This window comes from Coregonus lavaretus (genome assembly GCF_964263955.1).
Source record: "Coregonus lavaretus genome assembly, contig: SUPER_35_unloc_1, whole genome shotgun sequence".
Lineage (NCBI taxonomy): Eukaryota > Metazoa > Chordata > Actinopteri > Salmoniformes > Salmonidae > Coregonus > Coregonus lavaretus.
In genome coordinates, this window is record NW_028167181.1 from 3,348,170 (window position 1) to 3,454,077 (window position 105,908).

At 44.8% G+C, this 105,908-nt stretch overlaps 4 protein-coding genes across 6 annotated transcripts; 3 read left to right on the top strand and 1 right to left on the bottom strand.

Annotated features, from left to right (window-relative positions):
- The first annotated feature begins 9,587 nt into the window (after nucleotides 1-9,587).
- LOC311110100 (ATP-binding cassette sub-family E member 1) lies at nucleotides 9,588-23,744 on the top strand. Its single transcript, XM_084188667.1, has 19 exons — nucleotides 9,588-9,740; nucleotides 10,614-10,767; nucleotides 10,988-11,073; nucleotides 11,198-11,295; nucleotides 11,412-11,529; nucleotides 13,382-13,519; nucleotides 13,651-13,720; nucleotides 13,904-14,000; nucleotides 14,108-14,197; nucleotides 14,502-14,623; nucleotides 16,205-16,278; nucleotides 17,243-17,390; nucleotides 17,486-17,545; nucleotides 17,955-18,013; nucleotides 21,415-21,525; nucleotides 21,813-21,955; nucleotides 22,207-22,329; nucleotides 22,688-22,799; nucleotides 23,047-23,744. Exons 2-19 carry the CDS (start codon nucleotides 10,665-10,667, stop codon nucleotides 23,092-23,094), a joined length of 1,800 nt encoding a protein of 599 aa, XP_084044793.1. The 5' UTR covers nucleotides 9,588-9,740; nucleotides 10,614-10,664; the 3' UTR covers nucleotides 23,095-23,744.
- Nucleotides 23,745-36,530: 12,786 nt separating this feature from the next.
- Nucleotides 36,531-56,406, top strand: LOC311110101 (mothers against decapentaplegic homolog 1). 2 transcript variants are annotated; one of them, XM_084188668.1, is made up of 7 exons: nucleotides 36,531-36,602; nucleotides 48,008-48,636; nucleotides 51,382-51,687; nucleotides 52,791-52,907; nucleotides 54,974-55,195; nucleotides 55,755-56,011; nucleotides 56,216-56,406. In XM_084188668.1, exons 2-7 carry the CDS (start codon nucleotides 48,237-48,239, stop codon nucleotides 56,357-56,359), a joined length of 1,446 nt encoding a protein of 481 aa, XP_084044794.1. In that variant the 5' UTR covers nucleotides 36,531-36,602; nucleotides 48,008-48,236; the 3' UTR covers nucleotides 56,360-56,406. The 2 variants fall into 2 exon arrangements, with proteins under 2 accessions (XP_084044794.1, XP_084044795.1); XM_084188669.1 differs by having other exon boundaries at nucleotides 51,382-51,663.
- Nucleotides 56,407-61,879: 5,473 nt separating this feature from the next.
- Nucleotides 61,880-69,935, top strand: LOC311110103 (methylmalonic aciduria type A protein, mitochondrial-like). Of its 2 annotated transcripts, none has more exons than XM_084188672.1 (7): nucleotides 61,880-62,321; nucleotides 62,626-63,058; nucleotides 63,347-63,469; nucleotides 64,192-64,362; nucleotides 64,630-64,715; nucleotides 65,798-65,947; nucleotides 69,269-69,935. In XM_084188672.1, the coding sequence occupies exons 2-7, from the start codon at nucleotides 62,650-62,652 to the stop codon at nucleotides 69,569-69,571; spliced, it is 1,242 nt and encodes a 413-aa protein (XP_084044798.1). In that variant the 5' UTR covers nucleotides 61,880-62,321; nucleotides 62,626-62,649; the 3' UTR covers nucleotides 69,572-69,935. The 2 variants fall into 2 exon arrangements, with proteins under 2 accessions (XP_084044798.1, XP_084044799.1); XM_084188673.1 differs by having other exon boundaries at nucleotides 62,126-62,321; nucleotides 62,612-63,058.
- Nucleotides 69,936-86,788: 16,853 nt separating this feature from the next.
- LOC311109961 (uncharacterized protein) lies at nucleotides 86,789-105,250 on the bottom strand (the record flags this gene model as incomplete). The annotated part of the gene is made up of 7 exons (XM_084188476.1): nucleotides 86,789-91,361; nucleotides 93,944-94,121; nucleotides 95,203-95,412; nucleotides 100,839-101,005; nucleotides 101,189-101,363; nucleotides 104,720-104,863; nucleotides 105,244-105,250. 7 exons carry the CDS (start codon nucleotides 105,248-105,250, stop codon nucleotides 90,392-90,394), a joined length of 1,851 nt encoding a protein of 616 aa, XP_084044602.1. The 3' UTR covers nucleotides 86,789-90,391.
- Nucleotides 105,251-105,908: the final 658 nt, after the last annotated feature.

Genomic DNA, 105,908 nt, shown 5'->3' on the forward strand with positions numbered 1-105,908 from the left:
ACCCTCACAAACTTTTACAGATGCACCATTGAAAGCATCCTGTCGGGCTGTATCACCGCCTGGTACGGCAACTGCACCGTCCGCAACCGCAGGGCTCGGCAGAGGGTATTTGGTATTTTATTAGGATCCCCATTAGCTGTTGCAAAAGCAGCAGCTACTCTTCCTGGGGTCCACACAAAACATGAAACATGACATAATACAGAACATTAATAGACAAGAACAGCTCAAGGACAAAACTACATACTTTTTCTTTTTTAAAGGCACACGTAGCCTACATATCAATACATACCCACAAACTATCAAGGTCAAATAGGGGAGAGGTGTTGTGCCGTGAGGTGTTGCTTTATCTGTTTTTTTAAACCAGGTTTGCTGTTTATTTGAGCAATATGAGATGCAATAATGGCTCTATATAATACTGTACACTTTCTTGAATTTGTTCTGGATTTGGGGACTGTGAAAAGACCTCTGGTGGCATGTCTGGTGGGGGTAAGTATGTGTGTCAGAGCTGTGTGTAAGTTGACTATGCAAACAATTTGGGATTTTCAACACATGAATGTTTCTTATAAAAAGAAGAAGTGATGCAGTCAGTCTCTCCTCAATTCATAGCCAAGAGAGACTGGCATGCATAGTATTTATATCACCCCTCTTATTACAATGAAGAGCAAGAAATGCCGCTCTGTTCTGGGCCAGCTACAGCTTAACTAGGTATTTCCTTGCAGCCCTCGACCACACGACTGGACAATAATCAACATAAGACAAAACTAGAGCCTGCAGAACTTGCTTTTTGGAGTGTGGTGTCAAAAAATCAGAGCATCTCTTTATGATGGACAGACCTCTCCCCATCTTTACAACCATTGAACCTATATGTTTTGACCATGACAGTTTACAATCTAAGGTAACGCCAAGTAATTTAGTCTCCTCAACTTGTTCAACAGCCACACCATTCATTACCAGATTCAGCTGAGATCTAGAACTTGTACCAAATACAGTGGCTTGCGAAAGTATTCACCCCCCTTGGCATTTTTCCTATTTTGTTGCCTTACAACCTGGAATTAAAATTGATTTTGGGGTGTTTTGTATTATTTGATTTACACAACATGCCTACCGCTTTGAAGATGCAAAATATTTTTGTGTGTGAAACAAACAAGAAATAAGACAAGAAAACTGAGAACTTCAGCGTGCATAACTATTCACCCCCCCAAAGTCAATACTTTGTAGAGCCACCTTTTGCAGCAATTACAGCTGCAAGTCTCTTGGGGTATGTCTCTATAAGCTTGGCACATCTAGCCACTGGGATTTTGCTCATTCTTCAAGGCAAAACTGCTCCAGCTCCTTCAAGTTGAATGGGTTCCACTGGTGTACAGCAATCTTTAAGTCATACCACAGATTCTCAATTGGATTGAGGTCTGAGCTTTGACTAGGCCATTCCAAGACATTTAAATGTTTCCCATTAAACCACTCAAGTGTTGCTTTAGCAGTTTGCTTAGGGTCATTGTCCTGCTGGAAGGTGAACCTCCGTACCAGTTTCAGTCCTCTGTAGCTCAGCTGGTAGAGCACGGCGCTTGTAACGCCAAGGTAGTGGGTTCGATCCCCGGGACCACCCATACACAAAAATGTATGCACGCATGACTGTAAGTCGCTTTGGATAAAAGCGTCTGCTAAATGGCATATTATTATTATTATTATTAAATCTCTGGAAGACTGAAACAGGTTTCCCTCAAGAATTTCCCTGTATTTAGCGCCATCCATCATTCCTTCAATTCTGACCAGTTTCCCAGTCTCTGCCAATGAAAAACATCCCCACAGCATGATGCTGCCACCACCATGCTTCAATGTGGGGATGGTGTTCTCGGGGTGATGAGAGGTGTTAGGTTTGCGCCAGACATAGCGTTTTCCTTGATGGCCAAAAAGCTCAATTTTTGTCTCATCTGACCAGAGTACCTTCTTTCATATGTTTGGGGAGTCTCCCACATGGCTTTTGGCAAACACCAAACATGTTTGCTTATTCTTTCTTTAAGTGATGGCTTTTTTTCTGCCCACTCTTCCGTAAAGCCCAGCTCTGTGGAGTGTACGGCTTAAAGTGGTCCTATGGACAGATACTCCAATCTCCGCTGTGGAGCTCTGCAGCTCCTTCAGGGTTATCTTTGGTGTCTTTGTTGCCTTTCTGATTAATGCCCTCCTTGCCTGGTCTGTGAGTTTTGGTGGGCGGCCCTCTCTTGGCAGGTTTGTTGTGGTGCCACATTCTTTCCATTTTTTAATAATGATTTTAATGGTGCTCTGTGGGATGTTCAAAGTTTCTGATATTATTTTATAACCCAACCCTGATCTGTACTTCTCCACAACTTTGTCCCTGACCTGTTTGGAGAGCTCCTTGGTCTTCATGGTGCCGCTTGCTTGGTGGTGCCCCTTGCTTAGTGGTGTTGCAGACTCTGGGGCCTTTCAGAACAGGTGTATATATACTGAGATCATGTGACAGATCATGTGACACTTAGATTGCACACAGGTGGACTTTATTTAACTAATGATGTGACTTCTGAAGGTAATTGGTTGCACCAGATCTTATTTAGGGGCTTCATAGCAAGGGGGGTGAATACATATCCACGCACCACTTTTCCGTCATTAATTTTTTAGAATTTTTTGAAATAAGTTATTTTTTTCATTTCACTTCACCAATTAGGACTATTTTGTGTATGTCTATTACATGAAATCCAAATAAAAATCCATTTAAATTACAGGTTGTAATGCAACAAAATAGGAAAAACGCCAAGGGAGATGAATACTTTTGCAAGGCACTGTACAATGCTCTTAGTTTTAGAGATGTTCAGGACCAGTTTATTACTGGCCACCCATTCCAAAACAGACTGCAACTCTTTATTAAGGGTTTCAGTGACTTCATTAGCTGTGGTTACTGATGCGTATATGGTTGAATCATCAGCATACATGGACACACATGCTTTGTTCAATGCCAGTGGCAGGTCATTGGTAAAAATAGAAAAGAGTAGAGGGCCTAGAGAGCTGCCCTGTGGTACACCACACTTTACATAAATAAATAAATAATATGCCATTTAGCAGACGCTTTTATCCAAAGCGACTTACAGTCATGCGTGCATACATTTTTTGTGTATGGGTGGTCCCGGGGATCGAACCCACTACCTTGGCGTTACAAGCGCCGTGCTCTACAAGCTGAGCTACAGAGGACATGTTTGACATTAGAGAAGATTCCATTAAAGAAAACCCTTTGAGTTCTATTGGATAGATAGCTCTGAAGCCACGATATGGCAGAAGTTGAAAAGCCATAACACGAGTTTTTTCAACAACAGGTTATGGTCAATAATATCAAAGGCTGCACTGAAATCTAACAGTACAGCTCCCACAATCTTCTTATTATCAATTCCTTTCAACCGATCATCAATAATTTCAATCAATCAATCAATTTTATTTTATATAGCCCTTCTTACATCAGCTAATATCTCGAAGTGCTGTACAGAAACCCAGCCTAAAACCCCAAACAGCTAGTAATGCAGGTGTAGAAGCACGGTGGCTAGGAAAAACTCCCTAGAAAGGCGAAAACCTAGGAAGAAACCTAGAGAGGAACCAGGCTATGAGGGGTGGCCAGTCCTCTTCTGGCTGTGCCGGGTGAAGATTATAACAGAACCATGCCAAGATGTTCAAAAATGTTCATAAGTGACAAGCATGGTCAAATAATAATCAGGAATAAATCTCAGTTGGCTTTTCATAGCCGATCATTAAGAGTTGAAAACAGCAGGTCTGGGACAGGTAGGGGTTCCATAACCGCAGGCAGAACAGTTGAAACTGGAATAGCAGCAAGGCCAGGCGGACTGGGGACAGCAAGGAGTCACCACGGCCGGTAGTCCCGACGTATGGTCCTAGGGCTCAGGTCTCTCAGTTGGCTTTTCATAGCCGATCATTAAGAGTTGAAAACAGCAGGTCTGGGACAGGTAGGGGTTTCGTAACCGCAGGCAGAACAGTTGAAACTGGAATAGCAGCAAGGCCAGGCGGACTGGGGACAGCAAGGTGTCATCATGCCCGGTAGTCCTGACGTATGGTCCTAGGGCTCAGGTTCTCAGAGAGAAAGAGAGAACGAGAGAATTAGAGAGAGCATACTTAAATTCACACAGGACACTGGATAAGACAGGAGAAGTACTCCAGGTATAACCAACTAACCCCAGCCCCCCGACACATAAACTACTGCAGCATAAATACTGGAGGCTGAGACAGGAGCGGTCCGGAGACACTGTGGCCCCATCCGAAGAAACCCCCGGACAGGGCCAAACAGGAAGGATATAACCCCACCCACTCTGCCAAAGCACAGCCCCCGCACCACTAGAGGGATATCCTCAACCACCAACTTACAATCCTGAGACAAGGCCGAGTATAGCCCACAGAGGTCTCCACCACAGCACAAACCAAGGGGGGGCGCCAACCCAGACAGGAAGATCACGTCAGTAACTCAACCCACTCAAGTGACGCACCCCTCCCAGGGACGGCATGAAAGAGCACCAGCAAGCCAGTGACTCAGCCCCTGCAACAGGGTTAGAGGCAGAGAACCCCAGTGGAGAGGGGAACCGGCCCGGCAGAGACAGCAAGGGCTGTTCGTTGCTCCAGAGCCTTTCCGTTCACCTTCACACTCCTGGGCCAGACTACACTCAATCATATGACCTACTGAAGAGATAAGTCTTCAGTAAAGACTTAAAGGTTGAGACCGAGTCTGCGTCTCTCACATGGGTAGGCAGACTGTTCCATAAAAATGGAGATCTATAGGAGAAAGCCCTGCCTCCCGCTGTTTGCTTAGAAATTCTAGGGACAATTAGGAGGCCTGCGTCTTGTGACCGTAGCGTACGTATTGGTATGTACGGCAGGACCAACTCGGAAAGATAGGTAGGAGCAAGCCCATGTAACGCTTTATAGGTTAACAGTAAAACCTTGAAATCAGCCCTTGCCTTAACAGGAAGCCAGTGTAGGGAAGCTAGCACTGGAGTAATATGATCAAATTTCTTGGTTCTAGTCAGGATTCTAGCAGCCGTATTTAGCACTAACTGAAGTTTATTTAGTGCTTTATCCGGGTAGCCGGAAAATAGAGCATTGCAGTAGTCTAACCTAGAAGTAACAAATGCATGGATTAATTTTTCTGCATCATTTTTGGACAGAAAATTTCTGATTTTTGCAATGTTACGTAGATGGAAAAAAGCTGTCCTTGAAACAGTCTTGATATGTTCGTCAAAAGAGAGATCAGGGTCAAGAGTAACGCCGAGGTCCTTCACAGTTTTATTTGAGACGACTTTACAACCATCAAGATGAATTGTCAGATTTAACAGAAGATCTCTTTGTTTCTTGGGACCTAGAACAAGCATCTCTGTTTTGTCCGAGTTTAAAAGTAAAAAGTTTTCAGCCATCCACTTCCTTATGTCTGAAACACAGGCTTCTAGCGAGGGCAATTTTGGGGCTTCACCATGTTTCATTGAAATGTACAGCTGTGTGTCATCCGCATAGCAGTGAAAGTTAACATTATGTTTTCGAATAACATCCCCAAGAGGTAAAATATATAGTGAAAACAATAGTGGTCCTAAAACGGAACCTTGAGGAACACCGAAATGTACAGTTGATTTGTCGGAGGACAGACCATTCACAGAGACAAACTGATATCTTTCCGACAGGTAAGATCTAAACCAGGCCAGAACTTGTCCGTGTAGACCAATTTGGGTTTCCAGTCTCTCCAAAAGAATGTGGTGATCGATGGTGTCAAAGGCAGCACTAAGGTCTAGTAGCACGAGGAATTTGTGTCAGTGCAGTACATGTTGAGTGCCCTTCTCTATAAGCAGGCTGAAAGTCTGTTGTTAATTTGTTTACAGAGAAATAGCATTGTATTTGGTCAAACACCATTTTTTCCAACAGTTTGCTAAGAGCTGGCAGCAAGCTTATAGGTCTGCTGTTAGAACCAGTAAAGGCTGGTTTACCACTCTTGGGTAGCGGAATTACTTTGCCTTCCTTCCAGGCCTGATGACAAAGACTTTCCTCTAGGCTCAGATTAAAGATATTACAGATAGACGTGGCTATAGTCAGCTACCATCCTCAGTAGCTTTCCATCTAAGTTGTCAATGCCAGGAGGTTTGTCATTATTGATCGATAACAATCATTTTTCCACCTCTCCCACACTAACTTTACAAAATTCAAACTTGCAATGCTTTTCTTTCATTATTTGTTTTTTTTTATGCATGAATACGATGGCTCACAATCCATGGAGCCTTAACAGTTCTAACAGTCAGTTTCTTAACAGGTGCATGTTTATCAATAATTGGAAGAAGCAATTTCATAAATTCATCAAGTGCAGCGTCTGGATGCTCCTTATTAATCACATCAGACCAACACATATTTTTACCATCATCCACATAAGAGTCACAGCAAAATATTTTGTATGATCTCTTATACACTATTTTAGGCCCAGGTTTCGGGAATTTTGGCTTTCCTGGATATAATAATCATAATATGCCATTTAGCAGACGCTTTTATCCAAAGCAACTTACAGTCATGCGTGCATACATTTTTATGTATTGGTGGTCCCGGGGATCGAACCCACTACCTTGGCGTTACAAGCGCCGTGCTCTACCAGCTGAGCTACAGAGGACCACCTATATTGTGATCACTGCATCCAATGGGTACGGATACAGCTTTAGAACAAAGTTCTACAGTATTAGTAAAAATGTGATCGATACATGTGGATGATCTTGTTCCTGTAGTGTTTGTAAACACCCTGGAAGGTTGATTAATAACCTGAACCAGATTACAGGCACTGGTTACAGTGAGAAGCTTCCTCTTGAGCGGACAGCTTGATGAAAACCAGTCAATATTCAGGTCCCCAAGAAAGTAGACCTCTGTTTACATCACATACACTATCAAGCATTTCACACATATTATTTAGATACTGACTGTTAGCACTTGGTGGCCTATAGCAACACTCCAAAAGAAAAGGCTTTAGATGTGCCAAGTGAACCTGCAACCACAACACTTCAATAACACTTGACATAAGATCTTCTCTAAGCATTACAGGGATATGGCTCTGAATATATACAGCAACACCTCCCCCATAAGCATTTTTGTGTCTTCTATAGATGTTATATCCTTGTAATGCTACTGCTGTATCATCAAATTAATTATCTAAGTGAGTCTCAAAAATGGCTAATATATTAATGTTATCTGATGTTAGCAAGTTATTGATTTCATGAACCTTATTTCTAAGGCTACAAATATTAATATGGGCTATTTTCAGCCCTTTCCTGGGTAGCTTATTAGAGATCGACATAATATGGAAAAGAGCAAACAAAGCAAGATAAAATAAATATACATTCAACAGTCCATTAATCAATTGGTGTGTGTGTGTGTGCTGCAGGGTTGAAGCTACGAACCCATAGGCTTGGCTCTCTCATCCCATCCAGGCTTCTGGGAGGGAGGGTGGACAATGAGCCTGTCATAGCGGATGTAAGCAATGTCCGAACACGCTCTGGCAGCTTTCATGGATGGGAAAAGTTATTTCCTCTTCCGGCGCACAGCTTCAGGATAGTCGTCGTTGAGGAAGATATACGTTCCTCTCATGTTCTTGGCTCTTTCCAGAACAGCTACCTTGTCCTTGAACCTCAGGAACTTGACCACTATCGGCCTGGGCCTGTCACCTGGGCCGGTGGTGGGTTTTCCTGTCCTGTGGGCGTTCTCCACCTCAATCTTCCTGTGGTCCATCTTACATTTCTCAGAGATAATTTCCCTCACTTTGTCCTCCGTCCAGGTCTCATATGGAGATTCTGCAATTCCGTCCACAACCATGTTATTCCACCTTGATTGTCCCTCGAGATAGTCTGATTTATCCGTCATTGTTATCATGGATTCACACACAGAACTGATGTCCTCTCTCAATGACTTACAGATTGCTGTCATCTTGCCGTTCTCCTGTTTCAACTCATCGAGCTGACCCTGGGAGAACTGCAAGCTGTTCTTCAGGTTCTGGACCTCTCTGGTCAGGTCGTCCATTATTTTATTAGTTGAATATGGGTGGTGCGGTCTTCCCAATGCATCATCGGAGGCACACTGCCTACCACCTTTCCAACAAGTCAGTTCGTCAAATTTCTGCCCTGCTAGAGCTGCCCCGGTCAACTGTAAGTGCTGTTATTGTGAAGTGGAAATGTCTAGGAGCAACAACGGCTCAGCCGCGAAGTGGTAGGCCACACAAGCTCACAGAACGGGACCACCGAGTGCTGAGGTGCGTAGCGCGTAAAAATTGTCTATCCTCAGTTGCAACACTCACTACCGAGTTCCAAACTGCCTCTGGAAGCAACGTCAGCACAATAACTGTTCGTCTGGAGTTTCATGAAATGGGTTTCCATGGCTGAGCAGCCACACACAAGCCTAAGATCACCATGCGCAATGCCAAGCATCAGCTGGAGTAGTGTAAAGCTCGCTGCCATTGGACTCTGGAGCAGTGGAAACGCGTTCTCTAGAGTGATGAATCACGCTTCACCATCTGGCAGTCCGACGGACGAATCTGGGTTTGGCAGATGCCAGGAGAACACTATCTGCCCCAATGCATAGTGCCAACTGTAAAGTTTGGTGGAGGAGGAATAATGGTCTGGGGCTGTTTTTTATGGTTTGGGCTAGGCCCCTTAGATCCAGTGAAGGGAAATCTTAACGCTACAGCATACAATGATACAGATCCTGTTGTGCCTGTTTTCCTTGCCTCACGCTGTTTTCCTCTCCGCTACAGTTCTGCCTGCTCTGACTCTGGTCCCTGTCTCCAGTCCCACGTCTCGTCATCCTGCTACTCTGTCCTGGATTCCCCACTCTACTACTCCCTTGGATTCCCCTCCGGACCTGCTCACCCTGTCTCAACCCCCCTCGCTCCAGCCGCAGCCTCTGCACCTAGTTTCCAGCAGTTTCCCCTGACCTGCACTCCATCTTCCAACTGTGTCTCAATAAATACCTTGGTTACTTCATCCCAGTCTCCTTGTCTGAGTCTGCTCTTGGGTTCCCCCGTTCCACTCCGCGTAACAGTACGATTTGGCCCAATACAATTTGATTTGATCTGATTTGAGTAGGCCTATGGTGGTTTAAGAATAGACACTTTGTCTCATTCTGCATTTTGATATAGTATGTGACACAACATTGAAGACACCAGTTGCACTGCAGCCAGAGATGCCTTCAAAAGCAATTTTCCTATATGATAAATACAGTATGATTCATGTTTCTAAACATCTTAGCATCAATGGGCCTATGTAGTTAAAATAACTTGTTTTAGATAAGTAACATATTTCCCCTTTATTAATTTGATGGCTTGGTGAAACCATTGACAGACTTTTCATTAAGGCCAAGTTGAAAATGAAGCCATTGTATCTTACAGAAGTAAAATGACACATGAGCTTGAGTTTACATTGAAGGCCTCTCAAATTCAATTAAACATTTCTGATCATACCCTTCAATTTCTTTCTAGGAATTTCTAACAGATGTTCTGCTTTGCCATCACCTCAAATAACCTACTCCCACTTTTTATTCTAGTAGGATACCTACGTCACAGCGACGCATAGCTGGACGTCGCCAAACTTTACGCATGGGAGCGCCATTTTTCTCCCGGCGTTCGCTCCCCGTTGAGAACACGTTGTTTGAAACACCGTAGTAAAACGACACTTTAAAACCTAAAGTATCATTCCTGGAGGACAGAATCACCCGAAGAGTGTTTCTGGGTGAGTTGGATTAAAATGTAAATGATAGTAGTTACAAACTTGTCAAATAAATAATGTTTTAATGGGCTGCTTGTCCAGCTGGCTAGCTAGCTAACAGAGTTAGCACAAACGTCAGCACTGTTCGTTAGCCAACTAGCTAGCTAACGTTAGCTTACTAGCTAGTGTATCACAGCCACCTCTGTTAATTTCACATGACAGCTGATCGTTTATTTGATAGTTTATAACTGCCAATTAAGTTACCCGGTGTTTAATTATAGCTCACTGACACTAGTAAGCTGGCTAACTAGTTTTTATAGCTAACAATGTGAGCCAACGCAAATATTTCCAGCTGATTTGGATTAAGTGACCCTAGCTAACGGTAATGTAACTAGCTAAGGTAAACTAAATGCTAGTTGGCTGATTTGCTAATCTAGCTAGCTGAGCAGTGTTGATGCCACTTTGACAGTCTCCGTCTCTTTGTTGATGGCTATCCTTGTTTCATATTTACCAGTGTTAATAGTTATCTAACGTTAGTTGTAACTAACGTTATCCATCTCGCTTTCTTGTCTCGAAGTGGGAGATGGATACGAGATAGATATAACTAGATACGTTCTTCTTTCTTGCCTCCCCCAGATTTGGAGCACACACTTAATGTGTTGTGAATGTAGTGTAATGTTTTTTAAATTGTATAACTGCCTTAATTTTGCTGGACCCTAGGAAGAATAGCTACTGCCTTGGTAGCAGCTAATGGGGATCCATAGTAAATACTAATTTACAGGCCATTTCTGTGTTCATTCATCCAAACTGTTATCAATCTGACTCACTGTCTCTGCAGACACTACAGGCCTAACCCTTGTCTTGTCTGATCAAAACTGTCATATCTCTGTATTGCAGTACTCTGGGGAGGGATTCTGCTCCGCCAAGAGTTGACAAGAGGCAGGCAGAATGTCGGAGAAAAACACCAGAATCGCCATTGTGAACCATGACAAATGCAAGCCAAAGAAATGCCGGCAGGAGTGCAAGAAGAGTTGCCCTGTGGTTCGGATGGGTAAGACTTGTGTTGCATCCTTTCCTACTGTACTGAACCTAGTACTTGAGAATCTTGGCCTATTATAATATCACTGACACATACACTATAACTAATTCCTCCAAGTCTTGAGGCAGTAGCCTAAAAGATAATGCCTCAAGTTATGTACAGTTGAAATGGTCCATGTTTACTTTTTCAAGCCTCAACTGTCATTCATCTTTGTAATCTTTTTGTCTTGCAGGCAAACTGTGCATAGAAGTCACAGCTCAGAGCAAAATTGTGTGGATTTCTGAATCACTCTGTATCGGATGTGGCATCTGTATCAAGGTAAAATTGTAACAAAATGACTGACCCTCTGTTGATACAAATGTGGACGAGTAGTGTTTTCTTTATGTATTTACCTTCAGTCCTGATTACATGGCACTTAGCACTGACTTATTTTTTCTTCCAGAAATGTCCATTTGGGGCCTTGTCTATTGTCAACTTGCCAAGCAACCTCGAGAAAGAGACAACTCACAGATACTGTGCCAACTCCTTCAAGTTGCATAGGTGGGTTAATTTTCAAGGTAAAGAGGGCTGTGTTTGTCTCAAATAGGCCTAATCTCAATAAACGTTTGTTTCTGTCTTGAATCCATGGACTGTACTTTTGCAATATTCCATTCCAGATTACCCATTCCCAGACCTGGAGAGGTTTTGGGACTTGTGGGCACCAATGGAATCGGGAAATCCACGGCGCTGAAAATTCTGGCTGGAAAACAGAAGCCTAACTTGGGAAAGTATGATGTAAGTGTGTAACTATTAGTTTTATGACACAGCCTTGTAGAGAATGTAGCTAAATGTCTAATACATTATATGGCTTTAAAATGTTTAAAGGATCACACAGTCACTTATTGGAAGTCCCTCTGGATAATTACAGTGGGGAGAACAAGTATTTGATACACTGCTGATTTAGCAGGTTTTCCTACTTACAAAGCATGTAGAGGTCTGTAATGTTTATCATAGGTACACTTCAACTGTGAGAGACGGAATCTAAAACAAAAATCCAGAAAATCACATTGTATGATTTTTAAGTAATTAATTTGCATTTTATTGCATGACATAAGTATTTGATACATCAGAAAAGCAGAACTTAATATTTGGTACAGAAACCTTTGTTTGCAATTACAGAGATCATACGTTTCCTGTAGGTCTTGACCAGGTTTGCACACACTGCAGCAGGGATTTTGGCCCACTCCTCCATACAGACCTTCTCCAGATCCTTCAGGTTTCGGGGCTGTCGCTGGGCAATACGGACTTTCAGCTCCCTCCAAAGATGTTCTATTGGGTTCAGGTCTGGAGACTGGCTAGGCCACTCCAGGACCTTGAGATGCTTCTTACGGAGCCACTCCTTAGTTGCCCTGGCTGTGTGTTTCGGGTCGTTGTCATGCTGGAAGACCCAGCCACGACCCATCTTCAATGCTCTTACTGAGGGAAGGAGGTTGTTGGCCAAGATCTCGCGATACATGGCCCCATCCATCCTCCCCTCAATACGGTGCAGTCGTCCTGTCCCCTTTGCAGAAAAGTATCCCCAAAGAATGATGTTTTCACCTCCATGCTTCACGGTTGGGATGGTGTTCTTGGGGTTGTAATCATCCTTCTTCCTCCAAACACGGCGAGTGGAGTTTAGACCAAAAAGCTCAATTTTTTGTGTCATCAGACCACATGACATTCTCCCATTCCTCCTCTGAATCATCCAGATGGTCATTGGCAAACTTCAGACGGGCCTGGACATGCGCTGGCTTGAGCAGGGGGACCTTGCGTGCGCTGCAGGATTTTAATCCATGACGGCGTAGTGTGTTACTAATGGTTTTCTTTGAGACTGTGGTCCCAGCTCTCTTCAGGTCATTGACCAGGTCCTGCCATGTAGTTCTGGGCTGATCCTTCACCTTCCTCATGATCATTGATGCCCCACGAGGTGAGATCTTGCATGGAGCCCCAGACCGAGGGTGATTGACCGTCATCTTGAACTTCTTCCATTTTCTAATAATTGCGCCAACAGTTGTTGCCTTCTCACCAAGCTGCTTGCCTATTGTCCTGTAGCCCATCCCAGCCTTGTGCAGGTGTACAATTTTATCCCTAATGTCCTTACACAGCTCTCTGGTCTTGGCCATTGTGGAGAGATTGGAGTCTGTTTGATTGAGTGTGTGGACAGGTGTCTTTTATACAGGTAACGAGTTCAAACAGGTGCAGTTAATACAGGTAATGAGTGGAGAACAGGAGGGCTTCTTAAAGAAAAACTAACAGGACTGTGAGAGCCGGAATTCTTACTGGTTGATAGGTGATCAAATACTTATAACAAATTAATTACTTAAAAATCACACATTGTGATTTTCTGGATTTTTGTTTTAGATTCCATTTCTCACAGTTGAAGTGTACCTATGATAAAAATTACAGACCTCTACATGCTTTGTAAGTAGGAAAACCTGCAAAATCAGCAGTGTATCAAATACTTGTTATCCCCACTGTATGTCAGCTGAATGACTTTACAGTGTCAGCTTAATGACTGAAATGCAACTAGTTACTATAACACCTTGCTGTGTTACATCACACTTATCCCTAGTTTCAAAAGCTCCATTCTCTCCCGGTCCTCCACCAGGCTCCACCAGACTGGCAGGAGATCCTGACCTACTTCCGTGGCTCTGAGCTCCAGAACTACTTTACCAAGATCCTGGAGGATGACCTGAAGGCCATCGTCAAGCCCCAGTACGTCGACCAGATCCCCAAGACTGTCAAGGTCAGTCAAGCCCGTGGGTGTGGGTTCAGACCTGTAGAAATGAGGGGATATAATGGGTGCGTTCCAGATACACAGATCTGTACTGAATTGTTGTCTGACGGGCTAACAGTAGTGCTTTGTTCCGCCACCAGGGGACTGTGGGCTCCATTCTGAGCAGGAAAGACGACTCCAAGACGGAGACCATCGTCTGTGAGCAGCTTGGTACGTTTGGATTGGGTTCTCCCCTTGTCTTCTTCTCTTCGAGTCTATAATCTAATGTTTGTCTATATGTAATCCTAATTTTCCATTTATGTTAAACGTTCCTTTTGACCCACTTCTACAGTGAAGTTGTCAGTAAAATATACCATTTGGCCAGCAGATTATTTCATCTCTTTCCTCTCTCAGATCTGACTCATCTCAGGGAGAGGAATGTGGAGGACCTATCAGGAGGAGAGCTGCAGCGCTTTGCCATCGCTGTGGTCTGCATCCAGAGAGCAGACATGTAAGTCAACAGCTTCAGTCAGTCTTTGGCCCCATCAGCAGAGGCCATCTTTGACTGAGTATGTTATGTGGTTTTTAACGCGGCTCTCTTTATGTGGTTCATTCCAGCTTCATGTTTGACGAGCCGTCCAGTTACCTGGATGTGAAGCAGCGTTTAAGAGCTGCCGTCACCATCCGCTCCCTCATCTCCCCAGACAGGTCCGTTACATTACATGATGCTCTCACTAGAGGACTGGGCCGTGTTCATAAGGGCATACTGTAGCAAAGTGTTTTGCAACAGAAAAAGAAAAACAAGAGTTTCTCATTGGACAAATTCAGGTAGTAACGTCCCGTTTCAGTTTTCTTCCGTTTTTCTTCCTATTAAACACAACCCTGGTAGTTCCTCCCTATTTTACTCGGTTTGCTTTGGTTTTATGCCTACTTCAACATTATCCACTATTCTTCCATCAGCTTTGTCTTGTCTTATAGACTCTTGACTTGTATTTTGCCCTCTCTCTCCCAGATATATCATAGTGGTGGAACACGACCTGAGTGTGCTGGACTACCTGTCTGACTTCATCTGCTGTCTGTATGGAGTGCCCAGTGCCTATGGAGTGGTCACTATGCCCTTTGGAGTCAGGGAAGGTAGGACCCTAAACACTACATACTACACCATAAACACTACACTGTCTGTACGGAGTGTCCAGCGCCAACGGAATGGTCACTATGCCCTTTGGAGTCAGGGAAGGTGACTACCTCTTCCAGGGTATAAAATTAACTTTTTGGTCCACCAGCCATTGTGACTGGTAGATTTAAAAATCTACCAGCCACTCAGATTGTTTACCAGCCAAAATAGTTTTGGGTCGATACAATTACACCAACAAAACACAGAAAAACAGATTAGCATGCATTGTAATGTTTCTAAAACAATAAATAATAATAATATGCCATTTAGCAGACGCTTTTATCCAAAGCGACTTACAGTCATGCTTGCATAATTTTTTTTGTGTATGGGTGGTCCCGGGGATCGAACCCACTACCTTGGCGTTACAAGCGCCGTGCTCTACCAGCTGAGCTACAGAGGACCATAAAGGTATTACTAGTAAGAAGTAACTTGTGGTATATTGAATAATTACTTTTTGTGACATGAGTCTTTTCACCTGCCCCTTTAAGGGCGTGAGGTTACCGTGGTAATGTGACTCCAGTCATGTTTGTGCCTGTGAGATTGAGTCTGACTAGTACAAGCCTTGTCTTCTCTTCCCTAGCAGTTGAAATGCAAACATAGAAAAACAACCTAGCTTGTGAACAAAACAATGTAAATAGCCAAGAAACACAAGGATAAAGTCTCACGTCAGTAGACTTTCGTTTTTCTGTAAATTAGACCAATGTTTATGCCTGTGCACAGCGCTTCTAAAAATGAATCTTTCACTCTTTACGTGCGCACAGCACGCAGCCAGGCAGTGTTGCAATGCAAGGTGAGATAGGCTATATAGGATTTGTAGTTCTTTGACTTTGTGCGATTAAATTACCATCTATGAAACAAAACTGCAGAAATACTTTGAAAACAGCTACTGCAGCATTTATTTTACTATAAATGTGAGCATACTTGAATATTTGTATTCACAAATGTGAGTGAAATGCTCGCCCTATGGAACCCTGACCACCCGCAAACGTGGCTGGTGAAATGGACAACTTATCCGCCAATGCCAATATCTACCCGCATTTGTCAGGTGGCGGGTGTTAATTTTAGGCCCTGACCTCTTCACCCTCTTACTTACCTATTTTATTTATTTAACCTTTTATTTAACCAGGTGAGTCAGTTAATTAAGAACACGTTCTAATTCACAATGATGCCCTGGCTATTGATATGTTTAGTTGTTTTGTTCTTTTTTTCTTTAGCATTGATACTGAATAGGTTTTCTATGGATAAAGCATATCCTCAGTGCATGGCAGGCTACACTCTGTCTCATGGGTCTGCTGCAGAGCCAACTGGTACAGACATTTCAAGAAAGTCTTAAGCCCCTAGCCTAGCGCAACACCCTATAGACCACCCCCCTCTCACTTACCCTCAAAATGGTACCACAGCTTTTCCAAATCTAAGTCAGGGGAACATTTCACCACAACCAAATGATCCCACAACCAATGGATATTTTCCCAATGCACAACTGTCCTGTTCATTTGGCAGCTTCACCTCTAACCCCAGTCCTCCTCCGCTCCCTTCTCCAGGCATCAACATCTTCCTGGATGGCTATGTTCCCACGGAGAATCTGCGCTTCAGGGAGATATCGCTGGTGTTCAAGGTAATGTCATAAAAATAAGCAATATATCACGGCTAAGGGTTGTTCTTATGCATGACGCAACGCAGAGTGCCACAAACCCCAGAGGTGCCTTATTGCTGTTATAAACTGGTTACCAACCTAATTAGAATAGTAAAAAGTAGTTTTTTTGTCTTACCCATGGTATACGGTCTGATATACCATGGCTTTCAGACAATCAGCATTTAGGGCTCGAACCATCCAGTTCATAATAATCGATAAAAACTACAATAATGTGATAATACTGTGTAATATAACGCTAGGTGGCAGAGATAATGTGATAATACTGTGTAATATAACGCTAGGTGCCAGAGATAATGTGATAATACTGTTTAATATAACTCTAGGTGGCAGAGATAATGTGATAATACTGTGTAATATAACACTAGGTGGCAGAGATAATAATGTGATAATACAGTGTAATATAACATTAGGTGGCAGAGATAATGTGATAATACTGTGTAATATAACACTAGGATGGCAGAGATAATAATGTGATAATACTGTGTAATATAACACTAGGTGGCAGAGATAATGTGATAATACTGTGTAATATAACACTAGGATGGCAGAGATAATAATGTGATAATAATGTGTAATATAACACTAGGATGGCAGAGATGATAATGTGATAATACTGTGTAATATAACAGTAGGTGGCAGAGAATGTGATAATACTGTGTAATGTAACAGTAGGTGGCGGAGATAATGTAATCATACTGTGTAATATAACACTAGGTGGCGGATATAATGTGATAATACAGTGTAATATAACACTAGGTGGCAGAGATAATAATGTGATAATACTGTGTAATATAACACTAGGTGGCAGAGATAATACTGTGTAATATAACACTAGGTGGCAGATATAATAATGTGATAATACTGTGTAATATAACACTAGGTGGCAGAGATAATAATGTGATAATACTGTGTAATATAACACTAGGTGGCAGAGACGGCCAACGAGGAAGAGATCAAGAGGATGTGCCACTACCAGTACCCCCACATGAAGAAGAACATGGGAGACTTTGCCCTGGAGATCCTGGAGGGAGAGTTCACCGACTCTGAGATCATGGTCATGCTGGGAGAGAATGGTGAGGAGAGGGGGAAGGGAATGGTGGAGGAGTGTGTGAGGAGAGGGGGTGTGTGTTCCATATAATGAGTCTTATTTCTAAATCCTCTCTTTCAGGGACGGGCAAAACCACGTTCATCAGAATGCTGGCTGGTCGTCTGAAACCAGATGAAGGGGGTAAATAACATTTGACAATTTATTTCCTCTTCACATTGTCTAATTGCTGGAACCATGTACTCCACTATACACTGAGTGAACAAAACATTAGGAACACCTGCTCTTTCCATGACAGACTGGCCAGGTAAATTCAGGTGAAAGCGATGATCCCTTATTGATGTCACTTGTTAAATCCACTTCAAATCAGTGTAGATGAAGGGGAGGAGACGAGTTAAAGAAGGATTTTTAAGCCTTGAGACAATTAAGACATGGATTGTGTATGTGTGTCATTCAGAGGGTGAATGGACAAGACAAAAAATGTAAGTGAGGCTGTTCTGAGGGCAAAAGGGGGTGGTGCAACTCAATATTAGGAAGGTGTTCTTAATGTTTTGTGTAAGTTTTTCCTAAACATTTTCTATTACTTCCAAAGGGGAAGTGCCTATCCTGAACGTCAGCTACAAACCCCAAAAGATCAGCCCCAAATTCAAAGTAGGTACCAACCAGTCACTGCCTTGACAACTAAACACCTCTAACACAGACACCTGCCCATCTCATCTCCTGACTAACTAACTCCCTCTGTCTCTGTAGGGTAGTGTGCCCCTCTCAGACCCTGACTAACTAACTCCCTCTTTCTCTGTAGGGTAGTGTGCCCCTCTCATCTCCTGACTAACTAACTCCCTCTGTCTCTGTAGGGTAGTGTGCCCCTCTCAGACCCTGACTAACTAACTCCCTCTTTCTCTGTAGGGTAGTGTGCCCCTCTCATCTCCTGACTAACTAACTCCCTCTGTCTCTGTAGGGTAGTGTGCCCCTCTCATCTCCTGACTAACTAACTCCCTCTGTCTCTGTAGGGTAGTGTGCCCCTCTCATCTCCTGACTAACTAACTCCCTCTGTCTCTGTAGGGTAGTGTGCCCCTCTCAGACCCTGACTAACTAACTCCCTCTGTCTCTGTAGGGTAGTGTGCCCCTCTCAGACCCTGACTAACTAACTCCCTCTGTCTCTGTAGGGTAGTGTGCCCCTCTCAGACCCTGACTAACTAACTCCCTCTGTCTCTGTAGGGTAGTGTGCCCCTCTCAGACCATGACTAACTAACTCCCTCTGTCTCTGTAGGGTAGTGTGCCCCTCTCAGACCCTGACTAACTAACTCCCTCTGTCTCTGTAGGGTAGTGTGCCCCTCTCAGACCCTGACTAACTAACTCCCTCTGTCTCTGTAGGGTAGTGTGCCTCTCTCAGACCCTGACTAACTAACTCCCTCTTTCTCTGTAGGGTAGTGTGCCCCTCTCAGACCATGACTAACTAACTCCCTCTGTCTCTGTAGGGTAGTGTGCCCCTCTCATCTCCTGACTAACTAACTCCCTCTGTCTCTGTAGGGTAGTGTGCCCCTCTCATCTCCTGACTAACTAACTCCCTCTGTCTCTGTAGGGTAGTGTGCCCCTCTCATCTCCTGACTAACTAACTCCCTCTGTCTCTGTAGGGTAGTGTGCCCCTCTCAGACCCTGACTAACTAACTCCCTCTTTCTCTGTAGGGTAGTGTGCCCCTCTCAGACCCTGACTAACTAACTCCCTCTGTCTCTGTAGGGTAGTGTGCCCCTCTCATCTCCTGACTAAATCCCTCTGTCTCTGTAGGGTAGTGTGCCCCTCTAAAACCCTGACTAACTAAATCCCTCTGTCTCTGTAGGGTAGTGTGCCCCTCTCATCTCCTGACTAACTAACTCCCTCTGTCTCTGTAGGGTAGTGTGCCCCTCTCAGACCCTGACTAACTAACTCCCTCTGTCTCTGTAGGGTAGTGTGCCCCTCTAAAACCCTGACTAACTAACTCCCTCTGTCTCTGTAGGGTAGTGTGCCCCTCTCAGACCCTGACTAACTAACTCCCTCTGTCTCTGTAGGGTAGTGTGCCCCTCATCTCCTGACTAACTAACTCCCTCTGTCTCTGTAGGGTAGTGTGCCCCTCTCAGACCCTGACTAACTAACTCCCTCTGTCTCTGTAGGGTAGTGTGCCCCTCTCATCTCCTGACTAAATCCCTCTGTCTCTGTAGGGTAGTGTGCCCCTCTAAAACCCTGACTAACTAAATCCCTCTGTCTCTGTAGGGTAGTGTGCCTCTCTCAGACCCTGACTAACTAACTCCCTCTGTCTCTGTAGGGTAGTGTGCCCCTCTCATCTCCTGACTAAATCCCTCTGTCTCTGTAGGGTAGTGTGCCCCTCTAAAACCCTGACTAACTAACTCCCTCTGTCTCTGTAGGGTAGTGTGCCCCTCTCAGACCCTGACTAACTAACTCCCTCTGTCTCTGTAGGGTAGTGTGCCCCTCATCTCCTGACTAACTAACTCCCTCTGTCTCTGTAGGGTAGTGTGCCCCTCTCAGACCCTGACTAACTAACTCCCTCTGTCTCTGTAGGGTAGTGTGCCCCTCTAAAACCCTGACTAACTAACTCCCTCTGTCTCTGTAGGGTAGTGTGCCCCTCTCAGACCCTGACTAACTAACTCCCTCTGTCTCTGTAGGGTAGTGTGCCCCTCTAAAACCCTGACTAACTAACTCCCTCTGTCTCTGTAGGGTAGTGTGCCCCTCTCAGACCCTGACTAACTAACTCCCTCTGTCTCTGTAGGGTAGTGTGCCCCTCTCAGACCCTGACTAACTAACTCCCTCTGTCTCTGTAGGGTAGTGTGCCCCTCTCAGACCCTGACTAACTAACTCCCTCTGTCTCTGTAGGGTAGTGTGCCCCTCTCAGACCCTGACTAACTAACTCCCTCTGTCTCTGTAGGGTAGTGTGCCCCTCTCAGACCCTGACTAACTAACTCCCTCTGTCTCTGTAGGGTAGTGTGCCCCTCTCAGACCCTGACTAACTAACTCCCTCTGTCTCTGTAGGGTAGTGTGCCCCTCTCAGACCTGGACTAACTAACTCCCTCTGTCTCTGTAGGGTAGTGTGCCCCTCTCATCTCCTGACTAAATCCCTCTGTCTCTGTAGGGTAGTGTGCCCCTCTAAAACCCTGACTAACTAAATCCCTCTGTCTCTGTAGGGTAGTGTGCCCCTCTCAGACCCTGACTAACTAACTCCCTCTGTCTCTGTAGGGTAGTGTGCCCCTCTCATCTCCTGACTAAATCCCTCTGTCTCTGTAGGGTAGTGTGCCCCTCTAAAACCCTGACTAACTAACTCCCTCTGTCTCTGTAGGGTAGTGTGCCCCTCTCAGACCCTGACTAACTAACTCCCTCTGTCTCTGTAGGGTAGTGTGCCCCTCATCTCCTGACTAACTAACTCCCTCTGTCTCTGTAGGGTAGTGTGCCCCTCTCAGACCCTGACTAACTAACTCCCTCTGTCTCTGTAGGGTAGTGTGCCCCTCTAAAACCCTGACTAACTAACTCCCTCTGTCTCTGTAGGGTAGTGTGCCCCTCTCAGACCCTGACTAACTAACTCCCTCTGTCTCTGTAGGGTAGTGTGCCCCTCTAAAACCCTGACTAACTAACTCCCTCTGTCTCTGTAGGGTAGTGTGCCCCTCTCAGACCCTGACTAACTAACTCCCTCTGTCTCTGTAGGGTAGTGTGCCCCTCTCAGACCCTGACTAACTAACTCCCTCTGTCTCTGTAGGGTAGTGTGCCCCTCTCAGACCCTGACTAACTAACTCCCTCTGTCTCTGTAGGGTAGTGTGCCCCTCTCAGACCCTGACTAACTAACTCCCTCTGTCTCTGTAGGGTAGTGTGCCCCTCTCAGACCCTGACTAACTAACTCCCTCTGTCTCTGTAGGGTAGTGTGCCCCTCTCAGACCCTGACTAACTAACTCCCTCTGTCTCTGTAGGGTAGTGTGCCCCTCTCAGACCTGGACTAACTAACTCCCTCTGTCTCTGTAGGGTAGTGTGCCCCTCTCAGACCCTGACTAACTAACTCCCTCTTTCTCTGTAGGGTAGTGTGCGGGCCCTGCTCCATGAGAAGATCCGAGACGCCTATACTCACCCTCAGTTTGTGACTGACGTCATGAAGCCTATGCAGATTGAGAGCATCATCGACCAGGACGTAAGTTGTGCATTCTGGGTTGTGTTCAGTTGGCATAGAATGTTTTGCAACGGTGCGAAACGGGGAGGTACTACTATTCGAACTTGTCCAGTAAAAAACAGAATAAAAACAATTCTGATGCAAAACACTTTTCTACGCGGTGCCCCAATGGACCATACACACCAGATCAGAAAATGAAAACAAGCATTTCTTATTGGACAAGTCCAGTTCAGGTAGTCCCTCCCTGTTTCAATCCGTTTTCTTCTGTTTGGTGTCTAATGAACACCCCCCTGCTTGTGTCTCTGTAGGTCCAGAACCTGTCTGGAGGAGAGTTGCAGAGGGTGGCCATGGCTCTGTGTCTGGGGAAACCAGCTGATGTCTACCTGATAGACGAGCCCTCCGCCTACCTGGACTCTGAGCAGCGTCTCGTGTGCGCCAAGGTCATCAAAAGGTAACCACACACACCTGTACACATACACACACTCTGATCCTAGATCTTTGTTTAAGGTGAACGTCTACCTCCAGCTAAGAGATCCATCTAGTGCTTTGCATTGCTCACGGCAGTACCATTCACACACCTTTGTCTTTTTAATCATCTGTGTTTTGATTAGTTTGACAGGAAATACAGAAACTCTATAACCTCACAAACCTTAATGGACTTAAATGGATGCCATTGATTTTGATACATTCATTTGTTTCTAGATTCATCCTCCATGCCAAGAAGACAGCGTTCGTGGTGGAGCATGACTTCATCATGGCCACCTACCTGGCTGACCGCGTCATCGTGTTCGACGGTATTCCCTCACGAAGCACCGCTGCCAACACGTACGTCAACCCTTCCCATCATTTGGTTTGATAGTCTCATCCACTGATTTACCCAACATGTCTGGTATTCCTTAATGTCTGCTGTTCTTCAAGATATTGTTCTCTTCCCTTAACTTGATGGAACTCTTACCTCCTTCAAACTGATTATTGGGTGATTTGTAAGCAAACTGTCAAACTCCCCACTTCAAAATATAGGCAAATCTTGACTGTGAAATTCATGTTCCAGTCTGACAGGAAAGTGGTATTTTCATGACAAGACACACTGAAAGCATGCTAAGATATGGGTTGTTGTTAGGAACCCATGTTTAGCTCTTAAGGATGCGTGTAACACAAGCCCTGTCAACGTTTGACCTCTCAGGCCACAGACCTTACTCGCAGGGATGAACAAGTTCCTATCACAACTGGAGATCACGTTCAGGAGAGACCCCAACAACTTCCGACCAAGGATCAACAAGATGAATTCCATAAAGGTACAGGGGAAAACCTACGTTTATTTACATCCATTTTGTGCTTTTAGTAACGTATTGACTATTATTGCCTTTCATTCAGTTAATTCATTCAGCACGACTCCATTTTCTGTCCTTTGCTCTCCTCTAACCCAATCTATACAATCTCTATGTTGAATATCTAGTATTGTGGCTTCTCTGTAACCCAATCTCTGTTGTATATCTAGGATTGTGGCTCCTCTGTAACCCAATCTCTATGTTGTATATCTAGGATTGTGAACAGAAGAAGAGTGGGAACTACTTCTTCCTGGACGACTAAAGGACCAATCCCTCCCTCCCTCCATCAGAGAGACCTCCATATCCATCCTCCTCAAGCCCTGACACCTGTATGGCTGTTCTAATACCCACACTAGCATTCCATGCTACATTGCTCCGTTCTAAGTGGTATGTTAGTGTGGATATTTGGAATGTAGCCCTACCCTACTGGCCCCCCTTGGGCCGATGGCTTAGAGAGCCCCAACCTGGGTGGACCACCAGAGTCATGCGCACACACACAAGGCGAGTTAGTTTTGCATTGCCTGGTGCCCTGGGTGGGCGGGGTTTACATATTAGACCATTGGTCCTAAAGTGAAATCTTCATCCACCCGTGAGCAGCGGGCTATGCAAAACGAACTCGCCCACACACACCTACCTTTGGGAGCCAAAGGAGTGTTTTATCAAAGTCATTCAATTCATGTGATTTTTTAAAGAATATCTTATGAATAAACAAACCCCATTTCCTGAGCATGGTGGTGGTTTTTGAATGAAGTGAAATTGTGGATTTTGTCCACAAGAGGGTGGCAGACTACTGTGGTTCGTTGGTTCTCCATCAGAAAATTGACATCTGAAGTAATACATTATCTATTTACTGCAATTAAAGTCAATGTACCTTCATATTCTGCGTTCAACAATTAAAAGTGTCTCTATCCAGTTCTTGTCAATGTGTTATAGTTAATGACAATTGTGTTATTCCATAATTAAATTTGTCCTTCAGACCAAGATTCAAGCTTATAGCATTTATCAAAGCAATTCTTACTTTGCCATACAGCTTTAAAGGGAAAATCCACCCAAAACCACAATTGCTTTAATTTACTGTGTTAAATAACACTGTGAATATTTTTTTGTGAACAAATGTTTATTTTGTCATTATAATAAGGTTGGTAGCAACGTGGAAATCTGTTGCAGCTCAAGTCGACTACAAAACATGCAATGCTCTATGGGCTGGCTGCGAGCTAGTAAATGTAGCTACATACAGTGAGGGGAAAAAAGTATTTGATCCCCTGCTGATTTTGTACGTTTGCCCACTGACAAAGAAATGATCAGTCTATAATTTTAATGGTAGGTTTATTTGAACAGTGAGAGACAGAATAACAACAAACAAATCCAGAAAAACGCATGTCAAAGATGTTATAAATTGATTTGCATTTTAATGAGGGAAATAAGTATTTGACCCCCTCTCAATCAGAAAGATTTCTGGCTCCCAGGTGTCTTTTATACAGGTAACGAGCTGAGATTAGGAGCACACTCTTAAAGGGAGTGCTCCTAATCTCAGTTTGTTACCTGTATAAAAGACACCTGTCCACAGAAGCAATCAATCAATCAGATTCCAAACTCTCCACCATGGCCGAGACCAAAGAGCTCTCCAAGGATGTCAGGGACAAGATTGTAGACCTACACAAGGCTGGAATGGGCTACAAGACCATCGCCAAGCAGCTTGGTGAGAAGGTGACAACAGTTGGTGCGATTATTCGCAAAAGGAAGAAACCCAAACAAACGGTCAATCTCCCTCGGCCTATAGGACTCCATGCAAGATCTCACCTCGTGGAGTTGCAATGATCATGAGAACGGTGAGGAATCAGCCCAGAACTACACAGGAGGATCTTGTCAATGATCTCAAGGCAGCTGGGACCGTAGTCACCAAGAAAACAATTGGTAACGCACTACGCTGTGAAGGACTGAAATCCTGCAGCGCCCGCAAGGTCCCCCTGCTCAAGAAAGCACATATAGATGCCCGTCTGAAGTTTGCCAATGAACATCTGAATGATTCAGAGGAGAACTGGGTGAAAGTGTTGTGGTTAGATGAGACCATAATGGAGCTCTTTGACATCGCCTCAAGTCGCCGTGTTTGGAGGAGGAGGAATGCTGCCTATGACCCCAAGAACCCCATCCCCACCGTCAAACATGGAGGTGGAAACATTATGCTTTGGGGGTGTTTTTCTGCTAAGGGGACAGGACAACTTCACCGCATCAAAGGGACGATGGACGGGACCGTCAAATCTTGGGTGAGAACCTCCTTCCCTCAGCCAGGGCATTGGACATGGGTTGTGAATGGGTATTCCAGCATGACAATGACCCAAAACAAATGGCCATGGCAACAAAGGAGTGGCTCAAGAAGAAGCACATTAAGGTCCTGGAGTGGCCTAGCCAGTCTCCAGACCTTAATCCCATAGAAAATCTGTGGAGGGAGCTGAAGTTTCGAGTTGCCAAACGTCAGCTTCGAAACCTTAATGACTTGGAGAAGATCTGCAAAGAGGCGTGGGACAAAATCCCTCCTGAGATGTGTGCAAACCTGGTGGCCAACTACAAGAAACGTCTGACCTCTGATTGCCAACAAGGGTTTTGCCACCAAGTACTAAGTCATGTTTTGCAGAGGGGTCAGATATTTATTTCCCTCATTAAAATGCAAATCAATTTATAACATTTGACATGCGTTTTTCTTGATTGTTTTGTTGTTATTCTGTCTCTCACTGTTAAAATAAACCTACCATTAAAATTATAGACTGATCATTTCTTTGTCAGTGGGCAAACGTACAAAATCAGCAGGGGATCAAATACTTTTTTCCCTCACTGTACAATAATACCAAAGTTAATATCAGCATGTGAAGTAGCTAGTTAGCTGTACAATCGCCTAAACAAACTACTATCAATTTAGGAGTGTAAAATCTCACCATGTGCCCAGCAGTGGCTCGCAGGATGCAGTCTGACATTAGCAACGGCACCCTGGATTTAAGAGGCAGATATATAGGAGAAATGTAGTGGACCCTCTATTAAATTACATATTTCTCGATGTAGGAATATCGTAAAAATATAAATGGGTCATTTGAGAGAAGACAACCTCCCGCGTGAATGATACGTTTTCGTGATCTAAAAGTTGTATTCCTATTAATTTCCAGCGTAGATAAAACATCACTCAGAGATGCACAAAAACAATATAACATTCAAAATGGGTGAATCTAGCCTTTTTAAAGGTGCAAATGACAGAATATCCGAACTAGTATTCTATATTGTAGTTTATTAAAAGTCAACCATTAGATGGGGCTAAATATCCACTATAACACTAAGAAATAGTTTTACGTTGATGTTCATTATGTTCAACGTTAATGAAGATGACTGTCACAGCAGACTGAGGGCTAGGGATTCCTCCCTTTGAATAGGAGGGGAAACGTTTGGAAACTCTGAGCTTGGTACACAACAAGGTGACACTGGCTGCTTCTGAACATGTTTTGATTTTATTCTCTCCAGTTATTTCTATTTATTTTCTCTCAGCATTGTTGGGAAGGGCCCGTAAGTAAGCATTTCACTGTTAGTCTACACCTGTTGTTTACAAAGCATGTGACATAACATTTGATTTGATTTGAAATGGAGTCTGGGTGACATGGTGGAGAGATCGGTTGGTTGACCCTCTGGTATAAAGTAGTACACTATACAGGAAATAGGGTGTGATTTCAGATGCAGCCACTGTCATTTTCCAGAAGGTGACCCCCTCCATATCACTGTCCTATGGGGACCAACCAACCGCTTTCTCAGCTATCCTCTCCAGCCTATTCAGAGGACTCATAAAGTGTAGTATATAGTAGAGGAGAGGTTATTGGAGATCTGTGGACAGCATACCTGGGTTCAAATACTATGTGAAATCTTTCAAATACTTTAAACTGTTGATTTGGCCTGCCTGTGGTTCTAGATGGACTGGGTTTACAGGTGTGCGACTATTCTACTGGTTCCATGGCGCCAGGCAAGCTCAATACCGGCCAAATAAAGAATTTGAAGTGATTTCAAATAGTATTTGAACCCAGGTCTGACTGTCACTGCTGTCCTGAGAGGGTTGCTGTGGTAATTGGCCATGATCGATGGGACTGGTCTCCCCCCTAGGCCTGAGCTGCACACTGAAGGAGGTGGGAGAGAGGAGTGGATGCTTGGAGGGGGGGGAGATATATGAGGGGGGAGATACTAGAGGAGAGAGATGGGGATAAGATATATGGGGGGGAGATACTAGAGTAGAGAGATGGAGAAGATATATGAGGGGGGAAATACTAGAGGAGAGAGAGAGGGGGGAAGATACTGGAGGAGAGAGCGAGGGGGAAGATAGAGAGGGGGTAGATAGAGAGGGGGGAGATAAAGGAGGGAGGGGGGGGAGATATTAGATGGAGAGAGAGGGGGGAAGATAGAGAAAGAGCGAGAGAGGGGAAGATATTAGAGAGAGAATGGGGGAAGATACTAGAGGAGAGAGAGAGAGGGAGATACTACAGGAGGGGGTGAATAACTAGACTATTGGAGGGGGTAGCGAGGGAGGAAAGAGTGGTGGTCTGTCTGCCCTGGTGGGAGTAAAATGATGCAACAACCCCTAATCAAGAACGAAGGGGGGGGGGCAATCCAATTGGATTGGAGCAGTTAACTGGGCTTGTAACCACATTTCCCCTGACCCTAACCCCACTACCTCCTCCCTCCTAAAGTCCCTCCACCTGCCTCTCTCGGGTGCAGGGTAGTGAGGACACAGCTGCATGCAGCCCAGGGGGGCTGTGGTGTGGTGCTACAGCGATGAATCCACCACTGGTCTGGAGGGGGGTGGCACGACATCATCATTCAGTCTGGGTAGGTGGGTGCAGCTCGCCTCTCTCTCTCTCTCTCTCTCTCTCTCTCTCTCTCTCTCTCTCTCTCTCTCTCCTAAAGGTCAATAAAGCAAGGGAGGGATGTCCCCAAGCTTCTGCCTCTTTAACAAGTGTTCAATTCAACAGCCCTGCTACACCCACACGTACAGATATTTTAACAGGCATTTCATGGTGGATGAAATGTTCTAATAATGTTCATTGAACTATTCGGTTTTATGCCGCTTATAATTGCGTGCTGCATCTCAAAATTCTGGAAATCAGTGGCCCTTTTATTTGTTTGTCATACCACACCTCCTTTGAGATCGTGCAGTTATAACCTGATATTATTTTCGACTGGACAGGGTGTCCTTACTCCATGACCGTCATTGTGTTGTAACAATAATACAGTTTTCCTTTATTGTGCTAAATCTGTATCACGATCCATTTGAATGAGTCTTCCTTATATCTAATGACTACCACAGCTGCCCCTCTCCTTGTGTTACTCTGTACTCGTTGACGGTCGACCCCAAACATACCCTAATGATCTAATTCCAATCGCGGCCTGAGTGATTGGTTTTAATTTTCCAACCAAACAAAATCTGTCATCACTGCTTTGTTTGGGAACTGGGATCTATTTTTGCCCGCTGTTACAGTATGTTCTGGTGTTTGGAGGCCAATCCAGGAAGAGGTGACGTAATGATGCTATCGCTTACAATGCTCTCTCCCAACTCCCAGATGTACACACGTGTGTGTGTGTGTCTCGTGAGAGATGACCTCATCACTGCACTCCATTAAAACAACATCTATGTAATCTAGCAGATTTAGCTAGAATTTTGCCCCATTGTGACCCCTACTACAACAGCAGATCCATATTTAGTATGATATACAGTACTGTAGTATATCAGTGTTCTTAGATCCCTCATAGTTGGGTTCTGTGTTTATATCAGAGATAGAATAGACCTGGATGTACAGTATGAGATGATTTCCTTTAAGGTGTTCTGTCATCACAAGGCTATAGTTACATCATCCATTTTCTCAACTTCCTCTCTCTATTAAAGATCGTTTAACTGGTTGAGGAGATGTCCTCGCACACTACTTCTTGTCACCCCTGACATCACTTCACACGGATATTGTGTATGAACGCTATGACGAATTGTTAACCCACCGTAAATGAAATCCATTACCCCATTCCCTTAATGGAGCTTCTGAATGAGCGTTGTGTGCTACTGCATTGTGTCCTTTTCAAAGGCCTTGAAGAATGTTCTATGATCTTCTAATCACATCCATAACAACAAACGTGGATGTGTCATGAGATGTATGCCTGAAAGTGAAGGTCTATCTGAGAATTCACCAGCATGTGTCTAATAAAATACAACAACCTCTCACAGTTAGGAGAGGCACGTTGTGTCACCAACCCTTTTCTGTTGTAGCCTACAAACCCATAGCCTATAAACCCATGGCATCATGGTGGATCCTTGACTGACAGCCGTGCGCTGCTGTCTGACGCTGACTATTCCATTCATCCACCAAGTGACCGTGGCAGCTGACGCTATCCCCCCCCCCCCCAACCCGCCAAACCCTGGGGACAGGGGCAGCCCTGACCACCCTCCATGATGCCCTGCCTTGGGGACCTCTTCTGGGGGGTGGTTGGGTGGGGGTGGGGGGCAGGCGACCAGCCCCAACTGTGATTTTTAGACACAGCCGACGGTCTGCCATCTCAGTTTACATACGGCGGGTTCACAAATAGCACATTGTCCTCCGAGACAAACGGCAATCACCAGCGGACCTGTGATCCAATCAGATCAGGCCTGTGCTGTGTGTGTGTGTGTGTGTGTGTGTGTGTGTGTGTCCTTACAGGCTGGGGTTGAGTCATACTTAGAGAAGTGACAAGTAGGGTACTACTGATGCATTCTTGTTGTTGCATACCATGTGTGTGAGTGTGTGTGCACGTGTTGCTGTATGGGTGTGTGTCTGCATTGTTCTTTTGCAATTTAAAGAGTCATGATGACACACAGCAATATGCTTGTTGTGGTCACTGACATGAGTGAGTGACACCTGAATGTTTCAGTATGCTACTGAGGAAGGCTTAGGGCATTGTGCTGTGCAGTGACTGGATGGAGATAGTGAGCCGACAGCCCTTGGAGACAGAATTTTAATATTACCACTCACAACATTATTTCTAGAAGGACTTGTGGAAAGCCGCGTCAAGAGAGGCGCCCGTTTGAAATGCGAGCTGGCTGATACACTGCCTGCCACGATGCCTGTCATTACTGAAAACCCTACCAGGCCTGCCAAAGTCCTCCGGTGGGGGGGAGAGAGAGCAACGTCCCCACTCGCACCGCCCGCCCGGTCTCTCTCACTCTCATCTAAACACATGTGTGTCTGTCATCGTTCGTTGTAGAGCATTCCGATGCCCGTGCCAATTCATGGATGTCTATGGAACGCTGTGCTGCAATCCAACCTTCCAGCTATGCTCTTCCTCATGCCGTCTAGCCTAGAGACAGGCTGGGTTCCAATGCTTTTAAATGGGCCAATGGCACGCTGTCCTCATGACCTCTGATCTCAAACAACTAGGTGAAATCAAAGGGGCTGGCCATGCGCCCACAACATTAAGTATATGATATTAAAGGCCCACAGTCACTAACCATTGGTTCCACCTCTTATTGGTTCCCACCTATCGCGTCTAATTTTAGTCATTTTATATCAGTGGTCACTAAGGAGTGGACAGACAGGTTTAAGATGAAGACAGGTGTACCAGGATCATAGGTCTCACTACACCAGTGATGTCAATGACTCACACTACTAACCATTGGTTCCCACCTAAGGTTACCCACCTATCGGCTTATTTTAGATCAATGGTCACTAGTCACTAAGGAGTGGACAGACAGGTTTAAGATTGAGTCGGGTGTAGTTATCTTAGGTAATCTTAGGTCTGGGTCAGTTATGCATTGAACCCTTTATTTTTGGTTAGGGTTGGTCTCGGAAGAGCTGATCCTAGATCTGTGCTTAGAAAGCAACGTCTTCCATTATTTAGTACACAGGCAGTGTGTGTGTGTGTGTGTGTGTGTGTGTGTGTGTGTGTGTGTGTGTGTGTGTGTGTGTGCATGCATGCCTGTGTTTGTGTGGTTAAGAGAGTTGGGAAGGTGACGACCTCTCCAATAGATCTTTTCTCTTCTCCGTCACTCTGAGGTATCCAGCTGTGTGATGACCTAACAATAGGACCTGTCATAGAACATCTCAGGAAAGAAAAAGACACACACACACACACACACATCACTAGAAAGAATGGTAGGGAAACAGCGTATGGAAGATAAGGGTATTGACTCTATTTCCCAGTTCTTCCCAAAGTCCTGGTTTCATTAAATGTCTATTGACTTTTACTATGATTTACAGTTGAGATGCATTTTCCTTTTCTTGTGTTAACAGCTATCTGAAGTAAAATATGATAAGGTATCCATTGATTATATGAGTAGACAAATTAGTTGAATCAAAATTAGGATCAGTCAAACATTCCATGAAAGGCCAGTGTCATACCGACCGCCATCCACCATAATTTAGGAGTCTGTCATTCTATTTTTAATTCAGATACTCTGCATGTGACAATATTTCCTGCCCTGTACTTTGTAGATACACAACATGACCAAAAGTATGTGGACACCTGCTCATCGAACATCTCATTCCAAACTCATGGGCATTTTATGGAGTTGGTCCTCCCTTTCCAAATAATCCCAAAGGTGTTAGATGGGGTTGAGGCCAGGGCTCTGTGCAGGCCAGTCAAGTTCTTCCACACCGATCTCGACAAACCATTTCTGCTTTGTGCACGGGGGCATTGTCATGCTGAAACAGGAAATGGCCTTCCCCAAACTGTTGCCACAAAGTTGGAAGCACAGAACGGTCTAGAATGTCATAGTATGCTGTAGCGTTAAAATGTCCCTTCACTGGAACTAAGGGGCCCAGCCCAAACCATGAAAAACAGCCCCAGACCATTATTCCTCCTCCACCAAACTTTACAGTTGGGACTATGCATTGGGGCAGGTAGCATTCTCCTGGCATCCGCCAAACCCATATTCGTCCGTCAGACTGCCAGATGGTGAAGCTTGATTCATCACTACATAGAACGCATTTCCACTGCTCCAGTCCAATGGCGGCGAGCTTTACACCACTCCAGCCGACACTTTGCATTGCGTGTGGTGATCTTAGGCTTCTGTGTGGCTGCTCGGCCATGGAAACCCATTTCATGAAGCTCCCAATGAAAAGTTATTGTGCTGAAGTTGCTTCCAGATGCAGTTTGGAACTCGGTAATGAGTGTTGCAACCGAGGACAGACGATTTTTACGCGCTACGCGCTTCAGCACTCAGTGGTCCTGTTCTGTGAGCTTGTGTGGCCTACCACTTCGCGCTAAGCCTTTGTTGCTCCTAGACGTTTCCACTTCACAATAACACTTATAGTTGACCTGGGCAGCTCTAGCAGGGCAGAAATTTGATGAACTGACTTGTTGGAAAGGTGGCATCCTATGATGTTGCCACGTTGAACGTCCCTCAGCTCTTCAGCAAGGCCATTCTACTGTGAATGTTTGTCTATGGAGATTGCATGGCTGTGTGCTCGATTTTATACACCTGTCAGCAACGGTTGTGGCTGAAATAGCCGAATCCACTAATTTGAAGGGGTGTTCACATACTTTTGTATATATAGTGTATATCAGCAAATGCATATTTTTTTTTGCAATCAAGTCATCAAAATACCTTTTACAAGGTTCTGATTCAAATAGGTTTGATAAATGGATTACCATTATGCTGTGCTCACACTGATAGTCTGTCTGGCACAGAATGTGTGCATTGTGTTTATCAGATATGATGGTGCCATAATGCAAATAGGGTGGCTGCCAGCTTTGCAAACAAATTAATTTACAGTATTTGGACAGTGAGTTGCAGTCTGTAAAAGTACAGCCAGAACAAGAGAGAGCAAACAGACACTGTTGCTGCTCTAAAACAGCAAAGTAATCAAATTTGCTGACAATTTTATTATAATTCAGGGCTCCTCCGAGAGTCCTCGTCTTTCCTCCTCAACTGCTCTAATCACACTCGCACATCGCACTGTTTTCCCAGATTTCACTTCACATTCACGTGCAGCTTGCTCTCGCCTCACTCAGACATTCTGTCGCCAGCCCCGTGACGTAACCTGCGCTAGTAACTTCCACTTTCAGCGGTTTTCCTCCGCCGCTAGTAGTCCTGAGGAGAATCTAGTTCCACCGGCTTCTCTCTGTTTGCTGCCGATGGCTATTCCCTCCAACTTGGCAAATAGTAATGTCAAAGTTGACCGTTGAACTCAAACAAAATTCTACGAAAATGAACATCACCATGTTTAGGTTATTTAGCCTATGTCTCATCTTGGCATGGGCCAATTCTATTCTATTCTGTTCTATTCCATTATTTTATATTCTGTTTCATTCTATCATGTCATATTCTATTGTATTATATTCTTCTTTGCCTCCTTTTCTTACAGGCTTCCAGATGTAGGCTAGGCTATGGTGCACTATACCACAATTGTAAACTATCAGTAATTATTATTAGCCTATGCATGGAGCCTATTTATCAATTCAGTCAATACATATAACATGGGTTTATGTCTGCAGTCTAGTATCATCTCTCTCACACACAAATCTGAGAGAGGAAAATACACTTAATGTTCCTGTCCTCCACCCTGTGCAGTCTGCCTGCCTGCTGCCTGCCTGCTACCCTATAGTCTATTTTCATGCATTAGCATGCAGTATTAATGAGATGGTTTGATGAATTGTTGAAGCTTCGTTCTCTCTGACAGTGCAACTATCAAAATGAGGGTTGATACAAACTAAGCCATCTTTCTCCACATAAAACACAGGCCCATTGTTGTTAGGTTGTAACAAAGCTGTCTTTCTCCACATAAAACACAGGCCCATTGTTGTTAGGTTATAACAAAGCTGTCTTTCTCCACATAAAACACAGGCCCATTGTTGTTAGGTTGTAACAAAGCTGTCTTTCTCCACATAAACACAGGCCCATTGTGGTTAGGTTGTAACAAAGCTGTCTTTCTCCACATAAAACACAGGCCCATTGTTGTTAGGTTGTAACAAAGCTGTCTTTCTCCACGTAAAACAGGCCCATTGTTGTTAGGTTGTAACAAAGCTGTCTTTCTCCACATAAACACAGGCCCATTGTTGTTAGGTTGTAACAAAGCTGTCTTTCTCCACGTAAAACACAGGCCCATTGTTGTTAGGTTGTAACAAAGCTGTCTTTCTCCATGTAAAACACAGGCCCATTGTTGTTAGGTTGTAACAAAGCTGTCTTTCTCCATGTAAAACACAGGCCCATTGTTGTTAGGTTGTAAAAAAGCTGTCTTTCTCCAAGTAAAACACAGGCACATTGTTGTTAGGTTGTAACAAAGCTGTCTTTCTCCACGTAAAACACAGGCCCATTGTTGTTAGGTTGTAACAAAGCTGTCTTTCTCCACATAATCACAGGCCCATTGTGGTTAGGTTGTAACAAAGCTGTCTTTCTCCACATAAAACACAGGCCCATTGTTGTTAGGTTGTAACAAAGCTGTCTTTCTCCACGTAAAACACAGGCCCATTGTTGTTAGGTTGTAACAAAGCTGTCTTTCTCCACATAAAACACAGGCCCATTGTTGTTAGGTTGTAACAAAGCTGTCTTTCTCCACGTAAAACGCAGGCCCATTGTTGTTAGGTTGTAACAAAGCTGTCTTTCTCCACATAAACACAGGCCCATTGTTGTTAGGTTGTAACAAAGCTGTCTTTCTCCACGTAAAACACAGGCCCATTGTTGTTAGGTTGTAACAAAGCTGTCTTTCTCCATGTAAAACACAGGCCCATTGTTGTTAGGTTGTAACAAAGCTGTCTTTATCCACTTTACTTTAAAACACTGTCTTTCGGGCCTAGGCCTAGAGCAAGGTGTGCCTATATGAGGACATGAGAGAACATGCTCTTTTGTGTGGATACTCGCCTTAGACACTTTGTTCTCCTGACTACATAAATAGTGCTTATCGCGCCACAATCAAAGAAGGGGAACTAAGAACAAGCTTAGCACAGATCAGTTCAAGAGTTCAGATCAGTTCCATCAGATAACCACACCAGTGTTATCGCTCTGGCTCTCATATTTGCAAGAGATTACTGATCCAGTTCTGATGCAGAGGTGTATTTTTAACTTGTGGTGATAATAGGCTTATATTCGGTCTACAGTAAGTTGGCATATTCTGGTTATTGAATATATACTGAACAAAAATATAAACGCAACATGTAAAGTGCGGATCCCATGTTTCATGAGCTGAAATAAAAGATCCTAGAAATTTTCCATACGCAAAAAAAAGCTTATTTATTTCAAATTTAGGGCACAAATTTGTTTACATCCCTGTTAGTGAGCATTTCTCCTTTGCCAAGATAATTAATCCACCTGACAGGTGTGGCATATTAATAAGTTGATTAAACTGCATGATCATTACACAGGTGCACCTTGTACTGTGGACAATAAAAGGCCACTCTAAAATGTGCAGTTTTGTCACACAATCCAATGCCATAGATGTCTCAAGTTTTGAGGGAGCGTGCAATTGGCATGCTGACTGCAGAGCTGTTGGCAGATAATTAAATGTTCATTTCTCTAACATAAGTCACCTCCAACGTCGTTTTAGAGAATTTGGCAGTACATCCAATCAGCCTCACAACCACAGACCACGTGTAACCATGGTAGCCCAGGACCTCCACATCAGGCTTCTTCACCTGCGGGATATCGTTTGAGACCAGCCACCCAGACAGCTGATGAAACTGAGGAGTATTTCTGCCTATAATAAAGCCCTTTTGTGGGGAAAAATGCATTCTGATTGGCTGGGCCTGGCTGCCAAGTGGGTGGGTCTATGCCCTCCCAAGCCCACTCATGGCTGCACCCCTGCCCAGTCATGTGAAATCCATAGATTAGGGCCTAATTTATTTATTTCAATTGACTGATTTCCGTATATGAACTGTAACTCAGTCAAATCTTTGAAATTGTTGCATGTTGCTTTTATAGTTTTGCAGATGGATTGGCACAGCTGTTTTTGTGTACATGCTTGACTGTAAGTAACTTTGAATAAAAGCATCTGCAAAATGGCATATATTATTATATTATATATTATTTCACCAGAAGAACCTACGTTTTTATGTCGGTGAAATGCATTCACTTATAATGTATTCTATGCATTCCTTTGACAAGAAATGATCACAATCTTTATTTACCTTTATAACAGTCGTACAGTGTGTGCATATGTGTGGGCATTTTGTTGAATCAGCAATACATCAATGGCAATAAATAGATATTTCGAATAAATGCAACTGTTCATCAAAAACAGCTGTGACAATCCATCAGCAAAAATGTTAGGCTATCTAATCACAATTAATCAAACCCTCAAAAATGTTCACAGTTTCGTCAAATAAATATGATAACTGTACTTATTTTCTCATTCATGCAATTTGCATATAAAAGATGCAGCACATAACTGTATCAAGTTTTTCCAATTAAAGTATCTAACGACAATAACTCATGTGCTTCAAACATAGGATTCAGATGAGTATATAGTCCTCTACAATCAACTTGGTGCTCCACTAAAGAGAGTCTCCACTGCCAAAATAGCAAAAGAGCTAGCCCTCCTTTAAAAAACTCCACGAAAGGATACATTGTTTTATAGTTACATAATCCATTCCACAGTGCATGAAAATGTTAGATGTGTAAAAGTAGGTCTTGTTATTCACGGACCGCCCCAAACTGTATCCCGCGGCATGATACTGGCGCTCCGCGGAGGGTGCGACGGCTCCGCGACTCACTGACGCCAGCGCGAATAGACCGAAGACAGGCAGCTGTATAGTATGGAAGCTTTGAGAGCGAGCTTGATAGCGGTTTATAAGGTACTGTAAACTTTATTTTTCACCCGTCAAAACATAAACAACCTTGGGGGAATGAGTATGTTCGGTTGACTATATCTATTGTTTGTAAAAATAATAATAATTAGCATTTGCAACTTTTAAAAAAGGGATAGTGAAAGTGTTTTTGAGGCTTCAAACTTTTCTGTCTATCATATTTGGCATTAGAGATTGATTGGCAATTAGTATAATGTGGGATTCATTTTATATGTATAACATCATAGTGTATTCTACAGTTGGAACACATACTTGTAAACAATATTAATAGCGTGCAGAATGTGTGAATTTCAATGTGTGCAGTCAGTCTGCTTTGATGATTAACCTTTGTGATGCATTGTGTTGGTATGATGTTTGACATCAGTCTGTCCATCTGTATCTGTTGTGGTTATATCTAATATGCTACTGATGTAGGCCTCTTGTACTCAGAAATAATATCAACATCAGATATCAGATTTGTGACACACATATTTACTTTCCATCTGTAAATGTTTGAGGGATTGATAATGAGGTGTGTTTGCTTCAGACTAAAGCTTTATATGCAGATTATTTGATTGATGTTCATGCATCATGCATGGAGCAGCAAAACCAAGATTTGCGAGATTTATTAACAGTGATCTTCATCTCAATGTCAGTGTAAATTTGAAGGGAAGCTGTGTCTTTCAGGGCTAAATGACTTGATTTCAATAATCAACATAGGCTATCTATCTTCTCCATCTTGTGTGTGTTTGCGTGCACCTGCACATGCATGTGTGTGTGTGTGTTCCATGTCTCATGGATGCAGAGCGAGCCTGTGTGTGTGTGAGACCCTGAGCAGCAGGGCCAGATCTCCTGACATCATTGAAGATGACATATCAGATTACTCAAAGGGCTGGAATTTGTCCTTGTCCATGATTTAGTACAATTGTTGAATCCTTCTGCATTCTTGTCAAATTCAGCTTTGTGGTTTATTATAGATGAACAATTTGTTTCTGTTTTCTTTGCGGGGCACACTGTAGAGTTTGTCAGTTTGCCTTTATTCAATCTTTTAAATTGATATAACGATTGTGATGCAACGCCTGTGTTACATAGTTTATAAAGATAGGGCTGATGCTTATAACAGATAGATGGTAGGTTTGCTAAAGACAGGATAATGGAAGGAGTGAAAGGGACAAGTCTACTGAATCGCTAAATCCTAGTATTGATAGTGATAAGTATTTTAAGAAGTATTTTTCATTACAGTTCTACTGTGTAGTTAACACTGTGAAAATTAGTCCAGTCTTAGTTATGACATTTAGTCTAGATCTTATACAGAGGGAATAGCACATTAGCAAGAGCACATTTCTCAGTTCCTCTTCTGGTAATCTATAGGTGGACATCTCCTGGATTCAGTCTGGTACAGCACATGGTGGACTTGGAGAGACATTTCCCCCTTATAGGAATAAACATCAGTTAACCACGTTCCAGTCTCCAGCCATAACATCATTCTCAGTTCAGACAGAGGCATCCTCAGAATAGCCCTTCTCTATATGTCTCTGCCCCATCTCATCCCAGACCCCTCATGATGTGTTGGCCTGAAGTGTCCTCCCGACTGCCCCAACCACCATAAACACAACACTTACCCCAAATGCCTGGGATGGTTGGGATAGCTGATTGAAACACCATGTGTTGGTTACAGTGGGTGAGTTATGTCTGTGGCTAATGTGAGGTGTGGTGGATATGTGTGTGTGTGTGTGTGTGTGATAACTGACCCTAGATTTGTGTAGTCCTCCCAGGTCAATGCTGTGTCTAGTTGCCAAGGGCAACACCTCCGTCTGAGAGTCTGTCTGGTTATTTCTGACTACTGAAGAGACTGGAGACGTATGTTTGTTTGTGTGTCGTGGTGTCGTGGGTAGGCCTAGTTCGTGAGGGCTTGCTTGCCGAAACCCTTTATCTTGGTTGCTTTGAATTTTGATATCCAATTTTTGCACTTGATGACTGTTATTTGTGTATTAATGAACATATAATAATTGTAATAGGTGGGTCAGGCCACACAGAGTGAGAGGGAGACAGCACAACCAGGCCATACAGTCACTATTTGTGTTTGGCTGCTGAGCTGACAGTTAGAGGGAACACTCCTGTGTGAAGTGGAAGGTTTACACCAAGAGGCTAGACAGTGTGTGTATTAACAAGAACTTGCATACCCCTTCGCACTCCTTCCTCTTTCCTCTCTCTGTCTCTCTTCACTCTTTTTCTCTCTCTCAGACACACTTGCACACACACACGCACGCACGCACGCACGCACGCACGCACGCACGCACACACACACACACACACACACACACACACACACACACACACACACACACACACACACACACACACACACACACACACACACACACACACACACACACACACACCACACACACACACACACACACACACACACACACACACACACACACTCTCTGCCCCCCCACCCCCTCATCTCCCATCCCTCTCTCCTCTCATCTTTATCTCTCTCCATCTCTTCATCCCTCTCTCCTCTCATCTTTATCGCTCTCCATCTCTTTATTCCTCTCTCCATCCACTCCTTCCTTTATAGCCAGCGACTCAATTGAGTGGGGGCTAATGGAGGCCCCGTCCAGGCCCTGCTGATAAATAATGTAACTTCTTTATAATGCCTGGTCTCTGGGGAGAGAGCAGAGAGCATCATTACTGGCTCCTCATCCTACAGCCCCGGCCCCTAAATTGATTAACAGCACTGACCGAAGCAGCTAGCGCAAAATGATCAATGGGGTTGGTAGGGATTGGTTGCTTGCAGCTAGCGCAGGCTCGGAACGGCACAGGTCAGGCTAACAGGCCTTGTCAATGACACGTGATCATGGGCTAACCTATTAGATCCCACTGACTCCCATTAATTCTGCCTGGCTATGCTAACTACTCACTAACGGGTTAGCGTTAGCGGCGGTTAGCTCGCTAACCCAATACAGGCTGAATGAATGGCAGGCAAGGGCGGTAGATAGATAGCGCTGCCCGGGCACTTTTATGGAGCTCTTGTGTAAATGGCGGTGTGTGTTTCAGCTTAAATGGGCAGGGGGGGGGGTAAGAGTGGAACCTGTCCGCTTCAGATATTTGTGTGATGCTTCATTGGACCCTACTTGTGTAAGAGAGAGGCGTAAGTCTGCGTCCCAAATGGCACCCTATCCTCTGTATATGACACTACTTTTGACCCATAGGGCCCATAGCACTATGTGCACTATGTAGGGAATACGGTGCCATTTGGGACACACCCTAAGTATGTGTTGGGTAAGAGAGGTTAGAGAAGGGGACGGCACGAAGAAGATGTTTGGGAGGTTTAGGGAAGAGAGAAAAGTGTAGGTCAGGCTTATCTTTAGGAGGGGGATCAGATATCAGATTATTACTGATCTACTGGGTCACCTGTAGTAACCAACAACCATTGATCAAATAATGACTTGTAGTAACCATTTATCCGAAAATGACTGATCTAGTTATTGTGCCTGATGACTAATAAGGTGATACTGAAACCATCTAATGGTTTACTTCAGGTGACAGATCTTCTGGAGGGAATCAGATGTAGAAGAGGTGGCATTAGAGAACAACACCTTACCCATCACATTACTTTTGGTTTCTCATTTACATTTTTCCCTGTTCTCCTGTTCTCAGAACATTCTGTATAAAGCTAATGTAATAGGGGTGTAACGATTCGTTTTAACAACGATTCGATTTGTATCACGATTCGTGGTTGTCGATACGATTCAAGGACGATATTGGTTAATTTAGAACGATACGATCCGAAACGATTCAGTGACTTGAAATCGATTCAGTAACCTTTTAGCCAAAAATTCAACCAGTGTGACTGAAATAAATACCTGGATACTGGACAGTGCAGGTGAAGTTTCCTAGATTCCTGTTTCTTGTAAGGACCGCAATGGTGGCTTGATAATTTCTCGCTCGTCGGCTTCTCCTGGCTTCTCCTCTGTCGTCCGCCATGCTATGTTTTGTTGTCTTGGCGCCTTTGCGCTGCTGCTGGCGCGATGACGTCACGGATAGGCAGACTGAATCGAGTAATGTTTAAAGCCTTTATCATTAAAAGTGCTAAGAAAAAACATCCATATAAACAGGGGTGCACATACCTTTTTCAGTGAGTTACTCAGGTGAGTACCAGCAGATGGTGTCTGGTACTCACCCCATATGTAGCGTGGTCTTAATAAGTACAGTCTTCCTCACTGTCCTCTTCAGTGTCGCCCCCCACTGTCCTCTGCTTCAGCTTCCTGCATGGTAGATGAAGATGCTGCAGATACACCTCCCTGTCCTTGGTTGAGCCTCCGATTAGCTGTCTCCATCCACAGGTCAACAGCAAGCTTTGGGTCAAATGTCTCTGTGGTCTGCTTTGACAGGTGAATGTGCATCAGGGCTGAGAGACGAGCATGTGACAGACAAGATCTGTACTTGGTTTTTATTATGTTGAGATGTGAGAATCCCCTCTCACAAGCTGCACTGCTTAAAGGCAGTGTAAGAGACAGCTTAACCACCTTGTTGATGTTGGAATAAGCATCTGGGTTACTTGTACTTACTATTTGGACCAAGTCATACACAGAAGAGGCTCCCAGGCGTTTTCCTGCCTGCTTTAAGCGCATCCATTCTGTCACAGTGGTATCTTTGTCAAGTTGCAAGGTGGCCTCATATTTCTTGAGAATGCTGCAAACTGTTGTGTTTCCAAAACTGTGGAGGTCTTGCATTTCCTGAGGCCATGTTGAAGGATCAAATACTAAGAAATGATCACATGACTTGAGGGAGTCATATCTGATTTCAAACTCTTCAATTAACCCCCTGAGTAAGTGTGTCTTGTCTCTGTCAGCATCAGCATTGGAAACAGTGTGTGCCCTGTGGCTTTCACCATCAAGCAGAAGTGTGAACTGTCCAATGGCCACCATGAGTTCATCCTTACATTCTCCAATGGTCAGCTTTTCCTTCTGAAACCTAATGGATGTGGTCTTCAAAATGTTGCAAATGTCAAGCATGTTTGACAGAAAGCACTGAAAACGCTCTGTGCAGATATGCTGCAAGTCACTTATCACTCGTAACCAGTTGCATTTTAATGGCTGGCAATAGTCTTGATATTTTTAACAGTGTTTCATGCCTCCATGCAGACCATCTGGTATTATGAAACTTACCCAGTTCCACAAAGGAGATCTTATTTTCTTCACATAGCTTTATTCAGTGCAGCAGTTTTTTTTGCTCCACCTTTTTGTAAATAAAACTGCAGCAGCTTGACCACAGAGCGATGAAATGTCTCACAGTAAGGAACGTTGCGATCAGCTGATTTCGCGCAATTCTCCAGTGTGTGTGCGGTGCACAGAATGTGCACAAGGGAGTCTCCAACCGCAGCATGTTGCCGGAGTTTTGGCACAACGCCGTTGTAGATACCTACGTTGACAGCAGCCCCGTCTGTGCACACAGCGACCAACTTTGTTGTCCAGTCATCCAAGCCTGTGTCCTGGAAAAGTCTCACAAGTCCGTCTGTTATGGCCTGTGCGGTTCGGTCAGCACCCAATTCAATCAGTCCAATAAAGTCCGAAGTAAACTCTCCGTTGCTGGACACAGACACAATGTAAACTATTTCCTGCTCAGTTTTTGTGATGTCCTCAGATCCATCAAAAAGCAGCCCCCAAAATTCAGCAGACTGCAACTTGGCTCGTAACTCCCCGCTGATGGTGTGAGCGATGCTCTGCATGATCCGTGTGCCCCCTTCACGTGAATGATATGCACCTCCGACATTTACTCCTAGCCGCTTCAGTAAAGGAACATCCTCAGAATAGGAAGACATGGGACGTGCGTGTTTAGCTTTATGGAAAGAGAAAAATATTAAACAGAGCTTGCCGCTGTTCTTCATTCAGCTTGTCTCGCCATCTGGCAAGTGGGCGACTGGACATTTATTCTCGGCTAGCTTTTAGCAATGGCTTGCGCCACATTCATGTGCTCCTTGCTCTTTTCATGTTTGTCAAATAAAGGATGGTTGAAATTCTTTGGGCCTTTATAAAATGCACCTGTTTTGTCTGCTAGATGTGGATTTGAGCGGCAAATCTTGCACCACATTTCAGTGCGCGCATCGTTAGCTTCAAGCCACTGCACATCTTGGAGCCACTTTTCCGAAAAAAGTATTTTCTTCGGCTCTGGCTCCAGTTGGCGTTTCTTTGTAGGTGGCGAAACGCCAAAGAAGCTGCTTAATGTCTGTTGCTTTTTGGACATCCCTGACAGTAGTTGACAAGCAACATGTCATGTGTAAGGTTAGATGAGAAGATCGGTCAAGTATGCAAAGGCGCGTAGTAACACAAGTGGCATTACGCATTCCTGATTTTTGTCGCGCTTGCGTATCTGCGTACCAGTTATGTGCACCCCTGCATATAAAGTCTGACGTGCTTAAATCCAATGGGTTATTTCCTAGTATCGATACAATCGATTTATTACATTTTAAAACGATGTTAGATCGATATATGTTGTCCAAAAGGCCAACTCGCCGAGCACAGATCGATGTAGTTGGATCATAGGAATATAAATCGATACATCGATGTAGTAGATGGATCGTTACACCCCTATAATGTAAGATTATCAGAGTAGCCCAAACTGTCCCCCATTCTATACAGTCCAGAGTAGGGCAAACACCGGCCCCATTCTATACAGTCCAGAGTAGGGCAAACACCGGCCCCATTCTATACAGTCCAGAGTAGGGCAAACACCGGCCCCATTCTATACAGTCCAGAGTAGGGCAAACACCGGCCCCATTCTATACAGTCCAGAGTAGGGCAAACACCGGCCCCATTCTATACAGTCCAGAGTAGGGCAAACACCGGCCCCATTCTATACAGTCCAGAGTAGGGCAAACACCGGCCCCATTCTATTTTGACTGGTCCACAGACAACCCCAAATGAGCATTGTCTGTCTCAAGCATCAATACAATCCCATTTTGACCTTTTATATAACTTTGGTCAAACTCTGGTCAAACAGTGGCCATATATTGGTCATACGTTATAGATCCTCCTCAGGTTGGAGATTAGTAGATTCTAATGATGGCAATTGACGAATGAAACGTCATGTTTTTTTTACTGAAATAGCTAAATAAAACATACCATTTTTAACTGTGAGCGAAAGTCACACCTATTCCCTTCAGATTCTCAGGTTTGGAAATACCCAAGTAGAGTCTGGACTGGAGAGATCTAGAAGATCTAATCCAAGTGTATGATGTTGTTGACAGTAGGTGATTGTGGAGAGAGGTCTGACTGTCCAGATGTTCCAGTTACAGTCTATCGCGCTCTACTTTCCTGGAATCCTCCATCTGAATTGGATTACAAGTTGTTTTTTTGCAGCTGGTCTGGAGCATGTGGTGTGATGGTCTGTCGATGACTGACTGTCTGACTGACTGTCTGAGTGACTGCCTAACTATCTGACTGTCTGACTGACTGTCTGAGTGACTGACTAACTATCTGACTGTCTGACTGACTGACTGAGTGTATGTCTGACTGACTGACTGTCTGAGTGACTGACTAACTATCTGACTGTCTGACTGACTGACTGAGTGTATGTCTGACTGACTGACTGTCTGAGTGACTGACTAACTGTCTGACTGACTGACTGACTGACTGAGTGTATGTCTGACTGACTGACTGTCTGAGTGACTGACTAACTGTCTGACTGACTGTTTGACTGTCTGACTGACCCATCAAAGCAGGGTTGTGTTTGAGATTGACAGACAAGAGCTGCCTTTTGTCTTGAGTTGTGTATCATTGCTTCTTTTGACCTTTCTCTCCTTCTCTGTTCATGGAAAGGGAATCTCATCCCAGAATGGTGGGAAAACCAGTAAGAGAGAGAATGGTTTATTTCAAATTCAATAAGGCAACATTACATAGTATCAATGGCAGCTAATGCTGAATTATTTGACACAATTTGCAAAAGTCATAAATACACAATAAAATCTACAACTTAAAAATGCATATTTTCTTGAAAAATGCTCTGGGTACCGTATATGTACACTGCACAGGAGGTTGGTGGCACCTTAATTGGGGAGGACATGCTCGTGGTAATGGCTGGAACGGAATTAGTGGAATGGTATCAAACACATGGTTTCCATGCGTTTGATTCCATTCCACTTGCTCCTTTCCAGCCATTATTATGAGCCGTCCTCCCCTCAGCAGCCTCCACTGGTATACAGAACACATGTAAAGGTCAGGTAAAGGTCACATAACAACACTGAGACAACGTTTTTACCCTCCCTTTCCAATCCTAACCCTTCCCATCCCCCTGTCCACCCATGGAGAGGTCGTCAACCCTATAGGAGATGTGCTGCCCACCATGAGAGAGAGAGAGAGAGAGAGCGAGAGAGAGAGAGAGAGAGAGAGAGAGAGAGGAAACATATGTCCTCTGTTCTTCAGTCCTCTGAATGTTCTCAGAGACGGAGTGATAGATCCCATAGCTACTTCCTCCCATATGGCTGAAACACAATGCTGCTCCAATGTGGCATCATGGGAGTGGGCCTGGCCCTGGTCAGCAGAAGGCCACACAGAGGATATCTGCCCTCAAACCCAGGTTTCCCTTGAAGTAGCTCATCTCTCTCTCTCTCTCTCTCTCTCTCTCTCTCTCTCTCTCTCTCTCTCTCTCTCTCTCTCTCTCTCTCTCTCTCTCTCTCTCTCTCTCTCTCTCTCTCTCCTCTCTCTCTCTCTCTCTCTCTCTCTCTCTCTCTCTCTCTCTCTCTCTCTCTCTCTCTCTCTCTCTCTCTCTCTCTCTCTCTCTCTCTCTCTCTCACACACGCACATGAGCACGTGCACATACACTAAAACACATGCCTTCGCATACACACCTCTCCCCTCCCCTTACGCCGCTTTTTAAATTAGCAAATGTGATTGGGCGGCTAGGCTAAATATAGGAGGAGCTTTCAGCTTTCCTGTCAGCGTGGTTAGCAATAGCAGGCCTCCAATGACACCTCACCTTACCGCCAGACACACACACACACACACACCCTCCCAGCTGTTGTAAACAACACCTGTTCTCACAGAACGATCACTGCCTGTTTGTCTCTAGTAGTAGTAGTACAGCAGCAGTAGTAGTGGTAGTAGTAGTAGTAGTAGTAGCAATATAGTAGTAGTAGTAGTAGTAGTAGTAGTAGTAGTAGTAGTAGTAGTAGTAGTAGTAGTAGTAGTAGTAGTAGTAGTAGTAGTAGCAGCAGCAGTAATATTAGTAGTAGCAGGAGTAGTAGTAGTAGCAGGAGTAGTAGTAGTAGTATTAGTAGTAGCAGTAGTAGTAGTAGTAGTAGTAGTAGTAGTAGTAGTAGTAGTAGTAGTAGCAGGAGTAGTAGTAGTAGTAGTAGTAGTAGTAGTAGTAGTAGCAATATAGTAGTAGTAGTAGTAGTAGTAGTAGTAGTAGTAGTAGTAGTAGTACTCGTAGCAGTAGAAGTACTACTAGTAGTAGTAGTAGTAGTAGCAGTAGTACTAGTAGTAGTAGAAGCAGCAGTAGTACTAGTAGTACTTGTAGCAGTAGTAGTAGCAGCAGTAGTAGCAGTAGTAGTACTAGTAGTAGTAGTAGCAGTAGTAGTAGTAGCAGTAGTAGTAGTAGTAGTAGTAGTAGTAGCAGCAGTAGTAGCAGTAGTATTAGCAGTTGTAGTAGTAGTAGCAGCAGCAGTAGTACTAGTAGCAGTAGTAGTAGTACTAGTAGTAGTAGCAGTAGTAGTAGTAGCAGCAGTAGTAGTACTACTACTATTAGCAGTAGTAGTAGTGGTACTAGTAGTAGTAGTAGTAGTAGTACTACTAGTAGTAGTAGCAGTAGTAGTAGTACTAGTAGCAGTAGTAGTAGTACTATTAGCAGTAGTAGTAGTAGTAGTAGTAGTAGCAGCAGCAGCAGCAGCAGCAGCAGTAGCAGTAGCAGTAGCAGTAGCAGTAGCAGTAGTAGTAGTAGCAGCAGCAGTAGCAGCAGTAGTAGTGGTAGTAGCAGTAGCAACAGTAGTAGTAGTAGTAGATGTAGTTGCAGTAGTAGTAGTAGTAGTAGCAGTAATATAGTAGTAGTAGTAGCAGTAGTAGCAGTAGTAGTAGTAGTAGTAGCAGCAGTAATATATTAGTAGTAGTAGTAGCAGTAGTAGTAGTAGCAGTAGTAATAGTATGCCACACATACAGTAGCACATACAGAGAGACATGGCTATCACAATGGTTAAAAATAACCCTCTGCGTTGTGTGAAAGGCGAAGATCGCAGACTGGTGAAAAAAGAGAGGAAGGTTGATTATGTTTTTGTTTCTGGTAATAGGAAATCTAATCTGTTGCTGTATTTAATGTCACAGAGCTAGCCTAGTCTCTGACTCAGTGGTAATACAAATATGATATTTGTGTGTGTGTGTGTGTGTATTTTTTGTCGTGGTGGATAGATATATAATGTTTACAATGAAATGGATGCACAATAAAGCAGAGATTTATGTGGGTACCTGAAAAGTGAGTAGGCTACACTATCCTCAACCGAAATGCTACTTGCTTCCATCACTGCTGATATCTTCAGAAGGAGTATGAACTATTGAGTCCCTGGTCTCTTATTTCCACTCCAGAAGGAGAAAGTGGGCTCGTTTCTCCTGGTGAATTGGTGTCGGAGGACCTCAGTGAATGGGGCACATTTATCCTGAATTTCACCATGCATTTCCTCTTTTATTGGCCTGGATGTCGCTAGCTGATTCCTGCACTTAAAGCTGTTTGTTGCTGGGTGTTTTATAGAACATATAGTCAATAAAGTTCTGTTTACTTTCATTTTCGGCCAAATTTTAGCTTAACAATTCTGCTTCGTTGGTCCAATTCTATTTATGTTTTATGTGTATTTTCTTGATCAACTAAATCATTTGGATAATGAATGTTATTGGATAATGCAGATAATTCTATGTAACTGCCCCCATTGATATGGCAGAGTTCTATGATCTAATGTCCTTTCTAGCACACTTCCAAGAATGCATGCCCAATACATGATTTCATTCTACGTAGTTTGCTAGTGTTGATATTGAAACAGAGATCTCTCTGAGTGACATTTGAGAGTGGTTATGTGACGGTAACAGGGCCTTGTGTACAGGAAGTTATCTGGAGAATGGCTGCTGACTGTAGTGGGACGGTGTTCATTGTCACCCCACTGCTGTCAATTCCCAGAAGTCATGACACAGTGACATCATTGGCCCTCTCTCCTTGCCAATGTTGTTCTGCTAATAGACTGCATCACTCCGTTTCCTTTGGAGGGTTGCTAGTTGCTTTCCAGGCAGGATTAGTGCGAACACTGATATCTCTTCCTTCAACTGTCCACTTGAAGGGAATCTGTTGAAGTCTGTCTGTCTATGTTAGAAGTGTTATGGATCTCGTTAGCGTTGGTTTAATCTTCTCCTCCATCTTCCTCCTCCTAGGTATCCTGTTCAGAAGTTCTGTCCTGAAGCTTTGAGGACCGAGGACTACCCAGCAACCCTGCCATCTCAATCAGTGTCACCCCCCAAAAAAAGAACAGCAGCTTTTAACCTCCAACTTTTTCCTTCACCAAGTGGACTATCTCTGTATTGTAAAACCCACCCCTGCACACTCACGTGTAACGTCCCAACAACGCCACGGTCGCAAGAGGCGACAGACACGAACGTCACCATGAACGTCACGTCTCTGTTCTCCTTCACCAGCCCGGCCGTCAAGCGCCTCCTCGGCTGGAAACAGGGAGACGAAGAGGAAAAATGGGCGGAGAAAGCCGTAGACGCGTTGGTGAAGAAACTGAAGAAGAAGAAGGGAGCGATGGAGGAGTTGGAGAGGGCTCTGAGCTGCCCGGGTCAGCCCAGTAACTGTGTCACCATCCCTCGTTCCCTGGACGGGAGACTTCAGGTGTCCCACAGGAAGGGCTTACCCCATGTGATCTACTGCAGGGTGTGGAGGTGGCCCGACCTGCAGTCTCATCATGAGCTCAAGGCTCTGGAGTGCTGTGAGTACCCGTTTGGCGCCAAGCAGAAGGACGTCTGTATCAACCCGTACCATTACAAGAGAGTGGACAGTCCAGGTGAGTGGGGGGGGGGACATTGAAGCACTAGAGGGTTTTTATGTTGTGCTGAAAAGTCAATGTAAAATTATCATCTGGGATGATATGCTTTTTTATTATGTTTTGTGTAAATATATCTAATGTTTTTCCACTAGATCTTTCCAGCCTAATTCCCATTTACTGTATGTTTGATTTATGATACCCTTTCAAAATGTGTTGTGATAGTCCATACTTTTCCTATGAACCTTCACATCGCTCTTGAACATGAACCATTCATGGTGAACCATACAAATGACCCTAAACATAACCCATAACATACCCACCCCAGCAGCCTGTTCCTCCCCTATCATCAGCCGTATGTTCTCTCTTCTCTCGTCGTGGCTTTCCCCTTCCCATGGTTTCTGCAGACGTTCACTTCTTTTTTCTCCCGTTCCCCCTTTCATATCCTCCCCATGTCAGCCAGGTGCTCTAATCTGTCTGAACTGAGACACATGAGAAAAGAACAACCACCACAGACTATTGATATGCCTCAGAAATCTCAGCTGTGTGTGTGCTTGCGTGCGTGCGTGTACTGTATTTATGCGTGTCTGCGCGTGTTCCTGTATGTGTGCGTGTGCATGTGTATGTATGTGTGTGTGTGTGTGTGTGAAACCGAAAGATATTTGTTTCCCTAATAGACAGGGGACATCAAATGTCCTCTTTTGTCTGTCTGCTAAGCAGAAGATGAGGCCCAGCTGACTAGACAGAAACAGCTGTCCACAGGGTGCTACAGGAAGGGGGGCGAGTGTGTGTCAGTGTGTGTGTGTGTGTGTGTGTGTGTGTGTGTGTGTGTGTGTGTGCGTGTGTGTGTAACAGGAAATTCCAGCCGGGGGAGAATGAGGGCTTTGTTTTTGGCGTGCTCTGTGCGGCCGGTCGGGCCGGGGAACACACACACACACACACACACGTGGTGTTTCTCTGAGGAAGAAGGGGACAGGAAGCCACACACAATGGGAGGAAGGAGTGGATGCCCGCCTCACACACTTGTTTTAACAACTGGGCTGTAGCACCTGTCTGTCCACACCTCCCCCCACCACCCACACACACACCCACACACACACACAGACACACACAGACACACAGACACACACACACACACACACACACAGACACACCCCCCCCCCCCACACACACACACACACACACACACACACACACACACACACACACACACACAGACAGAGCTATTCCCAAAGCAGTAACACCAGGATAGAACAGATAACATGAAACGCCCTGACACTAGTCTTATATAGAACAATAGCCAGGGTTCAGACTCAACCTTTTTTTAAACGTTCAAACTAAATTTGTCAACAAAATATGCTGTAATTAGAATTTAAAACACAACTTTTGACCAGTAATCTTTCTCATTATAGCATTTTATTGGGAAAGGGGAGACCTAGTCAGTTGCACAACTGAATGCATTCAACCGAAATGTGTCTTTCGCTTTTATCCCAACCCCTCTGAATCAGAGAGGTGTGGGGGGCTGCATGAATTGACATCATCAGCACCTGGGGAGCAGTTGTTGTTGGGGGTTAACTAACTGCCTTGCTCAAGGGCAGAACGGCAGATTTTTTCACCTTGCCAGCTTGGAGATTTGAACCAGTGACCTTTCAGATTACTATCCCAACGCTCTTAACCGCTAGGCTACCTGCCACCATTGACAACACTCTTAGTTCCACTATTAGTTCAGTATTATTTAATTATATATTTATTACCAATTTATGGATATCGGTGGAACAGATCTCTAGTGGTTTATATCTGATCTCATACCTCTGAATGGTCCTCACATCACCAATTAGCCACAAATATTTCCCCCCAAGTGATAGATTCTTCATAAAGGGACTCACTCACCTCTGAGATGTTTTCTCTGAACAGAATGTCTGGTACAGAGGCCAAAAACTGCTGGCTAAACCAACACTCTGCAAGCTGCAATTCCAAAAATGCAGGGGCATCTGCAAATGTGCACAGCGAATAGAGAGAGAGAGGGAGGAGGGATAGAGAGAGAGACACAGAGAGAAAGAGAGAGGCTTTTTATGATGCTGTAATTAAAGAACTCTGTCCATCCTGGCTCTGTGTGTGTGTGTGTGTGTGTGTGTGTGTGTGTGTGTGTGTGTGTGTGTGTGTGCGCGCGCGCGCGCTAACTGGACTCATGGGGCTTAGGGACACAAAGAGAGGGCTAACCCCTTACCCTCTCTACCCCCAATACCCTTGCTAGCAGGGTCAGCCATTGCACCATAGCAGATATTCAACTAAAAAGGCTCTGGACATCTCAATGAAACTAAATGATAAAAATAGGACTGCTGAGAGTTGTAAAGGCTAGAATATTTAATGATTGGAATATTGATTATAGAGAAGAGTGTATTTGGATGTGCCTTTCATTCAAAAGGAAACTGGCCTCACCAATTATGAATGTGTTATATAGTGTCTATCTATGCAATGGTGCAACAGACCCGGCAGACATTTTGTGCCGAATTGGGCCATAACATACCATTCAAATCAGTATAGAGATACAGAAACTGACTGTAACTAACCTTGGGTCGTGTTCATAAGAGAACACAACAGAAAACATTTAAAACATTTAACAGCAGAAAACAAACATATGTATTTCTTATTGGGCAAGTCCAGGTAGTCCCTCCCTGTTTCAGTCCGTTTTCTTCTGTTTCATGCCAACTGAACATGAACCTGATGTCCTCTCTCCTTTCCCCTCTCCTTTCCCCTCTGTCTCAGTGCTGCCCCCGGTGTTGGTCCCGCGGAATAGCGAGTTCAATGCCAAACACAGCATGCTACCACGCTTCCGCAACCCTCTGCACCAGAACGAGCCCCACATGCCCCAGAACGCCACCTTCCCAGAGTCCTTCTCCCAGGCCAACACCCAGATGAACTTCCCCCAGACACAGGCACACTCCCCTGGGGGGAACAGCTACCCCAGCTCCCCTGGTAGTGGCAGCAGTGCCACCTTCCCCCACTCCCCCACCAGCTCTGACCCAGGCAGCCCATTCCAGATGCCAGGTGAGACGCCAGGTCAGATGCCAGGTACAATTCACTAATAACTTTAATAACGTTTGGCGTGATAACAATGTATTGAATCATGCCATCACCCTCTTGGGTATCTACACTGTGTACAAAACATTATGAACACCTTCCTAATAGTGAGTTGCAGACCCTTTTTCTCAGAACAGAGTCAATTGGTCGCGGCATGGACTTTACAAGTTGTCACAAGCGTTCCACAGGGATGCTGGCCCATGTTGACTCCAATGCTTCGCACAGTTGTGTCAAGTTGGCTGGATGTTCTTTGGGTGGTGGACCATTCTTGATACACACGGGAAACTGTTATGTGAAAAACCCAGCTGCATTGCAGTTCTTGACACACTCAAACCGGTGTGCCTGGCACCTACTACCATACCCTGTTCAAAGGCACTTCAATATTTTGTCTTGCCCATTCACCCTCTGAATGGCACACATACACAATCCATGTCTCAACTGTCTCAAAATCCTTCTTTAACCTGTCTCCTCCCCTTCATCTACACTGATTGAAGTGAATTTAACAAGTGACATGAATAAGCTTCACCTCATCATAGATCATAGCTTTCACCTGGATTCACCTGGTCAGTCTATGTCATGGAAAGAGCAGATGTTCCTAATGTTTTGTACACTCAGTGTATATGTGTGTGCTTGGCAAATGGCCGGTCCAATCTAAACAATGGAATAGGCTAAGCAGCAGTAGACTTACTGTAGGTGATGACAGGAAGTAAAGGTCGTATGACAGGAATATTCTGGTCGCTGTACTGTGTAGGTCAGCGTTTCCCAAACTCGGTCCTCGGGACCCCAAGGGGTGCACGTTTTTGTTTTTGCCATAGCACTACACAGCTGATTCAAATTATTAAATCTTGTTGGTTATTTGAATCAGCTGTGTAGTGCTAGGGAGAAGAAGAAAAAAACTTGCCCCCCTTGGGGTCCCGAGGACCGAGTTTGGGAAACCCTGGTGTAGGTGAAGGTGTTTTTGTCAGCATGTTGGAGTAAACCAAAGGCTCTAAAACAGATAAAGCTGGTAAGTCAATTTCAATATAGGGTGACAGTTGGAAGACTTCTTTCTCTCTGTTTTAACCCTCTCTCCCCATCTCCTTGCCCTCCTCCAGAGACCCCCCCTCCAGCCTACATGCCCCCAGAGGAGCGGATGACTCAGGACTGCCCCCAGCCCATGGACACCAACATGATGGTCCCTGCGTTGCCCCTGGAGATCAGCAACAGGCCAGGTAATCAGCTGTGACATCACCCACTTAGAGCTGTCAGCGCCCCGCCTGCTCGTACTACAGGTGCAAGGGATTTCTGGGAACACCAAGTACGCAACCATGACACGCTCTGCTTTTTATTTGTCGTGGTGAATCAAGCCCAGTTTTAATAGGCTATGTAGTTGAAAATAACACTTGAAAAGTAGTTGTGGTTGTTGGGGTTTGTGGAAGTGTTCATTTAAGTTCTCATGCATGTTGTAATGCTAGTAAGAAAAACGGATGTAGGTGCTAAATCCCTCTGTTAAAATAAGGGGTGATTAATATGATGACTTTCAAAATTGCACATCATGGGTTGGAAAAGATTAGCTAGAAAACAATTTCCTTCATATATTCAATTAAAAGAGAATTAAAGGGGAATTTTATACGATCATTAATGCAGGGTAAAAGGAAAAATAGCATTAACGCGTATCCATTTTCAGAAAAGCAGAGTATCTCACACCATTTTGAGGCATTAGGTTTTAGATTTTAGTATGAAGAACACAAAAGCGTCAGTCTATACATGCAACCCTGAGGAAAGATCAGAGAGTCTGCAAATTAAATTTGGTCTCAGAGCAGTTTTTACGAGGCCTTTTAAAAACCTCTGGCTGATGTCATCTCTGCCGATGGTAATTAACAGAAAGCTTGTTAAGAACTTGTTAAGAATTGGCCTCACTAATTACATCCAATTTTTTTTTATCTGAAACACTTGTTTCAAATAAAAAAACCTTGTTTGCTACCACCTACCTCAACTGTGGTTTAGTCAATCGTTAGTTGCTGTGGAGATCTGGCATTCCTTCACATCACACATCTGAACAGTCAGTGCATACACAAAAGCCATGTACGCCACCAGTCATGCAGGCTATTTACATGGCAAAAGATAATGTGTCATGGGGGTGTTTGATTTTTGAAGTCGAAGCAATTTTAAAGTGTCTACAGTACCAAGTCTGTGGATACTTTCAGCAGCCAAGGTATTGGACAGAATTGTACAAAGTGTTTACGCTAGCTAAAACCAGTATTCCAATCTCCCTACCAATCTCCCTATACAATTGTTATGCATCCAGTCACAGTAGTATCCCCACCCACACAGATGAATATTGCAATGGGTGTGGAGAAATACTCCCTGGAAGTGGCGATTGGGGAATTTTCTGTCCTTCCCCAAGCTGCATCCTGTGCAGTGTGCTAGTGGTAGGAGAGGTTTCCATTGTGGGCCGAAAAGCATAGACCAAACCCACCTGCTGGCCACTACTCTCAGCAGAGGAAGTTAGGGAGTAGTATGCCGCTTGGATAAACTCTCCCTCCCTCAGAGAGAGGAGGCCAGCTGGCATAAAGCTCACCCAAGATACTGGGAGAGGGCACCAGGCGGGCACTGGCTTGGTCTATTGACTGACTGCTTGACTCAATAAATACTGATCCCAGACCAGACTGCCTGCAGTCAGTGACAGTATTTGATCAAGACTGGCCCTGTCCAGACTGACCACAGTCAGTCTACTAGGGTTGGATGGATTTGTCAGCATTGATTTTCTGTTTCGGTTGTATGCAAACATGACCTATAGCTTTCTGTGTACTTAGACTTACTTCACATACCACACATTTCAGACACATTTTCCACGTTTGTCATCAACATACACAACACCATTTTTTTCTCTAATCCTAGTAAAGGAAGTTGGAGATGAAAGCCTAACATCTGCTATATCAAACTGCAGCTGATAGTCAGACTAGACAGACAGACAGACAGACTTGAACTTTATCAGAACACAGAACAAAAGGCCTGATGCTCATAAGCCACTCCAGTCAATCTGCGCGTGCATGCGCGTGCGTGTGTGTATAAATGTCTCACTGTGTGTGTGTGTGCGTGCCTGCGTGTGTGTCTGATCATACACACATCTCACCCTTTCTGTGTGTGTTTGACATCCTGTACAGATGTGCAGCCGGTGGTCTACGAGGAGGCAAAACACTGGTGCTCCATAGAGTACTATGAGCTGAACAACCTCCTCCTCTCATCCCTCTCTCCTCTCCTCTCATCCCTGTGTCCTCTCCTCCCTTTGTCCTAGATGTTCAGCCGGTGGCCTACGAGGAACCTAAACACTGGTGCTCCATAGTGTACTACGAGTTGAACAACCGGGTGGGAGAGGCGTTCCAGGCCAACTCTACCAGCGTCCTGGTCGACGGCTTCACCGACCCGTCCAACAACCGCAACCGCTTCTGCCTGGGCCTCCTCTCCAACGTCAACCGCAACTCAACCATAGAGAACACCCGGCGACACATTGGCAAAGGTAAAAATGGCCATGGATGGGAACACTCTTATATTGCCTTATATTTTCCCAAATATAAGGCCCTGGACACACTGTCCACAGGACTGGTTCAATTGTTAGTGTCAATGTGTTATGGGCTATGGACTGTGGCTAAACAGGAGTAGTGCAGTCCAATCATAAATAATTGTGTCAGCATTTTAATGGATCAATTAAGAATCCAAGTAAGTTCTACTCTACTGTACTCTACACTACTACATTCTAGTCCCATGTAACCCTCTCTTCCCCTCTCCCCAGGAGTCCACCTGTACTACTCTACTCTACTCCATTCTAGTCCCTTGTAACCCTCTCTTCCCCTCTCCCCAGGAGTCCACCTGTACTACTCTACTCTACTCCATTCTAGTCTCATGTAACCCTCTCTTCCCCTCTCCCCAGGAGTCCACCTGTACTACTGTACTGTACTCTACTCCATTCTAGTCCCATGTAACCCTCTCTTCCCCTCTCCCCAGGAGTCCACCTGTACTACTGTACTCTACTGTACTCCATTCTACTCCCATGTAACCCTCTCTTCCCCTCTCCCCAGGAGTCCACCTGTACTATGTGGGTGGTGAAGTGTACGCTGAATGTCTGAGTGACAGCAGCATCTTCGTCCAGAGTCGTAACTGTAACTACCACCACGGCTTCCACCCCACCACCGTCTGTAAGATCCCCAGCGGCTGCAGCCTCAAGATCTTCAACAACCAGGAGTTTGCTGAGCTGCTGGCACAGTCCGTCAACCACGGGTTTGAGGCTGTCTACGAGCTGACCAAGATGTGCACCATCCGCATGAGCTTCGTCAAGGTAACCGTCATAGACATACATCCCATAATATAGAGAATATAATGTTAAATGGTTCAGTGTGAAGGAGGTGAGGTCAGGGGCTAATCTTATGCTTTGAGATGAAGACGAGAGGATTCAAAGAATCAAGGAAATAAGATAGAGAAAGAGCCATGTTGATGATACCTGTCCCTAAAGAGAATAGCTCTCTTCCTCTTGCTCTCCCAGGGCTGGGGTGCAGAGTACCACCGTCAGGACGTGACCAGCACCCCCTGCTGGATTGAGATCCACCTGCACGGCCCTCTGCAGTGGCTGGACAAAGTGCTCACTCAGATGGGCTCCCCCCACAACCCCATCTCCTCCGTGTCCTAGACTCAACTGTCCCCAGGCCCCAGGGCTGTCCAAACCCAGCATTTAGGTTCCAGTGGAGGGGTGGGAGGGGTGGGATGGGTGGGTTTCAGGGTTGGGGTCAATTCCAATTGAAGTCAGTCAATTCAGGAAGTACATTTACATTTACATTTACGTCATTTAGCAGACGCTCTTATCCAGAGCGACTTACAAATTGGTGCATTCACCTTATAGCCAGTGGGATAACCACTTTACAGGAATATTAAGATAATCTGAATTAAAATTGGAATTTATTTACTGGATTGACTGAATTGAAATGGAATTGACCCCAACCCTGGTGGGTTTGTACAGACGTGGTCAAAAGTTTTAAGAATGACACAAATACTAATTTTCACAAAGTCAGCTGCCTCAGTGATGATGAATGCAATTTGCATATACTCCAGAATGTCATGAAGAGTGATCAGATGAATTGCAATTAATTGCAAAGTCCCTCTTTGCCATGAAAATGAACTTAATCCCCAAAAAACATTTCCAATGCATTTCAGCCCTGCCATAAAAGGACCAGCTGCCATCATGTCAGTGATTCTCTCATTAACACAGGTGAGAGTGTTGACGAGGACAAGGCTGGAGATCACTCTGTCATGCTGATTGAGTTAGAATAACAGACTGGAAGCTTTAAAAGGAGAGTGGTGCTTGAAATCATTGTTCTTCCTCTGTTAACCATGGATACCTGCAAGGAAACACGTGCCGTCATCATTGCTTTGCACAAAAAGGGCTTCACAGGCAAGGATATTGCTGCTAGTAAGATTGCACCTAAATCAACCATTTATCGGATCATCAAGAACTTCAAGGAGAGAGGTTCAATTGTTGTGAAGAAGGCGTCAGGGCGCCCAAGAAAGTCCAGCAAGTGCCAGGACCGTCTCCTAAAGTTGATTCAGCTGCTGGATCGGGGCACCACCAGTGCAGAGCTTGCTCAGGAATGGCAGCAGGCAGGTGTGAGTGCATCTGCACGCACAGTGAGGCAAAGACTTTTGGAGGATGGCCTGGTGTCAAGAAGGGCAGCAAAGAAGCCACTTCTCTCCAGGAAAAACATCAGGGACAGACTGATATTCTGCAAAAGGTACAGGGATTGGACTGCTGAGGACTGGGGTAAAGTCATTTTCTCTGATGAATCCCCTTTCCGATTGTTTGGGGCATCCGGAAAACACCTTGTCCGGAGAAGACAAGGTGAGCGCTACCATCAGTCCTGTGTCATGCCAACAGTAAAGCATCCTGAGACCATTCATGTGTGGGGTTGCTTCTCAGCCAAGGGAGTAGGCTCACTCACATTTTTGCCTAAGAACACATCCATTAATAAAGAATGGTACCAACACATCGTCCGAGAGCAACTTCTCCCAACCATCCAAGAACAGTTTGGTGACGACCAATGCCTTTTCTAGCATGATGGAGCACCTTGCCATAAGGCAAAAATGATAACTAAGTGGCTTGGGGAACAAAACATCGACATTTTGGGTCCATGGCCAGGAAACTCCCCAGACCTTAATCCCATTGAGAACTTGTGGTCAATCCTCAAGAGGCAGGTGAACAAACAAAAACCCACAAATTCTGACAAACTCCAAGCATTGATTATGCAAGAATGGGCTGCCATCAGTCAGGATGTGGCCCAGAAGTTAATTGACAGCATGCCAGTGCGGATTGCAGAGGTCTTGAAAAAGAAGGGTCAACACTGCACATATTGACTCTTTGCATAAAGTTAATGTAATTGTCAATAAAAGCCTTTGATACTTGTGGAATGCTTGTAATTATACTTCAGTATGCTATAGTAACATCTGACAAAAATATCTCATAACACTGAAGCAGCGAACTTTGTGAAGACCAATACTTGTGTCATTCTCAAAACCTTTGACCATGACTGTACTCTACTTGAAGGATCATATCTGAAATTGGGCACATTGCAGATTGGCATGGTGGGGGCAAGGCGAGATAGAAGCATCTGGAAGATACTTGATCTTTGTGACCAACTGTAATAATTATCAATCAGACTCAGATCATTATAAACGAATCATCAATTCATCACTACGCAAAGTATCCTCCTCATCTGGGGCCCATATTCAGAAAGAGTCTGATCTAGGATCAGTTTGGCCTTTTAGATCATAATGAATATGTTTATATGGACGGGGGGGACCGGATCATAGATCAGCACTCTGAGACGTGAATATTGGTCCCTGATCTTGTTCCGGCAGTTTTCCATTGGAAACCCATACAGCCAGTTTCATGGGTTGTTACAACAATAATAAACGTGTACAGAATTGGAAGGATTGGAAGACAACCAATATCGCTGAAAAACGTATATAAATGTAAAAATATTATGTTTCTTGTGAAACATATTTAGAACGTATGAAGATACTGAGGTCCGTAAATACAAATGTCTCCCCCAGAACCCTAAAATGTTGCTCTTTTTTTAGGTTTAGGCAAATAAAAAAAGTTAAAGAAAAAGACCCCTATACAAAATCCCTTTAGATTATTTACAAACCCTATCATGATGAGAAATCAGGAAAGGGCATCAGTGGGAGCGGGGCGGGAGAGTGAGGTGGGCATTGTGGGATTGTGCTCACAGGGCGTAAGATAAAATAAGTTGTACATAAATAAATATTGCTCTTCTTGTGTTACACTCGTGTTACAACTGAATTAAACGATTTTAATCGCGTTTTAGGCATACTCACCATTAGAGTAAAGTGCTGTGCAGTCGGTTTTGCAAAGCGTAGTTTGGTTTAGTGTAGCAAATCACAGTTTGGCTTGTTTAGGTAGTGACTGAAGAATGACACTAAGCAGAGACAGAGATGGGCACAAGCGTAGGATAGTTCAGTTTGTCCCTAGCTGTGCATGGTACAGCAAAAAAAGAAATGTATCAATCGTAGAGTCACATAGAGCCCAACAGTGGAGTCACATAGAGCCCAACAGTGGAGGTGTCATAATACCCATAAAACCTAGCGGTCTAACAGGGAAATGGTTCCAATAGTTTTTCCACCATTCATTTTCCCATAGGGATTTTAGAAACACTTAAAATAAGGGCTGTGTTTCGTGTAGGCTTACTCTGGCGTGACGTTTTTGATAACCATGTAAATCTCTCTCTGACAAGGTGACTTTTATCAGTATATTCGGCTCTATTTACTCTCAGATTCGAAAATGCTAATTAGCATCAAAGTAGACATCATGCAAAACTACAAATCCCTGCAAGCTCCTGCACGTCATCTCTAGCTGACACCTTTGCTAACAGGTATTGTGTCAATTTAAAACTTGCACAAGACAGTTCACAGAATTGTTTATTTAAAGAAATGTAACCAATTTATTCATTACTACTATAGCAAACATTAGATAGTTCATCCAGAGATTCTTATCTTTGCCTTGATTCGGCAGTCTCGTCCAGATCATCATGGCATTTGTAGTTCTTTATGATAGCCACATTAGTAGCTAATTAGCATTTCATTTTTGGGGGCGAATATATTGATAAAAGTCACCTTGTCCTAGAGAGATTTACATATTTATCAAAACGTCACGCCAGGGTAAGCCTTCACGAAACACAGCCCTTATTTGAAGTGTTTCAAAAAATCCCCTATGGGAAAAATGTATGGTGGAAAAACAATTGCAATCACTTCCCTGTTTGTTCGCTAGGCTTTATGGGTATTGTGATTCATACTGTGGTACTCTATTGAGGATATATCTCTTCTGATACATTCTCTGATTGCATCGACTCAGCAAAACTTACTAAAAGACAGTTAATAATAAAACAATGTAAAAATGTTTTGCCTAGGCCTATTACATTTGGGCATCCTTCAGAAGTTGTTGACTGAAAAAAGGTATTCATTTCACTGCTGAGTAAGTTACTGATGGCCCTAATACATGATTTTATCGTAATATAAAAATGCAGACTGTTTTTGCCTTTCAATTATTTTAGGCTTAGAAAATCCCATCTGCTTTTAAAATGTTGTAATGATTTTTGTATTTTTTTGAACATGTTTTCTTGTTGTTTCTTGTTATCTGCACTTTCACGGATTGTTGCCTTTTCTTTTTGTTTTTTGTTTTGTTTTTTCTTTGTGCTGTTTTTGCTGAGTAGTACTCCCAGAAAGCAGTTTTATTCCATGAATATCAAGTCTCTACTGGAAGATTCAATAAATAAAGTTGTTTCGTTACCTATGGCCTCTTATTGTTTTCATTTTTAAGAATAAAAGAAAGTTAATGTCCTTGGATGTGAACACGTGTAATGTTGGTATCATACTCTACATATCGGAGTCAAGTTGAAGCTCAAGAAAGTTAAGTATAAACATTGCATAAGTGCCATTTTATGCTTGATCCGAAAATGTGGGCGGAGGCACCGTATGGATGGTGTTGCGCAATCGCGGAGCCTTCAGAGGCGCGCAGAGGTCAAATTGAGCGCTGTACCGCATCGCTGTGCGCCTCTCAAATGTTGTAACAATGTGGAGGGTGTGGATAGAGGAGTCCTCTGACCAGATATAGACCAATGGAGGCTGATGGGAGGAGCTATAGGAGGACAGGCTCATTGTAATGGCTGGAATGGAATAAATGGAACGGTATACAACACATCTAACACATGGGGTGCGTTCGTAAATTCGCTCTGGCTATCTACTCCGATTTCAGAGCACTCTCGTCTGAGTGTGCCAGAGCGCCGAATAACTGATGAATTTACGAATGCTCAATGTCAGTAAAAAAGTATAATTAAATTGTTGCCAGCAGCACAGTTACAGTCACCAACACTCTGGATAACATGAAAACAACTAACCAGCTCAGCTAGGGCGAATAAAATGGTCAGAGTGAGGTGTTCTCTCATTTGTGTCTGGAAGTAGCTAGCAAGCTAGCCAACGTTAGCCGATTAGCTTGGGTGCTTGACTGCCGTTGTGAGGTCAGAAAGCTCGGATCAACCCTACTCCTCGGCCAGAGCGTCCAGTGTGAGCTCGGAACGCTCCGAGAGCGACACGCTCTGAATTTACAAACTGACAATGTTCTGAATTTACGAACACCCAGAGCACACTCTGAGCGCACTCTGGCACTCCAGATTGAATTTACGAACACACCCATGGAAACCACGTTTGACTCCGTTCCATTTATTCCATTCCATGCATTACAATGAGTCTGTCCTCCTATAGCTCCTCTTACCAGCCTCCTCTGATAAAGACTGAGGTCATGGTATTGGAAGCATACCTGTTGCAAGGCCTTTAGGTGGAAACATTTTCGGATTACCCTTGGGGAGTGGGATATGCAAAAAACACATTTTCAATTTACATGCATTTTAATACACGTGTACCTGTATGAAATAGGACAAATACTGTATAAGCACCCACAAAAGTATTACAACTCAAGACACTAACTTGAAATTGTATGGCCATAATGGCTGAAAATTGAAAAATTCATTCAGCCTAACATGCAAAATTGTGCCAGAGTTATCTATCCGTAGATAAATGCCACCACCGCGTGGCCTTGAGTAGTACTATTTATTCTAGAAAGGGGCGGTGTTTTACGTCACAGGAAGTAGGAAGTGAACGAAGCAAAAAAGCAAGACCCCACTGGGTTTCACTAGATAGCACAGCCACGAAGTCAAAATTGGCCATAGCGTAAAGATTTATGAAAACTAAAATTAGCTTTTTGGTCTTAATTGAAGGTTATGGCTAGGCATAAGGTTAGCAGTGTGGCTAAGGTTAGGGTTAAGGTTAGGGTTAGGTTTAATATCAAATGTTAAGAAGATCAATTGTAGAAATGGGCGGGGTTTATGACTTTGTGACAGCGGTAACTAGTGACGACCAAAACACTGGTAGGTCAACGTGTGATTGCTTTTGAGTAGCAAATGACAGAATTCTCCTTATTTTCTTTATTCCTAAATTAATACTCAGTTATGAAAGTGTTTGGAGCAATAGTAGAGGACAACAGCAAAGACGAACTAAACAGATTCATGTACAAATAGCTAGCTATTAAGGTGAGTTCTCCATTGTATGTACACGTTTTGTAACTGTTTAGCTATGGCTACTTGTCAGTCAGTTACCGGTGTATGTATGTATATATGCATATGTCCATTCGTTTCTACTGGCAGTATTTGCTCTTGAATGCCACAACCTCAAACAGTCTAAATAGCCCAAAGTGAGTGTCATAGAATAATCAGCAACAGCCTAGTTTTTGTTCTGCCTTGTTGAATTAACTGAAATGTGTCACAAATCTCTATTGAATGCCTGTTTATCATAGTGTCCTCTAACGTTACATCATTAACAGACTCTCTCCCCTAGAAAAGGGACCAGTGCCAGACAACCATGGGACCCTCAGTACTCTTTCCTCTCCTCCACCGCTTGTCCTCCCTCTCCCTCTTACGAACTGTCACCCCAACATGGGGCCGATGCCTCCTCCACCGTCTAGCCCCACCATCCTGCACTCGTACCCCCTCTTTCCCTGGGCTTAACTCCCAACACATCCGGAGTATGTGTGTGGAATCCACCCTAAGCCATATCAAGGAGCTGAGTCCACCAGAGCAGAGGCTGTTGAATAAACTGTATAAAGGACTAATCTCAGGTCAGCGGGCCAGTCTGGCTGAGTCCATTACCCTGGTGGAGACCCAGCACCCCAGGAAGAAAGAGCTGGCCCAGGTCCTGCTGCAGAGAGTACTGGCCTACAGGAAGGAGCAGGAGAAACAGAATGGAGGGAAACCCCTGGCCTTCAGAGTGGGTTAGTATGTGGATTTGTTATGTTCAACATTGTTGTGTCTATGCCCAGTACACAGAATGCACACAGACCTAATAATATGTGAACATTTAAACATCTGAACTAGTGGCTTGCTTAGAGTTGGACTACTTGAATTGGTGGGATGCAATGTGAGCTTTTTATTGAAGATTTTTCTATTCATACAATTGAGGTAGCTAAGTCTTAAAAGACCATATGGAGAAGAGTGTGGGCTTGATGTGCGAGCCTGTTTGTTCTCTGTGAGGTGACGTCTGTCTGTCTGTCTGTCTGTAGGTCTGTCTGGCCCACCCGGAGCTGGGAAGTCCACCTTCATTGAGGTGGTGGGGAAGATGCTCACAGGACAAGGACATAAAGTCTCGGTTCTGGCTGTCGACCCCTCATCCTGCACCACAGGAGGTATGTCTCTACATCATTCTACATATTCATTGCTATGTTTGTGAATGGTATTCCATGGGGCGGCGCACAATTGGCCCAGCGTCGTCCAGGGTAGGGGAGGGAATGGCCGGCAGGGATGTAGCTCAGTTGGTAGAGCATGGCGTTTGCAACGCCAGGGTTGTGGGTTCGATTCCCACGGGGGGCCAGTATAAAAAATAATGTATGCACTCACTAACTGTAAGTCGCTCTGGATAAGAGCGTCTGCTAAATGACTAAAATGTAATGTAAAATGTATTTCATCAGTGTTGTGGACTATATGTATTGGGTTAAATGGGTCCGTTAGAATGCGTTGTAATGCCAGACAGATTCTTACACCGTAATATATGAGATTTTGGAAACATTTACATAACTATTCCTCCTTATGCAATGTTGTTCAATATAGTTTCCTCACCACAAGAGGTTGGTGGCACCTTAATTGGGGAGAACGGGCTTCTGTTAATGACTGGAGCGGAGTTTGTGGAATGGTATCAAACACATGGTTTCCAGGTGTTTGATGCCATTCCATTTGCTCCGTTCCGGCCATTATTATGAGCCGTTCTCCCCTCAGCAGCCTCCTGTGTACCTCACATATATCTTCTTCAAACTAGGCAAAGGATTATTATTAAATATTGATAGCTATACTGATATACTACCACTTTTATACTTTGTGTTGGTGTTACGCGTAAATCCTCCCCTCTCTCCAGGGTCTCTGATGGGTGACAAGACTCGTATGACTGAGCTCTCCAGAGACATGAGCGCTTTCATCAGACCCTCCCCTACCTCTGGAACACTGGGGGGAGTCACCAGGACCACCAATGAGGCCATAGTACTCTGTGAGGGGGGCGGCTACGACATCGTTCTGGTAGAAACTGTAGGTGAGGAACCCAACAGATCAGTTGACTGTTTAAAAGCCTCAAAAGGAACAAATCTTCACCTGCGATAGGCCACCTGCACAGTTTTTATTGAACCAGATTTAGTCTCACTGTGATTCATGCTTTGCATCTTTCACATCACATGGTTTATAAAGTCTGAATGGTATGAAGAAGAAAATGATGAGATTACATAACATAGCTGATAAAGTTTATGAAGAAAATTCCTAGCGTTTCATAAATACTTAGTTTCATTGTGTGTTGTGTCCTCAGGTGTGGGCCAGTCAGAGTTTGCAGTGGCTGACATGGTGGACATGTTTGTGTTGCTGATCCCACCAGCAGGGGGCGATGAACTACAGGTCAGACAGGCTGCACCACCATCACCATCACACTCCCCAGTTACAATGCCATTAAAGAACCACTCTGTGATATTTACAGACATTTTTGATCATTTAAATGAATAATATATCCATTGATTCTTGATTAATATAAATGTCTCATGAGCTTAGTTCAACTCTTTAAAGTGCATCCCTGTTTCCTCGCTCCTTTCATATTTGGAAAAGAAACAAAATGGTTTCTTTCCACCCTGTTGTCTTCACTTATCCTTTCTCAGGATGCATTTTTAAGGATTCAAACAGGATCACAGACTGTGACTGTCCATCAATCAGTTTAGATATATAGACATAAGATTTACATCCAATTTCCCCTCTGGAAATCAATAAAGTTGATTCAAATCAAATCAAATTGTATTGGTCACATACACATATTTAGCACATGTTATTGCGGGTGTAGCGAAATGCTTGTATTTCTAGCTCCAACAGTACAGTAATATCTAACAATACACAACAATACACACAAATCTAAAAGTAAAAGAATGGAATTAAGAAATATTAGGATGAGAAATGTCGGAGTCCGGAGTATAAATATATATATATGTGTGTGATGCACAGGAGGTTGGTGGCACCTTAATTGGGGAGAACGGGTTCATGGTAATGACTGGAGCATAATAGGTGGATTGGGCTCAATTACATCACACACATGGCTTCCATTTGCTCCGTTCCGGCCATTATTATGAGCCGTTCTCCCCTCAGCAGCCTCCTGTGATGTGATGTATAGACACTATATGGATAGAATATCTAGTATATCTGAAGAATAGTATACGTACAACAATAGTTAAAGAGGATGGCCTTGACTAGAATACAGTATATACATATGAAATGGGTAAAACAGTATGTAAACATTATTAAAGTGACCAGTGTTCCATTATTAATGTGACCAGTGTTCCATTGTTAAAGTGACCAGTGTTCCATGACTATGTACATAGGGCAGCAGCCTCTAAGGTGCAGGGTAGAGTAACCGGGTGGTAGCCGTCTAGTGACAGTTTCTAAAGTTCAGGGCAGGGTACTGAATCTGAATCTGTGTGTGTCTTCTCTATTGCCAGGGCATTAAGCGAGGCATCATAGAGATGGCAGACCTGGTGGTGGTCACTAAAGCAGACGGAGACCTGTTAATTCCAGCCAGGAGAATCCAGGCAGAGTACACCAGTGCTCTGAAACTGCTCAGGAAGAAATCAAAGTCCTGGAACCCTAAGGTGGGTAGTATTGGGTTTAATGTTTTTTGTCTGAGGGGTAGTAGGAAGGGGTAAAACGTATATAAAAGTGCTTCAAATAGCTGCTCAGGAAGAAGTCCAAGACCAGGAACGTGGTTAGTTTTGGGTTATGTGTGTTTATGCTCATACTTTCATTCGCACAGAATTAAGAAATAAAACCCCAAAATGATCAATAAATGCATACCTACAAAAATGCATGTGACAAAAAATTGCAAAACATGACATAATCCATGTTACCTGTTACCTGGGGAATAGAACTCCAGGCAACATGGTGTTGGAACCTGATATTTTTCCTCATTTCCTCTATTGGAGAGATGTGTTACATTTCCACTGATAATCCTTTTTTGGCGCCCATAACTCTCCGCGCGCGCACCCACATCACCAGAGCCGACAGGCCGTCCCACTGCACAACGAGGTCAGCTGACCCGGGGGAGGGGGATAATGTGATGTCATCATCAGGGCACTCTAGTCTGTCGCAGTGTTCCGGGGGTGGGGAGAGGGCGCTCTCTGCATGCCTCCCCACCCTGGGCTAGCGTTGTCTCTTTGTCTCTTTGTCTCAGACCGACCGCGGCCCAATGCAGCATCTGCCCACCTGGCACCCTGCCAAAGTCCCCTACCGCCACCCACACACCCTTCCTCTACCTCCCCACCCACCCTTCCTCTACCTCCCCACTCTGAATACAGAGCTGCTGTGTCATGTATTTTCCTGATTAGCAGCCCACCCACTCAGATAAAAGGCTCCCAGACCTGTCTCGCTCTCTGGTTCTCTTTCTCTGTCTCTCGGTCTCGCTCTCTCTCTCTGTTTTTCTGTCTCCATTTTTCTCTCCACCTCTTTCTCTCCATCTCAACTCTCTTTTTCTGTCTCAATTTCTCTCTCTCTCTCGCTCTCTGGCCCTGTTCCTCTCTCCACTAGTACCAGAGGCAGCAACACTTACTTCAGGACAGGAGATCTCCACCACAGTGATTTTTAATGGGTCTCCACATGATTCCTCCTCTGCCAGATCTCAATATTAGGTTAAGGGGAGATGGCACTTTGGAAGGCTCCCTTCTAGCAGATTAATCATTTTGACTGTAACTTTGTAAGACATTTCTACAGTAGTTCACCATGTCTATTGGCACACTTGAATTGTAACTAGACCAATTAGAAATGACAAGATATAATACAGCTTGATAGTGTGTTGTACTATAGAATGACCCCTATATCATTGTACCATTGAGATATGACTTAACAGTTTCCTTTTTGTAGTGCCGTCACTCTCATTCAAGCACTGGTCAATACTGAGTTGTTTAGTCCTTAAATCACTGGTGTTGTCTGAACAGGCCTGAGGTGAATATGTGAATACAGAGACCCCACTGGGTGTGAGATATCTGTGGTGTGTTACTGTGCCTGCATGGGCGTGTGGGGGATTGATTACCAACTACATGGGGGTCCACACGTGTGTGTGCGTGCATTCGCGTGTTCGTGCGTGCTTGTGTGTGTTCATATACACTACCAGTCAAAAGTTTGGACACACCTACTCATTCAAGGGTTTTTCTTTATTTTTACATTATAGAATAATAGTGAAGACATCAAAACTATGAAATAACACATATGGAATCATGTAGTAACCCAAAAAGTGTTAAACTAATACAATTATATGTTATATTTCAAATTCTTCAAATAGCCACCCTTTGCCTTGATGACAGCTTTGCACACTCTTGGCATTCTCTCAACCAGCTTCGTGAAGTAGTCACCTGGAATGCATTTCAATTAACAGGTGTACCTTCTTAAAAGTTAATTTGTGGAATTTCTTTCCTTCTTAATGCATTTGAGCCAATCAGTTGTGTTGTTACAAGGTAGGGGGGGGGGGGTATACAGAAGATAGCCCTATTTGGTAAAAGACAAAGTCCATATTATGGCAAAACACCTCAAATAAGCAAAGAGAAACGACAGTCCATCATTACTTTAAGACTAGAAGGTCAGTCAATACAGAACATTTCAAGAACTTTGAACTTTTCCTCAAGTGCAGTCGTAAAAACCATCAAGCGCTATGATGAAACTGGCTCTCATGAGGACCACCACAGGAATGGAAGACCCAGAGTTACCTCTGCTGCAGAAGATAAGTTCATTAGAGTTACCAGCCTCAGTAATTGCAACCCAAATAAATGCTTCACAGAGTTCAAGTCACAGACACATCTCAACATCAACTGTTCAGAAGAGACTGTGGGAATCAGGCCTTCATGGTCGAATTGCTGCAAAGAAACCACTACTAAAGGACACCAATAAGAAGAAGAGACCTGCTTGGGCCAAGAAACACGAGCAATGGACATTAGTTTGGTTCCAAACGCTGTGTCTTTAGGACGTGGGGTGGTTGAACGGATGATCTCGGCATGTGTATTTCCCACCGTAAAGCATGGAGGAGGAGGTGTTATGGTGTGGGGGTGCTTTGCTGGTGACACTGTCTGTGATTTATTTAGAATTCAAGGCACACTTAACCAGCATGGCTACCACATCATTCTGCAGCAATACGCCATCCCATCTGGTTTGGGCTTAGTGGGACTATCATTTGTTTTTCAACAGGACAATGACCCAACACACCTCCAGGCTGTGTAAGGGCAATTTTACCAAGAAGGAGAATGATGGAGTGCTGCATCAGATGACCTGGCCTCCACAATCCCCCGACCTCAACCCAATTGAGATGGTTTGGGATGAGTCGGACGGCAGGGTGAAGGAAAAGCAGCCAACAAGTGCTAAGCATATGTGGGAACTCCTTCAAGACTGTTGGAAAAGCATTCCAGGTGAAGCTGGTTGAGAGAATGCCAAGCGTGTGCACAGCTGTCATCAAGGCAAAGGGTGGCTATTTGAAGAATCTCAAATATAAAATATATTTTGATTTGTTTAACACTTTTTGGGTTACTACATGATTCCATGTGTTATTTCATCGTTTTGATGTTTTCACTATTATTCTACAATGTAGAAAATAGTAAAAATAAAGAAAAACCCTTGAATGAGTAGGTGTGCCCAAACCTTTGACTGGTGCTGTATGTGAGAGTGTCTGCCAGTGTATGTCTGTATGCACTGTGTGTGTGGGCTTGTGTTACTATCTTCGTGGGTACCGGAAATCCCAAAAGGACGAAGGGTATTTTAAGCATAGGGTTAAGGTTAGGGTAAGGGTTAGGGAAAATAGGTTTTTGCATGGAAATACATTTGAGGTCCCCACAAGGATAGTAGAACATGCTGTGTGTGTGTGTGTGTGTGTGTGCGCTTACTGGTCCCTAACCATATATGCTGGTTGTGTCTGTGTGTATGGTTCTCCCCACCAGGTAGTGCGTGTGTCATCCCAGACAGGCGAGGGCGTACCAGAGCTGTGGGGTAAGATGGAGGCGTTCCGCTCAGCCACCCTGTCCAGCGGGGACTTCCAGACCAAACGTAGGGCCCAGCACAAGGTGTGGATGTGGAGCCTGATCAAGGAGAATGTCCTAAGGCACTTCCAGGAACACCCTGCCGTCAGGGGGGAGCTACCCAAGCTAGAGGACAGGGTCACCAGGGGAGCTATATCACCGGGCCTGGCGGCTGATCTGTTACTGAAGGCCTTCACCTCCTCCTCTTCCTCCTCCTCACAGTGACCTTCTAGCCGAAGTGGAGATCTACTACCAACAGCATTATCCATATACTGTAACATTGATTACTCTTCTCGCCTTGTCTCTCAGATCACTGCTCTGTAAGGACCATTTATTGGTGAAAGCAAGATGGTGTCAAGCTTTCACCTATCAGTGTCCATCTAAATGAGAGAAGGGAAGGAATAGTAGATATTGGTCCCCCTCCCAACTCCACACAGCACACACTGCCTTCAAATTGAAACACTGACCTACTTACTAATACAAGAGACTGGACATTGCGGTTTATCGGTTTGTACTTGAAGAGTATCAATGGATGCAGTTTTATAGATTTTTCAGAATCGATGGGTTGAATAAATTATGAAATGAATTAGATAGTTGTGGACGTTTTCTGTTAATGACATGTTTGTGTGGGGAAGTAGCTGCTACACAATGGCTAGGAAGCTTCTGAACATTACAACTTTTAATACAAACTTCATATATTATTCCCATTGATTGTGGAACATTTTAAATGTAATCCAGCCAAAATTACCTGAGTTTCGCAATGAAGCCTCTTGGCCACTTGATGTCCCCCTAACTCCACAACCTCATCTAAACCATTATCATAATGACTGGCCTGAGAGCCACCCTCCTCCCTCCCCGCTCCTCCCCTCAGGATGTGCTGGGTGACAGGTCACAGAAAGGCTGCTAGGATACCAGATCCCTCTTCCCTGGAGCTCTGAGGACACCATGGTAATCCTTCACATCCATCCTCCATGCCAGTCAGAGCCTGGCTTCTAGCAGACACTAGGCGACCTACCTACTGCTGGGCAGAGGAATGATCAAAGAGACAATAGTATTATCATAAAGCGTCAGTTACACCGGCGCAGTAGGCATCAACCTCATTGTGCAGTGCCACTGTAAAGGATGTCCAGGACAGTCTACATACAGTGGGGAAAAACTGCTTCTATGCTGCAGTCCATAGCCACAAACCTCTGTTTGTTGTTAGGAAAGAATCCCTCGATTCTTAGTCAAATCCGTCCCAGTCCCCCCCATTTATTCCATCCACTTCAAGCTTTCCTTGATCGTTTACATCTGTCTGTTCCGGAGGAGTGAGCCCCAGCCTCCAGAGTGTCTCTCTGCTCGCAGGTTGGCGGTCGTTTGCTCCTGTCTGCGCCTGGAAGAAGACTGCCCCCTGAATGCAGATGGATTCATTAGGCTTGAATAACACCCTTCTCCTTCATCAAGCTGTCTCTCTCACACACACTGTACCACTCTAGGGAACAGTCAGTCCCAGCTTCATCTCTGGACACACACACACACACACACACACACACACACACACAGTGTACACTAGGCTCCAGTGTAAACACCCTGATGCGGTTTCTCAGTGGAAAGATTAACTCAAGTGCTGTCGTATCATGTTCAATGTTCAGCCATTTTAGCCCAAACACAGACCAGTCCACATGTGTTTACCATTTAGAGCCATTTCTTTCATGTAAGCACAGGACCTGGACACGATCTTTGATGGGGTTGGAGGGGGATTTTTTATTTCTCAAGACTTGGATTGATATATTTTCTGTCCGTCAGCGCGGCGGTCCATCCCCACATTTTCATCCAAACCCAGCTGCACTTGACATCTGCAAATGATGACTAATTACAAAACAATGTAATCATTATGAATGGTTAGTAGTATAGAGCATTGTTGTAGAGACACGACAGTCAGATTCCTGTGTGTTGTTTCTATGACTAAAGACAACCAAGTCTTATTGTTATAAATGGTAGTGTAGACATTGTTGTGGTGACAGACCTATGCAGTCTGTTGTTGCTGCTGGTCTACAGAACCATGTCTTAGAATTCTGAATGGTTAGTATGAAGCATTGTTGTGGTAACTTGTGTGTAGTGCTAGACAGAGACCTAGGGCTCTATTCAATCTGTATCGCGGAAATTCAGCGCTAAAGCCCAATTTGAAAATTAAAGGCAATGTTCCCAAGTTGGCGGAGACGGTAAACGCTGCATATGTCGGCTCAATTGTAAATTACCTTTCCATTTCTATCACGAAATCTGTAACGCTTCAGCGATTAGGATTGAAAAGAACCCCTAGGTGGTTGTTGTTTTGCTGTTGGTCCTGCTGGTGTTGTATTTGGGTATGTTGTCTGCTCTGATCAGAGCGAGTGGGATGCGTGACACTGAATGAAATGTCACCTGGGCCCTCCCACCATGCTAACGCTGGGCTCTTTCTCGCTGTGTGTGTGTGTGTGTGTGTGTGTGTGTGTGTAGTGTGGCTGCTGGTCATGGTCTGCCGATCCACAAAGCCTCTCCTTCCCTGCTGTTTTGTCTCTCCTCGTCTCCCCACAGTTCCCCCTGCTCACACACACACACACACACACACACCCTTCCCTGACACACACTCCTCCCGCCCGCCCGGTCGCTCCGACTCGGCTGGCTGCTCGGCCGTCTCTCTCGTGACAGATGAGTGTGTGTGTGAAGCATTTCATTCAGGCTCACGGCTCAGTTTCAAGACCGCTGTAAAACGACCCACAGACACTAGTAGGGATGGATTGGACTGGCGAGAGCAGAGAGGATGGAGGGTGTGTGTGTATGATTTGTGCTTTTTTGTTGTTTGTGTGCTCACCCTCTAAGAAATCCCCTCATTACACCATACCGTCTCTCTCTCTCTCTCCTCTAGTAGTAGACCCCTAGTGGCTGGTGGACATGTCTTGCGATATTAAAAGGAGTGTAGGGTTAATCTATCTATATGGTGTCTACTTATGGACGATGAGACACTGATTGGCTAGTTTTTATGGTGTCTCACTACCAGTCTGAGTGGGGTCTAGTCATTCTACTGAACATAGTAGGCAGAGCATGGTGGTAAATAGTATGATGGGGCCCCTCGGGTGGTCAGCTAGTGTGAGTCTCCCCCTTTTATTAAAGCGCCTGAGGGAAACTCATTCTCATCCACACTCACTAATTCTTCCACACACAGACCTGTGTTTGCTGTGTGTAATTTGCTGGCTCGCCCGCCTGCTGCCTATGGGCCTGGGGATGATGATGATCTACATGTGGAGAGAGATGGAGAGCAGGAGTCTTCCTTGGCGCCCAGTAATTGGACTTTAGAAGCCGATAGGGTGAACTTGATTGACCTCTGGTAATGGATTTGAGTGAATAATTATTTGTAGTTATGGTTGGAAGATGATATCGGAGGGAGTGAGAGAGAAGGATGAATCCCACTGTGTGAGTCACCACTGCCGTAGAAGAGAGAGAGACGGTGCTGCCAGCACTCAATTAATGAAATCCAGCTGCTTAGGCTCCCCGCGCACACTGCCTGATAAAACAACGCCCTGGCGGTCTGGTCAGGAAAAAGGGTTATCTCACTCTGCCCCTTTCCAGCCAAAACTACCGACCCATCACCCTCCTCGATTGCATTGTTAAAATCTTAAAGTCCACCCCACTCCAGACTCCAGGTAAAAGAGTCCATTGTTGGTGGTGGTGCTTAGCATTTGCACGTGTGTGTGTTAGCTTATCTTAGCATAGCCAGCGGCCGCCATGATAATATAACCTAATGAAAGCGATTCTCAAGATGGCAGCCAGCGCCATTCCGCGCCACCTCAGGACACAGAAGGCAATCACTCTTAATCCACAGTCTAATTGACCTGGCTGTGCCTCCTCTGGGCCTAAGTGAATTCAGCTGTTCGATTACTGCGGGCCAATAATCGGTCTCTACTACCCTGAGAATGGCTGGAACAACATTTGACCGACTGAGATGTCTTGTTTAAACAAAAGGAGGTCCGATGAGACCTGGCGGACACAGTGCATCTTTCAAAAGGTGGATGGATGTCTTGGACCCGGTCTCCTCCCTCTGGTGTGTGTGTGTGTGTGTATCTGTTAGGACTCAGTGTTCTCTGGCAGAGACAGAGACATCAACCCAGGCAGAGAGGTTCTGGCTTGGCAACTCTCCCCCTCCCCTCTCATCTCTCTCTGCCTCTCCCCCTCCCCTCTCTGCCTCATCTCTCTGCCTTGAGAGGCTGTGTCCTAGATCAGTGGTATGCAGGGTGAAAATCAGCCCTCTCGTCTCCCTTGCTCAAGCTACTAGCTCCCCCTTATTATCTCTGGCTGTACTCTCTCACTAGCCCTCATCCCCCTCTCATCTCCTCTATCCCCCTCTCTCTCTCTATCCATCCTTCACTCCCCCCCATCCCTCTCTCCTGGTCCTGCTGCCCTCTTGCCAGTCGCTATTATCAGTGTCTTTCCAGTGGTCCCTCCAGGCTGGGCTCCAGACAGACCATGTTTTGACAGGCAGTGTCTTTCCAGTGGTCTCTCCAGGCTGGACTCCAGACAGACCATGTTTTGACAGGCAGTGTCTTTCCAGTGGTCCCTCCAGGCTGGGCTCCAGACAGACCATGTTTTGACAGGCAGTGTCTTTCCAGTGGTCTCTCCAGGCTGTGCTCCAGACAGACCATGTTTTGACAGGCAGTGTCTTTCCAGTGGTCCCTCCAGGCTGGGCTCCAGACAGACCATGTTTTGACAGGCAGTGTCTTTCCAGTGGTCCCTCCAGGCTGGGCTCCAGACAGACCATGTTTTGACAGGCAGTGTCTTTCCAGTGGTCTATCCATGCTGGGCTCCAGACAGACCATGTTTTGACAGGCAGTGTCTTTCCAGTGGTCTATCCATGCTGGGCTCCAGACAGACCATGTTTTGACAGGCAGTGTCTTTCCAGTGGTCTCTCCAGGCTGGGCTCCAGACAGACCATGTTTTGACAGGCAGCATCTTTCCAGTGGTCTCTCCAGGCTGGGCTCCAGACAGACCATGTTTTGACAGGCAGTGTCTTTCCAGTGGTCTCTCCAGGCTGGGCTCCAGACAGACCATGTTTTGACAGGCAGTGTCTTTCCAGTGGTCTCTCCAGGCTGGGCTCCAGACAGACCATGTTTTGACAGGCAGTGTCTTTCCAGTGGTCTCTCCAGGCTGGGCTCCAGACAGACCATGTTTTGACAGGCAGTGTCTTTCCAGTGGTCTCTCCAGGCTGGGCTCCAGACAGACCATGTTTTGACAGGCAGTGTCTTTCCAGTGGTCTCTCCAGGCAGGGCTCCAGACAGACCATGTTTTGACAGGCAGTGTCTTTCCAGTGGTCTCTCCAGGTTGGGCTCCAGACAGACCATGTTTTGACAGGCAGTGTCTTTCCAGTGGTCTCTCCAGGCAGGGCTCCAGACAGACCATGTTTTGACAGGCAGTGCTGGACTACACTCCTTCACGGCTGCATACAGAGGTCAGCCTGTCACACCTCCTCCGCTACATACAGACACTCTATACACACACTCTATACACACACACTCTCTCAATTTCAATTTTCAATTTAAGGGCTTTATTGGCATGGGAAACGTATGTTAACATTGCCAAAGCAAGTGAAGTAGATAGTAAACAAAAGTGAAATAAACAATAAATATTAACAGTAAACATTACACTCAGAAGTTCCAAAAGAATAAAGACATTTCAAATGTCATATTATGTATAAATATATATATATATATATATATATTAGTGTTGTAACAATGTGCAAATAGTTAAAGTACAAATGGGAAAATAAATAAACATAAATATTTGTTCTTCACTGGTTGCCCTTGTTCTTGTGGCAACAGGTCACAAATCTTGCTGCTGTGATGGCACACTGTGGTTTTTCACCCAGTAGATAAGGGAGTTATTCAAAATTGGGTTTGTTTTCGAATTCTTTGTGGATCGCTGTAATCTGAGGGAAATATGTGTCTCTAATATGGTCATACATTTGGCAGGAGGTTAGGAAGTGCAGCTCAGTTTCCACCTCATTTTGTGGGCAGTGTGCACATAGCCTGTCTTCTCTTGAGAGCCAGGTCTGCCTACGGCGGCCTTTCTCAATAGCAAGGCTATGCTCACTGAGTCTGTACATAGTCAAAGCTTTCCTTAAGTTTTGGTCAGTCACAATGGTCAGGTATTCTGCCACTGTGTACTCTATCAGGACCAGCTTACTTAGGGGACTCTTCTCCAAGTTCATCTCTCTGTAGGTGATGGCTTTGTAATGGAAGGTTTGGGAATCGCTTCCTTTTAAGTGGTTATAGAATTTAACTGCTCTTTTCTGGTATTTGATAATTAGCGGGTATTGGCCTAATTCTGCTCTGCATGCATTATTTGGTGTTTTACGTTGTACACAGTGGATGTTTTTGCAGAATTCTGCATGCAGAGTCTCAATTTGGTGTTTGTCCCATTTTGTGAATTCTTGGTTGGTGAGCGGACCCCAGACCTCACAACCATAAATCTCTCTCTCTCTCTCTACTGTGTAGGGAAAACTACAAGACAGTTCCCTGCACGCCACAATCCCAGACTCCGCTAAATTGAGTCATGCAGAGTGGCAGAAGAAGAACGGTACAATCTTGTATTTTATTCCACTGTGCTTTGAGCCCAGTGTCTTTTATGATGGAGGGATTAATGCTACAGCACTTAAAGCCCTGGCAACTAGCAAAAAGTGTTCTAGGGTGCGTCCCAAATGGTACCCTATTCCCTATATAGTGTACTACCTTTGACCAAGGGCTCTAGCCAAAAGTAGTGCACTATATAGGGAATATGGTGCCATTTGGGACGGAAGCTAGTTTTTCCGTTCTGGCTTGGAGGAGTGGAGGAGGTTTATATTGGATAGTTGCTATTAACTACCAATAGACTGCACTCTGCCTTGCCCTCTCCTTGTGTTAATGACCACTCAGTGCTGCTGCCCTGGGGTAACCTTGCCCTCTGCTGGACTGGGTCAGCCAAGCACCAGACCCTCCAAACTACTAGGCTACCACTCAAACCTGGTTAAGATAACTGCACACGCTTGTTTGCCTGGGTTTTTGGTGAACATTATCTGAAAATTGGGCTATATGAAAGTATCAAAAAATATTCATACTCATAAAAATGCACCATTTATTATGCAGTGTGTTTTGGTCTGGTTCACTAATGGCCGGTAATGGATACAGCCCATTCTCCACCCAGCCCTACCAGGGTCATATTCATCAGGGTATACCGTAGCAAAACGTTTTGCAACAGAAAATAGAAACTAGTGTTTCCTAGTGTTTCAGCTAGTCCATCCCTGTTTCAGTCCGTTTTTGTTCCGTTTGATGCCTAATGAACACGACCCTGTTCTGCCCACTGAGGTGACAAGATGGCAGCTGAGCTCTGCTCCCTGGTAGTTGATCACTGGCCGTTTTACTGCCCTGGCATGTTCCTGGCTCCTTTCTCTGCTCCGGGGGCAAGGTGGGGATGGCCCACAGTAAAAGCTGTGGCCATGGCTGGCGAAGCTGGCTTTATCACGTCACGTTGACATGTCAGGGAGCCGTGCCAGGGCAGTGGGCACCGCCGTGACTCATTGTTCCCGCCACGTCCCGCTCTCGCTGGACAAGTGGCGTGGGAGCAGGCAGAGCGGGTGACGGGGCGAGTTAGCGCCTGGTGGCAGATGGGCAGGGTAACCGGTGCCAGCCACACTGGACCACTGGTCTGGCAACTGGACACAGACTGACTGGACAGCCGGACGTGGCGTTTTTCTGGCACGAGGATATGGGCCAGGTGTCTCCCTCCAGCAGCAAGCTGTGTGTGTGTCAGAGAGGAGAGGAATGTGCTAGTATGCATCATTTAACATTACCACCTAAATGAATCCATGCTAGCAGTGTGTTTATGAGAGAGAGAGAGAGAGAGAGCGAGAGAGGGAGCGAATGCCCCATTTTATACTGCTGACCGAAGCCAACCTTACTGTACAGGCAGGACATTAATCTTAGGAAAATAAAATAAATCAAGTTTGGTTTAGAAAAGAGCTGTCAGTCTAATTGTTGTGATAACCATTGTGGTACTCTCAGGGCGTCTGTTGAAAGTCAGTGCCATGGAATGTACACTCATCGACATCCAAACATGCTATGGCCCTGAGAACTGACTGAGAGAGAGCTCTTGTGTGGCGGAGGAAGGTCTCCCTATAGGATGGCCTTTACAGATGGTACATGCCCTACTTGTATTATTCTGCCTGGATTTCATGGTGGACTGCAGTGAGAAACAAGTGAGATTTGAGTTTCGAAGTCCAGCCATTCCTGCTATTGACCTTTAGTGGTGTAACTTGCTATTTTATGCTTGAACATAGTAGTGTAATACTTTGATCTCCAATAGAAGTGGTTATTGTTGTTTCTCACAATTAGCCTAAATCACACCCAAAAGCAGAATGCAGGCTACCTACTGAAATGAAAGAGCAAGGCTGGCATTTGCAGTAAACAGAAATCCCTCCAAGAATCCATATTTATCTGTTAAACGACAGGGGAGATATTGAGAATGGAAAGAGCCCAGTTTGAAAAACGACTTCGCCCTTCAGCTTGTGTGTCTCTCTCTCCACCAATGAGGGTTAAATGACTATCTGGGCACCTTGGCAACCATCGCTGTGCTGCTCCTGAGTCGCCACCTACATCTGGACTGGCTGAACTTAGACTGTAGCGGAAGCTTGTGTTTATTTGTTAGTTGTACTGTGCCAGTGCCACCTCTGCCTGTCTGTCTGTTTTGGTAAGGAAACCAATGTGATATCTGACATTGGTACATTATATTTTCAGAACAATGCTGGTATAAACATGTTCTGTTACTGTAGTCATTGTGATATGTGTGTGTAATTGGGAATCTGATTAACCAAGATATGTAACCCTCCCAGCAAAGACAGTACATTACATTACATTTTAGTCATTTAGCAGACGCTCTTATCCAGAGTGACTTAGAGTTAGTGAGTGCATACATTATTTTTAGTAATTTTTTTTTTTCATACTGGCCCCCCGTGGGAATCAAACCCACAACCCTGGCGTTGCAAACGCCATGCTCTACCAACTGAGCTACATCCCTGCCGACCATTCCCTCCCCTACCCTGGACGACGCTGGGCCAATTGTGCGCCGCCCCAGTACAGTATGAAGATAGGCCGAAACTGCGTCTCCAATAGAAATCCTCGATCACACTTGTAGGTGATGTCATGTTGACGTTGGCTAGCTAAGCTCATGCGCAGAAAACACATCATCGGGTCTAACGGTTGTCTCGGACCGAACTGCGCAAGTGCAGGCCGTCAAATCAATGGCACTCCTTTGATATAAAGTTGTTTTTGACGGAAATTAAAACATGTCAGTGTCACTTTCACGAGGTTGAAGTAATAACATGCTTGACTAGAGCAGGGGTAATAACTGACCAATGCAGGGCTGATGCTTGACTAGGGCAGGGCTTCCCAAACATGGTCCTGGGGTCCCACCTAGGTGCACGTTTTGGTTTTTGCCCTAGCACTACACAGCTGATTCAAATGATCAAAGCTTGATGATGAGTTGTTTATTTGAATCAGCTGTGTAGGTCTAGGGCAAAAACCAAAACGTGCACCCAGGGGGGGCCCCAGAAACCCTGGACTAGGGGAGGGTTGAGGAGGAGGGGTGACACTTGACTAGTGCAGGTTTGATACTTGACTAGGAGAGGGTTGACGCTTGACTTGTGCAGGGTCTAGTGGCGCAGCGGTCTAAGGCACTGCATCTCAGTGCTTGAGGCGTCACTACAGACCCCCTGGTTCGATTCCAGGCTGTATCACAACCGGCCGTGATTGGGAGTCCCATAGGGCGGCGCACAATTGGCCCAGCGTCGTCCGGGTTTGGCCTGTGTAGGCCGTCATTGTAAATAAGAATTTGTTCTTAACCGACTTGCCTAATTAAATCAAGGTTAAATAATAAATAAATACAATTGACTGGGAGAGGTCTGAGGAGGAGGAAGTTCCTAATATGTATACCTTACGGTCAGCTTGTATTCAGGTTGATGTTTCCCACTGGGCACAGACGTCTATTCCATGTTGGTTCAACATAATTTCATTAAAATGATGTGGAAACAACATTGATTCACCCAGTGTTATTGTCCTGAGTCTTGCCTGGAGACTGAACTTAGCAATTTCCCCTTAGATAGGCAACATTGGGTTTATTGTAAAAATTAATGAAAACAAAAATGTGCTTTTTTTTGTCTTCATTTAAGGTTAGGGTTTGGCATTAGGGTTAGCAGTGTGGTTAAGGTTAGGGTTTGGCATTAGGGTTAGCAGTGTGGTTAAGGTTAGGGTTTGGCATTAAGGTTAGCAGTGTGGTTAAGGTTAGGGTTTGGCATTAGGGTTAGCAGTGTGGTTAAGGTTAGGGTTTGGCGTTAGGGTTAGCAGTGTGGTTAAGGTTAGGGTTTGGCGTTAGGGTTAGCAGTGTGGTTAAGGTTAGGTTTGAAATCCGATTTTATGATATTGTGGCTGTGCCAGCTAGTGACCACTTTGCAGAGCCGCCTCCAGAACAATTCATTGCATGAAACGCTAACCTGCCTTGTAGGCTACTGTATAATGATCCGGATGGTGGGCATGAAATACTCATGGATGATATCTCCACACTCCACAGCAGTCTTATATGACATATAGGTCATTTATCCAAGATGGGAATACAAGATGTCCGACTTGCCCAAAAATGTGTTTTATCGTGTACGTACAACGACTAGACCTGACATCTGGATGGATGCGATCCAAGTTAATTTGTTTGACCCGCTCTCCTCTTAAATGAGAATTGATGGTAGGATTCCCAATGTCTTGATTGGAAGACAAACGAGCATGGGGCGGTCCCGTAATTGATTGAAGACAGCAATTCGATTAGGCTAATTGAAATGCATTGTAGAAATCATTAGATGCTCAAGTACATGGGATCATTTAAAACACTACTAACCAGGCAGTGATCAGGTCTCAATGCAAATAGGAAGGATTCTATTAAAGATGGTGGTTTCTGTTCCTAAACATTTCTGTTCAACACAGTAGCGGTGCGTGGGTAAAATTACCAGGAAAGCCAGAAAAAAAGCCATATTACAACCTACGTGTTGTGATAATTGTGTGGCTAGCGTTAGTTAGTTCATATGCCTTGTGACTGTGATATATAGGCCTAAGGCCGAGACAATAAGAAAACACAGTGGCAGAATAAATTCAACCACACCTTTGTTTCATCACAAAACCGGATAGCAACCTCTGTCCGGTGAAGTCCACAAAGCATATTGCATGTAGAGTAACAGACAGTTACATGACCTACAGCATGGTCAAGCAAGTTAATGTTTCCGACATTTTCAGACCACTAAACAACTATTGATTTAGAACCACAGAGATTTATCGCAAGTCACAAAGAAAACAGGAGCTCCCTCCACTATTCCAGCACCATTTCAACTTCAACATAATCAAATCACCAAATCACCTATGCTTAGTCTAATTCAACAACTAAAAGATAACAAAAACGATTTAATCCAATCAGCGTAAGCTAAATATGATGTGGCTGTCCATGGTTCTGATTTCTCTGTGTGTGTGTGTTCATGCAAGTAGAAAACAACAATTCAAGTTGTTTCTATCAATAACGTATGCTCTCGATGCGATTTGATAGGAGTGAAGCCAAATCCAAACGGGCTTCCCTTTACACTTTCTTTTGGTGCACCAGGACCATTCACAGTTTAGCGCAACGCTGATGGGCTATTATTTGATACTTTTTTTAATCAAGGGAGGCCAAATGCTCGCTGGCTTCCCATGCATTCAATGCTATGGGTGGCAACAATGTCATACTCTTTTGGACCAGACAGCATCAGATAGATGGCCTACACATACAGAGATAGAAGGGCACTGTTTCGTTTGTTCGAATGCAATCTCCGGTTAGAAACATTCAGCCTCAAAGCGAATTGAAGGACAGAGAGACGAAAGATACATTATTTTATGTTTTTTTACTTGGAAATGTTTTTGGGAAGACTGGCTTCCCTTGGTATCCATGAATACACGCCACTGGTTCAATGTCACATTGGATATTGTGGTGGATTTGAAAACTTGGAAAATAATACCCTTATGTTTCTCTGTGTGGTTTCCTCAGTAAACAATCACTGTACCTGGTTTTACTGTATTTCCAAACCAAGAATAAAGTACTACTGTCTCCAGATCAGTTTTTCACCTGGCCAGCCAGAGCAGATCTTTGGGGGTGAGACTGGGGTCAGTGTTACACTTCATTACTTCACCAGGAGAATGAGGAGCAGGATTAGCTCGTCTCTGACCTTGGATCTGCTCTTAAAAAGAAGCCAGACGCACAAAAACCTGCCAGCCTCAGATCTCTACGGACCTGAATCATTGAAATAATTGCTGGTCTTGTAATAGACGGAAATGGTGAAGAATATAAAACATAAAAATAAATAAAGATAGAATAGAGTAGAATTGAATAATTCAAATAGATATATTTTAGATTGCATTTGATTGATGCTGTCAAGATGCTGGAAATCACCACATTTTAAAAGACAGTGCACATACTATCATGTTCTAAATGAACTAAATAAAACAACAGAAGAGGACGCCAGTGTCACTGAGTCTGATGTCCAATAAGAATATGATAAGACCTATTCATGCCATTGTGTTATGACCGAAGAGCTCATATCCATAGAAACCAAGTGACCTATGGCTGGTCAGTGTCCTGTAGTGCCATGGTAACAGTCTAGCCCTGACAACAGTTGTGAGATTTACTGGGTCTCCATTTCAGATGATTCTTCCTAGTTAAGTGGTATGACCCCCCCCCCATCCGTTTCACCAAGTTACAGTATATCCCTCCCTCCCCCTTATATACAGTATACATGCCTTCCTTGTCAAATCAGAATCACCCATCTTATGTTTGGGGTTGTGTAGTGAGGCAGTGTGTGGCTATATGATCCATCACCCCCTAATGTTTCCGGGGCGGCCCTAAGTCTGGACACGCCAGAGCTTCTGGGTAATCCCTCTTCCTCGGTGGCGATGGTACCCCCTGTGGTGCTTCCTGAATCAGATTGTCGCCGACCCCCTCCTGCCTGCCGAGCGATGTCTCACCTCTGTGATTGGGAGGTGGTGGTGGGGGGTCGGCTAGTGATGGTAACGTCTGGTCCTGGTTGGTGGGATTGGCAGCAGAAGGACAAGCAAGTAAATGCATGTCCTCTCTGTTGTCTATCCTGGACGGGCAAATGAGTGATACACCACAGGGCTCCCAAATGGCACCCTATCCTCTATATAGTGCACTACTTTTGACCAGGGTCCATAGAGCTCTGGTCAAAAGTAGTACACTATGTAGGAAATAGGGTGCCATTTGGGACCTAGCCCAGAGACTACAGATCATCCCCCTATCCCTTTTTTATTTGGCTATATCCCAGCTCTTGATTGGATAAGATGTGTTTTTCTCACCTGAGGTGGAAGCTGTCCAGTCGTAATAGAAAGACGTGATTATCGATGAACTAATAAGGTTGTAGCACATCAGATTTCATTGAACTCTATCTGAAATTACATTTTAAGCTTGGTTTCAGAAAAGTTGCATTGGTGCTGGTGTACCCCATGCTAAATCAATTCCAGAGCTTACTTTCCTTTGCACCAACGATCCTCTCTTCTCCTAGTACCACAGCCTCTCTGTTGCAGGCCTTCTCTTTGTCTCTCTGGCTGTGTCTGAAATGACACTCTATCCCCTTTATAGTGCACATTACTTTTGACCAGAGCCTTTTGGGCCCTGATCAAAAGTAGTGCACTATTTAGAGAATAGGGTGCCATTTTGGACACAGCCTTTGGACACAGCCCCTCAGTTTGTTTTCTCTATCGAGGGGAGAGAGGATCTGTCTTTACTTAGCTCTGTCTCAGCTCTTTCTCCTTCACATGCTAAGACCTCAAACCCACCATGGACAGACAGGGGTGAAGAGAGGGAGCCTGGGAAGTATTGATGCTGCAGGGCAGATATGAGAGTGGAGGGAGGAGAGAAAGAGGATGGAATAAGAGGGAGGGAGAGAGAGATGGAGGGAGAGAGAGATGGAGGGAGAGAGAGAGAGAGAGAGAGAGATGGAGGAGGAGGGAGAGATGGAGGAGGAGGAGGGAGAGATGGAGGAGGAGGAGGGAGAGATGGAGGAGGAGGAGGGAGAGATGGAGGAGGAGGAGGAGGAGAGATGGAGGAGGGAGGGAGAGAGATGGAGGAGGAGGAGGGAGAGAGATGGAGGAGGAGGAGGGAGAGAGATGGAGGAGGAGGAGGGAGAGAGATGGAGGAGGAGGAGGGAGAGAGATGGAGGAGGAGGAGGGAGAGAGATGGAGGAGGAGGAGGGAGAGAGATGGAGGAGGAGGAGGGAGAGAGATGGAGGAGGGAGAGATGGAGGAGGAGGAGGAGGAGAGATGGAGGAGGGAGGGAGGGAGAGAGATGGAGGAGGGAGGGAGAGAGATGGAGGAGGAGGAGGGAGAGAGATGGAGGAGGAGGGAGAGAGATGGAGGAGGAGGGAGAGAGATGGAGGAGGGAGAGAGATGGAGGAGGTGGGAGAGAGATGGAGGAGGAGGAGGGAGAGAGATGGAGGAGGGAGAGAGATGGAGGAGGAGGAGGGAGAGAGATGGAGGAGGAGTTAGAGAGTTGGAGGAGGGAGAGAGAGAAGGAGGGAGAGAGAGAGATGGAGTAGGGAGAGAGAGATGGAGTAGGAGGGAGAGAGAGGAGGAGGGAGAGAGGAGGAGGGAGAGAGATGGAGGAGGAGGGAGAGAGATGGAGGAGGAGGGAGAGAGATGGAGGAGGAGGGAGAGAGATGGAGGAGGGAGAGAGAGAGATGGAGGAGGGAGAGAGAGAGATGAGGAGGAGGAGGGAGAGATGGAGGAGGAGGGAGATAGATGGAGGAGGGAGATAGATGGAGGAGGAGGGAGAGAGATGGAGGAGGAGGAGGAGGGAAAGAGAGAGATGGAGGAGGAGGAGGGAGAGAGAGATGGAGGAGGAGGAGGGAGAGAAAGAGGGTAGGGGAGGAAGTTAGATAGGTAGAAATAAAGGTGAAGAGAGAGAAAGCAGTGTAGACGGAGAGAGAGAAAGAAAGAGGTAGATATATATAGAGAGAATCACCATACTACAGGGAAGGAGGAAAAGAGCGAGAAGTGGAAAGACCGAGGGAGCCAGGCCGCTGGGTGGGAGCTCCCTCCTGCAGACACACACTTCTGTCTAAGCAGCTTTCCTCTCAGGGCGGGGTCAGCCCAGGTCACAGAGGGATTACACTTTTGGCAAACAAGAGGGAGCTCCTCTCCCTCTGTCTCTTCACCTCTCTCTCTCTCTGCCTGCAAAGACTCCCCCGTGACTCGAACCAGCTGTAATAAAGCCAAGGTAGCCTGAACCTATAAAACAAAAAGCTAGCGCTATCGATCGGTGCCGGCCAACTTTCGCGAGGTGGTGTCGAAAGGTCTCCGCTGTGCAGACAGCTTGAGCCCAGGGGTGGAGGGATATTGTGATTTTTAAAAAAAAATATGAAAGAAAAAAAGGTTGACCCTTTTTGGAGGGAAGGAGAAATTCTACATTTTGGACAATAGCGTTGGATAGTAATTAAGGTGATATAGGAATGATCTATGTAAATATGAATGGAATAAGTCAATCTTTAGATGTCTATATACCCTCAAATCAATACATGTCCTGCCATGTGTGTGTAGGAGTGAGTCTCCACTAGTGTGTATGTGAGTTTTTATGTGTGTCTCCATCTCCACTTCCTAATCAACATTTCCACTCATAGGGAGGTCAGCTGAGCAGGCCCCTAGTGCCCCTGGCCCTGCTTTGAACTTAATTAAGCAGCTTTAAACACACTGGAGAGAAGATTCATTAATACCACGGTAAGGCAAACGGCCAGACCAGATCTAGACGCCAACATTGGAACTACATAGAGGAGAGAGAGGAGTTTCAGGCTTGAACACGGTTGAACTCTGTAAGGTTAAGATCCAGGGCAGTGAGATTACTATTTGATCCATTGGATTTGGTCAAGTATCACTGGAACTCCATTCTTTACTCTGAGCAAGGCTTTTTGGAACCCTGTGGATGAGGTACTGTATATACAGATGGTCGGCTAATATGAACAGATAGCATTACTGTATAACACACACTGACTTTCAAGACAGACACGTCTAATTCAAACTGAAATAGTGCATGTCATATAAACAGCCATGTGTAACAGCCAATACTTTGAAGGGGTGAGAGAGAGAGAGAGAGAGAGAGAGAGAGAGAGAGAGAGAGAGAGAGAGAGAGAGAGAGAGAGAGAGAGAGAGAGAGAGAGAGAGAGAGAGAGAGAGAGAGAGAGAGAGAGAGAGAGAGAGAGAGTGAGTGAGTGTCTGCTTGTCTGTGTCTGCCTGTGTGCTCATGTGTGTGTGTGTCTAGGATACTAACTGTAGGCCTGTTAAAGGAGAACTCCAGACCAAGGTGTTCTATAGCTCGGGGCCTAACGGTGATAAATGAGTCCTTTAATATCTGCAAACACTTTATCTCTGCTTCATCTGTTTTCATTAGGCCGGCCCCAACCTCTGGCTGGGTGAGAACGTGCTGCTGCTGTCTACTGCCTCCATTAAAGCACTGTGGACATGCCCCAAATGGCACACTATTCCCTATGTAGTGCACTACTTTTGACCAGGGCCCATTGACAGGTTGGTTGTTTAGCAACAAAACCGACGAGTGTGCCACTATGGGGCAAAACAGAAGGTGTTGGCTTAGATTGTTGACAACATGTAAGCTATATTTAGTCTCCAATGTTTATTAAAAACCTAAATAATAAATACATTTGCACAATGAGCACGTGTTGTCTCTCAAATACATTGTTACTGTTGTCAAAGCTAGCTAATTTTAGCCATATTAGCATAGACGTAACATCAGCCAAAACACCTCAAAACAAGACATGGTATCAAAAAACAAGATAAAACTAGCTGAAACGAGCCACTTACGATTCACTACATGACAGTTTGTCACTGTTGCTAGCTATCTGGCCATCCAGAATCATAACAACTCACGGCCTTCTGCCACATTGAAGAGCGCGCATCATTTTCGTCGTTGTCAGCTAACCAGTCTATGTCGGGCCCTGGTCACTTTATAGGGAATAAGGGTCCAAAGTAATGCATTATATAGGGAATAGGGTGCCATTTCAGACACAATCTATCAAACGTATAGAGAGCTGCATCGCATCAGGAAGAGTCCCCTGCCTCCTCTCATAAGACGCCACAGTGAAGTGGTTCTTTCTGTCTGGGGATCGTAGGTCTGAGTGTTGGCCGGTTAGATTGCTTGAGGTATTCCACATGACATATTTGCGATGATCTATTGCTGCTGTTTTCTTTCCTGGTGTAAACGTCTCCACCTGTGTAGTAACTATACCTGGAGAGAGGCAGTTTCAACTACATACAATCAAGACAACATGACATTGAAAATCCCATTATAGAATAGAGAGGAAAAACCAGACATGGGGTGTAACATCTGATGTAAGCTTTACTTTCAAATCCTGTTACATTTAGATCTGGCAATTTTTGAACATAAAATAATGCCTAAACAAAGAAAACGAATACAAAAACCAAAAAAGTACAAATGATCTATTTACCAGTTATTGTCACAAACAACCCTGTACAGCCTTAATGAACTAATAAAAAAGCTTTATACAGCACATACCAATTTTTACTGAGTGCCAAAAAGATTAACGTAAACACAAAAAAAAGAAGATAGCTGAGCCTTGTCGAGTCATAAAATACAGCAAAACTTAAAGCTAACTGATTGTAGATCGTGCAAGTGGCGATCCTAACAACTAAATGCAACCGAAGGAAGTTAGTTTGGAGAAAAAACGATGAAGTGCTAAAAACTAGAAGAGTGAGGAGAAAGAGAGAGAGAGAGCAATGTCATGCATACTCCGAAGTGCTCAGAAAGGTAGTTACTCGATATAACATAAAAAATCACCTTGTGCTGCTTCTTTATAATTATGCAAAAAAAATGTAATAATAAGAAAAGATAAGTGCTTAGAAATACTGGGTTTGGAAAGGACAGAGAAGCAATCCCTGTTGGCCTTTTCTTTTCCTTAGACACACCAACCAGACCAGGGGGGCGTTTTATAAGAAGAAAGAACTGCAGCCATTCTTGATTACATAATGATTATGCGGTGGCTATATAAAAAAAAAAAGGCATACAGTCAGTCATAAAAAGATGGGCACATCCTCTTATTTTTTGTTTTTAGATTTGGACCCTGAAAATCAGTTTGACTCATTCTCAGTGGTCTCAGGCGGTTCCCTTCCACCAAGTGGCACTAGAGTATAACATATTATGCGGATAGATAAGGAGCTGGAGCTGACCTAGGAGTGTGTGTGTGGTAGGGGGGGCTCCTTGTACTCCTATAATGTAGCAGCGACCAGCGGACAGCATGCTGAACATTGACAACATAGCAAAGGGAACTAAAAGAAAACCAACCACAGGGGAGAGATTTAACTGTTACACCCCTCCACCGTTAACAGGAAGTGACGGATTCAATCCTAGCATCACAACCTCGTTTTTAAGTTTAATTTGGTCTTAACAATGCATTGTTCTCTCAAATGTTTTGTTGTTGTCATCATTACGTAAAAAAAAACTAAACAAAATCCACCAACAACAAAAAAATCACAAGAAAATGAAAAGTAGAAGAAACAAGCAAAACAATTAAGGTAAAAAAAATTAAAATCCCTTTAAAAATAAGAAACCATTTTGGCTTAAAGACCACTTGGGAATGCGAGCACTGTCAATTAGATGGGTAATGCTTTTTAATTAAAAAACAAAATGCCTGTATTATAATACCTGGTCTCATGTACACTCTCCATTTTGAGCATCTCCATTTGTACAGATAAATATATTTTTTCATATTTCAAAAAGTGCAGCACTGTGCAAAATTGGCTTTCACAATTTAGCCTGGGCCCTTTGGGTCTCCCAGCGTAGTATAGTTTGACCTCGGCTGTCTAATTCATACAATTTGTGTTCATCATCTGCGCTCTGCAATTTTACAGAGGTAAAAACCCTCTGCACTAAACCAGAAAATGTCTACCCAACAAAAATCCTAACATCACGGTTTTGATTCAGATCGTTCACAGCAAACGTCTTAAAAGGTAATAAGTCTCTTTCCGGTGATATCCTATCGGACCGACAGATCAAACGTTTGCAGAACAATATGAACTAGCTAAGTGCTTTTGAAATGTGACTAAGTTAAGTGCAATTACAACTCAGAGATGGAGAAAAGGGGGATAGAAAGCAGTACCATGTCTTCCCACTGAGACAGAAGCTACACCACCAAAACCAAACCAATGGCTGCTTCCTCATCAACAACATTGGACCTATTGGAGCCTTCATCAAAATGGCTTCTTAATAATGATGCATGTTAGTAGAAAATGCTCATCGTCCTACGTTTAAAAGGCTCAGTAAAAAAGAGAAAGAGAGAGGAAAAAACAAATGGACAACCGAAAAAGACACAGAAGGCCACTGACCTACAAAACCAACCCCTTGCCTTCTTTCATATAGGCAACGGAACACAACAGTCCCTGCCTGCAACTACACCGCACATCTGTATCACATTCCTCATGTACATCAACAAAGAAAAATACATTCATTCAAGTCATTTTGGAACAGTTTCTTTCTGTTTTTTCTTTTACACAAAATTACAAAAGAGCTCCAAAAAGCACCATTGAATCGGCCTGTGGTGACCGGAGCGGTTGGGGGTTTTAACGCCCCATTAGCTGGTCACCTCCACAAAACAGTTATCTCTTACATCTTATCTAACGTAATAGTGCGCCAGTCCATACATAGTTCTGCACATGATGCTGGACTGAACATCACCTGGGTCGTATTCATTAGGGCACAACGTAGCATAATGACAAGTTCTGGTGATTCAGTCCTTTTTCTTCAGTTTGGTGCCTAATGAATAGGACCCTGGTCTCAGGGGTTACAGGTGGCCTTGTGGAACCTTTGATGTGGAGTGGTGGGGTAACACTAATCTGGTCCCAGATCGGTTTGTGGTGTCTTGCCAGTTCCTACGGTCATTGTCAAGACAGCACAAACAGATCTGGGACCAGGCTACGGTTACACAAGGGCTAAGTTGGGGAAAGCAAAGACTATAGCATAAGGCTATAATGTTTGTTACATTGATTTGAAAAACGTTTCAATTGGAAAAGGGCCTTGAGTAGAGAATGTCACTTGTTCTACCCACTCCACCGCACAAAGTCAAACAACGTACAAGATGTCACCTGTGTGCATGGGTTGCCAAGACAACCGTCACCTGAGACAAAGGTGAGCTCGGTCGGCGTTTGATGCATATGGTTTCACCATTACACAAAACCAAACAGATAAAGTCAAAGCTTAGTTGTGGGGGAGATCGAAGGATACAAAACTATGTACAGTACACATTTGTTAAATAATTCATTAAGTGCGTGATTTGAGGCGTTGCTTTGGAAACGGGACTTTTGAGAAAAAGCGCTTCGTTTCATTGGTTCTTGTTCGCGGCGCATCACAATTTAACAACCTGGGGATTGGTTCATCATACCCTATTAAATGACGTGCGTCAAAGTTACCAGAAACAAAGAGGCAGGCATGCTATTCTGATGCGTAGTAGCCAAAAGACAAAAATGCACTAAAAATGTCAGAGCACTTGCAAGTTCTGTTTCTTCTTCTTTTTCGACTTTTCTAACGAAAACAAAAACTAAATACGGATACGTTTTACAGGTAATGCAGTTGGGTCCAGGTCATTCAAAAGTCCAAAAAACAAACATTAGAAAATAAAAAGTAGAGAGAGTGAGTAATAATTCAATCGATATAACAGATAAGAAAAGCAGCTTTTGATATAAACGCATTTTTTAGCACATACAGCCTTTTCTCTGATAAATTGGTTTTTTTGTCTACAATAACTACTTGTCTGTCTCTGTCCAGCTTATTCAGCTGGCTTGATTGGAAAGTTTTCCCCATCGCAGTGGATAACGATCATTCACACCACTGTCCAGGGAGAGAGGGATGGCGAGGGAGGGGAACGAGAGGGAGGGGGAAGAGAAAGGGATGAGAAGGAGGAGAGGAGAACAGTCACACAGTCTTGGCTCTCTCCTTCAGTCCCAGTCCTAGGTAAGCCAGGAAGGAGTGTTTGAGTGAGGTGGGCGAGGGAGGAGAGGAAGAGGGGGAGGAGGCGGTGGAGGAGAGGAAAAGGGGGGAGGAGGAGGAGGGCCTCTGGAGTCTGGAGAGGGGCGAGTGGAATGTGGAGCGGTGGCGGTGGGTGAACAGGGTTGTGAGGGGGATCAGGTGCGCCCGCTCGCAGTTTCCCATCTGCTCGTAGAGGTGGCGTGGGGAGGGGAAGAAGAGGGAGGAGCCTCCGCCATTGGTTGTGGTCGCTGTCAGATAACGCTGGGCTGGGGGCGGGACATCCTGTTGACGGTGGTGTTTCCCTGTGATGAGTGACAGGGCGACAGACTGCAGGGCCTGCGAGGCAGAGAGAATCATGAGGGGGCTGCTACTACCGCTCCCCCCGCTACTCCCATCCCCACCTCCACCTACCCCCAGGAGGAAGGGCTCCCCGCCCCGCAGAGACCCCACCAGAGAGCCCCCTAGCTGGGCCTGGAACTCCTCCTCGCCGGCCTCCTCCCCTTCCCCTCCACCCTGGTGCTTCTTGAGGTGGCGGCTGAAAATGAAGGGGTGGGTGGTGGTGAAGGGGCACTCTGTGCAGCCGAAGGTCTGGCGCGGCGCGTGCTTCAGCTTCTTGTGCAGGTTCAGGTTGTCCTTGCGCTTGCAGCTGTAGCCGCAGCGGTCGCAGTGGAAGGGCCGCTCGCCCGTGTGCACGCGCACGTGCTCGATCAGCTTGTTGGCCGTCTTGGACAGGTAGCCGCACTGCTCGCACTTGTAGTGGTTGCCGAGGCGATGCTCGCGCACGTGCCTCTCCAGCGCGGGCTGGTCGCGCCACACCGACTGGCAGATGCGACACTTGTACTCCATCTTGTAATGGGTCTTCAGGTGGCACTCCATGGCCGCCGGCCGATTGGTGGAATAAATGCAGACGGGGCACCTGGGAAACAGGAAGGAGGAAGTGGAAGGAGGCGTGACATGGGATATACACACACAATAGCGAGGGGAGGTTTAATGAAGAGAGGACTTAAATACACGACGACCAAAATACACACCTTAAGACTTCAACACAAGGGAGGATGAAGACAGGGAAAGGTGAAGGAGGAAAGGTGTGTGTGATGTGGCCTGAATATTCTACCCTAAGGGAATGATTGGTGTGTGTGTGTGTGTGGTGGAAAGTGTGTGTGTGTATTGTGTGTGGGTGGGTTGGGGTTGAAAGTGTGTTTGGAGTGAGTGTGTTTGGAGTGGGTGGGTTGGAGGTGGGTGGAGCATGTAGAACTGTAGGTATGTAGAACTGGGCAGAGACAGGTTGTGGAAAGAGAACAGGATTGGACGGAATTAGGAATGGAAGGATAAATGGAAATGTGTCACTTACATTTAAATAGCACCATTCATCTGCTCTGGGCCCCAAAGCGCTTCACAAACCCTGCAGAACAGAATCACCTCAGAATACAACCAGCCACGTGGTGAAGACCCTACACACGCCTTCCCTCTCCCACACACTCCTGGACATACACTCCTGAGTACACTGGTAAAGGGAGGCCCTTCTCTGTCCTACACACGCCTCAGTACACACTCCCCGAGTGCACACTTCTGAGTACACAGTCTTTAGTGCGCTATCCTCTTTGATACACACTTCTGAGTACACACTACAGCCCTTTAAAAAATATATATATTGTCTACAACTTCTTGTCTGTCTTTTGTCCAGCTTATTCAGCTGGCTTGATTGGAAAGTGTTTTCCATTGCAGTGGATAACCATCACTCACAGTCACCCCACTGTCCACTGCTGAGTACACACTACTTAGTACACAGTCCTGTCTGGACACACTGCTCTAGAGATACCCCCTTGAACTGGACTGAGGGGTCAGCTGTGTTTGGGCTACCTGTGCCCTTGTGACTGCTTTTAATTCTGACCTCTCAAACCTTTAACGGCACAGCTAATGTGGACACTGTCTGTCTGGTTTTAAAGTCAGGATAGTGGATGGATTATTAACAGACATAAAAACACTGTACTAAAACGACTGAACTAATTGCACCCTTGAACATTTGAAATGTGAAATAAATATATTCCCATCTATCTAAAATTGACTAATACTGTTAGCAGTGTTGATGGTGTGTGTGTGTTCCTGTATTGACCAATGAACGTGGAAAGAATCAGTGGTGGCGTATTGAGACCTTAACCTTGTCTCTAACTCCATGTAACAAGACGAGACACTAACACATACCTCAGTAAACTATAACCCTGACTCTCTCACTCCAAACACCAAACCAACTGCTGATCTAATGCTACAGATGGCTAGACAATGAACAGTATCTGGTGAATAGTGGTGACAGCTTGACATTAACATGGTAAAGTGAAAGTGTAGGCCGATCAGTTCATGATGAGATGAGTTCAATGGCGTCTGATTGATATCGATGGCTCTACACATGCATTGACTGACTGCGTATCATGGCAAACAACTTCGACAAATTAATAAAAAAATAAAAATAAACACAAAAATGACAGTGACTTGTGTTAACAAACAATCTATTTTTACTGCGTTTAAATATTTTCCTAGATGTCTGTTCAGATTTCCTGTTAAGTAATTGCAAGTGAGTGCATGTACTACTTTCATTCCAGATGGTTTCAAATGCAATCTGGGAAAACAGAAAATCTATGTGGTATAAAATATGCATCGGTGTGTGCAGGCTTTAAAAGCGCTAGGCTAGGCTAGGCTAATGTCATTAGCATGTTGTTGCGTGTGTGTTGGATGGCCTTCATGTACTGGCAGCGTTGGTTTAACATGAACAGATAGGCTAAACGGCTACGTATGGTCTACGGTGTGTGTGTCTACGTCACACAGTACAACGGAGGCTCCTATAGGGGTATAGTAGTATTGGGTCAGAGGGGGAAAGTGTTTGGTATCTAGGGCTGTGAGTGTAATAGGGGTTTATATATACTGTGTGAATGTCTTAATCGTTTCAGTGAGCTAGATGTCCTATGCATGTGAATGTGTATGTTGGACAGTGTCTGTGTGTTGACGTCATCTAGTTTGAAAGTGTGGACGACTGCGGTGAATGCGTGCACACATTCACAGTTCAGACTGCGTGTGTAGTAAGTTGACGCATGTGCTCTTACACGCATGTTTTCGACTTAATGTGCATACTATAATGAGCAGTCAGTCTGTCAGTGGGTTACAGCCTGTCTGTGTGTCTGTACATGTGTGAGGGAGGAGTCGGGGTGGGACGGGACGGGACAGGGGGGTGGAGTAGGACGGGACGGGACAGGGGGCGTGGAGTGGGACGGGACGGGACGGGGGGGTGGAGTAGGACGGGACAGGGGGGGTGGAGTGGAATGGGACGGGACAGGGGGGGTGGAGTAGGACGGGACGGGGGTGGAGTAGGACGGGACGGGGGGTGGAGTAGGACGGGACGGGACAGGGGGGGTGGAGTGGGACGGGACGGGACAGGGGGGGTGGAGTGGGATGGGACAGGACAGGGGGGGTGGAGTAGGAACCTCTGTCTGTACTTGCTTTCCTTACTTGAGCCCTCCGGTGGGGACGGTGTGACACTTCTTGTGCTCCAGCAGCTGCTCGGGTGTCTTCAGGAACTTGTGGCACACGTCGCACTCGAACATGCGCGTGATCAGGTGGATCTGGAGGTGGCGCTCGTACATGGTCCGCGTCTTGCACACAAAGTTGCAGAAGACGCACTCGAAGCCTGGGGAGGGGGGAGGGGAGAGGGAGTTAGCATGGTTGCAGTGCTCCCCATCCTCATTTAAGCATTACCCACACGATATCCTTGTGTGCGGCTCAAATTATTGCTAATATTTTACCTCACATTGACATCACTGCATGATTTACGTGAAAAAAGTATGCGTTTTTGTTTGCTAGCTGTTCCGGTAGACTTTCAGTCATTGCGCTAACGCTAGTTAGCAATAGCGTGAGAAACTACCTCTAACTTCCATCATACTGGACGCAGAGACAAGCATGGTATCCATGAGTTCATCTGACTCTGGGGAAGTAGATAAAGGGCTTAGTTGTCAAAATCTCACACTATCCCTTTAAAGGCCCAGTGCAGTCAAAATTCTGTTTTTCCTGTGTTTAATATCATATTGTACAAAAGCTGATGAAACTAACACTGTAAAGGTGTGAAAACATTTGATCAGTGTTATTTCCTGATAACTGCTGGTTGAAAATACAATCTACACAATACCTTCTAATCAGCAGGTTTGCATGAGCGGGAGTTTCGGCTTTCCACAGTGACATCACCATGCGGTAAATTAAGAAAAAATGAGCCTCATTATTGTTATTTTATTGTGCAACTTTTTTTATTTTATTTTTACTTTAGTTTATTTTGTAAGTATTTTCATAACTCTATTTTCTTAAAACTGCATTGTTGGTTAAGGGCTTGTAAGTAAGCATTTCACAGTAAGGTCTACACCTGTTGTATTCGGCGCATGTAACAAATACAATTTAATTTGATTTTAATTGGTCAATAGACCAATAACAAAGAGTTCCAAACCTCTCTGCCAATAACAGCTAGTTTTCAGTTTTCCCCTCCCCACTCAGACCACTCCCAGACAGTCCTAGCAAAATTCTTGCTTGAAAAATTGTTTTTTGCTAAAAAAGCTATTTCTGCCCATTTTAATTGAAATCTATTACAGTAAGGTACTTATTGTTACCCAGATATTGAGATAGAAATGGCTGCATTGGGCCTTTAAGGATACAGAATTGGAAGTAGATTAAATTAACTGTAGTTCTACATAATGTTCCAGCCTATACATCCCAGAATTCCTTGCCTTTCTCAGACTTCTCTTCAGTTCCTGATCCCGAGTGGCTGCTGGAGCTGGATTGGCTGCCTGCAGAGGAGGGAGGGGCTAGCAGGTTCTTGAGCTCCTCATTGCCGTGGGTGAGTTCCCCACCCTCTGAACTGTTGAGCGAATCGCTGAGGGCCGACAGGGAGGAGGAGGTGCTCTTGGTCTCACTGAGGGGGCTCCGCGAGTTCAGACCTAGGAGGTAGGGTCAATCATCATCAACATCATTGTTATCATCATCCTCATCGATAGTTGGGGTGATTCAGAAAATTAACCATTGTAATTACATTTCACTTTCCTTCCTGAATCTCCTGAGTGATTAAGTAATAATGCTGCAATTCTGTCACTACCAGCACTGCCAGTCATCATAAGTGCTTTCTCAACATCAGACAGGGTACCTCAAGCCTATAAAAGGAGGAAAAGCACTAAACTACAGTAAAAACTACACAGTGTGTTGACTACAAAATGAAAATCACACACACTGCAGGCAGGCCGGCTCAGCTTCAGTGCCATGTCCTCTGACTGGAGCCCCACTGCCAGTTCAATCAACAGCCAGTGTGCTTTTATTGATCTCCCTCTCTGTCCCCCTCTCTCTCTCTCTCGGTGTACCTCTCTCTCTCTCCCTCTGACCGTACTTCACTGGGATAGAGAAAGAGACTACGAGAGAGAAGAGGGGAGGAGGAGGGTCACGGCTAAGGGAGCTAAGATGGCGGGAGCAACTCAGGGCACAGCTCAACAAAGGGCATTCAGTCAGGGAGAAGGAGAGGAGGGAGGAGCAGGAGCATAGGGCTGCTGGCTGCCATGGATTGTGAAATGGCCGACGCCAGCTACCTCAAACACATATCCTCACACACACTTGTATGTGTGTGCGCACACGTCATAGGCACAAACACACTGAGGCATTCACACAGATGCATTCAAAGACACACTTTCATCCTTGACTGTGAGAATGAGAGAATGCAGGTATAGAAATGCAGAAAGCAGAGTATGCAGGTACAGAAACGCAGAAAGCAGAGAGTGAAATAGCATTGTCTCGCTTTTAACTCAAAAGACAAAATGAGACTCACCACTCCACTATCTAAGGGAGCTATAGAGTACATCATGCTCTGAACATTCGAGGAGTACATGTCCCTTGAATACGTCAGGAAACCACATTATTTATCATCCCTGTTGGCATATTCCCTGTTAGCTCTTTTTCCAAGGTCCAAGACGCTATTGAAGAATGTATACAGTCAAACGCACTTCACTTTTTATGAGTGTGGAAACGTTGTGAACTATAGTTACCCTCCTCTACGTATTTATTTGGACAGTGAAGCTAAAACGTAGAATTTGGCTCTATACTCCAGCATTTTGGATTTGAGATCAAGTGTTTTATATGATGCGACAGTACAGAATGTCACCTTTTATTTGAGGGTATTTTCATACATATCTGTTTCACCGTTTAGAAATGAAAGCACTTTATGTATCTAGTCCCCCCATTTGAAGGTGCCATAAGTATTTGGACAAATTCACTTATGTGTATTAAAGTACTTAAAGGTTTAGTATTTGGTCCCATATTTCTAGCACGCAATGACTACATCAAGCTTGTGATTCTACTAACTTGTTGGATGCATTTGTAGTTTGTTTTGGTTGTGTACCATACAGTATATCTGTCCTGTTCCTACTGTACCACCATACAGTATCTCTGTCCTGTTCCTACTGTACCACCATATAGTATCTCTGTCCTGTCCTGTTCCTACTGTACCACCATATAGTATCTCTGTCCTGTTCCTACTGTACCACCATATAGTATCTCTGTCCTGTCCTGTTCCTACTGTACCACCATATAGTATCTCTGTCCTGTTCCTACTGTACCACCATACAGTATCTCTGTCCTGTTCCTACTGTACCACCATACAGTATCTCTGTCCTGTTCCTACTGTACCACCATACAGTATCTCTGTCCTGTCCCTACTGTACCACCATATAGTATCTCTGTCCTGTTCCTACTGTACCACCATATAGTATCTCTGTCCTGTCCTGTTCCTACTGTACCACCATACAGTATCTCTGTCCTGTCCTGTTCCTACTGTACCACCATATAGTATCTCTGTCCTGTTCCTACTGTACCACCATATAGTATCTCTGTCCTGTTCCTACTGTACCACCATATAGTATCTCTGTCCTGTCCTGTTCCTACTGTACCACCATACAGTATATCTGTCCTGTTCCTACTGTACCACCATATAGTATCTCTGTCCTGTCCTGTTCCTACTGTACCACCATACAGTATCTCTGTCCTGTTCCTACTGTACCACCATATAGTATCTCTGTCCTGTCCTGTTCCTACTGTACCACCATACAGTATATCTGTCCTGTTCCTACTGTACCACCATATAGTATCTCTGTCCTGTTCCTACTGTACCACCATATAGTATCTCTGTCCTGTTCCTACTGTACCACCATACAATATCTCTGTCCTGTTCCTACTGTACCACCATATAGTATCTCTGTCCTGTCCTGTTCCTACTGTACCACCATATAGTATCTCTGTCCTGTTCCTACTGTACCACCATATAGTATATCTGTCCTGTTCCTACTGTACCACCATATAGTATCTCTGTCCTGTTCCTACTGTACCACCATACAGTATCTCTGTCCTGTTCCTACTGTACCACCATATAGTATCTCTGTCCTGTTCCTACTGTACCACCATATAGTATCTCTGTCCTGGTCCTACTGTACCACCATATAGTATCTCTGTCCTGTCCTGTTCCTACTGTACCACCATATAGTATCTCTGTCCTGGTCCTACTGTACCACCATATAGTATCTCTGTCCTGGTCCTACTGTACCACCATATAGTATCTCTGTCCTGTTCCTACTGTACCACCATATAGTATCTCTGTCCTGTTCCTACTGTACCACCATATAGTATCTCTGTCCTGTTCCTACTGTACCACCATACAGTATCTCTGTCCTGTTCCTACTGTACCACCATATAGTATCTCTGTCCTGTTCCTACTGTACCACCATATAGTATCTCTGTCCTGGTCCTACTGTACCACCATATAGTATCTCTGTCCTGTCCTGTTCCTACTGTACCACCATATAGTATCTCTGTCCTGGTCCTACTGTACCACCATACAGTATCTCTGTCCTGTTCCTACTGTACCACCATATAGTATCTCTGTCCTGGTCCTACTGTACCACCATATAGTATCTCTGTCCTGTCCTGTTCCTACTGTACCACCATATAGTATCTCTGTCCTGGTCCTACTGTACCACCATATAGTATCTCTGTCCTGTTCCTACTGTACCACCATACAGTATATCTGTCCTGTTCATACTGTACCACCATACAGTATCTCTGTCCTGTTCCTACTGTACCACCATATAGTATCTCTGTCCTGTCCTGGTCCTACTGTACCACCATATAGTATCTCTGTCCTGTTCCTACTGTACCACCATATAGTATCTCTGTCCTGTCCTGTTCCTATTGTGCCACCATATAGTATCTCTGTCCTGTCCTGTTCCTACTGTACCACCATATAGTATCTCTGTCCTGTTCCTACTGTACCACCATACAGTATCTCTGTCCTGTTCCTACTGTACCACCATACAGTATCTGTCCTGTTCCTACTGTACCACCATATAGTATCTCTGTCCTGTCCTGTCCCTACTGTACCACCATATAGTATCTCTGTCCTGTTCCTACTGTACCACCATATAGTATCTCTGTCCTGTCCTGTTCCTACTGTACCACCATATAGTATCTCTGTCCTGTCCTGTTCCTACTGTACCACCATACAGTATCTCTGTCCTGTTCCTACTGTACCACCATATAGTATCTCTGTCCTGTCCTGTTCCTACTGTACCACCATACAGTATCTCTGTCCTGTTCCTACTGTACCACCATACAGTATCTCTGTCCTGTTCCTACTGTACCACCATACAGTATCTCTGTCCTGTTCCTACTGTACCACCATACAGTATCTCTGTCCTGTTCCTACTGTACCACCATATAGTATCTCTGTCCTGTCCTGTTCCTACTGTACCACCATATAGTATCTCTGTCCTGTCCTGTTCCTACTGTACCACCATATAGTATCTCTGTCCTGTTCCTACTGTACCACCATACAGTATCTCTGTCCTGTTCCTACTGTACCACCATACAGTATCTCTGTCCTGTTCCTACTGTACCACCATACAGTATCTCTGTCCTGTTCCTACTGTACCACCATACAGTATCTCTGTCCTGTTCCTAGCCCTAGCAGCAGCCAGGCTCCCTGCTGTGGGGCCACCAGTCTGACCCCTTGACCATGTGGCTGACACATGCTGAGTTAGGCCATTTCCAAATCTGTCTGGAGCCTGGCATGGGGAGATGTGGTGTCCAAACACTACCAGCTGACAAATAACACCCAGCAGTCTTTTCTACAGCCCCACTGTGGTATGTTTTAAGCAGCTATGTTTTCTAGTGTGTGGAGGCTAGTCTAAATGCCAAGCTGGGATGTGGACTCTCCACTCTGTGTTAGTGTCTGTGTGAGAGAGGGTAAGAATGTGTATGTGTGTGTGTGTGTGTGTGTGTGTGTATAAACCCTGGCCCGCCTCTGAAGGACCAGAGGGCCTTATTGATTTCTTCCCCTCCGGCACGACAAGGGGCAGCCCTCGTAGATAAACAAGGTCACTCCCCGGCCTCCATGAGGACCCCTCAGCTGTCTGCAATGCTACCGGACAATCCCACACACCCTGCCATGGAAAGGGTATGACAGACAACAGCATCGGACGATAAACCGGACAAAGACGCTACTGAACGAAAATACGATATCGACCGGCCGGGTTTTGGACCTGTGGTCCAGGGAAGGTTGAAGGAGGGAAAGAAAGAAAGAATCTACTCGTTGTGTTATTCAAAGCGGAAGTTGTTTCTGTTTGGAGAGTTTACAGAGTTACAGAGTCTCCGGTCTCTCTCTCTCTCCCGGGAAGGGACTCGTTTTATGAAGCTTTACTATCACTTCAGTCCAGTGTGTTGAGACTGAAGGTGTTGGTTCCCTCTCTTATAAACGGCTGTAAACTAAACTAGCCATTTCTACTCCGAGCAGTCAGCAGTAGCACCACAATCTGCAATACTCCCCCCAACAGCTCCCTCCCTATAACATGTTATTGCTGATCTAAGAATCATTCTAAAAAGGTTTGTACCATCTCTTCATAAAGCTAAATATAGCTTTGTGTGAGTATTTTATGATGGACTTTAATAAATTGTTACAATATAAAACCTTCTGTTTGGATTCTTTGGCTACGCTCCGAGATGCAGACAGTTCCAGTCCTCCTCATGGATTTAAAAGGAATGGACTGGGTGTAAGGAATGGTGTCCACCCCCTCTTTCTAGCCCATGCTTACACCAAAACAATGCTTTAAAACCCATGAGTCCGAGTGAGCAGATAGATACACGCTTCAGGAAGGGAATCAATACAATTTGGAACAACTCGACGACAGCAAAATCAAGTTCAGCTGGAAAATAAATGCAATCAAGTTGGTTGTGCAAGCTGACTTCATCCTATTGCTGCCACCAGGGACAAGAGGTGGACCAAAACTATATCCATACATCTCTATACAATATATGCCTGAGCAGACAGATGATCTACCTGCGTGTCCTTGACTGACGTGGGTCTTCATGTCACTCTCCTCTACACAGACGTAGTCACAGGCGCTGCAGCACAGAGAGAACATCCACTGCTCCTTGTCCACGTGGAGAGACATGTGGCTGACGAACTGGGCGTTCAGCCCCGTCTGGAAACCACACGCATGGCAGCTGGATGGACAGGAAGAGGGAAGGATTGGTTAAACACTGATCTCAGAACAGGTTATAGAGGGGATAGGACATCATTAATTCCAAATCAAACCCCAAAGCCTGACCTCAGACCAGGTTATAGAGGGGAGAGGACATCATTAGTTCCCAATCAAACCCCAAAGGCTGACCTCAGTCTAATAGTACCTGTAGTAATAGGGGAAGGTCTTCCCGTCTCGTCCCTCAGCGGTGCTGACGGCGCTGACCATCTGCTCTGCGTCGGTGCTGACCAGCTTGACAGAGTGGATGGTCAGGTGTTGGTTGAGGTTGGCTCGGCACTTGGCTGCATAAGGACACAGGTGACACGTATACTTCCGCTCCTCTGGAAGGACAGATGGACGGACGGACAGACAACAGGAGCAGACTCTCAATGTCTGAGAGAGAGAGAGCGGTAGGTCTACAGGCACACATACACGGGGACACACATTCGTACACACACTTATGCGTAATACGCACACCATATACAAACGCATGCAGGCACACGCACACGTACGCAAACATCATGTATCCACAAATACAATGAGTACATCCCTCTGTATAAGAATGTCTGCTTAGTGGACCAAATACACACACACACGCAAATCCTATTACATCAGCTACTAACTAACGCACACACACACACATTTGGCCCGAGGACATGAAACCAGGGAACCTTTGTGTGGCCCGGGTAAACCAAAAACAACCATCGTGATGACATATGCCCCCGTTTCTGCTCTCTGTGGTGTGGCCAAGCTGTTCTCAGCCAAACAACCCACTCACAGGGGGAGTGTATGTGTGTGCGTGCGTGTTTTGTATTAGTGTGTGTGGACCATGAGTTTTCATGCATAATAATATGTAGGTTTTTCCATAAATGTGGGTGCATTAAAAATACTAATTTAAATAAAATTAAAATTGAGAATGCATTATATTTTACAGCAATGACCCTTATACTTGTGGTAATGCCAGGGGAGCTGAGATCTCTGATCTGAACCACTGAGATTCAGGACCTCTGTTTGGATGTCTCATCCCAAGGATCGCTTAGACGGTAGTGTGTGCTGTGTTCACATGTCTTTAAACACTGAGTGAACAAAACATTATGAACACCTGCTCTTTCCATGACATAGACTGACCAGGTGAATCCAGGTGAAAGCTATGATCCCTTATTGATGTCACTTGTTCAATCCACTTCCATCAGTGTAGATGAAGGGGAGGAGACAGGTTAAAGAAGGATTTTTAAGCCTTGAGACAATTGAGACATGGATTGTGTATGTGTGCCATTCAGAGGGTGAATGGGCAAGACAAAATATTTAAGTGCCTTTGAACAGGGTATGGTAGTAGGTGCCAGGCGCACCGGTTTGTGTCAAGAACTGCTGCTGGGTTTTTCACGCTCAATAGTTTCCCGTGTGTATCAAGAATGGTCCACCATCCAGCCAACTTGACACAACTGTGGGAAACATTGGGGTGAACATGGGCCAGCATCCCTGTGGAATGCTTTCGACACCTTGTAGAGTCCATACCCCGACGAATTGAGGCTGTTCTGAGGGCAAAAGGGGGCGCAACACAGGGGGCGTACACTCAGTGTATGTATTTATATGTATTAATATTTATTCATACAGTACCAGTCAAAAGTTTGGACACACCTACTCATTCAAGGTTTTTTCTCTTTATTTGTACTATTTTCTACATTGTAGAATAATAGTGAAGACATCAAAACTATGAAATAACACATATGGAATCACGTAGTAACCAAAAAAGTGTTAAACAAATCAAAATATATTTTATATTTGAGATTCTTCAAAGTAGCCACCCTTTGCCTTGATGACAGCTTTGCACACTCTTGGCATTCTCTCAACCAGCTTCATGAGGTAGTCACCTGGAATGCATTTAAATTAACAGGTGTGCCTTGTTAAAAGTTAATTTGTGGAATTTCTTTCCTTCTTAATGCGTTTGAGCCAATCAGTTGGGTTGTGACAAGGTAGTGGGGGTATACAGAAGATAGGCCTACTTGGTAAAAGACCAAGTCCATATTATGGCAAGAACAGCTCAAATAAGCAAAGAGAAACAACAGTCCATCATTACTTTAAGACATGAAGGTCAGTCAATACGGAACATTTCAAGAACTTTGAAAGTTTCTTCAAGTGCAGTCGCAAAAACCATCAAGCGCTATGATGAAACTGGTTCTCATGAGGACCGCCACAGGAAAGGAAGACCCAGAGTTACCTCTGCTGCAGAGGATAAGTTCATTACAGTTACCAGCCTCAGAAATTGCAGCCCAAATAAATGCTTCACAGAGTTCAAGTAAGAGACACATCTCAACATCAACTGTTCAGAGGAGACTGCGTGAATCAGGCCTTCATGGTTGAGTTGCTGCAAAGAAACCACTACTAAAGGACACCAATAAGAAGAAAATACTTGCTTGGGCCAAGAAACATGAGCAATGGACATTAGAGCGGTGGAAATCTGTCCTTTGGTCTGATGAGTCCAAATTTGAGATTTTTGGTTCCAACCACTGGGTCTGTGAGACGCAGAGTAGGTGAACGGATGATCTCTGCATGTGTGGTTCCCACCGTGAAGCATGGAGGAGGAGGTGTTATGGTGTGGGGGTGCTTTGCTGGTGACACTGTTGGTGGTTTATTTAGAATTCAAGGCACACTTAACCAGCATGGCTACCACAGCATTCTGCAGCAATACACCATCCCATCTAGTTTGCGCTTAGTGGGACTATCATTTGTTTTTCAACAGGACAATGACCCAACACACCTCCAGGCTGTGTAAGGGCTATTTAACCAAGAAGGGGAGTGATGGAGTGCTGCATCAGATGACCTGACCTCCACAATCACCCGACCTCAACCCAATTGAGATGGTTTGGGATGAGTTGGACCGCAGAGTGAAGGAAAAACAACCAAAAAGTGCTCAGCATATGTGGAAACTCCTTCAAGACTGTTGGAAAAGCATTCCAGGTGAAGCTGGTTGAGAGAATGTCAAGAGTGTGCAAAGCTGTCATCAAGGCGAAGGGAGGCTATTTTGAAGAATAAAAAATATAACATATGTTTTGATTTGTTTAACACTTTTTTGGTTACTACATGATTCCATATGTGTTATTTCATAGTTTTGATGTCTTCACTATTATTCACAATGTAGAAAATAGTAAAAATGAAGAAAAACCCTTGAATGAGTAGGTGTCCAAACTTTTGACTGGTACTGTATGTGTATTTATATGTACGTATGCATATGTATTAATATGCATAAAAGCATGTACAGACACAGTAGTATGTGGTTTTGCATCAGATATGGTGTGGGCCCCAATGCTGTGTGTATGGATCCATCTGGCTCTATCCACTCTGGGGGGCAGCGGTGTGTGTGCGCGTATGTGTGTGTCTGCGCATCAGTGAGTGCGTCCGTCCGTGTGTGTGTGTGTGTGTGTGTGTGTGTACTGGGACGCAGGGCAGCCTTCTGGCTTGGTAATTACGCGGGCAGTTTTCCCACTGAGACTAATCATGGTGGTAATCTCTTTAAAGGAAAGGGTAATCCAGTCTACTAAACTTTATTTACTTATTACAGGGCATTACACACACACAGTCACACACACAGACACACGCCAAGGGAACAATGACAAGACATGTCACAACACACACAGGGAACTGTACGCAGAGATGCAAAGGGAGTGTGTGTGTGTGTTCGTGTGCTTAGTGGACTCACCTGTGTGTAGAGCCAGGTGTCTGGAGAGGGTCTGTTGCCTGCCGAACACCTTGCCACAGACAGGACAGGGGTAGAGCTGCTGACTGCTTAGTATCCCCTGGGACATCCCGTTCCCCCCCGGCTCTCCACCAACCTTCTCTGGGTCTGGAAACACACACACACAGAGTACCGTCACCATCACAGTTCACCATATTTGACTCACAACTTTCTCATAACCTCCCCACAACATTTGCACCAGGAGGTGAACTGAAAGTCCACATATTGTAGGAAAGCAATCAGCAACTGAAACGGAATGGAGTCCAACCTTGTTTCATATTAGTCCAACTCTACTCAAACCCTCACATCTTTCTCATACCAACAAACACTATAGCCTTCTCAAGTTCTTCTCAATCTTTCTTCCTCTCCATGCTAATCAGACTATACCACACTGTGCCCCTTGCCCCTTCCTTATCCCTCCATACAGTACACCTCTGTGTGTGTGTGTGTGTGTGTGTGTGTCTGTGTGTGTGTGTGTGTGTGTGTACCCTCCATCACCCATGAGTCCTAAGCCCTCTCTAGTGTGTGGTTGTCCATGCTAATCAGACTATATTGTAATACACTACCACACTGTGCCCCCTGTCTCACCCAGGGATACAGCAGGGAGGGAGGGGGAGAGAGAGAGAGGGAGGGGGAGAGAGAGAGGGAGGGGGGAGAGAGAGAGGGGGGGGGGGGGTAGAGAGTATGAGAGAGAGAGAGAGGTAGAGAGAGAGTGCATAATAGAGAGAGGGGGAGGGAGAGGCAGGGAGGGGTGAGGAAACGTGAGAGAGGGAGAGAGAGTGAGAGAGAAAAGGGAGCACCTTCTCACCCGACAAGAAGAGATACAGAATTAACCTTCTGATGAAGGCACGGCTCTCAATTAGGATTCCATGCCACTCCTCCTCATCCCCCTCTCCTCCCCTCCATCGGGTAAATAAATAAAAAAGTGGACAGGGTGGGCTTCCGTCATCGACACAATGCAGCTAGTCTCAAATGGACGCCTGGCACCACACTACCTAGGATCCTATTGTTCTCAATGATTAGACAAGGTAGGGGGAGAGTGGACTGACTATACCGTACTCCACACAGGATGGCCTTTCACATAGGGACATTTAATAGGGAACACTGGAAATCACCCCTTTACAGTCCACTATTTACCTGCTGTTAGCTTATA

Coding starts and splice junctions, on each gene's coding strand:
- LOC311110103 (XM_084188672.1), top strand. CDS start 62,650: ATGGGACCCTCAGTACTCTTTCCTCTCCTCCACCGCTTGTCCTCCCTC. Junction 64,363..64,629: donor CGTTCTGGTAGAAACTGTAG/GTGAGGAACCCA, acceptor TTGTGTCCTCAG/GTGTGGGCCAGTCAGAGTTT. Junction 65,948..69,268: donor CAAAGTCCTGGAACCCTAAG/GTGGGTAGTATT, acceptor TCTCCCCACCAG/GTAGTGCGTGTGTCATCCCA.
- LOC311110100 (XM_084188667.1), top strand. CDS start 10,665: ATGTCGGAGAAAAACACCAGAATCGCCATTGTGAACCATGACAAATGC. Junction 10,768..10,987: donor TTGCCCTGTGGTTCGGATGG/GTAAGACTTGTG, acceptor TTTGTCTTGCAG/GCAAACTGTGCATAGAAGTC. Junction 18,014..21,414: donor AGATCAGCCCCAAATTCAAA/GTAGGTACCAAC, acceptor CTTTCTCTGTAG/GGTAGTGTGCGGGCCCTGCT.
- LOC311110101 (XM_084188668.1), top strand. CDS start 48,237: ATGAACGTCACGTCTCTGTTCTCCTTCACCAGCCCGGCCGTCAAGCGC. Junction 48,637..51,381: donor CAAGAGAGTGGACAGTCCAG/GTGAGTGGGGGG, acceptor CCTCTGTCTCAG/TGCTGCCCCCGGTGTTGGTC. Junction 52,908..54,973: donor GGAGATCAGCAACAGGCCAG/GTAATCAGCTGT, acceptor CCTTTGTCCTAG/ATGTTCAGCCGGTGGCCTAC.